Below are 141043 nucleotides of genomic sequence, written 5' to 3'. Positions count from 1 at the left end.
ATAAACGGTTATTAATTTATTGATATCTAGATGTTAATGGTTTCGAAAATATAGAAATTTAACTTTGATTGAACCTGAACGAGTTACACAGAATATTGTTTAGTATCAAGGACGAACGATACCCCCAGTTTGTCTCATGAAACAGAGGGAGATGAGTGAAACTTAGTTTTGCTCGACTCTCAAAGTTAAAGTCAAACTCGATCCCTATTACAAAATATCTGTTATATCACATAATGAAATTACGAGGAAATTAAGATTAGTGTAATTCAGATTTCCTTCGAGGTGATGCTGACGATAAAAGAGGGTTTACAGACTAATAATTAACAATTGCTAGAAACGTTGTTATTTTCAAAGAAAGAACATTGGCGCGATAAAAAGTATATTGAAAGTAATATGGGTCTTTGGTTATTTCATGACATCTGATACAAGCCGAAGACAAAATCACGAAAATTTCAAGTTACCAAAAAAAGCAAACTAAACAGTAATGCAGTAAACAGGTGTCTCCGGAATTCAACTCTCCTTCGACAAATTTTCCTCAGTTTTAACCATATGTGATATAGTGAATTTTCAACAGGTTTGAAGCTTCTCAAAATCAAGGAAAATTTCTTATCGCGTTTTTCGCCTAAAACTTCCCAGAAAATGTGTTAACCATCATATTTTCGCGAATTTGGAAATGTTTGCAAGCAAAGATCAGCATTTGAAAAAAGTTGAGACTACAATGACTATAGGCATTTCATTTACATGTATTCATTTATGATTATGAATTTTACACAGGAAAAATATATTCAAATGGATACAAATGTATCTAAAGCTCTTAAAAACATTGAGTTTGAAGTCCCTTTTAAAACAGGAAAGGAAAAAAGAAAATCAACTTAATTCAGTGCTTTAATATACAACTTTACAAAAAAAAAAAAAAAAAAAAGAAAGAACAAAACAAGTATACTATAGAAAGGTACTCTTACACACCCATGTTAACTAATCTGCAAAAAATAAATAAGAAACCTTGCCTCTCCCTTGTCCCCCATTTTCGCTCCTCATCCGGTCGGCGGTGGTACATGACCTATCGGTATTATTATAAAAAAATGGTTGGGTGTCAATTTTCTCGCGTGCATGGACTCATAAAGAAAATTGAACACCTGTCATGTAAGTGACTTGATTTATCTTAGAAGTTCACGTACCACTTGTAAGTGGTTCACTTCATTTATCATTCCACGTTCGTGTTCGTCCATCACCGAAATAAAATTTCCGTAATTTTTCGTTGATTCATTGATAACTGTTATAAATGAAAGTCAAATTAGCTGCGAGCGCCGCCTGGTGGGAAAAATGTACTAAGATAGATCACCCAGTTTCCGATAGACAAACTTGTCTTATCGTTACGCGAGTGGTATAAGGTTACCGATAACCGTACTTACTAGACGTGACATATTTACGAGGTAGGGCTTATTACGCATCACATTTATTACAATGTTTTAAAACCTCAATATCGAAATATAATTGCCATTTTTTTTCTTTTTATTAATTGTTTGAATATCGATTGATTGATTTCTATTAAATGTCCTTAAATTTCACTTCTAAGATTGTTTTGACGGATTCCGTAAATCAAACTTGTAATAAGGTAAGTATTTCAGGGCAAGGCCATTACCATGTTACCATTCCCTTGTAGATTTGTGTCAAGTCTACCTGTTCACCGATAATGTAATGGAACACGTCGTAAACGACATGTAAAGCATGAACCGCATTATATATATATATTTTTTTTTATTTTATCCTCTTTAATCTTTTATCACCAGCTGGAACTTACGTCAGGTAATTACAATAACGGTTGACATTTTAATGAAAAGGAGCTTATCTGATAAATATCTTCACTTCCGGTCAGGAAATGATTTTATCAATGTTGCCATTGATGACCGAAAGTTATACGTGTTGATAAGCAAATTGTACTTCACACGTTAGATATACTACCGCTTTCTTCTTTTTTTCTCCGAAGCCAAAGTTTGTAAACACCGGAAGTGTTACTGATACCGTTTTCTGGATAAATAAAGATTCGGTCTGTCGTTGGAGATGATTTGGCAGCCTCGATCAGCCATCACCCGTGATATTTAATCAATATAGCTAGACTGGCTATTGTCGAGATACTTGGTTTTTCTAATGATTTGACTATTTCTGTTCGTTGTCAGCTTAATGAAATTGTCTAGATCTATAGTTGTCACCAGATAATTGACAGTCTCAGATACCGTAGACGTGTCCGTTTCCATCTGTCGTCGACTCATCAGGCTACAAAGATTTGTCAGCTACACTCCATTAATCTGTTGTTGATGACCTTGAATCACCAGTCTTCAGAAATTCAGTGTCTTCTCTTTAGACGCGACCTCGTGACACTTTTAAAATCAAACAATATTCTGTCAATTTCAGACACTGGGGGCAGCCATCCTACAGTAAGTGTGTGTCACGTGATTACCAAGGGGAAACTATTAATTTTAATGTCAGGTTTCATAAAATTAATATTAACGAAGAGTGGGTGTTATTGTCTGGTAGATGGCATTACTACCAAACGTCGACAACATCGTACAAAGCATTCGTTTGATGACGAGACATTACCTCAATATTTCTCTCCCCACTAGAGACCATATTATGTCCTTCCATGATTCTTAGGTCTGATTCAAATGTTGTGAACAAGACGTATCTGTGTTTCAATTTCTCAATGAATTTATTTGGTATTGTACATGTAAATATAGGGTCGTCATAGTTTTTAATGTGTGTATATTCAGAATGATGTCTGCGCACGCGTACATATAAACTATGCTAGACAGCTGTCAATATGTCTTCTTACGCATAAATAAGATTTTTTTCATATTTTTTGCTGTCAATGCCACTGTATAATATAATGAATTTCTGCGTTATTCTGTGTGATATTATTGTCACTTTCGATTCAGTAACCTGTGTGACATCCGATGTCCAGACTGGGCGTTAAGTTAACCATGTAATTGTGTGACACGTTTATCCTGACAGTCCGTTATTGTTGGACAGAACAAAACTACAGTGCGGCCTTATGTGACCTTATCTTGTAAAACTACCGGGCTGCCTTATGTGACATTGTCTTGTAAAACTACCGTGCAGCCTTATGTAACCTTGGCTTGTAAAACTACCGTGCTGCCTTATGTGACCTTGTCTTGTAAAACTACCGTGCAGCCTTATGTGACCTTGGCTTGTAAAACTACCGTGCTGCCTTATGTGACCTTGTCTTGTAAAACTACCGTGCTGCCTTATGAGACCTTGTCTTGTAAAATTACCGTGCAGCCTTATGTGACCTTGTCTTGTTAAACTACCTTGCTGCTTTTTCTAACCTTATCTTGTAAAACTACCGTGCAGCCTTATGTGACCTTGTCTTGTAAAATTACCGTGCAGCCTTATGTGACCTTGTCTTGTTAAACTACCGTGCTGCCTTATGAGACCTTGTCTTGTAAAATTACCGTGCAGCCTTATGTGACCTTGGCTTGTAAAACTACCGTGCTGCCTTATGTGACCTTGTCTTGTAAAACTACCGTGCTGCCTTATGAGACCTTGTCTTGTAAAATTACCGTGCAGCCTTATGTGACCTTGTCTTGTTAAACTACCTTGCTGCTTTTTCTAACCTTATCTTGTAAAACTACCGTGCAGCCTTATGTGACCTTGTCTTGTAAAATTACCGTGCAGCCTTATGTGACCTTGGCTTGTAAAACTACCGTGCTGCCTTATGTGACCTTGTCTTGTTAAACTATCTTGCTGCTTTTTCTAACCTTATCTTGTAAAACTACCGTGCTGCCTTATGTGACCTTGTCTTGTAAAACTACCGTACTGCCTTATGATACCTTGTCTTGCAAAATTACCGTGCAGCCTTATGTGACCTTGTCTTGTAAAATTACCGTGCAGCCTTATGTGACCTTGTCTTGTTAAACTACCTTGCTGCTTTTTCTAACCTTATCTTGCAAAAATACCGTTCGACCGTATGTGACCTAGATAAGAACGTTTAGTACGACTTTGTTCTACCGATTTCATCGATTCTGAAACTGTTTCTCGTTCATGTAGATGAGGATTTCTCTGACGTCACTGAAGCTAAGCGAACCTCTGACGTCACTGAAATTGAGTGAATATCTGACGTCACTTGTGCTTGTGCTGTGTATAATGACGTGGATGCTGTCTTTGTGTTCTGCTCGTAAGTGGTCTATTTTTATAGTTTAGAGTTAAATATCTACTACTGCCCTCATCTATATCGTACATGTTCACGTCATTATTTTCATTTATCCTGCGACTGGTACTGTCGGTGTCGAAATACGCCTACCACATACATTTTTGCTGTATTAGGCAGTGACGGAAAACAGCTGTACTTGAGCATGCGCGGTAATTCGACAGAATTACTCTCAGAATTTACTTAAATATTACGTTAAAAATTTGAATAGTTGCTGAAATAAGCGATGTAACTTGTTGTAGTGAAAATGTTGGTCCATGAAAAAAAAATCGTTGTTACGTTGTTTAGAACTATATTTCCATGCGGATCACTTACTTTGGCGTCCGTCATCAGGCAAATCAGCGTAGCGTTAACGTCAGATAAAAACAAATTGGACAATTAAGTTACAATAGCCTGATTTTCAGTCAATGTTGCAGGATAAATAGAATACATGGTCAGTGTCTTAAAATATTATTCAGAGGTTCGCAACTTTTATCTCTCTTCAAATCTGGTCAAAATGCACTTCGTCGTTCATGACTAGTAACGATTTGTAGAACAAGTAGACGGATGTACGGACGGCGGGCGGACGATGGACGGATGGCGGAAAGGGCTTGGTGAAGTATTAAGTAAATAAATAGTAAATAAAAATAAACAAATAAATAAATATTTGTCTTCTATTGTTTTTCTTTACATTTTATTTAAAATTAAGTTTTACTGATACACATGAAATCTATTAAGAGATGACATTGATTTAGACTCGTGCCCATGTTCTGTGTTGTAGGCGGCCTTATTTGTATGAAGTGTCAAAATATCACGAATAGTGGTAACTGTAGCAACACCACCATGTGTAACGACGGCGAGGTATGTACTATGACTGCCGTTCAGGTCACGTGATGTAAGTTACGTCAAGTCCGATAGTTAAACGTTATTGTAATTGTATTATAATTGTTTAAAATGACCTATTACCTCACCAAACGTATCGGATTATCACCCACTGAATGTAGGTCTATAATACAAACACTGGCGTTTTATTCCCTCAGTGGAAGCGAGGTTCGGTATGTCGGCTTTATGGCTTGGCTTCACCATGAGAGGATTTGTTGTAATAAAAAAATAAACCATTTAAATTTTCTCTCCGATGAACATGCTTCCATTTTCCCTTTCTTCTTCCCTTTTTAGAGATTTCTCCCAAGGGAGCTAAACATATGCATTTTCAGAACGTAAGTTGTGAGTTGTCTCCCTTCCACAACCCATTATATTCATATCCATAACAGGTGACAGAAATTGGGTAAAAAAATCTGTAAATTATTCTAAGAAAAGAATAACTTAAGGGGCATTCCAAACCCAACTCCGGTGCAAAGGTGCCACTGGGGTGGATTTATCATATCAAACAAAGCAAAATGGCACTTTTAAGAGTATGTGTGTGTGTGTTTTTTTTTTTTTTCATTTTCAGCACGAAATATCCACACCCGGTGTCAGAGAATGTTATGAAGAAGGTTGTTCTCAGTGGGTGTTAAGACAGGTTCAAACTGTCAATATACAACTTAAAACTTTCTGTTATTTAACTCGTAACCATTTGTCTTGAAGACGCTTAAGCTTCAAGTTCAACGTTCATCAACGCAGGCATTATCCACTGTGGAAAATATCTTACTCGATTTATCACATAACTACCCTGTTATCAGTGTTATAACACCCATTACATAACTACCCTGTTATCAGTGTTATAACACCCATTACATTACTACCCTGTTATCAGTGTTATAACACCCATTACATACATACCCTGTTATCAGTGTTATAACACCCATTACATAACTACCCTGTTATCAGTGTTATAACACCCATTGCATAACTACCCTGTTATCAGTGTTATAACACCCATTACATAACTACCCTGTTATCAGTGTTATAACACCCATTACATAACTACCCTGTTATCAGTGTTATAACACCCATTACATTACTACCCTGTTATCAGTGTTATAACACCCATTACATACCTACCCTGTTATCAGTGTTATAAAACCCATTACATAACTACCCTGTTATCAGTGTTATAACACCCATTTCATAACTACCCTGTTATCAGTGTTATAACACCCATTACATAACTACCCTGTTATCAGTGTTATAACACCCATTACATAACTACCCTGTTATCAGTGTTATAACACCCATTACATAATTACCCTGTTATCAGTGTTATAACACCCATTACATAACTACCCTGTTATCTGTGAAATAACATTCATTACATAACTACCCTGTTATCAGTGTTATAGCACCCATTACATAACTACCCTGTTATCAGTGTAATAACACCCATTACATAACTACCCTGTTATCAGTGTTATAACACCCATTACATAATTACCCTGTTATCAGTGTTATAACACCCATTACATAACTACCCTGTTATCTGTGAAATAACATTCATTACATAACTACCCTGTTATCAGTGTTATAACACCCATTACATAACTACCCTGTTATCAGTGTAATAACACCCATTACATAACTACCATGTTATCAGTGTAATAACACCCATTACATAACTACCCTGTTATCAGTGTAATAACACCCATTACATGACTGCCCTGTTATCAGTGTTATAACACCCATTACATAATTACTCTGTTATTAGTGTAATAACATCTATTACATAACTACCCTGTTATCAGTGTAATAACACCCATTACATAACTACCCTGCTATCAGTGTAATAACACCCATTACATAACTACCCTGCTATCAGTGAAATAACATCCATTACATAACTACCCCATAATAACTCTTATTACATAACTTGCATTAAAACATAAAGTTACATGTATTAAAACAGATATGATTGGAGAATCGTTTCCATCATTTCAATTATGACGTCATTATTTCATGGTGTTATATTCATCAGGCCTTCGCAACACAAACATATCTAGCATCACTGACGTGTCCTAGAAGGGCGAAACAGCTGTATGATGTAACATCACTGACGTGTCCTAGAAGGACGAAACAGCTGTATGATGTAACATCACTGACGTGTCCTAGAAGGACGAAACAGCTGTATGATGCAGCATCACTGACGTGTCCTAGAAGGACGAAACAGCTGTATGATGTAGCATCGCTGACGTGTCCTAGAAAGACGAAACAGCTGTATGGTGCAGCATCACTGATGTGTCCCAGAAGGACGAAACAGCTGTATGATGCAACATCACTGACGTGTCCTAGAAGGACGAAACAGCTGCATGATGCAGCATCACTGACGTGTCCTAGAAGGACGAAACAGCTGTATGATGTAGCATCACTGACGGGTCCTAAAATGACGAAACAGCTGTATGATATAGCTGCACTGACGAGTCCTAAAATGACGGAACAGCTGTATGATATAGCTGCACTGACGAGTCCTAAAATGACGGAACAGCTGTATGATATAGCTGCACTGACGAGTCCTAAAATGACGAAACAGCTGTATGATATAGCATCACTGACGAGTCCTAAAATGACGGAACAGCTGTATGATATAGCATCACGGACGAGTTCTAAAATGACGGAACAGCTGTGTGATATAGCTGCAATGACGGAGTCCTAAAATGACGGAACAGCTGTATGATAGAGCATCACGGACGAGTTCTAAAATGACGGAACAGCTGTGTGATATAGCTGCACTGACGGAGTCCTAAAATGACGGAACATCTGTATGATATATCTGCAGTGACGAGTCCTAAAATGACGGAACAGCTGTATGATATAGCTGCACTGACGAGTCCTAAATTGACGAAACAGCTGTATGATATAGCTGCACTGACGAGTCCTAAAATGACGGAACAGCTGTATGATATAGCTGCACTGACGAGTCCTAAAATGACGGAACAGCTGTATGATATAGCTGCACTGACGAGTCCAAAAATGACGAAACAGCTGTATGATATAGCTGCACTGACGAGTCCTAAAATGACGGAACAGCTGTATGATATAGCATCACTGACGAGTCCTAAAATGAGGAAACAGCTGTATGATATAGCATCACTGACGAGTCCTAAAATGACGGAACAGCTGTATGATATAGCTGCACTGACGAGTCCAAAAATGACGGAACAGCTGTATGATATAGCTGCTCTGACGAGTCCTAAAATGACGAAACTGTCGTTAAAAGCAGTTTGGTTCTTTACTTTGCTATACTTGATATAATCCGATATTAGTATTGAAATGTGTTATTCATGTATATTGTTGTACAATCTGATTGATTTGATAATTTGACCATGAATCTATCTAATTAAATGATGTTTACACGAATGCTTGTAATAGATCGTGCATTCGTTACAAAACGAATTAATATAATAGAAACTCGTGATGTATTTAATTTTTACCTCGAAAGCGCCAGGCAAACTTAAAAATCCACGGGACTCATTACACAAACTTCGTTTAAAATTGAAACTCTTGTTTAATATCTATTATTCATATATTCATATACTATTTATTTGAAAACGACACTTCCGTATACATTTTGTTAACGTCCAACAGGAAATTGTCCATACTTATCATATCCTAGTAATTCAATAATATAATGTATCAAAAGATATAAATTATGTTTGACGTGAGGAATGTGAGTATTGATAGCTAAGTACAATCGTATTGTGGCCAGTCCTTTGAATTTTTTCACCAATGATATCTCAATGCCACCATTTTTATCATTTGAAGACTCTTATATTTGTCTCTTTTTATAACAGTGTTAGCTTTATAAGAGTTCCCGATATCATCTCCCAGACTAGTCTTATCGATCTCGAATACCAGCACGAGCGCCGGAAGTACTTTATAGCCACAGCGGAAGTACGCTTTCAGAAAGCACAGTATAATATGAATGACCAAAATTTAATAGACGTTTCTGGTTTACGGAAAGATACGGCTTATGATATCGAACCACAAACGGAACTTTGATCGTTCCAAACCCCTATACAGAGTTATAGCTTCTGGTAGCGAAGCAAACTACCGAAACATGTAAATATAATATCCTGATTTTTGTTTCGTTTTGCCAGGATTGTTACGCACGAGAAATAGTAAGAAATGATGGGTCAACAATTTTAGAAGCGGATTGTCTCTCCCATCAGGTAAAGACGAAATAACTATAAACGCTTATTTATATCAAGTTTGTCTTATTTTCCTTTTTTATTTTTTTGGTTTTTTTCTGTCTGTTTACAGTAATTCTACAGCAAAGTGTTTGTGATGAAATTCTAATGACCAGGGATATTAAACGTCATGCCGTATTGAAACGTGGTATTTTTAATAGATACTGGTCGTGATATTGTCATCAGGCCCTACTTCCTCAAATCTTTATCAAGTATCTAGTGATTTCTTTCAAATTATCCTCGATACTCCAGGGGTTACAATCACCACATCCTCGATACTCCACGGGTTACCATCACTACATCCTCGATACTCCAGGGGTTACAATCACTACATCCCCGATACTCCAGGGATTACAATCACTACATCCTCAAAACGCCAAGGGTTACGATCACTACATCCTCGATACTCCAGGGGTTAGGATCACTACATCCTCGATCCTCCAGGGGTTACAATCACTACATCCTCAATACACCAAGGGCTACGATCACTACAGCCTCAATACTCCAGAGGTTATGATCACTATCGCTCTCTACAACCCTGGAACATGTCATCGCAAAATTGAAGGCACAAGTAATATGATTGGTCAACGGGTTCCAGAAGATAAAAACTGACCAATCACAGGCTGATACACTCCTCTGAAGATGACGGATTACTGTTATGCGACCTCGACTTTCGTTTGATGTACATCAAGTGATCAGAACTAGTCTTAACCACATGAAACCCATGGAGTATCGAGGATGTAGTGATTGTAACCCTTGGTGTATTGAGGATGTAGTGATCGTTACCCCTGGAGTATCAATGATGTAGTGATCTTAATCCCACTCTCTTTGTAACACAGCATTGCTCATGACTTCCAGTAAGTTCTTTGTAATACAGTTGGACACGTGACTGCTAGTTACACATCACTGTTGTTGACACAAACGGAATTCAGTTGATATCCGGGCACTCATGTCCAACCAACGATCTAAAAACAGGTATTAAAGTGACAAAGGGAGAGAAGGGAAAACATATGAGCATATTTTTTAATGCTTTTTTCATATTCTAGGGGCCAAAGGTTTTAGTTACGCACGCATTACCTTTCCAAGAAGTGATTGAAGTTATGACCTCGTTAATTCAGAAATATAGGTAGACATGGCTAAGGACCTCCTGTCTCTAATGAACACCCCAATACGTATGCCGAAATCACAGAATATATGCCAGTGGTGTTATACGGTACCCATGACCGTGTCCACACAGAATGGCCTTCAATGGTTTACTGTCTAGTACGTTATAGTAATTAACTGTGTCACATAGCCAGACATAATTATCCTACCTAATAACTCAAAATCAGAAATAAATACCATTGTATATAAAACCTTCATCGCCTCGTTTTCGTGGTCAGGTTTGCACAGTCCTCCACAGTCCAATCGTAACCGTGGGTAGACGTGACGAGACAAAGGCGGGTAAAAAACACGGACGTGTCGTCACGAACTGTAACAAATGCTGCACAAAAGACCTGTGTAATGAACACATTTGTGACGTAGGTAAGATGTAGGTCACATGATTATGTCTTGATATACCCAATACAGAACATTGGCACGTGTCAGAACATTGGCACGTGTCAGAGAGCATTTACCTAGTATTGCTGAATACACACGCTTCATGTCCGAAATGTGTCTAGTTCATTTGACTCACAGAAAAGAATTAGCCCCTTTGTGCTTCGTGAGACAAAATGAAAATGAAAAAACTCAAGTCAGAAAAAGCACTTATCTTAACATGGTCCTACCTTCATTAAGCCTCCTAGACTACACGACTAATTTCCAAGTGGTCAACATAATTTTATTATTCAAACTTATAGAAAGTCTGAACTGTGAAGCGTTGCCTTTTACACCTTATGAATAAAAGCTTGCCATAGCATAGTTATTAAGTAAGTGGTATATGGTGATAGGTCCATGACTTTGTATTAAAAACATAGAAACTTTACACTAATTTCCCTACAGATCCCACTTTGTCCATCCTGTTCCTAAATATAATTATGTAAAGAACAATTCTGTTCACTTTTTCTTCATTTGTCATTTCTATTGATATCCAAAGCCACACTTTATATATAATCGCACACAATAATGTTTCTGTTCACCGGAAGCTGTACCTACAGGTCCGATTTCAACGTCGCCAGCGAACTCTATCGTAACTACGCCAACGTCCAGTACACTAAGAAGTTGTTACACTTGCTCTGACGTCACGAAATTTACCGACTGCACGGTGATCTCGACATGCGCAGCAGGGCAGGTATAACACTTCCGGTAAAATAACAGTGTGATATATAAGGATATCATCCCATTGTAGGACCCACGTGAATCTGTCTGCCTGTTTGTCTATCTGTTTGTCTGTATGTCTGTCTGTCTGTCAGGCTATAGTTTTGTATGTCTGCCTGTATGTCTGTCTGCCTGTATGTCCGTCTGTCTGCCTGTTTGTCTGTTGTTACAACAAAATTTCACTACCGTGACCTAAACTTATGTTTGGTTGCTAAATTTTGAACCTTGACATTTGAAATATTTCAATTGATTTCGATAAAGTACAATTACATAAGATGCTATGATAGCTAGAATGAAAACCTCAGATATTGTAAGCTGCTACTAAAAAACGTGATTGCTTAAAAACTGCATTGCTGCCATCATGAGCGAGAGATTATATCAGAATAAGGCCTCACCATTCTTTCTGATTATTGTTTTCAATCATCTCCTTCATAGAGAGTAAACAATTACGGTGGATAACACAAGAGTTGTCGTCCCTAATGATAACGAACACAAACAGACCATATTGGGTCAATATTCATCTACACTGTAACAAACTACTGATACAAATCATGATAGATTCCCTCTAACTTCCATCTACAATGACCGATTTCATAATTGCAATCATTTCATTGTGATGAAAAGTGTTGAATTGTTCTTTTTATGTCATTCATTGTCCGACTCATGTACATACCTTTTTGATTAAATCATTATTCCTTATCGAAGGTGTAACCCGTGCTGAGGAGCAGACATTCGCACTGCGAGTCATCGCCGTTTCCCAAAATGATGACGCATGCGCTATGTGACATTAATTGTATTTTTAGTCACACTTATCGTTATCCTGACGTGGTCATTCAAACATAGGTGTACATAGAGATGCGGTACTTTTTTTTATTGTACAATAATGATAATCATACAATATATAAAATTCTCCCTACTGTACAATATTTATTAGTTACATTCATCACTACTACTTGAATTTTACAGCAATGTTACACCACACGTGCTACTCTAGGAGGAAACACACACTACTCCATGGGATGTGAAGACAATCAGGTAAGATAACGGAGACAGAACGTGATAGGCGTCACGGACTCTCGGGGGGTGTACACCATCACGTGACGAGGTCCTCGAATACGTCACCAAAAGACGTTCTATACACATTGTCAGATTTCGCGCGGTTGGATATGAGTGCAAAATCATTTGCTCTGATGGGTCGTCCAATAGGTGGGTCATCTGTATTTGTACGAGGTGCACGTGCAGCTTGATAAGCTGCCAAGTCAGTTTAAGGAAACACATTATATTTTTTCCGACATTGAACATTTTCGCAGTATCCATATAAGGTGAATATTTATCAAGTCATTGTGTAACACTGGTAAAATGCTAGCCGCAATATACCATTCGGCTAGAGAGAACATCTCTTTAGCTCGGTTGGTTGAGCGTCAGACTAGTAAGCAAGGGGTCCCGGGTTCGATTCCTAAAGGAGGCATTGAGATGAAAAATGACCTGTTACAATTGTTTTATCCTCTGGCCATGTTTCAGATTTGTCCGCTTTATACCAGTGGTAGTCAATCGCCTTTCTGCAAACAATGCTGTGACTCTGACCATTGCAACATCGGCCTTTGTGGGTTACATGGTAGGTATAACATTACAAGGGAAGTAACCCGTACACGAGATGAGTTAAAGCATCCGTGAAGACGTTTTACAGTAGCTAAGCTAGCTTTGAAGCACGCCAGGCGTGTTAGGGGAAGTTACTCTTACAAAACAAAGTACAGGAAAGATCAAGGATTTTACACCCGATTTGGGGAATATGTTGGGAACATATAACTTTCTGAAATTTAACCTTGAATGTGTGAAGTACACAAAAATCGCAACTGTTCCTGTCAACTTCCGGTGTGTCTGGAAGTATGATCTTGGCTAATCGGAAGTTAGTTATGTATACAATCAGGCGGACACACCTACAAGATTATCTACCTCAGGTGTAAGAGTTACGCTTTATATCAACTTCCGGTGTAAGAGATACGCTGTGTGGTGCATTGAAATCCCATACCTATTTGATATAAATTAATATGTGATACAGCTTACATCTAACTTATTTTGTCTCGTTTCAGTATTACCAGAACTTGTAATTAAACCGTTTAATCGAACATTGGAAGTGGAGGACGTCACCAAGCTTCGATGTGAAGCAGACAATTTATCCAATGCCACGCTCACATGGACGTTTGAATCGCCTGTAATTTTACAAAAGTTATTTGTGATTGAATTAATGTATATACTGCGGTCCGGCCTGAAAATGTATTTATAAAAAAGATTCTGAATAATTATCATGAAATAAAGTAGGCTATAGTCAGTAATCCTATTAGACACTGAAACATTTTAAACCAGACACAATTCAATTCTGTATTACAGGTACATGTAATTCACACACCACACACAATATGTAACTAAATCTGTGACAATAACACACCACATATGCTATATACAAATCCTGCTAGATTTAAAGACAAATCCTGATTTCATTTTTTCAGACTGGTTCCACGGTTTTACCAAAGCCGCTGACATTCGGGCCGAGAAACACAACAGCATTCTTTCAGATAACAAATAACCACTTCGGCGAATGGACGTGCACAGCGACTAATATCTTTGGTAGTGCCTCTGCGTCTGCTTTCATCTCACATTGTTAGTATGACCATCCTCAATAGCAAGCTATCATGTAAAAGTATGACCTAGGGACTTTATTGTATTGTATCCGAGTTTACGATCTAAGGCCATTATCCAAGCCCCAAGTGTAATGACGTCATCAGCTCTAGTGATTTGTGTGTTGTGGTTTTGCGTCTTTGCAGCAGCTAGTCATAAATATACGTTGTCCACGACTGATAGGGTTTAAAACAGTCATCACAACGAAACCCAGGCAGTCTATATCAGGATATCAAGCCTGGTTGAAGTACACAGACAACAGGGAAAGCACTCTTTACCATATTCTATAGAATGGCTTGTTTTAGTCAGGGGAGATAACCCAATACGTTCAGCATTGTCGTCAAACACGTGGTATTGCCAAGTAGGGACGTATAATCTATATTACAAGGAAGTTAGAACGAAAGTCGTCTGAAGGAATCGAGGCTTTAACCCCACTTGTCGACTTTGTAGGATGACGTCATGTATATAGTATACGGACATAGTAACCCGTGTGGGAATGCCACAGCACAATGTCAGAGATGAAGTTGTGTTTTTCTTTACTGTGTAAATTTCGTTAATAAGACATGAAGCTCGACATCGTTCTGTCTGATTTCTGTGAAACTTACATGTAGAATTGTGCTCTTCCTCGGCGTTTAGGGATTTGAAGTCGTAATGAATTCTGATCGTCTTCTTTTTCAGTGTCGTCGTCATGAAGGTGTGACCACATCAGGAATTGTCGGGTCCCCACTGGTTATGTAACATTAAAAATGAAAATAAAGAGAATGCATTCACACAATTGTTCTAATCATATGTGTCTTTTATGAATTAACCCCTGTTACGAGTAAACGGTCACAAAGAGGTCAGAAGTAATATAACTAAAACAACTAATTCCATGATCCACGAGGACACAGAAAACGGCCAATACGTTCAGGTCCTCGAGGCAAAGGGAGGTAATTTAACTAATACTACAAAATTCAGTAATCGAACGAGACTCTGATCTTTTATCAGGTTAATTATACTCACTGTTTTAGGATCCAGAATGAGATGACAGTGAAGCTAACGGACGCAGACATGAAATGAATTTAGCTAAACATTTTGAATGAACGCAGGCGATAAACTTTCATCACGAAATTCTAACCCGGCAGCAAAGAAATTTCTGTATACGCGTACTGTTAACGTTTACTGAAACCTTTATCACGACCTCCATGCCAAGTATTCCGTTTTATTACTTTCAGCAACGTGGAATTTAAAAGACTTTATCTTGAAACATTTAGAAAGCATTTTTCGGTATATTATCATTACAGACATAACTCTTATGTGTCCTTAAGTAGCCCTGGTGTTTAATAGAACTTAAACCAACCATAAACTAAACTATATTAAAAATGCCGCCGTGTCTACGAAATGCTTTTCATTTTCTTCAAAAGTTCTCATATTGTGGCCCTGTGATGCACGATACTGTGGTCCAAGTGACTAGATACAAGACGGAAAAACAAACGTGTGCTGAGAAACTCTTTCTGGTACATGATTAATTCACAAGTTTTATAGGAGAAGATGTTACAGAGAAGTGAAAAATATAAATGTCCAAGCTGAGCTTCGAACACTTCAGTCGTAACCGGCCATTTCTATCTGAATTATGCCTTCATGTTGCACTTCAATCTTTTTTTTTTCTCTCTTTCTTTTTAGGAATTAATGAAAGTAACAGAGAGATTTCATTGATTTATAAAAAAGGAGCAATGAACAAACAAATATCAAACTAAAAGTTAGAGAGTTCGTATTTCGGTTAGAGAGTTTACATTTAAGAATGGTCGTTTAGAAGCTTTAATATACCGACTCTTTCAAACGCACGGTTAACATATGTGGGGGTAGTAGAAGAAAGAAGACACTTTCAGATGAATTTTAAATATTTGGAAAGTAAACCTTATAGAATGTCTCTGTGCTGTCAGATCATCTTATATAGTCAAGGTGTACTTAGATCTGTTGATGTTTGGTCTCTACGGTCACTTACATGAAAACTAGGATTATCATATAAATACAGGTACTTTTTAAAACAATATTGTCGTTATTTCTTGAGTGCATGAAGGCGGTGTATATTCTGATATGGATAACGTTCATCTACAAACTCAAATGAGCCAGGAATTGATTTAGACATGATTTATTGTAATCTATATGTAGAAATATAAACTTTTAGAACAAAAATCAAATTTACATGATTATCTCCAAACTATCATTGCAGTCGTAAATGATGCTAGATGACAGCCGTTTTGTCAATCGGTAAACGGTTGTCATAGTTATGATCGCGATTTTAATATACAGCTATATAGTGTTATTTAAATCAGATTTTGATAAAAAAAAAATATCAATACTTAAGTATAGTTTGTAAGTGTTACCTTACCAAATTAAAAAGTCAAACATAGTCCTAATATTTTATATTCTGTCCATGAATGACAACTGAAAGAATTTCAATGCTTGAATAGACATCTCTTACATCTTACGTGTACTGGTGCATTATAAAATTATAGGATTATATTTTTCGTGAATAAAGATTCCGAAGTCAAACATGGCCTGACCAAGTTTTATTGCTAACAAATAGCAATGAATTATTTCGTTGATATTTTATAACCAATGTATCTGAGAGGAGATGAGGTCATTATTACAATGCCTCCGTTAGGATTCGAACTCGAGAACATTGACTTACTACCAGTCCGACACTCTTGCTGAGCGGCATACTCTCACAGAGTTACTGCCCTTAGTTTCATATAGTGGCTGTTAATGATGGTATCGCGATAAGCTTAACAGCCCATGGAAATGTCGAAAATAGATAAAATATTAATTATTTGTAAGTAAATTTAAAGAATAAAATACTGTCACGTGGTTTTTTAAACAGATATAAGTGAGTCCACGAAATAAGACCAATTCTGATCCGGAATAGAGCTGCCGGTTTCCATTTCGAAAGTTAGTTAGAAGTGAGTACACCTCTCGCGAGAGTTCGCGTCAGTAAAACCGGCAAAAAGGAGTAAAGCATCCTACCAAGAAGATGTCAGGGCTGCTTGGATTCGAATTCCTGGACGATGTCCGGCGAATGAATAAACGACAGGTAAAGATAAACAGTAATTAGTTGTACGCCTCACGATTTTCACACAATGAAGGCTGCTATCTCAAGCTGGGAACAACAGCTGTTTACGCCGGCGTAAACGTCAACGTGTATTTATGTTTAGCATGGCTTTCGTCCTGTACATATGTCCTCCTGTTTCCCGGAGGGGGAATCAAACGACAGTTTTCAGGATCATTCATAAATTTAGGTCCTATGTCACAAAGAACATTAAGTGAAATGGTCAAAATAAAACCATAATGTTTTAAGTGTGTCCCTTTAAACACAAAATGAATACACCAGGAACATTTCAATGTCCTAATTCTACACATACCTTGTCTGGTTTCGCCAGATTCTCTAATAAGTCTTTCCGTCTTGCAAAATACATGTGTAATTTTTAATTTTCATTTTTATTTTATTAGTTTTGATGGGCCCATAGCCTCTTTGCCCACTCTATGTTTTAAAACTCTGTTGTGAATTATGGTTGAAAATTGAGTAGAGACGTCCAACAAAGACAACCCAGATTGTTTTGATGGTCTATCAAGTTTTTTTTGTCTGTATAGAGTTGATATTGATCAATTCGGAAAAGTAAATAGGGCATCAGAAAAATTGAACTTATAAGTACCAATGCTCTAACAGATCGGGCTTATTATATAACAGTGATTTTTGGGTCTCAGATATTTGAGTCTTGGACTCCGGCTTATCCTGTCGTGGGACTCACTCTAATTTGGAGAACCCACTATTTCTCTTAGTATGCGACTCATCAAAATTAAAAAAAGAATCTTATAAAAACTACTGTATAATTGGATGACCATCTACAAATAATTGTGTTAACATTGGCAAAATGGATGAGCAAACTTAAAATAGAGTTGATGAAATAAAGAAAAATGACCTTTCTCCATGGGTTTTGTTTAAATTTCATTGTTTCAATTTTTGTTGCTTTATTAAAACATAGATGTCTGGTCACTTAAGGAATTCGGAGAGTTTGTAGCAATTCTTGCTACCCACAGAGGAGCCATATCTAGCATAAGTTTGTATTGTCAGCTTACATTAAAAAAAAAACCAATCGAATAGATTGTCAATTTGAATTTTGATATCAGAATATATATATGTGCATGTATTTAAGTTTTTTGAAAACAATTTCTTTGAACACAAAATTTAAGACAGCTCATTGTTATTACAGCTATATTACCAGGCGTTAAACTTTGGCATGATTGTGTCGTCAGCGCTGATGATCTGGAAAGGCCTGATGGTGGTGACGGGTAGCGAGAGTCCCATTGTAGTGGTGCTCAGGTCAGTGGCTTTAATACACTTAGATTCTCTATAATATAAAATATTTGGTGAGTAGACCTTTCAAATGCTTTCCTGGCTACAGACATTCTGCAAAAATAAAACACAACTTAACACTCAAAATGTGAAAAACAAAACAAACACAAGATTCCAGATGTCCACAAAAAAAGTAAAGCACACACACGCAACTAAAGACACCTGATGAAAGAATGACGTGTGTACAAATCATAGTTCAGTGATATCCAGGAAGGTTTTTCACTTTTGAAATGATGCCTCAGGTTTAAACCATAAAAGAAAGTACCAAGGAATATTTCACCTGAATATGATTTTGTTTACTTTTTTATAGGATTGTATTAAAATTTGAAAATGATGTATAGACATTGAAAAAAATATAGAATAAAGGAGTCAATGATACAGAGCTTTTTATCATATTTATATTATTACTTTTAAGGTCAAAACATTGCATGTCTGAAATAGCAGGAAATAATACAAATAGGAAATTAATACATATTTACAAAGTAAAGGTAAACATATATAGACATTTTTGAAATTTTGAATACTGTCTTTGTATATGTATGGACACATATATGTGTGGTGTAGAGCCAGCGTTCAGTTTTGTTGCTTATTCACATTGATACCATTGGTTTATCGGTTTTCAGTGGGAGTGTGACATCATTGCTTTGTGCTATTGATAGCTGATGTTTAACATCAATTTTGTTGATCTGTTTCCAGTGGGGATGTGATGTCATCAATTTGTGTTGTTTGTTTTTAGTTATCAGTTTCTGTTGATCCGTTTTCAGTGGGAGCATGGAACCAGCGTTTCACAGGGGAGACTTGTTGTTCCTGACAAATTACCAGGAGGAGCCAATCCGTGTCGGAGAAATTGTTGTATTTAAGGTTGAAGGACGAGACATCCCCATTGTTCATAGAGTATTGAAAGTTCATGAAAAGTAAGAAAGAATTCAAAATATATGGATAAAAAAGCTGCAATAAATGAAAGGAAAAAAGTTCAATTGAAAGAAAATATGGAACTTACTGTGTAGTTATTTTTGTGAATGTTAAGAAGTATTTGGAGTTTTTTAGATTAAGCCAGATTTTCTGTACTATTTCTTTCCATTTTGTACAAAGATATGATCTATTTAATCCTTGATCTAATTGTCTTGTATTTTCCCTTTAATCTTATTTACAGGGAGGATGGAAATGTGAGATTTCTCACTAAGGGAGATAACAATTCTGTAGATGACAGAGGACTTTACGCCCCTGGCCAACTCTGGCTAGAGAAAAAAGATGTAGTGGGTCGAGCTCGAGGGTAAGATTAGCCATTTACATCCTGTACACATGTTGAAATATTTATGTCATACATTTTTGTGATGACAGTGGATGTTATTTTGTTGTCATTAGGAAAAGTGTTTGTATTTATTGAAATGTAGACATTCAACACTTTACAAAATTGTCATCTGTAATTTTAGTACTTTAGGTGAAAATATTGTAGTCAAGTTGCCCTAATGAAGCCTAAGTTTGAGTAACACCGAGCAGACCACATTGGTAAACACAAGTAAACCTGTCCCTAGCTTGTTTACTCCTTTGGTCATTTTACCCCTTTTCTCATTTGCCCATACTCTCAAATCACATGCATACTTCTGGAATAAAAACTAAGGTCACTGGAGCTAATCTATTTGTCACTGTTCTTCTCTGTGTTGACTCTACACTTGAACTTTGCAAATCTTCTTTGATTTAGAATGTATTAAAAAATGTTGCATGTTCACATGCTGTGAAAACACTGGTTTAAAGTATACCATATTATGATCAACATTCAGAAGGTCAGAAACCCTCACAGTTTTTCGTGCAAACTCCACCAGTATTATTTGGTTTCCTTTCCAGATTTGTACCTTATGTGGGCATAGTGACTATACTGATGAATGACTATCCAAAGTTTAAGGTAAGATGTCTGGCTGCCATTTAAATAGTACTGCTTTTGTTCTACAGTTAATACCAGGGGCCAAAACAACCGATTCGTAGAGGGCATAATACAGGAAATTCAATGTTACATTTGTTTTGTGTTTCCACTTATTAGTATTTCTGTATAAATTTAGATATCAACAATTCAAGGGGGCACTCGTCTTTTTATCTCTGACAGTCAAGATTCAAGGAAGGGAAGTAACTTACTCCCAATCACTGTAATTGTTTTATCTATGTCCAATAACAAGTCAACATCCCTACCTTTAGACATGTGTTGGTACTCTGGACTTATGAGCAGTGTATTTTCATAATGTTACTACTGTTTTTCACTTCCTCCAGTGTAATGTTACTGCTGTGAAGTGTTTTTCACTTCCTCCAATGGTGACAGTAGGGATAATATAAGAAATGCTGAATCACCTTATCAATGTGTTAAAAAAGTTGTTCCCCCAATATTTGGTGTGATTTGACAAAATAACACATTTAAATCTTTTAATGTAAAAAAAAACAACTGCAGAAGCAAGGTTTCTAATGAGTTAATTCTAATATCACATGATAACCTTGTTATTCCATGAATGTACACATATCATATTTTTGCACATTAAACACATGTAATATAGCATATTCATTCTTTTGATGCCACATTTAGTAATGAAAAATAATGAAGGGGTTATGATGTAACACAGAGCGGATATGACCTCAAGTTTGATGTAGAAATGTCTGTTTTCTCTCATCTTTGCATGAAAAATCAATAATAAAAAGGATCTTTAATTCATGAAAACTCATTTGATATGTGATTTATGAAACTTGATACAAATTTTTCATGTTTAGTTCACCAGCAAACCTTTGAAAACTTCTTGAACTTGTTTCATGATTTCACATGGAAACTCATGTAAGATCCTATGGATATTGTTTTATATGCTGACGGAGGCGGTCGTATGTTGGCATCATCTTTTCCGTCTGTCCGTCCGCTCTTTCTAAACTAATCATCAGAGTTTCATGAAACTTTCTCAATGTCACTACTACAATGGGTAGATGTGCATGAAGGGGCGATTTTTCGGTTCTTTGATTTTTATAAGATTTATGCCATTTTCAACTTTGTATCTGTAGCTTGCTCTTAGTGGAGCTTTGTGAACACAACTCCTCCTAAACTAATGATCAGATTTTCATAAAACTTGCTCAATGTTACTAGTACAATGGTTCGATGTACATGAAGGGGCAATTTTCGGTTCATTGATTTTTGTCAGATTTATTATACAGACATTTTAAAAGCGATAATTAAAAGTACCAATCTTGGTCTTTATATTTTGTGGTGACATATATTGTGTCCACGGCACTCTTGTTAAGACTGTAAAAAATCATGGATTTGTAACAAATAAGCATGCATATTTTTTTGTGATTAAGTATCCAAAATAAAGTTATGAATTGTATAATCTAATGCATAATTGTATCCACATTTATTTTTACAGTACGCAATACTTGCCTGTTTAGGACTGTTTGTTCTCATTCATCGAGAATAAATTCAGCAAAGGGAGGTAACCCAGTGTATGCAGCATTTGGAGAGAAAATCAATCTGGAGTTGTTTATGTCAGGATATGTTGACAGGGAGAACAAAGAGAAGTGAGACATGGCAATGTCACATCCTAAAAAGTAAAATAAGGAATCATCTTCACAACTTTGGAGTCATTTAATTGGTAACATTTCCTCTGATTAATTTCCGATCATTTTCATTTATCGCCCCATCACTAAGAGCTGGTTCTGTAATATTGCAATCAGCAATATACATACTGTTAGAAAAGTTCTACATCTTATTGCTAGAGAGACTAAAATTTCCTTTATTTTCTTCTTAGAATTTCTGTTTTTCATTGTTAAATGAAATTTCACGTGACATTTTCCCACAAGATAAGATCTAAGGTACATAAATGACACAGCCCTGTCAAAACAATTCTTTATGTAAATCAAAGTAAATCAACACCATCTGTGATTTTGAGTGAATGTTTAAATGTGTGAAGGAAGGATATGTGACATAAATATCTGTGATGTAAATATCCTTGTCAACACATTCAGATATACAATAACACTGATATGTAAAATGTGAGGAATGCGTATATCTAAGGGGACAAGTTGTCCCAATGACAATGAATTGGTGCAAGTTTAAGAGTTTGTAATCTGTATGAATGGCATTAAGGAGTGTATGTTGTCATGGTGATAGGGTGTATAGAAGTGCTGGTGTTGTAGGTGAGGATGTTGAACAGGTGTAGCAGTGATGGTGATTGGGTGTATACATGTGCTAGTGGATTAAATGAGTGAGAAAATTAATTAAGAATGACTATGTAAAATTGATCACCATTCAAATGTCATATTGATAAATACTACACATCTATAGTGAACATGTACACATTTCTAAGCTTTAAAATTTTATGATAAAACTTTCTAGATGTTAGGGGGATATATTTAAGATTGAAATTTTTGATGTATAAATTTCCATCATTCAAAAAGACTCTAGTGATAACAATGATGAAATGATACATTGTTCAATATTCAAAATTGTTTTCTATGTTTATTACTAATTGTAGGAAGGTTCCACAAAACTAGAGTAGCAATAATTTTATATGCTGAGTAATGTAACATTAACATATTGTATCTGAGATCATGTTAGTATCACGATGAGATTGTATGAGCAAAAGATGTGTAGATCATGATTCCAGATGTGTTAAGGTTGTATATAACATTTACCAGTTGGTGTGATTTATATTTAATTCTCTAGTGCAATATGCTATGTAAGAAATGATGTGTGATAGTGTGATACATAGAGTTCAGTCATTTTTTATCATAATTTCGGCGTGTATTGTCCTATAACATTTTGTAAGTTTGATTTTCTCTTGATAGTTCTCGCCCTTGCTGAGATTTTCAATTAAAAGATTTTTTCGACGAGATAGATCATGATAATGAATAATTTCCTAGTCTTTCTTTTTGATGTGACCTGTACATGCAGCAGTTTTTTAAGATCGTCTGAGCTAGTAAATCTATTTTGTATATATAGTCTCTTCAATAAAATTATCACACATACAAAATAAAATTGCTCTGTATTAAATCAAACAGATTCTTCTCTTGTTTTTTTACCTGTCTGATATCAGAAATGAAATCTTAGTTTGGTATTGGACTTTGCTATCCTACTGTCCTCCACTCATGTTTTGTTAAATTTGGAACAAAAACTTGTTACTGATATCCTTTTGTCAATTTGTGATCTAATGCCTTCAGACTGTACATTTGGTGAATTGTACTGAAGAATGCTGTAAAGATTTATGAGGAAATAAGCTTCCTTCTCGGTACTGGTCACAAGATATTTTCCTTCAGGTTGATGCTGTTACAATTTCTTTGTATCCGCCAGTACACAGAAAATAGACAGGGTCTGGTATCTGTGAAAGCAAACTACATTACTTCTCTCAAAATAGACAGAAAATATATCTAGATAAACTGTAGGTGTTGAGTTGGGCGTGTCCTTATTCTTGCTATAACTGGACAGAATATCTCTTTCAAACTTGGTATGTTTGTTGTTGGTTCACATTGACCCGATGTTGGACACAGTTTTACCATATTGTTCCACAATTTTTATTATTATTACAGTCTTAATGACCTGTCAACACATAAAAGGTCATTAGCGCCCTCAAACGGTAAAACACACAACGATCCAAAAAGGAAATAACATCAAACAAACTAAAACGTAAAAGACAAATATATTAAAAGAAATTCAAATGGTTATATTATCACAAAAGATTAAAAAATGGAAGTCATAGTCTATAATACAGACCAGCATCCTTCAGATAACCTAGAATTTTATAAACCTCAACAGTTTCCAAAAGGGTCTTTTAGACTTGTAATGTTACGGTAAAAAATTCTCGAGTAGACAGAAAGTCAATGCAGTCCAATAAAATATATTTAATCATGACTGGCAAGGACAACTTCGTCTCGGTTGTCTCTATAGCCTGGAGACCATGCACTGATAACAGGTTTAATGGAGTGCAAATTGTTATTGGTATATGTATTCCATTCCTCCTGCCACTGATCAAATTGTTTGATAAATGGTTTAAAATCAATAAATGAAGTTTAAAAACAACAGGTGGTAGAGATAAAGCTTCCTTTGTGGCACGATATGCTTTTACATTGCCTGGTATTCCCATGTGCCCAGGAACCCAGCAAATAGCAATACGAAAGTTAAAGGCAAGTTCATGATATAGTATTAATGTATTTGGAATGAAAATATTTTCGATATTTCTATTGCTGAGACTTTGTAGAATAGAAAGAGAGTCTGAATGGACAACAGCTCTCATTACTTTGTTTCTTTGAATATGTTCAAGGTCGAGGTAGATAGCTCATGATTCTGCCGAGAATATTCAGGCCTTTGGTAGCCTTCATCCATAGGTTTCATCTTGTGTAACCATGGCCATAGCAACTTTATCATTATCTTTTGAACCATCAGCATATCAATGTAGAAATGTTTTATTCTAACTACAATTTCGAGAAGGATGAACGAAACGTTCAACTGTCATTGTCTGATTTCTTCATTTCATGAAGTGAAAAGTCAACTTCAGGTGAATTCATGAGTTAGGGTGGAATTTCTATCGTTCCAAATGACTGAATTTGGTCAATATCAATATTTGTGTTTTGTAAAAGAGTGGAAATCCGAATACTGAATGGTGGAATGGTCTTTGGTTTGTTTCTGTTGAAACAGGGTTTTATATTTTGGATCAAATATAAGTGAAAAAGCAGGGTTTGAAGAATTTGACTTTAGCTGAATGGTGTATTGCAAAGCCAATTTATTTTGATAGCTATATAGTGATGGTTCATTAGCCTCTACATGGAGGCTTGCTGTAGGTGTGGTCTTAAAAGATTTGAGATATGAAGGTCTAGCAGATCCATACACAATGGAACCAGTCTAATTTTGATCTAATAACAGCTCTATAAAGTCTTAGCAAAACTTTTTTATCAGCTCCCCAATCAGTGTGGGACACAACCTTTAGAAGATTCAGTGCCTTAAGGCATTTGGCTTTAAGGTATTCAATATGTGAAAGGAACAACCTGTCGAATATTACACCGAAAAATCTGCTTTGCTCAACAACTGGAATGGGTACACCACCGAGAGACAGATTTGGATCGTTGTGTTGTTTCCGCATTTGACAAAAATGCACACACTGTTTTTGATTGTGAATATTCAAATCCATTTTCATCTGCCCAAGTTTGTAGTCGAATCAATAATCAATGTTGTAGTTGTCTTTTGATGGTATTCATATGCTTAGATTGATAGCATACGATGAAGTCATCGACATAAAGAGCACCTCCCATTGAAAGGGATGTTTTGACAATACTGTTAATTTTAAGTCCAGAACTCGCTGAACTAAACATGTCTACACACATCTGGGTCATTTGATGTTAAGTGCACAAACCTTGCTCCACTGGAGTCTGAACCCTCCAAACAGTGTCATTTAGTAATGTAGTTCTTCCTTCTTAAAACGTTTTTCTTGGGAAAGTATTTGAATGATGGCATTTTTTTTTAATCAGTTCTACTTTGAATGTCTCAATACTGTCATGTTACAGAGTGAAGGAATATTATTATTGTTATCAATGTAAAGGTATCAATCTTACCATCATTACCAGCCTTCAAAACATACAGTAATGTTATAATAAGATTGAAGTTTTTGCCCTGTATGTCTAAGTTGGAAAGGTTATCTCCCTTGAAAATATCACCATGACATTCACTACAAATTTCAAGGGATATAATCATACCAAGTCATTAGAAATATTACCTCCATTAGTAGATGAAGATACAAGAGAGTACAAAACAACATTGTATTATTTATAAGGTTTTTAATAATCTAACTGCATGATTTTTATCAAAATAACTGGTCCAACAGACAGACAGAAATTACTGCTGACATTCATCATCTACAGATATACAACCATGGATCACAACTTGTTTATCTATAGTAGAAATCTTTATACAATAAAAGTAGACAGGGACATCAAAGTATTCACAAAACCCGTAAAAATAACAAGTTATTATGAAGAACATTCATTGCATTCTTTTCTAAAGAGAACATGCTGACATATGTCACTCTAAATATCATTCATGTGATTTCAGTTCGGTTACCTCCCTTTGAATTCACATTCAAATATAATTTTTAGGTTACCTGAGACAAAGTGTCATGGTGACCTATTCTAATACCATTCATTTGGCGTCGTGTGTTCATGAACAATTTAACACTTTCGACTTCTCAAAAACCCCTGATCCAATTCAATGAAATTTTGCAGACACCTTCTCTGGCCTAAGATGAACCAAAATTGTAAATTATACAATCACCATCATCCTCCCACCCCTCTGCCCCAGGGACGGGCCAAAAGTATGATAGAATCAAATACTCTTCATGAATGGAAGCATCTTAAGATGCTTTAATTACCAAAATGAATCTCATATTTCTTCATGGGTAGGAATATTGTATTTTAGACTTTACTGTAATTTTCATAGAAAAATTGCATTTTTGAGCATGACATTGGTCATTTCCCACTGGAAATAACTGTATAAGAATTATCAGTATAGAATGACAGTTTAGATGGTATGTATGTATTGACACTGTCTATATTCAGTGTCACTATTTCTGTTTCAAGACACTTGATAACTATTCTTTAACCTTTATATTCAAGATTGCTTATTTCAGGTGACTGTCAAGGCCACTAGGCCTCTTGTTCTACTAAACATCTCAGTCAATGTCTATGTTAATCATATGATTTCATGTGTCATAAAATGTCTGGATTTTCAATTTCGCTGTGTTGTTTTCTCTATTGTGATATTCCTGTTTGAGGGATTTTAATCATTTAACAAAAAAAGGGGAAAAGATGCATCACAGTAATATAGAATCAATCCCAAAATCTTCATGAAATTACAGTATATTTTGCCTCAGGCACATAAAATAATCAAGTGAGACCTACTCGTATTGTCTATTTCTAAAACCTATCCTCAATAACTAACAGTTTTATGAAAACTGTATAAAGTTCACAACCCATTTTTCATGTTGCATGAATTTGAGAACTCATTTATAAAATGTTATTCAGAACAAATATAATTTTGGCTATATAACCATCATCAAATCAAAAAGTTATTCTGGGATTTACAACCCTGGTAATATGTTTTACACGTGATTAAAAACAAATTAACAAGTGAATTCAGTATCAAGTTTGAAACAAACCTCTAACAACCTTGGAACTAGACATTCTGTCCTTGAACACAAAATGGATGTAAACATCAAATCCTACAACCTATAACAAGTCACAGAAAAAAAGAAAAATAAAGTCTGTTTCTGCTGACTGAATATACCATTTTACTCTGTAGGTCCAAAATAGAGTCTATTTTGCAAAATTCCATTAACCATTTTACCATATAAGGCTGATATAAAGTCTGTTTCAGGAAACTCAATCCACCAAGTTACCATAAAACACCAAGATAGAGTCTGTTTCACAAAATTCAATCTACCATGTCAAGCCAAAATAAAATCCGTTATAGATAACTCAGCTTAATAACTTATGATTTCTAACATTTAATAGATTAAGGACAATGAACTCTACCTTCCAAGGAAATTATTTGCCAACACATTTATATGGAATTGACTTGTTTTGAACACATGGCAATGTCAAACAAACAGAAAATATTTAATGTTTACCAACCTTGTACAAAAATGTACATTACACGACTTTCAGTAAAACCTTACCATACAGTTTTATTTTCTTTAGGTAGTGAGATGTCTGTATGTTTCTTCTCTCGATAATTTCCTGTTTCTAATTTCTACATAAGCCCATCTGTACAATTAATTTTTGTCGTACAGTATATAAACCCTTCAAAATGTATTATATGTAGAGTTGAAAAAATTTTGTAGTTTGTATATATTCAGTCATATCTGTGTAATTATAGGTTAGTTTGTATATATTCAGTCATATCTGTGTAATTATAGGTTACCATGGGAATGGGTCACGATACACAGAATTTTCTAAATATATCTGTCTAGAAAGATTTCATGTGAAAGGTAGAAATCTTGATAATCTTGCATATGTTTAAAAATCTTTATACAATGCTCACAAAAATATTACATAAAATATCACTTTGTCCATCCTCACTTCTCTGGTCAATCCTATCAAAGTATTGGGTCAAGATAAACAAAAACTATTATAGAGTAGGAGCTAGACAACATATTTGATGATATCCTGTGAAGTGTAGAAAAGTAAACTGATACGTAATCTCGTATATCATAAACATGATCTACACTAGTCATACTGTAATGTACAAAAGTCAGGAAATAAACACATGCAGTAAGTACAAGTTTGATATCAACAAACATTTCTCACACTTCCTGTGGTTTTAACTAGTGTTTAACACTGAACATATTGGTCCCAGGGGTCTCCAGGAATGTCAAAATTTTTGGTTTTTTGGACAGAGGCCATTTCAAAACAAAATGAATAAAAATTTGATTCAATTAAAATAGTTTGTAAAAGTAAACATGAAAAATGAACATTTGTTTTGCTAGGAAATCCAATTAAACTGAGAGTTAGATACGACATATTATCTACAGATAAGTGATACAACATATTATCTACTGATAAGTGATATTTAGGACTAATATTTCAGTGCAGGACTCGTGTATTTCCTGTGTATCTCACTCCATTTTTGAGAGCCCAGTATATCTCTTTACTACCAGACATCTCTAAATTTTAAATATGGTGCTCTTGACTAAGAAGAGACAGTGCAAGCTTCCTGCTTAGTACAAACACATTATACCTGAATGGTAAAATAAATATGGGTCCTGCTGGTCATTGGACCATAAAGACCTGTAGTTGTAGCTTGGATTTCAAAGTAAACTGAAAATCACCATTTAATCATGGCCATCTTGGATCATTTCAGGCAAGTTTGATCCGAGACCCAATGTTGAAACTTTAAGTTTAAAAGGTGTTTTTCAAGATGGCTGCCATATAAAATTTTGTACCAACCTGGAAAACAACACTTAAGTTACAACCACTTCAGGACCATTTCTGGTAAATTTACCTGGATCCAACTGGTATAATTTGTCAATAAAAAGGAAGTTTAGCATGACCATGTTAGGATCATTTCTAATAAGTTTGAGCCGAATCCCAGTGGTGGAATTCAGAAGACATTTGAAATATAAAATGTCTTAGCCAGCAAGGACATGGAAGAAACATGATTAGCTTTACTGTATTTAATTCTAATGTTGTAATGCAAGGTAGTATTATCTTGTGTCTCTTTTGTACAACATTTATTTTGGAAATGAAATAAAAAAAAAAAAAGTAAAAAGTTGTTGATTAAAACATACATATAAATCTGACTAATCTTCTACTTAAAAAATTGAACTGTGACAAAATTAAAAAGTGAATTTTCATAAAAACTGAAAAGAGACTAAACACTACACAAATATTTAACAGTGAGAGGTCTTGGAAATCATTCTAGTATTTCCTTAATATTCTTTATATATACAAATATGTACGGAAAATTATAAAGAAAATAATATCAACAAAACTTTTCTACAAACAATTTGGATTTTGTAAGACATTGTTTTGTTTTGATTCAAAATGGAACCTAACTAGTACATACAATACTTAACATGAAGAATTTTATAAAAATTATTTCCCAATAAAAAGCACCATCTGAAAGTTAAAACAATTAAAACAACACTTTTCAAAGTTTTTTTTAAAAATCTGACAGGTTTTTATCTTTTAATAACACAACATCACTACCACACAATTCTCAGCACCAAATCATCATGTTTATGGTCCAAGTATTCGGACATATTTTTTTATTCACATATGACATACATATGAAAATAACTCTTTTGATTCTATAATTATTATTTGAATGCCATCCTAGGTATAGGTCACATATTTCCATCACTAAATAAAGGGCTTGAGTTTCGATGTTCATCAATTCCAGACTTCTAATTGTTTATAACCAGTCAAAAAATAATTACACATTTTATTGCCACACATTGAACAGTCTCTTGACTTTGCCTCTCTTACGCCCTCCCCAACCTCTAGAAAACACTTACCCATGTGTCCAAAGTCAACAGAGGATTTCCTAATCTTCCATCAACACAGGTATAATTAATTGGAAAAAAAAGTCAGTATAATTGGTTTGGTAAATACCTCAATCAAAGTAGTGTAAGCTTACTTCAGCAGTAATGTTATTATAGTGATTCTTGTACTAAAATAAGAATGAACTAATTCTTCATGGTGTTAATTGATGCTGGTTATTTATAATAGTGACAAAGTACATTTACAAAGTATAATCCAAACAAGTTTGACTTTTTTGGAATCCTCTAGGATAAATCATGATAATACACTGAAAACACAGGCACGCCCTCGTGATAAAACACAGGCATGTCTTGATGATAGGTTAAGTATGGCACTTCTTACATAGAATTTCACAGGTTTGTACGGAAATGTTCTTTAAATCTAATGTGGTACTTCATTTCTATTATATAGCATACCACACTTATTTCAGATAAATCAGAAAACCGATATGGTGTTTCACCATCTTCTCTATTATCTATTAAAGCATTTTGTTGTCTTTTTCAGACATGTTACAGCGCTTTGCTGTGATCTCCAATAGTGTTCAACTCGGTTTTGAAAGCTGCACTAGCTTTTTAAATCTATTAAAATATTTGAATGTCTTTTTTTTTAAAGAGTTCTCTTGAATGAAAGGGTACGGCCTCTTTAAGTCATGGTTTCCATAACCGTTGGGTTACCCAACAGTAAAGGCACTGCAGGGTCCTGTCCTTTGCTATCCCTAGTAAGATTATACCAGGAACCACCAAATCCCCCCTGAATTTACTATATCATAGTTTCCAGAACCTCTGGCTCCCCACCTGTGAAAGGATGAGGATGTGACCATTGTTTTTGCTCCTGTGGTAACAAGGACGCCTGACTAGACATACCGCACGATGAACTATCATCGTATGAATACGTCATGTTTACATCCAGGTCATCAATTTCCTCGTAGTTGTTGGCATGAGGATAGTTCCCCGCTCTTGTCCACACAGAATTTTGAGGATGTGTCCTCTGATACATACTATAGTTTGCATACACATTATAGTTGTTGTCCTGGGGTGGAGGTGTTCTAGGGTCACACGGTTGTCGTGGAGGAAGTGTCAGGGGGTCCCGAGGAGGCGTGGTGTGGTCGCGATGAGGGGGATAATGACTGTAAGGCATATGGTATTGATGATGTGGAGAGACCTTGTCACCATGGTGATGTGTCGGTCGCTTGGCAACCTGACTGTAGACTACTTTGTCCTCAGGTAGAAACACATCATCATCACTAGATATTGTCACTTCTGATCGGTTACCATTAGTAACAGTTGGTTTGGTTTTTGATCGTCCATTTTGATTGTTGTGAAGAGAGCCATCCATACTTTCGTCGTCAACCATATCACTAAGGGACCCATCCTGTGAAAGGGACATGAAATGTTTATAGGATGGGGGCGGGGCATAGGGGGGTGGGGGCAAAGATCTAGCCGAGTGATTGGATAAGGTAAAGTTGGGTTGTATGTATGTTTTTTGTCCACTGTTATTAAGCAGAAATGGATTCTCATACAACTGAAAGTTCTCACGTAACACTTTCTCACACTGGATGTCTCCTGGTCTTGCATACATCCCGTTACCGAGGAGACCTGGCAAGAGTCCTGCGTTTCCCACTACTTCAAATGCCGAGCCTCTGTGAACAGGGTCTTTTGGTAGTTTATTGTCATCACCACGTTTGATTGGCTGTGGAGGAAGTTGACCTTTATTGACCCCTGACCTGTGCTGTAGTTCGGGTAGGTGGGGAGGTGTTAATGATTTAGACCTATGGACAGGCTGTGGAGGTAGGAAGTAGTTTTTCACTGATGGTCGTGATTTAGGCATCTGTTTAATATTTACATCTTCATCTATTTCGCTTACATCAACAGACTCGCTGCCTACAGATTCAATTTCATTACGTCTGTGATTGGGAAGGGAGTGTGAGGTACCCATAATAATTTTGTTCGGATGGTGATGATTGGTTGGATTTTTAGCCTGCTGTAATGGAGAGCCAATAGAATTTGTTTTAATTTGTTGTGTATTTTGTAGTGTTTTTCCTTTTGGTGAATCTGTCAGCTGTTTCATCATCACACGGTATTGACACTCTTGTTTGTCTGTCAGCCTCTGGTTTGGCTGCGGTGTGTGTGACCTCACAGTTCGTGGCAATGTACTTGTTTGACCATATTTAAGGTGATAGGGTTGTGGAGTTATGGCCCTTCGCTTCAGGTCAATGGGAATGGCGTCGTTCTGTGTTTCGAGTTTGCTTTGGGATTTCAATGTCTCTGTTTCCTCCAAATATCGCATGTGAAGGCTTAGAACAGACATTAATTGCTTAGAGTCTAAATTGTGGAGAGTTACTGCCCTTCTCTCCCTTCTCCTGTGTTCCTTTAACTTCCCTTTACCTTTCTCAGGAAGCTGCTCACTTCCTGGTCCTTTAGCACTGCGAGCATAAATCTCATCAATTGAGTCACATGACTTAGACCTCAGTAAACGATTGGTAGATGGGAAGTCAGATAAAGGAGTCACAGTTTGGTCCAGATTCTTTAGTATCCCTGCAGGCTGGGCATATATTCCATTGTGTTTTTGACTAACAGAATCAGAAAATCCTTTCACTGCAGGATTGATACAATTTGGTGCAGAGCTGATGTTTGATCCTGTTTGAAGTGTCACTTCATCCTCGCTGGTCAAATCAGAACAGGAACTGCCACTGACGGTGAAGATTTCCTCGTACGTTTCCTCCTGTAACACAATTGTCCATATCAATATTTCTGTGTACATTACTTCAGTGTCAGGTTTTTGGTTCAAGATTTTTAGGTGCTAGCTATACAGTAAAAACCTCACTTCAGCTCAAAATATATCTTTTAAAAAACAGATTTCATAATAAATAGATAAAACATGACAAGAGATCAATACAAGCTAGTACAACAAGGGCGATAACAGTTATAACTACCACTTAATATGACAGGGGAGATAACTACCTGGACTGTAATAAATTACCTGTAGTGTTGACAGGGATGTTCTCTCCAGCCTCAAAACCAGAAAAGCGAGGATTTTTGTGGTGACACACAAGATAAAGACGATGGCAAACAGTCCAATTTGTACGTACAGGAAGATAGGCAGGATGTCTTCTACAGAAGTACAGCTGATGGTGCCATCAAACGTGTAGAGACTTGGGTCTGTAATATCAGGACAACTTATGTCGGTACCATTTAGAGCATTGTTACATATTGAATATCAGATTCCATCTGGCAATAACAGATATGAATGAATAAACTGACATACGTAAATCATATACATGTAATATAAATATGCATAGCAGCTCAATATTGAGTCTGAAACAATTACATAACTGGTGTGATCTAATTAAACCATCTTAAAACATCAGTGATTTTTGCTAATGGATTGATAATAATGATTATGTATATCACAATGAGACAAAGGCAATGGCAATCATGGTCAGTATAAATGCCTACTGAATTTAAGAGGAACTGCAAAAAAAAAAAAAAATATCCAGACAAGTTAAAGGTCTAGTGACTGGAAGGTGCCCATTATTTTCAATATTCAATGATCAATATAATTACTGATCCCAATACCACCTAAAATAGAAAATCTAGATATAGTTACATTTGTTTATCCTTTAAAAGGATAATTTCAATTCCGTATGAGATTTAACCACAGATCAGAGAGAATCTCGGGACTTACTAGTCACATGACTGAATCTTAAAATCACTGAATACCATTCAGAAAAGTAAATTGAAGTTTTTGTACTCTGTGACCCCTGTCCTCGATCATCCCACTCCCTGAGGGGGTCTGTCTATCATTAAGTAAAGCTTCTCACTCTCATTTGGTATAAGATCATTGTTGCAAATTTGATAAATATATTCAAAATTGTTAAACCATTAAGATGGATAAAAAGGAAACTTTTACGTACAATACTTGATGAAGGACAAAGCTCGATAAGTATTATTTACCTCAGGTTGTTATGTATTGGATGGGGGAATTTTCGCCTCATTTAAGGGAAGAAAATTGGTGAATTAAGAATAAAATTTTCAGGTGAAATAATGAGAATAACAATACATTGGCTTATATAAAGAATAATTTCAATTGGTACTATTATCAACCCAAAAAATCATTACAAAAAACCCATCTACAAACTCAGATATTTTTGTGATAATATAATGAGAGTTCTCTTACCTGAACTTGACTCTAAGAGAAGAGCATTGCGACGGTAACTACTGGTACAAGCACACACCCTTCTGTTGTTGTCATGGATACAGTCCTGAAGACTTCTGATTGGCTGGAGGATGTGGGTCCCTGTCAGCACAGCTAAAGCTGCACAAAAGGCACCAACTCCAAAACACAACACCACCTCCACAAAGACCTACAACATATTGTTAGTGGTGAAGTAAGGACCAAAACAGACCTACAACATATTGTTAGTGGTGAAGTAAGGACCAAAACAGACCTACACCATATTGTTAGTGGTGAAGTAAGGACCAAAACAGACCTACAACATATTGTTAGTGGTGAAGTAAGGACCAAAACAGACCTACAACATATTGTTAGTGGTGAAATAAGGACCAAAACTGACCTACAACATATTGTTAGTGGTGAAGTAAGGACCAAAACAGACCTACACCATATTGTTAGTGGTGAAGTAAGGACCAAAACAGACCTACAACATCTTGTTAGTGGTGTAGTAAGGACCAAAACAGACCTACAACATATTGTTAGTGGTGAAGTGAGGACCAAAACAGACCTACAACATATTGTTAGTGGTGAAGTAAGGACCAAAACAGACCTACAACATATTGTTAGTGGTGAAGTAAGGACCAAAACAGACCTACAACATATTGTTAGTGGTGAAGTAAGGACCAAAACAGACCTACAACATATTGTTAGTGGTAAAGTAAGCACCAAAACAGACCTACAACATATTGCTAGTGGTGTAGTAAGGACCTAAACAGACCTACAACATATTTTTAGTGGTAAAGTAAGGACCAAAACAGACCTACAACATATTGTTAGTGGTGAAGTAAGGACCAAAACAGACCTACAACATATTGTTAGTGGTGAAGTAACAGGTCAGGACCAAAACAGACCTACAACATATTGTTAGTGGTGAAATAAGGACCAAAAATGACCTACAACATATTGTTAGTGGTAAAGTAAGCACCAAAACAGACCTACAACATATTGTTAGTGGTGAAGTAACAGGTCAGGACCAAAACAGACCTACAACATATTGTTAGTGGTAAAGTAAGCACCAAAACAGACCTACAACATATTGCTAGTGGTGTAGTAAGGACCTAAACAGACCTACAACATATTTTTAGTGGTAAAGTAAGGACCAAAACAGACCTACAACATATTGTTAGTGGTGAAGTAAGGACCAAAACAGACCTACAACATATTGTTAGTGGTGAAGTAAGGACCAAAACAGACCTACAACATATTGTTAGTGGTAAAGTAAGCACCAACACAGACCTACAACATATTGTTAGTGGTGTAGTAAGGACCTAAACAGACCTACAACATATTTTTAGTGGTAAAGTAAGGACCAAAACAGACCTACAACATATTGTTAGTGGTGTAGTAAGGACCAAAACAGACCTACAACATATTGTTAGTTTTGTAGTAAGGACCAAAACAGACCTACAACATATTGTTAGTGGTGTAGTTATCACAAGACAAAGAAGTAAGGAACTTAGATAGGAGAACCAATACTAAGTTTGTTTCAAACAGATGTATATTTTTGGAGTGAGATCTGATAATATTCAACAGAGATCCTTTATATGTGGTAAAAAAATGTGGAAATGAAGGCCTGGGGTAGAAACATGTTGACAGCATTTAGGCCACAGTAAAGATGATAACTTTCGATGTTATGATGTCTGTATTTCCTCATAAGATACTGATGTTTCTTATGACACAACAAAGACGTTATTTTAACTTTGTAAAGTAATCACAATATACCAGGGATAATCCAGGAGGCAGTCATGGGACCCTGAACACTTTAAACTCTGTACTTCCATTATCGTAAATATCACACAGAATGACATGCAAGATTATTGTTGTAAAAGGTATACTTCTCTCAGATTCCAGTAACTTCCCTAATAACACAGTGAATTAATTATATACAATACAGGGAAGCTATTACAACAAAGACATGTTCACCAGACACCAAAACAAAACTTGTTTGGTAACCCTAACAGACTGCGGCAGTAAATAAACACAATATTCTGTTTCATGTTGGTATTATATATTTAGTGAGTGTTGGTCCAGATCACAATTTTTCAAAGTGTTTATGACTTTGTTGGTTGGTTACAGGTTCTGTGTATTGGTGACTTTTTCCATCACAAGATTTGTGTCACTAGTAAAACACATTCTATCAAAGACCAAAAATATCCTGTATGTTACTGTGGGCACTTCTCAAACTGTGGGTAAGTTGTAGGAAAAACAGGAATCCAGGACTCCAATAAATGTATTCCTAAACATGAAGGCTTTGTCTAATATCCTCTGTATTGCCCGACATTACACTCGACTGCTAGCTCTATGACAGAGAGACAATGAAACACCACATACCAAGTTGACATGATGATAATTGTTAACCTACACACCTGTCTGATGGACCACATATACCTGTCCTATATACCTGTATAAAACAGATTTGCTCCGATCACCTGACATTTTCATTACGTCCAGGTATATGATATGTCATCTCCAACTCCTCAACATGAATGTCTTAAAAAAATTCTTACATGTCAAGAACAAAATCCTCGAAATTTATATTGATTTGAATTACACATACACAGCAACTAACACTTCCAGTCTAAAGCTTTGATCTCCAGGGTCTGATATTTCATTAGTTTGAATTAGAACAAGGTCCTTGACACTTACGTCTCAACATACCTCTAGGTCATAAGGTTTGGTTCTGAGATGTTTCCCATGGGAAATACTACACAGGTGGCTTTTTTTATGGATTCGTTTGTTGGATTTTATGTTTAACGTTGGAATAAAATCATATAAAAAAAAGATAAAAGTGATGAGAGAGAAGACAACGATGAGCTCCTTAACTCCTATCCTCAAATTCCTAGAGTTTCGATCACTGATGATCTTGGTGCAGAGACTGTTAGTGATCATAACCTCAGGAACTTCAATGATAATCAAACATTTACTGTAACAGCTGTTATTTTCAATGGATTCTATCTATCAAAATTTTCTAGGATAGCATAACATTTCTAAAAAATAGTAGATATTTGAAAATTGAATCAATAGAGAAACAAAATGTAGTCCACTTCATAATTTTGATAAAATATACAATCCCATTTCTTTCAAGCTTTTGTTAAAATTACAAAAAATTGAACCTTGGAGAAGACTGATTACTTTTTGTTCAAATTCAATGTTAATATTGATATTGCAAACAAAACAGTCAGCTAGTAAAAAAGAATGTTCCTAGTTAAACAGTATTTTTACTTGTTACTGTTTTCTTTAACAAAAATTTCTGATTTCATGAGACTGAGTTTATATAAACGAGTGGCATTTATTGTTGTTTTCCATTTAATAAAACAAAAAATAAAAAAGTTTTTTTTAAACAAAAACCCTAATTAAGAGTGTAATTAAAAAAAAAAATGTTTTTTCTTTCTTTTAACAATAATGACATCAATAAGCCCGCCCGTACAGTATATTCAGTAGCATTTCGACAGTAATTAACTATCTGATATTATTTCATTGTCCTGTGATAAGCCCACCCCCTGAGTTATAGATAATGTAACGTTACTGGGGTTTCATTGAAAGACAAATAAACACTACTCACCAGGGCTATGTGTCGTCTCCAAAACAAGATTACTATCAGCAGTCCATCCACACTGATCTGTAACAGACAAAACTACCTCAATTAGAACTCAACACAACCAGGATCAGGTTCATGAAACAGCCAAACTGATCTGTAACAGACAAAACTACCTCAATTAGAACTCAACACAACCAGGATCAGGTTCATGAAACAGCCAAACTGATCTGTAACAGACAAAACTACCTCAATTAGAACTCAACACAACCAGGATCAGGTTCATGAAACAGCCAAACTGATCTGTAACAGACAAAACTACCTCAATTAGAACTCAACACAACCAGGATCAGGTTCATGAAACAGCCAAACTGATCTGTAACAGACAAAACTACCTCAATTAGAACTCAACACAACCATGATCAGGTTCATGAAACAGCCACACTGATCTGTAACAGACAAAACTACCTCAATTAGAACTCAACACAACCAGGATCAGGTTCATGAAACGGCCAAACTTATCGTGAAGACACATGTATATCATATATATTTATGTTTTAATAAGATTGACTTTCTTTCCTCATCTGTAAAAGTGTTAAGACGTATAGGTGTTTGGGAGAAAACTGAAAAACTTTGCTTATTTCCTACGAGTTATTATCAGTTTTGGAAATCCATTTCTGTTTTGTTACAGCTTCAAGTGTTCATTGAAAATCAGTCAAAATATTTCATTTGTATGGCCTGCAAAATAAGAAAATAAAGAATGAGATCTTCAATAAAATTTGATGTAAAATCTGTACAACATAATGCTCTCAGATCTGTATTTATAAAACACTTTTGAGGTAACCCCCTCACTGTCATAGGTCAGACATGTAAAGAGCTAAATGAAGTATTTAGAATAATTGATAAATTCCTTTACCTGGAGTAGAAACCACCATGTGTCACTATAAACCCCAGGATAATTGTTCACTATTGAATATAGAGGATGTTAAAATCCCATACAGAAAATAGCTGAGAGCCGACACAAAAGGGCAAAAATTTGTGTGTGTCACACAAGTCACATTGAAAATTCAAATCAAACCTATACAGCTTTCTATTGTCATAATCTTAATGTAGTTTTACCTTACTTTCTGCCATTAAATGAAACTTTATAAACTGACATAAGCTGATGAAATGTGTACATGGATATTCATTTTAACAGTAAGGCATTTTTAGATTAGTAAGTTATATAGATAATCTACCACTGGGAAGTACAGGGTGTTACGTTTGGTAATTATGTATAAATATTTTAATCCAGACAAGGCATATTATTTACCTGTCCCAAACAGACCCCAGAAAACTTCCTTGATAGAACTGTTCTCATCGCTGAATATGCATATATTTCAGTAATTCAATATTCACTGATATTTATGTACAGCTGTCACACCTCTGTCCTACAGATGTCTATTTTCTTTCAGCAGTGTGTGTCGAACTACTTCTGTTAACTGTATATATGTATCTGGTAAAAAACGCATTCTGTCTGATGAAAAGGAGTTTTTTTGATGAGGCTGTATGGGTGAATGAAGACCCTCAACCCCAACTGTCCGTAACATTGGATGTACCAACCAACCATGGGGTTTCAGAATCTTAGCCATATGTCTGAAACCAAATCTGATCAGCTGTGTTAACACCATACTGTCTACTACAGGATCCTTATACAGTATTCAGGGCACAGTCTTATATACCTTTTACTGCCTATCTGGGGAATTCTGTCTCCCTGACAGATATATACTGTATGTCTTATATCAGTGTCCTAAGTAAAGAACATTTTGTACCTATTTATATGAAATTCCTTTATATTTTACAACACAGACATTAGAGGAAGTGAAAGAAAATCGTAAAACTTCTACTGATGACTATACAATGGTGGGTAATATACAGGATCTCATACCTTTACTGGTGGTTTTTTTTTACCTTCTAAAGTATAGTTAAAGGGATAAACAACAAACAAAAAAAACATATTTGTAAAACATAATTTTAAAATCTATCAAGTCATGAAACGTTTTTAATGAACTCCCGAGCTTTACACCGATTCCTTATCAGCTGCAAAGCTTTATTTCATATCTTAAATACTCATCCTATATGAACTAGGAATTTTTTTTAATAATGTTTCGAGAATTTCTTCTTTTTACATAACAAAAACACCATTAAATTTGAGCGTAGGACGAAAACAGTCTAGTTCTGGCTACAAAACAGTGTGATAAAAGCCTCTGTGGATAAAAGGTGAAGAATACGAACACTCCAAATAGAAAGAAATCCCAGTCTTTAAATTCTCCTTTACATAAATGCGTTTCAGTGAAATAATGACCAAATCGTGTACACAACAGGTTTGTGAACTCTTGTCCTTCCAGTATAAATAAGTCTAGTGGTGATCAAGTTTAAATGGTCCCCCATTATAACTGTAACAATCAGTTCACACCTACAAACTTTAAACATTCACCCACACTTCACTCAGACCAGATGTCCAAAATGTGACCGCTGATTGGTCAGTCATCAATCAGTTCTGGACGCTGGTTAGTCAGTGCAACATTAACATCCACAGGTAGCAATTAGTTTTCTCTATGTGACCTCTGACCTTCCTACCCTGTCCTATAACCTCTGACCTGGTACCCAGCTCTCTGTCCTATAACCTCTGATCTGGTACCCAGCTCTCTGTCCTAAAACCTCTGACCTGGTACCCAGCTCTCTGTCCTATAACCTCCGACCTGATACCCAGCTCTCTGTCCTATAACCTCTGACCTGGTACCCAGCTCTCTGTCCTTTAACCTCTGACCTGGTATCCAGCTCTCTGTCCTGATGTAATGATGGTGTTGACTCTGTTTATCATCAATAGATACTAACAAAACTTGTTACTGTAATATTATAGTACAAAGTATGAAGGAATTTGATTCTAACCAGCCAAACGTAAACTGTTATATTTGTATAAAGCCAAGGCGCAGGTCAGTCTGGCTTGTATATAAAGTAATGAATTTGATCTCTCTCACTCAGCTGAAAGATTAAGCTACCGAGGTTGAGTAATAGATTATCATGCTGGAGACCTTGATTCTTGTCACTTGGCAGTGATGTTATACTTGAATTCCACTACCCCACTACCCCAAGGTTCGGACATTATACCATTTATCTCGCAGTAAGTCCTCGGGTCAAAGTGTTAGCTCTGATTCAATAGAGAGTTTGATTATCATATACAAGAAAATGAAAAATCCTTTTAAACATTTATAAATTTGTGGGTGGGCTTATCATTATAAAACTACAGTAATAGACAGGTAGTCAGAAGGGTTGTGATTGGAGTTAATTTTTTCTAAATATGTTTATGTAACAACCAATATTGTATGTATTTTCCGATAAGCCCATGACTTGTATAAACCAATACATGTTTAGTAAAGTCCATTTATCAAAAAAAGAATGTGACCTCTATTTCACATGTAAGATTGTATACAATCACCCATGTTTTCTGTCCTACATTGTTATCTATAGTGATAAATCTACCATTACTCAGAGAATTCCTGGATATACAGTGTGATTTGTAGTTAAGTGTTGTCATCAAAATTGTTTTTGTATATAAAACTATATAAATAGTCCTTGAAATCACTTGGTGACTTTTTCTCTTGGAGCGATATTTATCATGTTCCAGTATTTTTCATTATGGGACTCAACGTTTTTCAAAAGAACTTGAAAAAATAAATTGCAGATTGATCACTATAAAAACTAAATGAAACCGACCATACAGTATTGTGTTGGTTGTGTGCTTGAACAAAACATGTTTTACCCTAGTTGCTCTGGGTGGCATGAGACATACCTCCTGCATGTTGTTCATTGATGAAGCCACCGACTAGAACAAGGAGACCCCAATACAAAGTAACCCTGACTGTCCATGTGATAACACACCAAACAAACAATATTGTATCTAATATGAATTTTATGTTTCTATGTTTTAGTAATTAATTGTTTAATGTTTAATTAATCAGAACTATATAAGTACACTGTGTAATTAGTTGGTGACTTTTTCTCTTGGAGTGATATTCATCATGTTCCTGTATGTTCTCTCCAAACAACGACCCGACCGATCATATTCGTAACAAATAACAAATCTTCTGAACTACATCAGGTCTCTAATCTATCAAAGCATATCTCTATTATAATACATATCTCTGATTTAGGGACATTAGTACGTCATCACTGTTCATTCTCTACACCTTATCACTTCACACCTGTCCATAGTCCCAATTTATATAAATGTAGTATAATTCTATATAATATGTGTCCCTATTAGTAAAATGGCAATGACATCTATATCTGGACCAATCTTTATTACATTAGTTCGGCCCCCTGACTGACAAACCCTGATACCATTATTATTGTTGTACTCCTCATGACTTTCTACCTTTGTGTAGCTGACCATGACCATGATCAGTCAACCACAAAAAAGTACATATAAGTATGAGAAAACGAAGGTTTTAAAGGTAAGTGACCTCCACAACACTAGAGTGACCTGACCCGGAATAAGGTTTGTTCTCTCTCTGTAGAAGTAGTCTTTATTGTCAGGTAAAATGTTTATAAAAGTGCAAATCCATCACATCTCACCAGAAAAGCTTACATGTTTTTTGTAATGAAGGACTTGTATTGGTGCTTAATTAAATGGCTTGCTGGGTTCATCGCCATGTGACAAGCCATGGTCATTTTAACTGGAGTTTCCCTGTAGCAGCTGGTGGCTATCTCACTGAACAACATACAGAAGGCCAGTCATATGTCATCCAGGGTTACTTATATATATTGCCTGAGGACACAACCAAGACAGAATAGATAGGTCAGCTTCTCAGCTTTCAATCAAAGTACTGAAAGTCCCGTAAAATATATTGTTTAAAATTTATTAATAGTTCAACCACACTGTGCTTCTTTTTTGAAATATAAAGTTATCGTATTGTTATTAAAAAATAACTGATTTTGGATGCTTTTAAAATTGTGATTTGAAAAATCGTGGCATTATTTACGCAGAAAATTGCCGCTAGATGGCTCTAACTCTTTTCGATATTTCTGTCAATGAGAAGGCCAGGATCGGTAAATTTGGTCTGAAAGGCCGTCGCAATAGGCTACGCGTACTGAGTACGTTTAGCCTAAAAACTACAATCCACCAGTAGTAGTATAACACTGTTGAACTACACACCTCAGATTTACCTGTGGTTACATAGGCCACCACTAGACCGACGGAGCTATCATGCTCCCATACATTATCAACTCTGTAAAAGGTTGCTTTCTTCACTGATCTACATGTTCTTTGTTCTATCAAAAGCTTCAACAATATATTTATTTCATGTGGAAACTTTTCTCACCAGAACTTTAAACAAAACCCCATTTTATCTTTTTAATGTAAGCAAACAGGATACTCTTTCATTACATCTGTACTTTAAAGCTTACTGTGAGAGATTAGTATAATTTGTATTTTCGTCATTACTGTATTTAGCATAACAATAACTCAGGAATTTGTTGTATGATTCATTGAACTTCAAAATTTTGAACATGATTTTAACTTGCTTCGTTATATAATTAACCACCAGACAGATTTATACTTTCAACATATTCCAGCTTGGGAATGAAACAAGTGATGGGAAATCAATTTAATTTATCTATAATCAGTTAAAATTGGGTAGGTTTTCAGTGTAAACAATAATATATAATAACCGGACGACAATGTGTTCCTGATTAACACTGTTAGAAAGTAAATACATCATACAGTGGATTGATATCTGTATTTTTGTAACGTTAACCTAAATTATCTCCCTTACCTAGAATTAACTTAAGAATCAAATTTATTAGCAATAGACATCTTTATCATTATTCATAATATGACTTTTTTTTGCTTTTGTTAAAACACATAGTACCGATGATGAACATTACACTGTTCATCAATCAGTTAAGGTTTAATGTTAAGGTTTAATGTTAAGGTTTAATGACTTAGTTAATTAGTCAATTTTATCTGATCATTGTTACATCACTAGAGTTATGGATGAGACAATCTGTATTGTGTTTCTTTAATGATATCTGTACACTGATAACTACATTGTTGCTATCAATGTATACCTATAACAGATATATTGATTGGACCATCCTGTATTGTCTAGATGACCTCTTGTGGCAAATATATATATGTGTCTGAGAGAAAGAAACTTGAAAACTAAAATGTCTTTTTAATAATGGTGACTGTATCAGGAGAGTTTTAATGTAATCCCTCATTAATCAGAATCATTCTGGCTCAGTGAAATGTTTTAACAGACCAAAACAAAAAGCTTCTTCAAATATCTTATTTTCAATATAATTCAAATAAAATCGAGGACAGAAAAAAAAATCCTGAATTTAAAACAAGCGTGATTATTCCAGTTCACATTTTAATATTGCTTTTAAGGTAGAATTAGTGAATGTTAAGTAAGTATGACATCCTTGCCCAGGGTTCACCCGTAGTACACAGATATCAAAACTTCACATCAGAGATAAGTGTTCCCCATCAAATATGTGAGGCAAGGAAATCTCTGAAGCATGGATCAGAGGTCCTGAACGTCTTTCTGTATTGTTATCCACACGTGTGGAAAAAGAGAAATTATATTTCAATTGTTAAGTAACTGGCCATAAAGCTCTACACCATGATGTGGATATTTCCATTTTATTACATATATCTGGAGTTGTGATGAAAATAATCAGCGACGCTGTAATTGTTCTGTGATAAAATCAGAAATTTTGATACCAATCCTGATAGGCATTAGATAAATTCATTTTAAAATACAAAAACTGTCACTTTAACTCTGTAATCATTTAAATAAATTTACATTTAAACCCAAAATCTTCTCCACAACCTTGTGATCAGGAAAAGTATTCTTGTCGCTATAGTAAAAGAACAAACACAATTAAGTTCTTATTGCCCCTTTCTGTGTTACGTCTTGTGTATACATAAGTCTTAAAAAAAGTTTAATGTATTTGTTTAAATAAGCAGTCAAATTGGGCTAAACTTTTCTGTTTTGTTTTTTTATCAATAGTTTTCATACATAGATTAAATTCATATTTAACCTGTGTTGAGTTCAGGCAGGCTAACATAAACTCAAAGTGTGGAGGGTCAAGGCGTATCACAAGACTTGGAAAAGGAAACAGCATTTGTTACTGGTTACGTTTTGTTTAATGGATAATTATGTAAGGTACAGAATGGATGAAGTTTCCCTCGCATGTTTCCTCCATACTCCTCGTAATTCAATCGTCAGACAGTTGTAAAAAAAAACCTATTATCATTCAAAATAACAAGTTAGGTTATAAAGGGTATCAACTGCTGTTTTGACATGTATGTTGTACAACTGTAAGGCTTCATCAAACCCAATGATACTGCTTTCATAAAGTCCTGATTCCTTAACAGGGTAAACTGCCATCCAACTGAGAAACAACAGCGAGTATATGATAGGATGTAATTGGTGCCCTGCACAATGATCCCGAATTAATTTTTGTTTTTCAAATTAAATTTATTTCATAACAATTGCAAAACAAGTTTTTCCAACCTATATCAATCACTATTACTGGGCTGGATGGAGACATGTACCCAGGGAAACTCATCCTCAATTAACTTAAATGACTAACATAGTTTGGCATTAAAAAAAATACTGTGCGTTCCGTGGACATTAAATTGACTATTTCAGTTCCTTCCACTGACATTGAATTGACTATTTCAGTGCCTTCCACTGACATTAAATTGACTATTTCAGTGCCTTCCGCGGACATTAAATTGACTATTTCAGTGCCTTCCACTGACATTAAATTGACTATTTCAGTGCCTTCCGCGGACATTAAATTGACTATTTCAGTGCCTTTCACAGACATTAAATTGACTATTTCAGTGCCTTCCGCAGACATTAAATTGACTATTTCAGTGCCTTCCACGGACATTAAATTGACTATTTAAGTGCCTTCCACGGACATTAAATTGACTATTTCAGTGCCTTCCACTGACATTAAATTGACTATTTCAGTGCCTTCCGCGGACATTAAATTGACTATTTCAGTGCCTTCCACGGACATTACATTGACAATTTCAGTGCCTTTCACGGACATTAAATTGACTATTTCAGTGCCTTCCATGGACATTAAATTGACTATTTCAGTGCCTTCCACTGACATTAAATTGACTATTTCAATGCTTTCCACGGACATTAAATTGATTATTTCAGTGCCTTCCACGGACATTAAATTGACTATTTCAGTGCTTTCCAGGGACATTAAATGACTTGTGCCAATTCTGTATAGAACCACATACTGATACATACTACAGTACGTTAGTCACAGACCTATAAAAACACCTGTTGTAGTGGAGCTGATGAACCATCACATCCCGTCAACAGTAAGTATACAGTAAAAGGACAAAATCACTGAAGGACAGGTTTAGAAATCTTAAGTACTGTAATTGATTACAGACTTCAATTTCTTAAAGTGGTGTGTATATAAATCTTTTATCCTCCTCCCCAAGTTAGCATCACAAAGAATTCTCAGCTTTTGAAACACATAAAAATATGACTACAGATACTGTAAAAGAATACATTTTGATGGGGCTCAAATTTTGTGGCTTTTCAAAAGAACACAATTTATTTGATTTCCATTTTGGAGGATAAACTTTAATAAAAACATCCAATAATAAAAACCATGTGAATTTTGAACTGTTTACCATTTCAGGTCCTACCTACAGGTTACCAGCCTCCTTTCACATTATTCATTAGTCAAGATCAATGAGGTTGACGTGATTTGGCAAACTGGAGTCCTAAAGTAACTATATTATATAGAATGTTGTAAAATGTGTCTGTGTATTACACACAGACTTATCTGTAGCCCTCAACACAGGATCTGTGTACAATAAATATTTTCTTTTTGAAGAATTTCGAGGCAATCTGCCCCTCTATCACGACATGCCTTAAACAAATAAAATGTTACAAACTACCTTTCAGAAAAAATAGCGTAAACCGTCCCCAAAATCCTAGAAAATGTGACCGTTTTCTTGTCCATGTTGTTGTTATTACTTCATTGATCACACATCTATATACTAGTGATACGAATCAGACAAACGTTTGTTAGAAACCTGTATTAATATTGAACCATACTGACGATAAAACTGTCAAAACTCTTACATAGATATATAGACTTAACAAAAACTTTTACTCTCCAGGAAGTTGACATAAAAGGACATCATTCTGTGATTTCCAGCTAAAGATCTAACAATTGTCTCCTGTGAGAGTTAGATTATAAAAACTCTTCAAGGTTACGGCTGGGAACAGAAAGTTACAAAATAAATCAGTGTGTAAGTTCCTGATCTAGATTTCACACCAACTTCTACCCTTAAAACTGCCATTCAATATTCTGAATCTATTCACGACATGTTTTTCATCTTACTGCTGACAAAGTCCCTGATCTGACATTTTCTAACTTGTTGTAATATCTAGTAGATCCCAAACCCTCTGTAAATGTGAATTATCAATCTCTTACTACTGTTACATCAGTATTTTTTATCTTTCCTTGTTTTTTAAACAGGGATCTGTGCCAATTTAATGAAAGAGAAATAAAAAAAAGGGCATCCCCGACACTCCACACACAAACATAAAAAGTAAAGACACAAGCAATATTGGGTATTTTAAGACATTAATCAACCTTTAAAGTCGATAAAATATCAACCTTTAAAGAGTAAACTATCTATAGCCTAACCAACAAAGTCTGGTAATCTCCCTACCACAGCTGCCCTCCTCCCCCTCCCCACTCGGCTGCCCTCCTCCCCTCCCCACTCGGCTGCCCTCCTCCCCCTCCCCACTCGGCTGCCCTCCTACCCCTCGCCACACGCTGCCCTCTTCCTCCTTCCCACTCAGCTGCCCTCCTTCCCCTCCCCACTCCGCTGCCCTCCTCCCCTCCCCACTCCGCTGCCCTCCTCCCCCTCCCCACTCGACAGGTCCCCCTAGGCTCTCCAGTACATCTGACATATTTCCCACGCTTCTACTATATACCAGAGTAAGTTTGGGTGATATTTTGGAAAATGTCAAAACACACCATTTTATGTAGATATCAGAGTTCGCTGTCGATCATGCTTAGTCAACGCAGCGAAAACCTAAACACATCATTTCCTCTATAATTAATACTAGACTTAAAATGTAAATGTCACTTTGTAGAAAATAGCAATCTTCTGATAGTCTTCATACACAATGATGTTGTTGGTATACTGGACAATAAGTGGAGGTCCAGTTTTGTATCAAGTTGACAGTGCTTGTCACGATGGTGTAGTGTTGTAGCTGTAACAACCACCAGTCTATGTGTAGGAGTAGAGGACCCTAGGGCATGTGTTCCTCCCAGTAGGGGTAAACACTAGGGCTGTGACAAGTTTCAACAGCTTTATGGAATTACAAAACTTTGAAAGTATTTCTTACTTTAACACAAAACACAAATATGCACATTCTGTGTGTGCATGTTCAGAAATGAGAATATATTTATGCAAATAATCTCATTTCAAAACATGGTATACTATCTAAAATCATTTTGAAAACAAAATAGATTGACACATGTTTATCCACTTTATCAGCTATCAACAAGTGAATACTCTCCCTAAAGGTAAATAACTTCATTTTTTTGTGGTATCTTAATTTTGTTTTGAAATTTTGATGATTTTGACAATAAGATGGTAATAATAATTATTTCTTCAGAAAATCAAACTTCTTAGAATGTTGTAAAGCTGACAAAACTTTGTAGTATAAATAAAGTTGTGTAATTACTAGCTATACACAGTAGAATCATTGTCCACAAATATCAAACATATTAAATATTTTGAAATTATGTGATAAACACAACAGGATGCAGTAGTTTTAGTGTAATGTTAGATTACATCATGTAGTTCATATCAGGGTTGGACAAAAATGTCTCAGAAAATTTGGTCAATCCCTGCTTTCTACTAAAAATTCCTTATGACAAATTTTATGTCACACTTGCCAATTTTTTTGCAATATTTTTGGAATGTGCATATTGTAAATGTCAAACATCATAAATTCTAAAAGCATGTCTGTCATTTCTTGATGTTCTATTACAGTTATAGATAAAGACTTTGTCTGAAGCTGCTTGTCTCTTGGACTTGGTAAACTTTGTCTGAAGCTGCTTGTTCTCTTGGACTTGGTAAACTTTCAAAATTTTGAAGATAAACTAGAAATCATTATGATAAAATTCCTGTTTAAAGTTTTGGCTCAGAATTAGAAGTCTTCAACATGGCAACTACATTCTGTAGTTGTCTGATCTCTTCAAATTTTCCATTGAAAAGACAGTGTGAATTATTGAGGAGGAAAATTATACTGAAATTATTTCACCAGCAAAATTACAGCAATCAGAGGTTCTTTAAAAAGTAAAAAAAATCTCGACAATGAAATACTGAAAACCAAATTACGTATTTTATTCAGGTCCCCAAAAGTGAACTTTAGACACAGGGCAACATTCCACCTCTGGTGGACAGCTGTTCTATTTGGACAGATAGCCATCTCTACAATGTGTTTATTCTGCCTGAAGAAACTCAATATTCAATTGGAGGCATTGTGAAGGCCACGAAGCAAGAGAATCGGTGTGTCATTGTCACGGTAAAATTCGGGAGTTACCTGACGATCTGGCGAGACAAGATTGATATCGTTCTCGTTAACAGGTAACTTCACAGATTTAGGTGCGTGTGTTCAGGTGAATGATAATTGCTGACATGGCAAGAGATCACATTTTTTTAGAGGCAAAAAAGTGTGTTGAGCTACATACAACATGAAGGCCTGTACACAGATACATGGATTCCATCATAAAATGTGATTGAATATATACAGCTACTGTTAAAATTTTGAAGTTTATATATTCATATATAGGGATCAGCGTTATGGGTAAAGCCCTTGCAAAAAACATGCAAACTATTGATTTGGGGAGTTTTCCTGATTTTTCATCATTACTGAAAGCTATATGGTGAAGAATGAAGATTTTTGTAATTCAGAATGTATGATAATGGTATATCAATAACACTTAAAACATTCAATCTTTTGTTTTTTTTTCGCATTCTCCTATCAAGTGATTTCAATAACATTACTAGTAATGATGATCAGCTGGACACCTTTCATAAGTCAATCATGACTTGGTTAATTATTACAACAACCCTAGAAATTCATTGCCAGAACGATGCATCCATAACAATACTCTAATAGTTCAAAAAAACATAGATCACCGTATCTTGTGTGACCTTGATCAAGGTCAAATAAATCAACACTCAATAACTCAAAGATCACTTTCTATCAATTGATAGTCACTTGACCTTGATCAAAGATCATACACTTCGGTACGACTTTCATCAGAGGTCAAATCAGCCACTCTTAGAACTACATGTAGTCCAGTAACACATTCACCAAAACAGTGAGATGTTATTGCACATTAATTCTTAATTTCCACGACCTTCAGCTAACACCTCGCTAACGATAATGATCAAATCATTTGAAATTATTTCCATAAAAAGTAAAAACTTTCACCACAAGCAACTACATAATCAAAACTTACAGGATAATATGACCTCCAAGAAAGGTCATTTCATATCCAAATGACCTTGAACTCCACGTATTGGTATTAGTCACATACATTTCGTTGGTGTTTTTTGTCAAGTGTACTTGTTGTACACAATATCATGTAAAAACTTAATAGTGAAAGTCGACTATGTACTTACCACTAGACCAGTTATATAGTTCGGCAGAATCTCAGTCAAGTCTGAGGAGGAGGTTATATTCCCTATGAGGAAATGGACAGCAATAGTTACAAGTCCCAAGATGGCTATGATCATCCCAAGTGCCATGAATATCCAAAGCCTTCGAAACACTGGTGCATTCATCATGACTTTTTTATGACCTCGTTCACGTCTTTCGTGTGACATTGTGTCGTAGTAGACAAATAGACTTTTAAATTGTGTTAATTAAACGCCTATTACAACATCAAATCAATTGGTTATCAGCTGTTCATGTGATGCTCCTCTGTTTTCAATAAAGTGTTGAATTTCAAGGTAACTAAGACGGTGTTGTTTAATTGAAAACTCCTCATGTTCATTTGCCAGTAAGTAATCATTCGAGGGTGAATGTTAACATTTTTCATAATTTAATGAAACATCGTCGCTGTTGCATATCGTCTCTTTAAAGTTCCACGTGTATACACGTTAAGAATGATGCCGAGACGACCCCTCGAGCGGCCAAGCGTGCCTGTCAACACACAGGAGTAGAAATGAATGGGAGACAAAAAGTTTCATCCACAGTTGTAAATATAAGAAAAAGAACGTCATACATCACCAACTGTTCACATATTCACGGAATGCCACAACGAAAAAAAATACGAGTTCCAAACCACGAATATTCCCGGTGACACCACGAGAAACTTCTGTTGTCGCAGTCCCTCTTTCACAACACTGACTGCAGCGAGTGCCATCCCTCGAACTAGGGGATAAAAACCCAGTCGTCTGCTGTTTGTATGACAAAGGGGTCGAGGCTTTTATCGGCATCAGTCATGCGGTTCATTCCTATGCACATTAGGTTATCACAGTCATCCAGGCAAAACTTTTCCCATTTCACTTTTAAGTTTTTAACCAGCACGAGTTCGGCACATTTCTCGCGTCAGTCGGCACGCGGGGTTACGCGCGGTTTGTTGTCTCGTGTTTACAGTGTCAAATCTCGTCATTACATCTCGAGATTTTGATAAATTAACGGGAATGCCACAGGGACCACTTTGTCAAAAGCTGAGAAAACTAGAAGGCATTTATAGAGAGCTAATGTAATTCGTAAGTAGTGCGATAAAAACAAACAACAGCGGCATTTGATTCTTGAACAGTCTAATATCACAACATTTAAGTTGAAAGTTGTGAACATTGTGAACCCCTGGGCCCCTCCCGAATGTTTAAGTTTCCTGATGAAATCGGCAGATAAGGGACAGCGGTACTGCATGTTATACTCCGTATGGCACTGACATGATCACGTGACACTCCGACCATGCAAGCTATGTGGACCATGACAAGTATCGCAGACTCAGTAATTACAGAAACATGTTAATCTCTTAGGGGAATTATAATTAGTCAAATTACCATATCTCTCACGATTCGCAAGTAGTTTCCGTGCGACCAAATGAAAAATTCATAGAGGTAACTGTTATGTCGGAATTAAGGTGTTGCAGAGACAAAAAAATATTGGACAAAGAATGATGAACGGAGAACAAAGAACGTTGTTTTAAAGACCTAAAATATTTGGACGTATGCACATATTTTTTTCTATAATTAGAACAACATCACACGCCAATTAGTGTAATCCGACTTATCCTGACTTGTATCAGTTTTATTTAATATATAACATGAAATAGGCACTGCTTAAAAGGGAACGCAAGTTGGTCAACAAGATGCACATTTTGAACTGCCTGATCCATGTTTGCACTGAAGCGCGGATTTAAAATGTGTTTGGTATTTCGAAAGATTTTAACAAAACATCAGTATATGTATGTGTGCGTCATCATCATCATCATCATCATCATCATCATCATCATCATCATCATCATCATCATCATCATCATCATCATGTCTTCTTCTTCTCCAAGAAAACAATGGATCGTCATGACCAGGCGGTGGTTTTGGTAACACAGTTGTAACACAGTTGTCTTTCACCTAGCCGTCCGGAGTTCGATTCCTTGAAGGGATACGGACTTCCTCCCATAGTTAGACCCCCCCCCCCCCCCCCCCCCGCATGTTAACAACAATAATAATAATGTTTCCAAATAAACGAGCCATACACATACAAGGATACAACATGAAGACGAAGAAGAAAACAAAAGACGACAAGATAACACAAAGCTTGACGTATTCCCGCACCTTGCTGTTTAAAAGAAACAACCCCCCCCCCCCACACACACACACACATACACACACAAACAACCCCCCCACACACACACACACACCCACCCACACACACACACACACACACACACACCACCACCACCACCACCACCACACACACACTGGTATATATATATATATATATGTATGTCAATATTACATCAAGTTGAATAACTATTTTTTATTTTTTAAATATTCCATACAAAGTATTGAAATTGAGAACTTCTACTAGAGTACTAGCTTGATGTCTGTTCAAAGTTTTGAGTACTGGGTAATTACCTTGAAATTTGTGATAAGGGTTATCTATTTCCATGGTAACAGAAAATGTGTGTATAAAGTCTTTAACAACATATATAGACTTTAAAAATTGAAATAAAAAATCTTCAAAATAAATGTACATGAGTTTCCCTTTCAGAGTAAGAGAGATTGCAGAGATGACCAACTTTCATGCTTTAAACTGTAAGAAATGAGTTTGTAGTCAAAATATGGCTAAAGACAATACAGTTGTATTCGGATTTGTAAAGGTGGTTATATGTTTAACCAGTTTTCATTATTAAAATCAGAATGTTCTCACCCACTGTTTCCTTTCCTCTTTGCTATGGATTTTTTTGTTCCGTTAATTAACAAATCATAAAATGCTTTAGAACCTTCAGTTTTTTAAGCAATGCCAACTAACATTGTCATTCAGAAAATCAATATAAATATATATATTTAAATGAATTAGTCATGAAAAATTCTTATTAAAGTCACCAATATTACAAAAACTGCCTTTTTCTGTCACAGCTAATACTTATCTTATCATTGTGCCCTATAAGTGTTTGCTGACCAACTTGCGTTCGCTTTTAGGCAGTGCCTATTTCATATCAAATAATTTCAAACAGTTATCGGAAGAACATCCACATCTTGCAGTTTTAATGTAGTTAGCCGACGGGGCGGATGTTTACGCCATAGTAGGACCTTTCGGCCACTTCCGTGTAAAAGACGACGTATTTTTCGTTCGCGGAAAGTAACGAAAGTTGCCGGCGCTTAAACCGGAAATCAGGTACATAGGAGAACAAACGTGCCCTAATCGTGAATGTATACAGTTTTAATTTTTCAACGAGATATTTTTATATATAATAATGATAATAATAATTCTGGACGCAGGCTTTTAAAGCCTATATATATCCAGATCTGAGTTATCCAGTTTCCCGAAGATGAATAAGTTTGTTATTGTCTATTTCATGATTGTAGCCTAAATGCAATCGGAATTTCTCCAATGTTTATCCAATCGGGATTCAAATGTTTTGACTGTTGGTGACATGACAACGGCATCAGGAAGGGAGTTCCAGAAGTTAACCACCCGCTTACTGAAGGAGTACTTTCTCAAATTCAGTCTGCTTCTCCTTTTTAATAAAGAAAGACTGTGTCCTCGTGTTATTTTGTTAATGTTCGGGACCAGTAAACCCTCAGAGACAGCACTATCATATCCTCCATGTGTTAGCTTGTATACTTGGATCATGTCTCCTCTCAATCTTCTGTGCCTCAGTGTCGGTAATTTAAGGATCCTCTAGCCTGCTCTCATAGCTTAGGTCTTTCATTCCCGGTATTTGTTTCGTTGCTCTCCTTTGTACATTTTCCAACTCATTTATATCTTTTTGCATATAGGGATTCCATACACAGGAACCATATTCCAGGTGCGGACGTACAAGCGCTTTATATAATAAACAAAATGTTTTATTGTCTAAATATGTGTACGTTCTTCGGATAGTTCCCATTATTCTATTGGCTTTGTTGACTGCATCGTGAATATGTGAAATTGAGGTTGTAATCTGTTATGATTCCAAGATCCTTTTCTTTCGTTATACACTGTAATGTAGCCTCGACTCTTTCGCTTTCCTCGTCTTTATATAAATGTAATGGTATATTATGGTTTTTCTTTCCTACCTGCATAACTTTGTCATGGTGAAATTTTAGGAACCATGTATCCGACCTATTTTGAAGCTTATCTAAATCTTCCTGAAGATTTTCGTATCATATGCATTTCAAACAAATAAAATATGTGTTTGTTAAATTCATTTAAATAATTTAATACTTTTAGTTTGATTTCATTTCCACATGACAGCTTAAAAAGACATTATGTCGGTCAAAATCATTTTTAATCCATTGAACGGGTGGGTCGACAGTTCTCATTGCGTGCTGCGGTAAGTGTATTGTGGGTAATGCAGTTCCAGCCACACTTCCGTTTAAAGTTGATTGTATGGACAGGTCGTTGGAGTTGAATTACCATAAAGCGCTCGCTGCACTCGCTATAGATGAAGACAATGCACAAGGTTCCAGATTTGTATTACCTGTGGTAGTTGTACCCAAGTTATATATATATACGGTCGTAAATATATAATGATATGAAAACGCTTATGCATTACTAATCAGACGTGTGATAAATTTTATTATTTATCCATACTTATATCGACGCCAGGATATCAAAAAGGCGATAGAACGTCAGAATCAATTGGACATGGTTTATATATTGTTTGTAAGAATAACATAGAGACAAATTTCTGTACCCCAAATACGTGATGTCAAATTGCTTTATGGTTTGTACAGAGGATGAAAGTTGCAGGAATTTGAGGTCAGTGCTGGCAAAGTGCAGGAATTCGGGGTCAGTGCTGGAAAAGTGCAGGAATTCGGGGTCAGTGCTGGAAAAGTGCAGGAATTCGGGGTCAGTGCTGGCAAAGTGCAGGAATTCGGGGTTAGTGCTGGAAAAGTGCAGGAATTCGGGGTCAGTGCTGGGAAAGTGCAGGAATTCGGGGTCAGTGCTGGCAAAGTGCAGGAATTCGGGGTCAGTGCTGGCAAAGTGCAGGAATTCGGGGTCAGTGCTGGAAAAGTGCAGGAATTCGTGGTCAGTGCTGGCAAAGTGCAGGAATTCGTGGTCAGTGCTGGAAAAGTGCAGGAATTCGTGGTCAGTGCTGGCAAAGTGCAGGAATTCGGGGTCAGTGCTGGAAAAGTGCAGGAATTCGCGGTCAGTGCCGGAAAAGTGCCGGAATTCGGGGTCAATACTGGAAAAGTGCAGGAATTCGCGGTCAGTGCTGGAAAGTAGTGCTTTAACTTGGGGTCAGTGCTGTAAAAGTGATGGATTTCATAGGTCTTGCTGTAAACATACAATTCCTCCAGTGAGAAGAAAATTAACAAAAAATTTGTTTCAAAGACGGAATATTGAAGTTGGCTTATTATTAAATAAAAGAAATGAAATACACGACACCATGTTTGACTGTTCTTTTCTGTGTTCTTTTGCGTTATTTCAATCCCGTTAAAGTTGAAAGAAATCCTTATTCCTTGCAAGTTTGTACAAAAAATGCATCCGGAAGACAGGGAAAAAATGCTGGAAAAGTGCTTGAATCTTGGTATAAAAAATCTGTACAAACATTGTGCTTGCTGTTGAGATAATGTGAAATTACAGGATACTAACTACATACTAACAGGGAAGCATTTCATCACAGATTTACACCCAGCCCGACAAGCTCGACCAATCAAAGCAAACATGAATGTGTGTTTCCTCCGCATCACAGACCAGTCAACACGAAAAAGGAACGCGTGTTTCCCTCGTATCCTTGACCAATTAACACAATGAATGAAACGTGTCCCCCCACCCATAACACGACAAACGAACGTGGTATTTTCAAACAAACACAATTCGTTATATTGAACACGTGTACCCAGAATCCGCCATCAACTAACACTACCCGTGTTTGCTGACCCTGACCACCACCGCTGCTTGTAAATCTACATACCTTACTTGGCATGTCATGGCCAAGCTATGGTCCTATTGTAACTCCTTGTGTTGGTGACCTTGACCTCCTGTCTAAATGTTGTATACACACATCACGTCGTTGTGTAATCTACATACAGGTATATTCCGACTTACTGCTGCAACTATGCTTTCATATTTGTATGCAATAATCAGCGACCCGTCATATCGACTTTTGCGTGTTATTTCTTTCTCATCACTGCAGCGGTCAGCCACAGCAGCAGACTGAGTTCTGAAAATACAATACGTTTTTAAAATATATATTACTTTGATATTCTAAAATATACTGATAATGGGACATATGGACATGTACCAGTTAACGCTTTATTACCTTTATAACAGAATCATTATTTATTATAATATCTCCGTTAGGATTCGAACACAGATCTCCGACTTACTAGTCTAACGCCCTTTCTTGCCGATCGACTTATTGCGGCTAGTAATTACCATGGTTACACCTGCACGTGACGTAAAAAAAACTTATGACGTGCCGTTTATTTTTTTCCTGCTATTAAAAATTCCATTCGTAAATAAATACAATATGTACTGAATCGGCACCTGATAAATCATCGGTATTCCAGGGTTTACAGTCATATTCGCTCTCTGCACCCGTGAAACATTTTATGGCAAGACTGAAGGTCCCATTTACGACACCTTGTGGACAAGACGAAAAAAAAGTTTGATCCTTTGATGTACATCAATTGAATTTCGAGGTCGCATAACTGTATATTGTAATGGCTTTGAAGTTGGATATTGCTCCTTTGAAATCTACAAATGGAGCGTATCAGCTTGTGATTGGTCAGTTTTTTTCTCGTGAAACCAATCAAATTACTTCGCTTGTGCCTTCAATCTTGCCATGACATGTTTCACGTGTGCAGATAGCGAAATTGATCGTAACCACTGGACTATCGAGGATGCGAATTTGGATGCATCCGTGAATTTTTTTTTTCAATTTTAGCAACTGTATAGAAGTTAAAGGGTAACTATTATCACATAGGTTACCTTATTGGCAAGGACTCCAGCCGACTGAGTACATTAGGTAATTAAGATATGTTACTTGATCAATTGGTAGAAAAGGAAATTCTTGAATGCGATATTTTGGTCTATCAGAGTTACTTCCCATCGTTTAGATAGTATTCATCCAATGAGGCGACTAATGTGGAGTTATCGCTTTCCGTTTGTCATTACGTTTCTATAGAGATGAAATGTTCAGGTACCCAATGGTAAATCAAATCTGAATTCGTGGCCAAAAGAGGTTCCATAACTAGTAACCCGAGATTTTGCCCGCCCTTTTATCAAACTATGGACATGATGACGTACACCGGACGTAGCTGTCCGCCATAGTGACTAACGTCGGGTGTTGGGACCAGAGGAAACTCGTGCTACATATCTGGGGACTGCTTTACGACTTTTATCAATATATCGTTTATTTGTTGATTTACGTCCTATTAACAGCCAGGGTCATCAACGTATCAGTGTGATCTATAATTTCCTGGTGAGTTCTGAATCTTGTGATTTTTGGACTCCAGCTTCTTGGTGAAATGTCTTTCCCACTCTGTTTAACGGTCAAACTGTGTTCCTGTCCCAGTCAGTGATACATGCATTATTGATGTTTATAGTAGTAACACCTGGCCAACTTATTACGGCTCGCCTACTTTTAGTCTGGAAGACCTCATAGCCCGGTTATCGTTATGTAAAGATCAGTCACTTACAATATTCACCAAACAAAAAAAGAGGACAGTTCGTCAAGCGTTTGGTTTGTCAGTAACTTCTACAACTAAATTAACAAAAGACGATATAGAATAAAAAAAAAAGCAGATCATTTTGATCAAATTTCAAAATGACATGCGATGAATCTGCATTTGACAATTTTTTGTAACACATCACCGCCAGTATGGCTATCGCACTGACAGTAACAGAGCATGCATCCTTATACAAACGATGCACACGGCACAGGTTTGGTCCCAGTTTCCAACCTCACCACAGTACTTGTACTACCACATTGAGCGTTAAGCTTGGATCATACGGGTAAACAGTTGTTCGTTGAAGTGTTTACAATTGTTGGTTTCAAGTCATCATACCTGGTCGTTGTTCCACTTGACATGACCTTTATACGTTAAATGGGAATCAGTCACAAGATAAATTGGTATTAAATTTAAAAAATTTCACAAACAATTTCATTGCACTGATCACGTTTTAAGTGGACCTTGATAAATCAATATAACTAATAATGAAAACAGATCTCACTGATGGAATCTCCAACGTGATCTTGAATATGGCTCAAGGTAAGATATTATCGCTAAGTGGGCACCCGCCAGCCATGATCCTTAGGCTTCTAGACTCTGTGTCCAGGAATATTCCGGTCGTAAGGTATCGCTATTCTGACTTTTCGGTTTTAACAAATTTGACCGATTTCTTCCTTTTTTAATCAGTTTGCACATATTCAAGAACATTTTGGTTTATTTGCTTTTTATTTGAAAGGCTTTCATGCGTTGTGGCGAAATGAAAAATCGAAGTAATTAAACCGACCGGGGTTGTCTTCCTTGGCCGTGAAGGAACACTGAAATGAACAACTTGTATTTCTCAATACAGTGACTTGTTACTGTTTACGATACAAAATTAGCGTTCACTTTTACAACAGTAATTATCAAATATGTATTATACCGCCTCGAACTAAATGTGTGGTAATGAAATATCATGTCGGGATCGTGGACAAGGGCAACACCTTGTGTATGCGCAGGTCTGACCATGAAATGGCGAGGAAGAAAAAACGGTATGGCAGCATTCATGAATAATTCATATAGAAGACTTACATGCATTTGCTCAACAAGTCTAGTTCTTAACTTATTTATAAGAAGTAAAGTTCGAGCTGAACAAAAAGTTGATTTTAAATTCATTATCATATGATTGTTTATAATGTCACATTAGTATCTACTATATTATACCCCAACGAGCGGGTGATCAATATTAAAAAATTTGATCATATCTATATTAATGTGATCAATATTTTGCTATGAAGAAATCTACAACTATACATATATATTTTTACCAAAATAATGTCTAACTGAATTACTTTTTTCTTGTGATTATAATTTATTAATTTTATTAAGCTATAGCGATTTTTATTCGTTCTATCACCTCACTTTCAGTTGTGTTATAAACTCATTTTGATGTTGATGCAATGCCTTATACATTACACATGTTCTGTTCCTTTTATTTCAATATACCTACTGTGATGTTGCTCTTAGTGTTATATTTTTAAGATTTGTCGTAAAATAGTTCTTCTGAGCTAATGTTACATTGTATACGATAGAAAATTCAAATTTCTTGTATCTTGTACAACCGTATTAACATAATCGGGTACATCACTTCGACAAAACATGGTATATACATTTTATATTCATAGTTTTATATAATATACCGACGGCGTCTTGTGTTTTAATAGTAAGTGATTTAATGACCACATTCGTTGTATATACCCACCAGAACTGGAAATCACGACAGATTCCACTACATTAGCCGCTTATCTCGATCTTGACCTACCAAACAAACATGGACATATACACCATTCCACTAAGCGATAAAACAAACGTGATGATTTAAATTTCACTATTTCTAATTTTCCTTTTCTTGATAGCAAGGTACCTGCATCCCCAGCATATGGTATTTATATGTCATAGTTGATTCCGATATTCAAGGGCCTATTCCTACTGGTGGACAAACTCGTAACACAGGTTGTCAAAAAGATGCAAGTTATAGGGCAGTTTCAAGGTCGTCATAGTGATCTCATGGAGAAAAATTCTATTTCTTTATGTCATGTGAAGCTGGTCGTATTTGAAGCTCGTTATTTTGCCTGTTGGTTCCGTTGTTGTATACCTTGTTCTCATTCGAGAACATGACATTTCTTACTTGGATTGGTCCAGATTTATATGGCGAATATCGCCGTTGAAGCAGAAGACGCTTACTCCTCAGGAACACGTGGTCTTATTGTTCATGTACATTATCAGGAGTCTATATAAATCTTCTTTTGTACATTTTTTGCCTTTTATAGAACTTGAATTATAATTATGTTGAAATGTTGAATGTTTTTTATGCTCCTTGATTGAGAGACCGGGGCATATTTCTTTTTGCTGTTTGTCTGTTGTCACCTTTAACCTTGGCCATAACCGTGAGAGGTAGGGCTTTCATATTTGATATGTGGTTCCTTATGACAAGACCTTTCTTTTGACCATGTGACCCTGACAGTGGGCGAGAATAATAATCTGAAAATTCACTGTTGTAATTACATAAGACGGATCTGGCTATTGATTCATATGCAGCAAGATCCCTTAATTCATTGATATTTTCCAAGTTAGAATTTGAAAAATTAAACACAAGTTACCTTTACAATCAGTCTCAAGACTGCACATGGTAAGAAAGCATCAGCGAAAACCTAGCTTATGAAATTTTGTTAGATAATTTGTGCCTTGTTCACTCGAAATCCTGGATCCAACCTGTTTTCAGATGTACCAACCAACCAGTGACATTTGTTTCCAACTGTTATACTAAGCATGGCCTTTAGATTATGCTACGTCAGATTTTTCATTTCAGTTTGTTTTTTCATTATATTTGATGATCTACAGAAGGAATCTGCATTAAACTTTTGAACATGTTAAGTATGGGTATTGTTTGTTTCCTGCATGGTGACCTTTATAAGATTATCAACATGGCCGCCAGTGCTAATTTTGCTTCCAGTCTAATAGATTTTAGTATGTTATTTCTTAGGAACAACAGAAAGGATCTTCTCAAATGTTTATTTCACATGTTAGATGTATGATCCAAATTGTGAATGATGGAATATTCAAGATGACTGTCTGCTGCCATTTTGGATTCTAAATTTTGATTGGCATTGTCCCATCCTAAGAAATACAAGGAACCCTTATGGACATGTTTGGTATCATGTTGTTTTTTTGTGTGACACATTAAGAGCTCCACCAGCTATGGTAGCCATTGGTGGAATTTCAGGTTTGGGTTTTTTTTTTAAGTTGGGTTATATTTAACCAAAGAAATACTGAAGGGACAAGAAATTTCAACATATGTCTTAGTTATCTTATATAGCTATATTTACAATCTGTCAAAATAACCACAACATATATAATCTTCATAACTAACACATAATTAAAGAACAAATGACAAAGAGACATTTATTTTTAGATTTGATATTTAATGTTTGAAAGGCAAATGTAAGGAAGACAGCTAATCCAAAATTTTTCAGATTAAATCTTTTTATTCTGGGTATAATTGGATCTGTTGATAAAGGTGTTTTCATTCTGTTTAGCCAAGGTATTCTCACAACAATGGATAATAATTTATCACTGAAAACAAAAACATTTCAATTTTGGTTTAATCTACTTTGTAACCTATGTGTAACTAAAAACACAAAAACAATATAATACAACAATTTTGTGCATCTGACTTCAGTAATGAGATTTGTAAGTATTTATATTTTATTGTCATTGTTGTTTTATAAAAGTCATCATTCAGAAGATGACAAATCACATATATCACAATCCATCACTGTTATTACATTTTCCTGTATCTACCAATCAGAATCTTCTTTAAACAAAATAAACTTGTATCCACCAATCAGAATCTTCTTTAAACAAAATAAACTTGTATCCACCAATCAGAATCTTCTTTAAACAAAATAAACTAGTATCCACCAATCAGAATCTTCTTCAAACAAAATAAACTAGTATCCACCAATCAGAATCTTCTTTAAACAAAATAAACTAGTATCCACCAATCAGAATCTTCTTTAAACAAAATATCAAGATGTAATAAATCCACAACTATCTCAATATTTTACCACAAAGGCTTTAATCAATGATTAAAGTGGACATATTTCTATTTTAGATGTACACTGTGTTTTTTTATTTAAAAGTATGACTTTTTGTTAAAAGAGAAATGTTCTGAATCTGTCAGAAAACATAAGCTTATATAATTTTGCATAAAATCAAATGAAGGTTATTCAAAATAAAAAAATTGAAGTATAAGTTGGAAGCTGTGATTTTATGGAATTTACAGCAAATTCCTTCATTACATCTGTAAAGTGTATTTAACTTTATATGAATTCTTGATGTACTTACTCAACAGCAGATGTTAAATATTTAGTATAAGACACAATATTTGCAAATTCTAAGCCAAAAGCATGTTAAAATACCACAAAAAACCTCTTAGAAGAAAAATTGCTGAAAAAAATCTGGTTGAAATGTTATCATCAATTAAGACTTCATTATTGACTAAAGGTCATGACCCAGTGACCCTGACAATCCTGTCCTTAGCCTGGAGGCCAACTCATCTGCCGTCCACCCATCACATGAATATGGATATGAAACACAGACTGGGCACCATCTCTTCCGTTGTTGATCACCAGGCGGTAGCCATTAGTCAGCCCTTGTTCCTTAGCAACCTTCTTAGCAACCAGCATCATGTGACCCAGTAACTACGGAGATAAAAATCCCATGTATACCTTGAAAGTACATTTACATATATTTAATGATATTTCAGAGGAATTCTTTGTCATTTTTTGTTGAAATTTTTGTGCTAAATTATTAATGCTCTTCTTGTAGTTTTGAGATAAAATGTTGGCCAACTTGTAATTTGTCAATGTCAGATATCTGTATCAAGTTACTGCATTAATTATCCATCATTTGTGTTTTACAAAATATTTGTTGATCAGAAATACAAACAATAAATATCTGATTCTTTTTTACCATTCAGTAATGGTAATCTACATCAGTGAACTACCCTGGTAATTCTACCCAAAACCCTGAAAGTAAGTTAAACCCCAACCAATCTTTTTATCTGTAGAGAAGTTTCACCTGTTCATCATCCTGTGTAGCATCATCTATTGTGGCAATCGCTTTACGGGGGATGACAAGGAAGTGGACTGGTGCCTGTGGGTTCACGTCATTGAAGGCCACACACTGTTGAAAAACAAGGGAGATAATCTAATAAATTACAAGGAACACGGGAAGTTCATGTACTATAGATATATTATTCTGGTCTCAGTTGATGTTTGTAAGGGTAACCTATACATAATGTTTATACTTAAACTTTAAGTGATGATCTGATTGATTAAAAACCTAAAAAAAAAAAAAAAAAAGATTATTAAACACAATTTAAAAATATCCAACTCTTGGAATATCAGTTTTAAACAAGCACAGGTAAAGCATAATGTGCACACTGAACAAGAAGACAATACTTAACACTAAAGGGAGGCAATTCTATCCAACACTAAAAGCTTTTTTACACGTAAGCAGTTAAAACGGTCGAACCAGGAACCTGCAAGAAAAATGCCATGTGCTAATCAGGACAGAAACTGGACTGCGAATATTTGGCACATGCAGTTTGCACTGTCCAGCTGTATCTGTTCAAATCTAATTTGCTGAATATCATAAGTTTTCAGAATTTCAGAATAAAAGTTAGGGTTGGTGCACCCACATATTTCTGAGAGCATTGTGCTATAAAGAAAGAGTGAAATGGATAGTGTCTTAGTTTTAATTAACTGATTTTGAATTTCCAAAACTGTGCATTTTGAGCTTTACATATATCAGGTCCAACATCATGTACAAGTGTGTTCATGTATAGTGGAATAACTCCAGACCACTGCAACTGTTTCAACCAGGTTACATTAATGCCACCTTAACAATGTGAAAGGAGACAATTCTATTGAACAGTATACACTATGAAGGTTGCTAACTTTATCAAATGCTAACCACTATGAAGGGAGACAACTCTATCAAATGCTAACCACTATGAAGGGAAACAACTCTATCAAACACTAAAATCTATAAAAGGGATACAACTCAAATATGCCAAAGAAATTCTCATAAACAGTTTGCTTCCGGTTTGATTATATCATTTGTTTTTAGATCAGTGTTGCCTTGCACATTGGTCCTGTCCACTTAATACCTAAACCTTGATACATGTGTAATTAAAATGCTATTAAACTGCTCTTGGAACTGGAGCAGTACTTTTCATGTCATTGTTTTATCCCTTTGCTTCAGACAACATTTGAATAAAATCTGATCAGCCATTCAGGAAGTATATCTTTTGACTCACTCATATAAACAATGGATCTTGAAGACACACGCTCCAATCCTCACTGAAATTATTTGATATTTCAGCCAACTGCCCAAAGTTTGCAATTTCTTCTTGAAATGCTCCCATTTCACTAAAATGAAGGAAAATGTGTCCTTCCGAACATAAAAAGCCTGGTGATTATTTAAGGGATAAGTAACATTTTAAATGTATCATATCTGTGAGCTTTTGCAGCAGCTTAAGCGAAACAACAGAGGGTGCATGTACTCTTGTTGAAATTTCTATTTTTATCTGTTGGTCATCAATTCCATATTCACAAGTAAATATAAACCGTTGCCGTATCGTTCCTTGCAGAACTTATCCAGTTTTTAGTATATTGCGTTGTAATCTCAGCAAAGTGTTGACAAGCACATTTATTAGCGAAAAAGTAAAACGATGTAAACGGCCTAGATAATGATTAACTGTTGGGCCTAAACAGGGCAAAGCGAAAGTAGGATTTATTTCATCATCCAATGCAAGCTGAAGATGTGACTTTAAAAAAAAGTGTAGCTGTCATATGTTTGAGACATACAAAGACAATATAAAACATGTGTTCGACGCATGAATAATTTATATATATATATATATATATATAAAAAACATATTCATAAACGCCAACATGATGCAAGGGACGTAACTCTGTACAGCCAGAAGTCGTGTTCGTTACAGTTTTCAGTCGCGTTGACAGTTAAAACGAGTGCATGTGCATACCCAGTAAATAAGTACGTACCTGATCATCCTCGTAAATGAACTTGCAAGGAATTTCTCCTCGGAGAATCTTTCCGAATATGGTATCCTCGCCCGGCTTTGCGGTCTGTGCTTTCTCCACTTCGCTCATGTTGCGGCTAAGGGTCAAGGTAAGGTTCAAGACCGTAGCCTGATGATCCCATCGCTATCTGCATCGTTGAAGTTTGGTTGAACACAAAGGCGATATCCTTTTCGGGTTAATACCTCCCTGGCTATAGTTTCGTAATCTTAGAAATTATTCACTGTCCTATTAATATCAGGTAAAACTAAGTATGTTTCGGAGCGAATTATTTTCTGATATTGCTTACTTTATTATGATATCCAAAAACTAAAAAGAAAATACATTTTAGTTTCGTACATTTTCGTTTGTCAACAAATATCACGTGATGTACAAGATGGTGGCCGTACTTTCAGTTCCCGACCTTTCAGACACGAAATTTTGATATCATTTCGTGTGCTTTGAAGGATCTACTTGCTATCAATTAACCATAGAGTCTAGATAAATATCTTTTTCTCTTATAGTCTTTTCATCCTTGAAGATGAAATCAATTGAGGCCAAAGTCGTTGTTCTCGGATCGCAGGGTAAGGGAAATGTATAATTTCACATTTTATCACAATCGTCATGTCTGGTATATCCCTGGAGTTAAGAGGAATCTCTGAAACTTTAAAAACATCTCATCGATTCAAAGGACAAAAAATCACATTCAGAAGCAGTCATGTTCAGTTTAGTCTTAAATTTTGTTCGAACAATACCCGTAAATATTTGACACTTTCACATTTAAATCCTTTATTTGTAATAAAAATTAAAAAGCGGAAATAAGTAGAACGCTGTAGGTGTTTTTGGAACATTTGTTGGGTACTTTATAAGTAACCACCTAATTCCATGATATGATAAAAGATAAATAAGTCTGTAATGTTACATAAGTGTTAAATTAATCCCAGTGCTTTGTTTGACTATCTAAACATGTACACGGAAATGTTGGACTGGAAATCCAGGTACTGCATAACAGTATGGTATTTGGATCTTCTGTGTCTTTTGATAAAAAATATTTGGAATGGGAAAGCAATATGAATGATCAGTATAGTACTAAATCTGATTACAAGCCCATGATAATAATTTGATGAGGTCTTGATTTTCTGAGGTACTGCATGGATGTGACTGTCTAGTTTTTACTGTTAACAAAATGGGGTTAGATAGACCAAGTAACAAAAGGGGATTAGATAGACGAGGCTATCTATTACTACCTCTTGTGAGGAAGCCCAATATTTCTGAGTAATCATACACACAGATTCCCAATGTGTTGGCTGTTAATATTATAATATGTATCTGATCAGGAAATAAGAATGTGTGGTGGGTATATGTAGATCTGAAGTCACAGATTGATGTAACTTCAAGTCGATGTCTGAGGTGTGTGGTTCAATCCAAGCTTTCAGCTTGTTTATGTTTCTTAGGAAGACGGTTATGTGAAATATTGTCCTATTCTGCATAAGTTATGTGCCTTGGTCAAGACACTGTAATCTGCTCTGGATAGCATGCAACAGGCCGCCTGTATATCGTTATATGTAGCAATCTGCTAGCCCAATGTAATGAGATTCCTGTACAAAATGATTCTGACTGTTCATAGATCACCAGACACTAAACCTGTAGCTAGCATACAAATTAAATGTCCCAGAGTAGATAACTAAGCTCTCCAGACAATATTCTGAGGGCCACAGACTGATGTCAGTTCTTAACTTTGAGCCATGCACTGTTGAAAATACACATGTTAAAAAATCATGTGTCTGTCAAATTGATTCAACAAACCTGTTTTAGTGTGTACTACATGTCCCTCTGTTTGTTGTAAAGCTGACCACCCAACCATTCTCACAACCATCCATGGACTTCCTCTAGAAGGTGATATTGGTTGTAATTATCATATTGTGGTCATTTGATGATTTGGAATTACAAATTGTCAGAAAGACCAATGTTTTAGCTTAACACAGTGTTGATCAATCTTCTCAGGGCTGAATTATTATTCCTTCCTTTACATTGTGTCTATTTGATATATAACATGCAGCACTCTCCACTTGTATAAAAGGAGCAGGTTGGTGTGTCTTGTATATAGTGTTAAATACGGTCACTCAGCTGACGGAGCATGCTTCTCTGGCTCAATTGGTAGAGCCGTTCAGTTATTATGCTGGAGTCCCAGGTTTGATTCATGGTTGGGGCCCTCAAAAGGAATATGTGTTTTCTCTGTTCTTTTACACTTAATTCACAGAGATAGTATGACGAGTTAATTGGGCCACATAATTATGTGTTGATTACAAAACTATGTAAATTTGTATTATTCATCTTTAAACAGGTGTGGGGAAGACCAGTGTGGTGATTCGCTATGTTGGAGGAATGTTTAGTAAGGCTGTCAGTCCCACTATAGGAGCCTCATTCTTCACCTATAAGATGTGAGTAGCTGTAGTTTACTATATAAAACATATCTATGTTGTAGTGTACTGGGGGTGTGATCTCACTGTAGTTTACTATATGAAACATATCTCTGTTGTAGTGTACTGAGGGTGTGATCTTGCTGTAGTTTACTATATAAAAATATATCTCTGTTGTAGTGTACTGGTGTTGTGATCTGACTGTAGTTTACTATATAAAACATATCTCTGTTGTAGTGTACTGGTGTTGTGATCTCACTGTAGTTTACTATATAAAACATATCTCTGTTGTAGTGTACTGGGGTGTGATCTGACTAGTTTACTATATAAAACATCTCTCTGTTGTAGTGTACTGGGGTGTGATCTTACTGTAGTTTACTATATGAAACATATCTCTGTTGTAGTGTACTGGTGTTGTGATCTCACTGTAGTTTACTATATAAAACATATCTCTGTTGTAGTGTTGTGATTTTACTGTAGTTTACTATATAAAACATATCTCTGTTGTAGTGTACTGGGGTGTAATCTTACTGTAGTTTACTATATAAAACATATCTCTGTTGTAGTGTACTGGGGCGTGATCTTACTGTAGTTTACTATATAAAAATATATCTCTGTTGTAGTGTACTGGGGCGTGATCTGACTGTAGTTTACTATATAAAACATATCTATGTTGTAGTGTTGTGATTTTACTGTAGTTTACTATATAAAACATATCTCTGTTGTAGTGTGCTGAGGGTGTGATCTTACTGTAGTTTACTATATAAAAATATATCTCTGTTGTAGTGTACTGGGGCGTGATCTGACTGTAGTTTACTACATAAAAACAGATCTCTGTTGTAGTGTTGTGATCTTACTGTAGTTTACTATATAGAACAGATCTCTGTTGTAGTGTACTGGTGTTGAGATCTTACAGAAGTTTACTTTATAAAAACATAATCTCTGTTGTAGTGTTGTGATCTGACTGTAGTTTACTATATAAAACAGATCTTTGTTGTAGTGTACTGGGGGTGTGATCTCACTGTTCCTGTAAAGAGACAGTCATTAATTGTTACCATGAACACAGTAGATTTGATCATAAAAATATTTTTTAAGTTCAACTCTAAAGACTTTTATGTCTTCGGCAGGATTGAGGTCAAACATAGACCCCAGACCTCATTCCAAACTGCCTCTGCCATCTCATGAAGTTTTGTTAACAACCAGCTCTTCAAACAGAGTAATAAACCTATGGATTGAGATTAAATCAGTTTTTTTTGTAGGATTTTTTTCTGGTGAGTCCAGAGAACATTTCCAAAATTGCTATGAAATAAAGTTGGTCCTCAAAATTTGAGTAAGTCCCACACAAGAAAATGGTGAGTTCCAGTCTCAAGAGTTAGAGTCCTATTTTTTTTTTTTTTATTTTTTATTTATAAACTTTATTTATTTTACAACAATTGCGAAACAAGTTATGTCAACTTATAATAATCACTCTTGTTGGCCCGGATGTAAGCACGCGAGGGGTCTTATTGTGGGAGGAAACCGGAGTACCCGGGGAAAATCCACGTGGTCGGGCAGGTGACCCCTTACCTTTTCACATCCGTTCCGGGAATCGAACTCCAGTCGGCTAGGTGAAAGGCGAGTGTGTTACCACTGGGCCACCTGACCACCGGAGTCCTAAAGCATACACTTGTATTCTGTGGTGTTTTCTAACTTAAGATTTGGTCACACTTTTCTCTTCAATGTTACAGGCTACATTCTCATTGAAATAATGGCAAACACTTAACAACAGTGAATGTTATATTTATTTACAGGACACTAAATAACTACAGGATAAAACTCCAGGTTTGGGATACAGCAGGACAGGAGAGATTCAGGTCTATGGTAAGTAGACAGGAGATACAGCAGGACAGGAGAGGTTTAGGTCTATGGTAAGTAGATCTGGGATACAGCATGACAGGAGAGATTCAGGTCTATGGTAAGTAGATCCGGGATATAGCAGGACAGGAGAGATTCAGGTCTATGGTATGTAGATCAGGGATACAGCAGGACAGGAGGGATTGAGGTCTATGGTAAGTAGATCAGGGATACAGCATGACAGGAGGGTTCAGGTCTATGGTAAGTAGATCCGGGATACAGCAGGACAGGAGGGATTGAGGTCTATGGTAAGTAAATATATATCAGAAAATAAATAGATGTGTATCAGTATACAAACCTGTTCTTTATTAGGTTTGTGATATATTAGGACAGAAGATATACAGATGTGAATTCTTCTATATACAGATGACATAGAGATAGAGGGAAGATTTCCTCTCAGAAAAAAAATTGCAATATGTAGTTTGAATTCTGGTCCAGATCACAGAGAAAAAAAGAAGTGGCTAGGGAGGTATATGTAACCCTTAGGAAAAGTTAAGTTCAGGACAGAAGTTCAGGAAGTATATAGCATGGAGGACAAGAACGGTTCTAGAAGTATGTCATATAGAAAACAGATACAATGTAAGATTCTGATCAATAGCGAGGCGATCGACTGATTGTCAAACCCTGCCTCATCTAAGTATTAACCAATCACAAAATCCACACTATTGAGTCTGTGTCTGTTCTCGTATTGCTTGTTGGTACATGTATGTACACTGTGTTGTAAAAGAATCAATGCTGGTCAATGGTTTAGAAAATATTTTGACACAGATTTCAGTGGAATTTTTAATCAATGATTTGTGACACAGCAGCAGCAGCAGTATATTTTGTCTGAAGAGAAATACATATTTACACTGTTAGGAAATTACACACAAACTAACAGAAATACCTGTTAAACTGTCTTGTGTTTGTCAAAGTTGAATAATTTTTCTGCTCTACAGGCACCAATGTACTACAGAAAGGCAAACGCTGCCATGTTAATCTATGACCTGACATCAGCTGATAGTTTTTACGACATCAAGGACTGGGTGAGCGGTATGTATTGTTATAATACTGAGAAATACTGTTACTCCGACATAGTCTCAGTCATAGTTACCATGTTGGTGTTTTCATAATGACTTCTCTCCATTTATCCAATAAGTTTCTGGAAAATATTTGAAAAAAAACCTCTTCTGGATACCTCCATACAATAGTCTCGTGATCTAGTAGCATATCATTTTCTGTATGTTTAGTCCACTCTTCAAATAATCAGGGGCCATTGTCCGTCCATAATTATATTCTTTCCTCACCACTCGACAACAAAGTTAGGAGATGGGGGAGGAGTATATAGGAATCAGCTTGTCTGTCTGTTTGTCTGTCTGTCTTTAGAAAAAATATGTCTGGACAATTCTTCCAAAACAACTGGATCAATTTCAATGAAACCATGGACCTTGTGAAGATGTGCATGGAACATTTTTTTCCCAGCAAAATATTGGTTGCCTTGGTAACCATTCAATATAAATAGAATTTTTTTTTGAAAATTTGTCTCAACCAGTTCTCCTTAATTAATGTATCAGTTTCATTTTTACGATGTATAAATGTTAGGTACAATGTGTTATTATACATGCATCTCTTTTTAAGCACAAAACATGTGGTTGCCTTGGTAACAGGTCATTATAAATAGAATTTTTCATCAAAAGTTTTGTCCACCTAATCTAGTGGATCAATTTCAATGAAATTACATCTAGTAATGATAGCGACCATGTAGGGCTGTGCATGCAGCATTAATCAGCCATTGACTTACAGTTCTAGTTAATCCTTAATATTTCTATTTCATGAGAATATAGTCAAGGAGTAATTCTTAAACTATGTATACATGTTTCCCTCTGTCCTCAGTTTTGTGTCTGATCTGTGAAATGAAATGACTAACAGGCATTCATCTTGGGTTTTGACAATTAAATTTATTTATCACTATTTCTTAGAAGTATTGGAGGGATATTTTTCACATTAGTCTCTGAATTGTTCTCTATGGCCACCTAGTTGTGGCATTCAATTTTGAATTTTATACGATAAACAAAATGGCCGACAGACTGCCATCTTGGATTTTTACAGTTGAAGTTTGTTTCGGTTTTTGTCGGAAAGTTCTTTGTTAGATCTTTCTTAGGTTTCATATTTTGGATTTCTTTGTTACCAAATGATAAAGAGGAAAAACGGAAACGAGGGAAAAGAAGAGAAAATATCAGTCATGTATGAAACCAAGTAATATCAGTCAGTGATAAATGCCAAGATCCCCCAAGATCTTTTGTCGATGTTTCAAGATTATATAACCAAAATTATCAATTTAGGATTTTCTAGAAACCAAACAATAAGTAATTGAAAAATATATATATATATATATATATATACTATGTGCATCAGTCTCATGTTGTTTTATGATGAAACTCTTTATCATTTTCTGTACCCATATCTATGTACAGATAAAATCTCTATACAGATGGTATAAATAAGATCACTTTACGAATCCTTTAATTTTAACAGAGTTGAAGAAGAACGTAGACACACCTATAGGTAAGTGTTTCTGCAGCTTAATTTTCCATCCTTTTCTTTTAATTACAGTTAACATACATTCAAGTATGTATAAATCTATATAATTGAATTAAATTTGATAACAACACCTCCCTCTGTAGATACACCTCCACCCTTTCTCTGGGAGAAAGGAAAGACATTGTACATTTAAATAAACTTTGTTAAAAGGTTACTTCCCAATGCTGTATAGTTTCTGCTACTAACCCTTACCTGTAATATGTCCACAACATATAGCTACAAGTCACTCATATGGCTGAAACATGATTTTTTTCAGATTAAAATAAGGATTTCGTTTATCAAAGTTTCATGACTGATTATTTTACATGAGTGATAAAATTCCTACTACATTGAAACTACTGTAATCTATATCTGTGTATAATGAATGTAATATCATTGTTCTGTCCTGTTAATGTATAAATATATGAAAGGTATTAGTTTGTACAGTAAAACCTGCCTTAAAGGCATTCAAGAAATATTTGTTTACAAAGCCATCTTACCAGATTTATACCTATAAAGTCCATTGGTTTGGGACCAAATCCATAGTGACTGGGCCTCCATATAATGACCACCTGGCTGTGAAACCCATTGGTTTGGGTTCTGATCCATAGTGACTGGGCCTCCATATAATGACCACCTGGCTGTGAAACCCATTGGTTTGGGTTCTGATCCATAGTGACTGGGCCTCCATATAATGACTACCTGGCTGTGAAACCCATTGGTTTGGGTTCTGATCCATAGTGACTGGGCCTCCATATAATTACCACCTGTAAAGCCCAATGGTTTGGGACCAAATTCATAGTAACTGGGCTTCCATATAATGACCTCCGGGCTGTGAAACCCATTGGTTTGGGTTCAGATCTATAGTGACTGGTCCTACATATAATGACCACCTGGCTGTGAAACCCTGGGCCTCCCTATAATGACCACCTGTAAAGCCCATCGATCTAGGTCCAAATCCATGATGACTGGGCTTCCATATAATGACCACCGGGCTGAGAAGCCCATTGGTTTGGGTCTAAATCCATAGTGACTGGGCTTCCATATAATGATGGCTGTGAAGGCCACTTTTCTCTATATCTTTGAGTGGCCTTTATAGACAAGTTTGACTATATATTCAAGGTGTTCCATTTGTCATTTTCTCTTCAGCTCTATTAGCTTTATCTATGATAATCCAATCTCTGCTGTACTCCTTAATATTTTCAGGTTAAATTTAGGCTGATCCATTCTTTGATTTTACTCCTAGTCCATTTACATCTCTGTGTTTTACCATTACATAGATACTGTCTATTTTGGTATGGCTGTTCTATTCTCTGCTTTCCCTCCCCAGTAATGTGTTTAGTGGGCAACAAATGTGATCTGACTGACAACCGTGAGGTCACAACCAGTGAAGCGGAGGAATATGCCTCAAACATTGGTGCACTCAACCATGAAACATCTGCCCTTAAAAACACAGGTAAATATATAACACAATTATGTGTCAGAGAAATCTGTCCTCCAAACATCAGGAGTTAAACATCTCAATGTGTAGCTGACACAGTAAACTTGGGCTTATCAATAATAATAAGGAATATCACTTAGCAGAGAAGGTGAAGGAATAACACTTGGAATAGAAGGTGACGGAATATCACTTAGAATAGAAGGTGAAGGAATATCACTTAGAATAGAAGGTGAAGGAATAACACTTAGTATAGACGGTGAAGGAATAACACTTAGAATAGAAGGAGAAGGAATAACACTTAGAATAGAAGGTGAATGAATATCACTTAGAATAGAAGGTGAAGGAATATCACTTAGAATAGACGGTGAAGGAATATCACTTAGAATAGACGGTGAAGGAATTACAGAACAGTTTTTAATACTAATGAAGGTCAAATATCTGAAGATAATATTGCCATTACTATAAATTGTATAAAGCAGAGTTTTCTGCCCCTCCAGAGGCTCAATCCAAACATCTGTTAAGCAATGTCACTACTCAAGGTAATTGTATACCCTTAAAAAGAATTACTGAATTTTTAGAGTGAATAATCACACCACAGATATATATACAAAATATTGTTACAGGTATAGACGAGGCCTTCCTTCAGGTGGCACAGCAGCTGATCAAACTGTACGAGACCTCACCAAATTCTGGCCTTCATACAGTGGATACAGCTACAAACCAATCCACTACAGCTCCACATCCTGCAGACACTGGAGAGGCATTCCGTCTTTCCTCCCAAGCCACACCCCCTAGTGAAGGTTCAGGCTGTTCCTGCTGATGGTGTGTCTGATAGGATTTTAATTAATTATTGTGTCATTGCTAGGGACTACAGATTTTTGTCTGAATTGTGTGAATTAGAATTTAGTGAATATGTTTTGGTAAATATTTACAGATATCCGATACGTAATAAGAAGTGTTGTTGATCTGTCTGATCAATCCAATATTATGGTAAAAGTTTAGAATTTGACATCTTCATTTAATAAATAAATTATGAAGTAAATTTAGATAACTCATAAATCTTCAGTAAAAGGTTGATGGATTAAAAAACTGTTAATGAAATCTTTGTTAGGAAGGGCAGATAATTGTGTTATTCAATTTAATATAAACTAAATGCAGGCAATGCCTGGGGAGAAATAGATTCAGAATTTTATATTCTGTTACTTCACAGGAAACACTATCCATCAGAGTTCATGAATATTTCACAGGAACTCTGACATCACTTATTTTCATAAAGGTTACCTGAGGTCAATGAAGGTCATGAAAGTTCATCTGAGGTCATTGTCACAAAGGTTACCTGAGGTCAATGAAGGTCATGAAAGTTCATCTGAAAATCTTTGATTGCCAAAAGGTATATTTACGGTCAATGATGTTCATGACATCTCATCTGAGGTCATTGTAACAAAGGTAATTGATTATGATGTACATGTTGATATGCCTGACTCTCGGTTATAACAGCTGTATATATATTTATATATATAGCTTTAATGCTTTTTGTCCCAACTGATACTTTGTATATATAAATGTATGTGAAATATTTTTCCTGATGTTATTGTTCTGTATAAAATCTAGGTAAGGTTTGCTACACTACCAGAATGAACAAAGAAGACTTTATCATGAAATGGCTCACAGTTTACTTGTCTATATGCTAAAGTATACAGGTTTTTCTGTCCCTTCCTTCCCTTTCTCAGCCCTATGTTTTACTGACTCTAAGGTTCATACTGTGTTACATATCTACATTTTACAACAATGTGAAGTAAGTTTTTCCAACATGATTATATCACTCTTGTTAGTTGGCTAGATATCTTATGAAAACTTGCATGGTTGGGCAGGTGACCCTTACCTGTTCATGTCCGTTCTGGAAATCGAACCCTTGATGTCGAGGTGCACCGCCCGATCACACACTGTATCATTACGATTGTCTTTATATCCGTTCCTGGCTTTATCATACTTAATGATAATAAGGCCATGTCTAGTAATAAGTCCACCCTTATCTATTGATGTTCTGTAGAATTACCAACTAATGCTGTATTTAATTGTCTGAAATAATATTATTATTATTATTATCATTACATTCTTACCGGCCGGTCAACACATGAAATGGCATTAGGGCCATCAAACGGTAAAACACAGCGATCCAAAAGGAAATAACATTAAACAATTTAAAAGGTAAAAGACAAATGTTAAAAATCTAAAATCATCACAAAATATTAAAATGGTTAGTCAAAGTCTGTAGTACAGACCAACATCTTTCAGATGACCTAGAATTTTATAGATTTCAGCAGTTTCAAAAATGGTCTTAAGACTTGTAACATTACGATAAAAATTTCTCGAGTCGACAGAAGGTCAATGCAGTCTAATAAAAACAGTGAATGACACATCGCATCCTATGCACCGAGGGTTATCTTCGCCTTTCAACATTATAAGCCTGCCCATGACTTTTTGTATGCTTAATACCATTCATTAATGCTGATAAAAATGGTGGTTCCTGGGTATGCTAGTGTTTTCAAACATATATCTAGAATATTTACTTCGGTCAAATATTGATGAATTCATCAAATATTTCATTAAATATTTTAAAAAATTATATGCACTCTCATGAAGCTAGAATTGAATACATTTTCAGATATTGCAAGCAATTAATTTTTTTCCAACTGGATGTGATACCTGGAAATCTATTCAGTATATATATATATATATAGTTACCAACCTAAGAAAATATTTCATAAAATTCATAAACCATCATTTTATCTGTTGACGTAAAATTCCAAAATATTTTCCTGAATAATATCCTGAAGATTTCGGATTATAGAAATACTTGTGACCTTTGTAATGTTTAGTGTTTTATAGCCGTACAAAAGGTTTCCTAGCATTCCATCTGTTGTATTCAGTTATAGTGTGTTCCGCCAGGGATAGCTCAGTTGTTGGGAACGTTAGCTTACATACAATCCGTGTTCCCTAGTTCAATGCTCCAGACCCGTGGCGGTTTGTATTTCTCCGGAAACTGAGAAACGTACCGGTCTGTGTTGAAGTGATTATGTCTTTGGACAAGACACTTAACCCTAACTGCTCTGCATGACATGTGTCAAGTCTCCTGTATGTTGTTCAGTGAGGTAGCCACCGTCTACTACAATGAGACCCTGCCTGACACAGGTTGTTCACAGGGTGATAAAACCCAGCAAACAAACCATTGTGTAATTCTACACGGGTTAAAATGCTGAAAATATTCCAAATGTTTTATTTGATGTTTTGACTGCCATGTTTTTAGTTATCTTTATAACTGTCTCATACATTATTGTGATTGATATTAATATTTTATATAATATTAAGTTTTCATTATGGTTAGTCTATCCCTGTAACTTAGTAATTAGAAATGTATGTTATGTACAAAACAAAAGTAAGACAGCTACGGTACAGCATTAATTTTTGTTTTTTTTTGGGGGGGATGTTTCATTCAGAATTAATGTGTATGTACTGGTTTAGGCGTAAACAACAGTAAGACAGCTAGGATACAGTAAAGCATTATTTTGTTTTTTTTTTTTTTGGTCTTTTGGGGGGGAGGGGTAGTAAGGGGGTGGATAGGGGCGGAGGGTAGGGTAGGGGGAGATGTTTTGTTCCCTTGGAATTTATGTATTGGTTTAGGTGTAAGGAGATATGTGCGTCATGATGTTTACAATAATACATTCTAATGATAGTTTTGTTTTTTCTGAATACTCCTAGACATCTATGCATGAGATATTTTTTGTGTTTGACTTTGAATATGAAAAGTTTTTTCACCAGGGACTATATATTAAAAAGGATATCATTTCAGTAGTTAAATTTTTGCTCAACATATAAAAATTTGTTTGAATGTTATAAAAAGTACATTTGGGATACTTTGTGTATTTCTGTGATCTTGATCGGTAAACAAGTCACTTCTAAAGTGTGAACTGGCAAAGTAAATATTTGTTTCAGTCAAACGGAAATTATCCTCTGATATAGAAGCCATACCATTTGTATGTATGTCTGAGAAATAATAAATAAACATGTTTCTAATGCGAGGTTTGCTAGGCTTCAGAAATCTATGGTTGTGCTAATATTTGCTGATGGACATAATTATTTCAATGTAAATATGGCTTGTTTATATTGTTTTTTCATATATGAAATAAAATATATTTATTCACAGATATTTGCAGTCAAGTTTTTTACTTTTTACTTAATTAAGCTAACCTGACCATGAAGACTGAATTTCAGCCTCTAAAACCACATTTTAAAATCTCATTTTTGTTAGTTTAAAAGTTGATCTGACTTTTTAGCTCACCCTGCTTGAAGGACTAAGTGAGCTTACACTGTAGCGTAGCATCCGCCTGGCATCAACTACTTCTTCTCAATAACCAGGAGACCAAATATCATGGTATTTGGTTGGTTGGTTGCTGGGATGACCCAACAAAATTTGCGAAAAGAAAATGACCTTGACATTTCTTCAAGGTCACCGAGGTCAAATTTGTTAAAACCGTTAAATGACTTCTTCTGACCAACCAAAAGATGTAGAAGCATGGTATTTGGCTGAAAGGTTCCCAGGATGAAGCCCGACAAAGTTTGTGATAAGAAATGACCTTGGCCCTTATTCGGGAAGACAGTCTAACCATGGTCATAATCTATCTATGTAAGTCGTATGACCTGACTACAGTGTACAAACAAATGAATGTATATTTTTCAATACCATCCAGGCAAGCCTTCAGACCTCTGTTATGTGACAGGAGAACAATCACAGTTATTACCTGCAGTCTCCGAATGAAGCTACAAATAATAGATGTTAACACTACATCAACCTTGTGTTAAATTTATTAAAAACATTACATGTAATTCTATCTAGAGATCAGACTTTGCTTAAGTCATAAAGAGAAGGTAGAATTACATCAAAGTTACTTTGACTTGGAGACAAAACAAGAGATATTTGTTAAGAATAGACTTTTATTCATTAAATAATTCATAATTCACATCTCCTACATAGAAACCAGCATTACTCTGTTACCGCAAAGTCACATGATCAATTAATCTGTCACATGATAAAAATCAAATGATACATAAGTCACATGACCAGCAATGATGTCACATCCTGTTGAGGACAACAGAGAATCTATTTGCAAGTAGCATTGTTTTTGGTAAAAAATGACAAATGAATTTCTTTAAACAGACAAATTATATTAACAGTATATCTCTAACACTCAAATGTAAGCAGTGTTTTTACAAAGTCAATTGTATACAATGCAGGAACGTTATGTACAAAACTCAGTAATAGCAGGGTGTGAACTGCTACATACACATCTCACAGGGTACTGGGCAAACTAGATCACATGATTTCCATATAAGGACTTTGAAAATAAGGTGATAAGCACATGATTTCTTCCTCAGCTTGAAGATGTATACATGAGAATATCTAGGATTACAGGAAAGAAAAAAGCATTTTCATTTATCATTTTCTTACATTATTAAATTTGAGAAAAAATATGAAAAAAGTTTCTTTAACAACCTGTTAACAGTCTGCCTGTCAATGAACAATTAAAAAGTTGTATGAATAATCAAAAATTTAGGAAACCATTAAATAGGAATATTCGGTAATACAGTCCAAGATTCTTAATCAGCTAAGTTATTGTGTTGGAGTTTCTCCTTGTGAAGGGTTAGATTATATAATTACAGTCCCGTAGATGATAGAGCTGAAATAAGACATTCCAATTTTCACCAGATGACTAAATTTACACATAGTAAAGTAAACACTGTATATGGTTTTTCCTTTGTTTTGATATTTCAGGTCAACATTAAAGTAAAACATGTTATGATAATTAATTCCATACTAACATTAGCCTTAGACCTTGTAAAATAGTAGTTGTTATAACACAAACAGTAGAAGATCTGAGTACAACGTTTCAGTGCTTGTTTTATAATATTTTACTGACATTACCAAACTGAAGAAAATGAAATCACCTCGACTTTAGTGTACAGTGTATATAATGGCTATAGATGGCTCTGATTTAATAATGATATTGTGTGATCATGATAATTAAGTTTCGACAGAAATAATTTTAAAAACCTGACTGATCTGATTTGTACTATGATATACAGCACAAATCCCTCAAAATGACAAATATTACAGTCTGTATACATGGCACTCTGTATCTAGTCATTTTCATACATAATTACAACGTGACCATATTTGGAATCATCAGATATATAAATACTGGTAGGGATGTGGTTTTATAACCACACTCTTCTTCACAAGGTATTATGTGGTTATATATAGACAGATTTGATGCTGGTCAATATTCAATTGGTGTTAACTTGGATGTTTTGTTTATACATAATATCATAATTGACAAGTTGGATGCTGGCAATCACTGACACAATCTGTTTATGTATATTGTGTGGTTGTACGTGAGATTTTTCTTTACTCAGAGTCAGTAAGACCAGATTTGACATTATTCAGCATATATACAATGTTTTCTGTTTTTTTTAAATCAAATGAGTTTTCACAATGGCCAGAACTTACACATAGCAGATTATCACTGAATAGTGCTCAACATAAATATGTATGGGCATTATTGACAGATTTGTAAGGTCAAAGTTCACTAAGTACAAAGATCTGTATATATGTTTGTTAATGACAGGTTTGTAGGGTCAAAGTTCACACTGTACAAAGAGCTGTATATGTTTGTTAATGACAGGTTCGTAGGGTCAAAGTTCACACAGTACAAAGATCTGTATATATGTTTGTTAATGACAGGTTTGTAGGGTCAAAGTTCACACAGTACAAAGATCTGTATATATATATATGGTCATTATTAAGAGGTTTGCTGTACACAACAGGTGTCTATATTTACAGTTTAAATCAAACATGAATTTCAGTGACCTCCAGACAATAAGCTTGTCCCTCTGGACACAGTGACCTAGTACATTTATTTGTATTAGGGATGTTGAACACTGTAGTACTCAAGTTATAATTTCTTTTTTTCAAAGCGAGGATTCCATACAGAAGATAACAACAACATGACATGTATACAAGTACTTGAATATATATGAACCCGAGTCTGGAGCCCAAAAACACTTCAAAAGCAATCAATACATCTAAAATGGGCCATGAAAAACCGATTATCTGGAAAATTTGTTTTTGTGAAAAAAAAAAAAAAGATTTTAAAATGGACTAATTTAGAGGAGAAATGTTGAAATATTAAAAACGAACTAATTCAGCCAGAGTATACAGTGTGTGTCATTGCAGGGTATGAAATTCCATTCAGTAACATTTAAGCATTCAAAGCACAAAAGACAAATATCAAAATTAAATAAATTGTATACAAAACAGGAAATAAATTTAACAGGATAAAATAATGGAAACCATGGAAACAACGTCACATAAAAAAATATCAACCAAATCTACCCACAAACTTGTCCACTCTACCTACCCCATCTCCCGTCTTTTTATCTAGGCTGAACTTTTCTGTGTACCGAGGTAAGTAAATTGTTAATAAGAAACATTATTGTTTACAAAATCCCCGAACAAGACAAATTTATAACAATGAAAAAAAATTATGTTAACACACCGTTGATGATCCTGAAATTTGATTCATAATGATTTTAAAAATCGCTTTAATAATTAGGCGTAATCTCATAATAAAATTGTGAAACTATTTTAATGATTTAACTACACAGCAGTAGACGATCTGTAGGATCACAGTCGGCCTTACAACTATTCTTCTCTCACAACATACTCCACACAGGGATGCTGTTGGGTTTATCTCATTGGTTTTTTTTCTGACACAGGGACTGACTGACCCTTCCGATTTACATAACATGACAATAACGGTGTTGATCAGATCCAGCCACATCTATTTTAGACGAAATGCATAAAAATGCTATTCTGTATGGGGTTTTTTCCTGCCGATTTTTGCAGTTTAGGAAATTGAAAAAGTAGAAGTGTAGGAAAGTGAAGTACCGACCAGGTGTACTATAAAACACGCTGTATTAATCCACATTGTACTTCAAAGTACCAACCAGGTATAAAACAGGCTGTATCAATCCACATTGTCCTGCAAATTTCTACGTTCAATGATTTGTGAAAATCATATCTTTAAAGTTATAATTGTAGTTTTTCATTCAATTGCTAATTTTTTTAATGTCCTTACCTCACTTGAATGACTGCCAGAATCAGTCCTTAGAGTCAAACATCTGTAGATTAAGTAAATATGTTATATATATATATTCGATCCAATTTTCACTAGGACATGAAGTGGCCTAATTTAGGCCATACCACAACGTCAATTACAAGAAGGTAAACATAAACTTCAGCATAAAATGATCTACAGAAAGAAAAAGAAATAATGCCCATGGCTTGCTCTGCCAATTCACAATCAGGTATAAAAATGTCTACTTTCCTTCCTAACAAATGTTTTAATAAGCAATTCTCACAATGACAAAGTTTACCCCATAATAATCCCAGAGGATCAGAGTCAGGGGATGTGTCCATTACAGGACCCCAGGGGGGGGGGTCAGGATTGTACCTCTGACTTGGTGTCAGGGGATGTGTCTATTACAGGACCTTAGGGGGGGGGGATCAGGATTGTACCTCTGACTTGGTGTCAGGGGATGTGTCTATTACAGGACCTTAGGGGGGTCAGGATTGTACCTCTGACTTGGTGTCAGGGGATGTGTCTATTACAGGACCCCAGAGGGGGTCAGGATTGTACCTCTGACTTGGTGTCAGGGGATGTGTCTATTACAGGACCTTAGGGGGGGATCAGGATTGTACCTCTGACTTGGTGTCAGGGGATGGGTCTATTACAGGACCCCAGGGGGTCAGGATTGTACCTCTGATCCAGAGTCAGGGGTCAAGACCAGAGGTTATCAGTCTGACTTTGGGTTAGAGGTCAATGCTCTGATTTTGGGTTAGAGGTCAATGCTCTGATTTTGGGTTAGAGGTTAACGCTCTGATTTTAGGGTCCGAGATTGTCCCTCCTCAACCACACCCCGCATGAATTCGGTAATATTGACTCTATATTTATCTTATACAGTATAACTTACCATGCTTCCTGCTGGACAGTCACAAACCCAAGTTTACCTTACCCCTAACTTCTCTGCCAGAACTTGTATGTAAAGTGATTATTGCTGGCTAATAGATTTGTTTATGTATTAAACAATAAGAAGTAAAAAAAATCAAACAATACTAGACATATAACCATATAAGCTGTAAACGTATAACGATCTCTGTTCTATAAGCCCATCACCTCCTACACATTCCTACACAGCCAATTTCACTGTCTTTAAGGCAACAATATACATCACGTCACCCAACTGGACAAAAAAATACCCAGCAAATTAAGTCATTAAGCCTAAAAATATATATACTTTTCTTAATTTGACAAAAATATTATAAATCTCTGAATTTTTCTGATCCTCCGAACTAAAGCCTTGCTAAGCAAGAAACAAAAAGGCAAGCTACATGTTTTCTCAATGTTATACCAACAGTATATCTTCAGCCAGATGACCAAGTCTGAATGTGTTCGAGTCCATGTTGATTTAAATGTACATATAAATAATATCAAAGTAAACACATTTGAGCTACATGTAACATCTCCAACAACACACAGTGTAACTTACTGCTTAGGGAAAAATGTACAACAAACAATGGTAAAGGAAGCACATCAATGTAATCTGTGTTCAACAAACACGGGTGACTGGACATTCATTCATTTTTGTGGGGGATTTATTTTCGTTGGGCACTTTTAATCTCCATGAACTGTAATAATTCATCATAAGTATTAGTACATTAATAGAGCTATGCTGATCAACAAAATCAAAACCTCCACAAAATAGTGATTTGAAAAAAAAAAATAATAAAAAAATCCCACAGACACAAAATTTTAGCCCCACAAAAATATGAATGATTTTGCAGCAAGATGCTAGTTACAAAACAAACAATCAAATCAACTAATGATGTACTAACACAATCATAATACACTACTCAACGTAAGTTTTTAATCTACAAACGAAAAATTAGTATTTATCCAGTAATAAGCCCGTACCTGGTAATAAGCTCACACAAAAATATTGCTATTTAGTAGAATTAACAACAGATACTACTGACTAATACTGTACATATCCTCCTTTAACCCAGCCCCCCTCCCCTTTGTGTAAAAGTTTAATACTGTGAAACCTGCTTAATATCATGTTCTATTTGTCAGATGAAAATGTGATACTAACCAGAAAGTGACATTAACAGAAGTGACATTAAGTGGGTTCCGCTGTATTAAAGTTTGGGGAGAATTTATTTGTGAGATATTCTTAGATCACTATTTTGAAATTTGATGATTCTGTAAAAATGAAAAAGGAGGCTTATTTGTGGGCGGGGTTTTTATTATTAGATAAAGACAGTAATAAGTCTGACCTTGTAACAGTAGTATATCAGTCCCAGGACATAGTTAGTGCAGGATGAATCAATACTCTGTATTCTTGCCTTTTTATTGACAGATATAACTTTGGTTGTTTCCTCTGATTTCTTTGACAGGTTAGATTAGAGTTAAAGAAATATGTCTGACCTATAGCTACACATCTTAATTAGCTTTCTGATGAGTAAAACGTAAAACCAAAATTCTACTATTTGTACTGTTAACATACTTGATACATACCTGAAGACTGTTACATTTAAAACACTCTGCCTACAAATTTATTTTTACCTTTTTAATCCATCTGTTTAGTGGAGAAGAACCTGTATGAGATCACTATGTGTCAACATTAAGGAAACCTACTACATATATAACTATAGCAAGAACACAGAGTAGAGAGAAACAAACAAATTACTACAAAACAAGAAATGAACTAAATAACCATTTAGTGATACACTAAATCATACAACTAACAAACAAAACAGACTACAGAGAAAGACAGCATCACAAGTCTATACACTTAATGTACACTTATATAACAAAGTATCAAATCTTAACCAGGTGTAACAAGTTTTACCAACACTAACTTAATGGCCATTGATGTGGATTTTCAAAAATCAATAATCAATCATTTAAAATAATATTCATCTTTGGACTCCCGATAGATTCACATTTTTTTTTTTTTTTTAATGATGTTTTTAAATTTTAGAATTTTGTACCGGAAACTTAACAAAGCATATGTTGTCATGCTAACATTCTATCACTAACAGACTCCTCTTCCAAGATTTTAAGTTTTGAAAATTATAACAAGATAAAGATTAATGCATACTACTTATTGAGTTCAAGTATGAATGTTGTTGTTTATGTTGAACTGATGAACCATGTTTACATCTGCTGATGATGTAAGGCCAGTATTACTCTGGCCTTGTTAGACAGGTATTATCTAACCCCTGTTGGGCCAGTATTACTTGGCCCTTTTAGACAGGTATTATCTAACCCCTGTTGGGCAAGTATTACTCTGGCCTTGTTAGACAGGTATTATCTAACCCCTGTTGGGCCAGTATTACTTGGCCCTTTTAGACAGGAATTATCTAACCCCTGTTGGGCCAGTATTACTTGGCCCCTATTGGACTCATACTTATGACCTGGCCCCTGTTGATCAAGTATCTATGATCTGGCCCCTGTTGAGCCGATCTTTATGATATAGCCCCTGTTTGGCCATTTTTTTACGGTCTGACCCTAGATGAGCCAGTATGATGTGATCCATGTTGGGTTGATAGGATCTGTCCCTTGGTCACTATGTACGAATAGCATGGCATCAAGACAACTATAAAACAAAATTAGATGGTAAGGAAGAGGTTTGTGTATCAAGGCAAGCTTTATATTATAGAATGGGGACAAGTCTTCTCCAGAGCAGGTTCAGTATCTGTCAAGACTGTCCAGATTGTGTCTAGATTCTGTACAAATTCTGACTAGATTGTGTCCAGTCTGTCAAGATTCTGTCCATATTTTGCCCATACTTTGACCAGACCCTGACCAGTCCCTGTCCAAACTTTGTCCAGACTCTGTATAGACACTGTCAAGACTTTGTCCAGTCTCTGACCAGTCTAGGTCCAAACTCTGTCCAGACTCTATCTAGACACTGTCTAGACTTTCTCCAGATTGTATCGGGGTTCTGTCCAGTCTCTGACCTGTCCATACTTTGTCCAGGTTGACCATTGTATAAAGCAACGACTACTACCTTGATGAGTGAGGTTAGCTGTATCTAACAACAGGACCAATGGGAAAAATCTACCTCCAGTCATGATGAACAGGTTTACTACTGCCTTAAATTATCACTGACACCTAAAGCCTAGATACATCCACACAACTTACACTAAACACGTCTGGTTTCAAATTGCCATCCCTGTGAAAATTTACACAAATGTACTGGTACTGAATTCTGTCTCCATATCTCGAAACCAAACTTCAAACCAAGTGTTGAAAAGACAAATTTCCCTTTAAATAGTTTAAATAGTACTTAACTACTTCAGGCTTTTTGTGAGAATTATTCCTATTTAAGAGAAGTTGAGCACAACGTGATGTCATCCTCCATCAATAAGGTCATAGTTCACCAGATGTCATCTGCCTCAGATGTCATCCTCTTCTAAAGCGAGCCATCTGCATGTGATGTCATCTACCTGTGATGTCATCATTTTTTGATGTCATCACTTTGTGATGTCATTTGCCTGTGATGTCATCTTATTGTGATCTCATCTTTTGGTGACATCACATATGATCAGTAACATGAAGAAATTATTAAATTCTAAGTCACATCAAATAGAACAGTATTATCTTCCTTTACTAAGAAGGCTCATGGGGTCAAGGGTCAAACAAACTAATATGATAGTATCCATTTAAAACATAATAACAGAACTCTCCAATGCGAAGATCAGGTTTAGTACGTTTGACCCTGGCTCTACCACACAGAAAGGTCATATCCAACATCTGCTCCTTGGTATAGCCCCAACAGAAATACCTCAAAGCCAATCATATGGTCTTTAGGGTATCACATGACAGTTTATATCCAATCAGAACACACTTAACATTCACAGTATGGTACATCTCCACCTTGAACTCTTTTGCTGAGGTTTTTCTTTAAGGTTGACTCCACCTCCTTTGTTCTGTGCACTGGAAGCTTCCTACAAAATAAAGCACGTTTACAATGTATTGTGTGTCACAGAGATTAAATGGAAGTTTCACAGAGACTACACTAAGAATGAATTGTCCATACTTTTATATCTGTTAGATAACACATAGTGATAGTATTTACTACTATCACACAGTGTTCTATATCTCCAACACCTGTATAACAATGTAGATATATAAATCCACAACATACCTCAGTTTCTATTTTATGATATGGTGACGACAACAACAGAGTAGTGACATGAGATAACACTAGTTGTTTAAGTAAATATTTTCCAGCTTTTTCCAGTTAATCACACATTTTACTTTGATTATTGATATTCTTCAGAATGGTTGACCTATAACATAGATACATGTAATCTACACAAATCTCTTGTCATTCTAAAAGACATATTGAATCTGGTACAAAAAACAATAAAAAATCGAAAAATTAAGCAGGTAATATAAGCATGGAGAGTTAGGATCAAGATTAGAGCTGAGAGCATGTAGGATTTACCTGGACAGTACGTATATACATAGACTGGTGTAATATACACATATAGATAGGTGTCTAAAGTGATAAATTAGTGTCAACATGTACACACACATATATAAATGTTGTACGCAGATGGAAGACACTTGTATGTAGAAGCTCTTCTATATTACTGTGATCATTTATAACTGAGTATTTAAATATACTCATCATATCATTAATTTGTTAATATAAATATATCAAAGATAAATTAATTAGTTAACATAAAAAATGTCAATTAATTAGTTACTATAAAATATGAAAACTAATTAATCAAAAATATGTAAATGCAGAGAAAGACGTCACTGTGACTAGCAATACGGCTATAATTTATATACACTAGAATCAATGACAGAAGTTTTAACGTAAATTCTCATCTGTCATGTGATCATAGTTAAGCTGAATACCACAACTGAAGAAAGGATTTTAAACATTAACGGGGGATTCATCTGAAGAAAGGATGTTTTAAACATCCAGGGTAAAAAAAAACATTTGATTGGAAGACCTTATTGATAAGTTTCTTCAGCATGCTTTGGTTGGTTTAGGATGGCAGGAATTAATTCTGCATTAACTGACTTTTGACCTTATGTACTTTAAACTAAGATGCTGCTCTCTACGATACACACCATTCCAAAGTTACTATTAAAATTATTTTTTACTCGTTTTGTTACATTGCTTACAAAGTCTTTTAAAAGACATGCTACAAGGAAAAGTGGGCCCTTTCTTCCCTAAAAGGATAGTTTTCAGTCTAAAAGAATAGTTTTCAACCTTGTCGTTGACAAAAAACTATCCTAAAAGACATGCCAAATGAAATGGTTGAATTATTTTCACACAGCCCCCTGTACAGTCATGCTTTAAAGGTCAGTCAGGGAAAGTTTAAAAGTTCTCACTAAAATGTCACAGGAGGCAGAACATTTACAACTGTTTACCGTATAACATCGTCTGTTAAGACAACATAATCTCACAGGAGGCAGAACATTTACAACTGTTTACCGTATAACATCGTCTGTTAAGACAACATAATCTCACAGGAGGCAGAACATTTACAACTGTTTACCGTATAACATCGTCTGTTAAGACAACATAATCTCACAGGAGGCAGAACATTTACAACTGTTTACCGTATAACATCGTCTGTTAAGACAACATAATCTCACAGGAGGCAGAACATTTACAACTGTTTACCGTATAACATCGTCTGTTAAGACAACATAATCTCACAGGAGGCAGAACATTTACAACTGTTTACCGTATAACATCGTCTGTTAAGACAACATAATCTCACAGGAGGCAGAACATTTACAACTGTTTACCGTATAACATCGTCTGTTAAGACAACATAATCTCGCAGGAGGCAGAACATTTACAGCTGTGTACAGTCATAACATTGTCTGTTAAGACAACATAATCTAACAGACATCAGGATTAGCTTTTAATGCTGTATACAGACTTCATCTGAATCAATATATTAATCATTACCAACCAAACAAACAATAAAAATGTATCTTAATTTCCTTGAATTTGTAAACTTAAACTCATATGAACTTTGACCTTATACAGCCAGGTTACAGATTTAAGAAGCTGAGTATACTAGAAGGTATATTAGAAGTTTGAGAAAAGGTTAGACTTGTAAAGTCAGAAATTATTCTCACTGTAATTCTGTTCCTCTCCTGGTAAAAAACAACAGGGACAAAGGTCAAAGGTCATTCACCCAGGGTCAAGAGGATATCTTCTTAATTAATTCAATATAACTCATAATGTTTTATAAGTCTGATGCTTTCAGGAATGCATATTTTTAGTATAATTATTATAGAATTTGTGAATATTAGATTAAAGAAAATAATCTGCTTCTTATCTTGTAATGTAAATTTACAACTTTGATGGATTTCATAACAAACAGGAACAAAAAATTACAGCTTTACAAGCTGGCTACAGGTGTACAGGACACACTACTTTGTTTAGAGATTATATAGGACTAATAACTTTGTTTAGCGATTATATAGGACTAATAACTTTGTTTAGAGATTATATAGGACTAATAACTTTGTTTAGAGATTATATAGGACTAATAACTTTGTTCAAAGATTGTATAGTGATTAAATAAAAATTGCTTTTGTTTGGATACAAGATAGACATTTTGGTTAGAGATTATACAGGACAGGCTACTTTGGTTAGAGACAATATAGGACAAATAACTTTGTTTAGAGATCATACAGGACAGAAACTTTTTTTAACTTTATATTGGACATAATAGTTCTAATAATATCATATTTCTGAGAACTACAATTTCCCGTACACATATGAAATAAAGGTTATATAACAGGTTTTTAAGAGAGTTTTATTTTGCTTAAAGGGTTTGTAAGATATTTTATTTACATCTCATTTAATATTCACCATATTACATATTTTACATATAGGATTGGATTGCAAGCATAAAGCTTACATAAGCAGGTAAGGACAATATGATTTTAATTTAGAGGGTAAGTATGATAATACTCAACATTGTTTAGAGGATTTGTATAACAACAACTATCTTGTTACTATGGAGACGATGATATGATCTGTATACATATGAAGGAAATCATACCAGTTTTTTGTCCATTTTTGCCTTAATATCCCTCGCCAGTGTGAAGAAAGCATCCTCTACATTGATGCTGGCTTTAGCACTCGTCTCCATGAACTTGATACCATGTTCTATTGCTAACTGTAAAAACAAACAGTTGTTAACATTCCTAATTCGTAACATTAAATCTCATTTGATAGTTAAGAAATTTCAGCCCTATAGTTTTTCATTATTTAATAATATACATATTTAAATTTCCAAAAATAGAATTATAAACAGAAGTTGTCATTTCCCTTTAACAAAAAAGTAATCAGAGCGATGTCCCTTTTTACCTGTTCGCCCCTCTCCTTGGATACCATCCGCTTGTCATTCATATCACATTTGTTTCCTAAAATCATCTTTTCCACATCTTGGGAAGCATGCTACAAAGATAAATGATATCCAAAAATAGTCCTATATCTCTATGGTATACATATACTGATATATATACGTATATTGATGTGTCCCAACCTGTATTTAAACAAATGCAACCTAAAAACTGTGAAGACGGCATTTCCTCTTATATCTCCAATACATCCCAAAACTCATTAGTTTGGCATGATTTAATTTTTTTCCCATTTTGTCTATTGAAACTTAAGATATCTTGTTTAAAATGTATCAGTGTTTATAATGTTAGATTCTCACCTCCTCTATATTGCGGATCCAGTTTCGTATATTCTCAAATGACTTTTCATTTGTAATATCATATACTAACATTATACCCTGAAACAGAATTAAAGCAGTATTAATATCAATTAGACAGATTTTATACTGAATATAATAATTTTAATATTTTATATCATTACATATTTTTTATACAGAATGTCATTATTCTGATTAAAAGTTCTGTGTCGTCGCAAAATCAATCATTAATATCATTTAGAGCAAAATTTTGAAGAATTCTGTGATTACTTGTGCTTTAGTCAGAATTACACAACTACTACAAACCATAGTCATTACCAAACTAGTAATACACATATATATTTGTAATTATAACACAGAATAATTGATGTATTATATGGTATATGTGGTTGGTTACCATGGCACCCCTGTAGTAAGCTGTAGTTATGGTCCTGAACCGCTCCTGCCCAGCAGTATCCCTGTAAAGTTTGTATAAGTACATATACAAGTTTATAATTGTCTCTGTAAATATGCAACAATAATATCACCAAGTTCACTCAAAAACAGCAGGGTCAATCAAGCCCTCGTACCCTAAAAAGTGAAAATTACCACTCCATTTTTCCATTTATCTTCAATTTACACAGGACGCTACTTCCTCCATCCCACCCACCCAATACCCCTCCACACCCCACCCACCCTGCACTCCTCCACATCCCACCCACCCCGCACCCCACCCACCCCACACTCCTCTACATCCACCCACACGATCACTTTAATAAAACTGTTACTTTTACTGTCAGAGTAATAAAAACTTTACATTTAAAAACAGAGAATATCAACTAGCAAATTGTCATTTAATACCTAATAATCTACTTACCATATTTGTAATTTAATTTTCTTTCCATCAAGTTCTATCGTCCTAATTTTGAAATCAATACCTAAAATGAGAATACATAAACACATCATTATTGAGAGTTTATCACACCTGTTGACTAGAATTGATAGTTTATCACACCTGTTGACTAGAATGATAGTTTATCACACCTGTTGACTAGAATTGATAGTTTATCACACCTGTTGACTAGAATTGATAGTTTATCACACCTGTTGACTAGAATGATAGTTTATCACACCTGTTGACTAGAATTGATAGTTTATCACACCTGTTGACTAGAATTGATAGTTTATCACACCTGTTGACTAGAATGATAGTTTATCACACCTGTTGACTAGAATTGATAGTTTATCACACCTGTTGACTAGAATGATAGTTTATCACACCTGTTGACTAGAATTGATAGTATATCACAACTGTTGACTAGCATTGATAGTTTATCACATCTGTTGACAAGAGTTGATGATGATAAAAATAAGATTTGATGGGTTTTCAAGGCAGGAGAGAAGGCTAGAATAATGAGATTTTTTATAGAATGAGGTGCTGCCAAGGTCTTATTCCATAATCTGAATTGAAAAGTTCCGTAATGTCGAAGCATGCAGATTTCTCTTGGTATTCTTGTTCCCTATTCAAGACTTGCCTCCTTGTGTGCCTCAATTCAGGACGATAAGAGTGATTAATATAAGTTCACATATCGATAAGCAGATGTTGTAACGTCTATTCCCTAAGTATCCATAATATAACTTACTTCATAATTCTTAAAAAAAGTTCAAACTTCAATATACATGAAAACATAGACTACAGAATGAAATTCAACACGGTAAGGGATCCACTTATTATTATTTTCAAATCTTTGATTATGATAGTTTTCATATGAATACTAAACTGATGTACCTGAAGTCTTCAGAATGATCACTATTTACAGTTATATGATCTCTAGCACTTGTGATATCACACCATCCCTGTACCTCATCACTGTATTTTATTGGACTCTGATACATGTAATTAATAACCAAGACTCCAGCTTTTCCTGAGACTTGAGAACCCACTACATCTCTTAGTATTGGTTTAGAATTTATGTTCTTGACTTTCCTTAAAAAATAACCACCTTTAGCAGGTATAAATGTAACCGGGTCATGTTACCTGTGTCAGGTGTGAATACAGGTACATTATACACAGGTATAAACTAGAACTATCTAAGGAAAAGTTACTGGGGATATCTTAGATGTACTAAATAACACAGGATAAAACATAGATAACAAATTGTTATAATTATACCAGATATCTTAACACTTAAGATATCACTTTTAATATTGATCTAGCATCAATTATTACCTATTATGACATTCTTAACGGCCCTTCAACACAAAAAAGGTCATTAGGGCCATCAACCAGTCAAACACACAGTGACCAAAAAGGGAATAACATTAAACAAACCAAAAGGTAAAAGACAAATGTTAAAAATCTTAAATGGGTATGTTAACACAAAAGATTAAAATGGTACGTCATAGTCTATTATATAGACCAACATCTTTCAGGTAATGTAGAATTTCAAAAAATCTCAAACAGTTTCAAAAATGGTTTTTAGACATGTAATTTTACAATAAAAACATTCTCAAGTAGACAGAAGGTCACTGCAGTCCAATAAAACTACATCAAAACTGAAGTTGTATACATGTATATAGTAATAAGTAGGTTTAACTTGATGTGCACTGGTTTGATAAGTACAATAGTAGCAGTAAGTATATATACTTGTATACAGATACAGTAACACTATAATAGACACACAAAAATGCAAGTATTTATACACTTAATGGGGCGATACACACATGTAAATAACTACTGCATGTATATATATGTGATAAAGTTATACGGCAATAATAACCATTTGTAAAGTTTGTCATCAGGGCTTTTTTCATCAATTTGTGAAGAAAATTACCAAAAGGGAAACACATTTTTTATAAAAAAAAAAAAACCCTGATAATCCTGCAATATTTTAGAATTAAATTAGACTAAGTACATGTACTTACACTGACACATAAGATAGGAATTGTTTACATAGAAAATGTACTACTATAAGGCCAGTCACAGTCACAAACCTGGTGAGGTATATCTATATACCTAAAGACATTCCATATAAGGCACACATCATCTGAGCAATCCTATCATGGGGTGTGTCTAATGTATTCAAAAACACGTACTGGCAGTAAAACGACCCATTACTTTTGATATTATACAAAATACAGAGTAAAACATTAGGACCTTAACTCTAACACTCCCGCATAATTCAATACCAACTTGGCTGTGCTCTGTCAACTTTCTGCTGTGAAATGTCTTCTGTATCTCACCGACAGGAATGACAGAACTCACTTGCTAACAATATTCAAAATAATACAACATTTTGTCATTAATAGAATACAAAATGTTAGCAGGAATTTATTTCAATTCTAAATTTCTAAACTTTTGAATTATTTGTTATTCTGCTCTGAATTAAGTATATATCTATAAGTATCTTGTACTGTAGTAATTGAGCCTTACTTTCACTAGCAGGTCATTAAAACTGAAACAGGAAGACCTTGTAGAGAAGTATACAACGCCTCAATAATGTAATGTGTCAATGTCGTATAAACCAGTCATTATACTGTAAAACCATGTACCGCAAGTACATTAAGGATGTCCAGCTCAACTAAATGTCCAGACCAGTCTGATAACTCTAATCTACCTAAATGTAAGACAGTTCTGATGACACTAAACATGTCCAATCATTAAGACAGCTCTTATGTTAATCTGAGTTTATTTCTTACAGCAATATCTCCATTGTGAAATGTTGACAAGCTTGAAGCACGTAACTACAGAAAAACTGTGAAATTTCAAATTGTTTTGCAACATTTCTCTGGAATTCCGTAATTGCTTAAACTTTTCCAGTTAATGTCACCAAGCTTGATAATTTTCCAGACCTTTTACCATGAGATTCAATTTTAAAGCAAAACTAAATATTTATATATATTATATAATCCTTTTTTGTAAAAATCTGTAAACATGTACTGTTATTTACTGTAACATTACTAGTTAAGACACTTTACCCTAATAGTTCAGAAGGCTTGAAACAAACATTTCTCATGTATATGGGTATATGTACAAGGAAACCTTGCCTTAAAATGACCCTGGCCATTCAAAGCATGATACACACAGCTAACACATTGAACTAAATCATAATGTATTTATTCTGATCTTCCTTCATTAACAAGATACTTCCCTTGGTACCTTCTACTACAGAATACCTCCTTTTGATACTGTCAACTATAAGTTATCTCCCCTTAATACACTCTACAACAAATTACATGAAGTTCCCTTATAGAACATGATTTAAAACCAAAATTAATACCTGTATTCTAATTCAGATCTCTAACCTAAGAAACGAAATATTTTTGGAAACAACTGAAAATTGTTACTGGTTACTCAGTAATTACAACAAAATTTTTGTGTCCTCTGGAGCGATATGTAATGATTGTGAAAGTTAAAGACTATTGTACAATGAACCAAGGCCATTTTTGTGATATATAGTCACTTATCACTCAACTTAATTAAGATCGAGTACAACTTTGTGAAAGATTAGCCAAAACATATTTTTCAATGAATATATAAAGAGTGAATACCTTTTAGAAAATTTTGGTGAACTTTCATACACAATACAAATTTTGATGTCAACATTCAAGTTTGGGTAAGTCAACAATACTTATTTGTTGTTGCTTATTTTCAGCCCAAAACAAGCCTTTTCCCCTTTCAAAGACTGTGCTGTTATCCAAAAATGAAGAAAAGTACAGAGAGTCTTCTCAATTTTATGGAATATATTACCTCCGGTACTACATTTTCCATTTTTAAATATGCACAGGCTGCTGTAAAATTTAGGTAGAAAAAGTCCATGTAACAACAAAGCAGATTATCAAACTGCTTGGGAGCAACAATGTAACTATACAGTAGTTAGTGAAAGCTATATAACCAGTAATCTAGCTATTTCAAAGTCAATATAAATTTTTCTGTGATGGTATGTTGAACATGTTATATCAAGTAGTGGACATCGCACTGTTCCATCAGAACATATAAATTACATTGAAGGGACGGATAACAAGTGATGTTTTCAAGTTATTAACTTTATAGTATATAAAAACAATATAAATCTACTAAAGTAAAGCCTTATATCAAAGTCCCTGACTAATCTTCGCAACTAATATGTAAGATGAAGTACGGCATTCCCCAAGTGCATTGATAAAACTAAAGTATAAACGTGTACTTTCCAAATCTTAAAATAATTTTTAACATCTTGATGACTGATGTCATAACGATTCGTCTTATTGTTCACAGAACGGTTAAAACAAAAAATTGTATGTGTGTGGGGAGAGCAACCGCAGGACCAACTGTCACGGAGATTATATAACAACACACACTATAATCTTTAGAGGAGATGTAAATCTCTGGTCTAGACACAACAAACTTCACACGACTGATAAATTCAGGAGTACCTCCTGAAGTTGAGTCATAGGGTTATGGGGGGTTTCACCAAAATCACAAACCTATTGTAGAAATAAAAGTAGAGTTAAAGGCGTCCTCGGAGAAACGGAACAGTACACATGTTTTCCCAACACCAGAATCTCCGATGAGTAACAACTTGAACAAGTAGTCATACGTCTTCGCCATCTTGTGAACCTGTTAAAAACTCAGTAACTAGTCTTTCGACGGATCCACCCTCATTTACATAAAGACGAGTGACGTAGGCGAGGTATCCACTTCCGGGTTCCTCAATCACTACAACGTTTGATACCTACGGCATTTAACACAATGCTACGGAAACGTGTAAGAGGTCATGACGATATACCAGTCGGATAGTCTTTGCAGGTATCAGTCAATAGCTCGAAAACGTAGAAATATTCCGAATAAACCTTGTACAGATAATTGTAAAGTGAAAGTTTAAAAAGACTTTCAAAGTCTTTATTACGTCATAGATTTTAAACGCATGTTAGTAAACGCTATGCACAGTGTGGCGTGTGGACTTCATTGATGTAACTTGTTGATAAAGAACGAAACATCACAGTCACATGAGATGGTAGTAAAGACTATGAGTCATACATTTGTTCACTTTTCAGTTAAATTCCACATTGACTGTTTACCGGTGATATCAGCTGGGGCGTGATACGGCATTGTCATTACAAACAAGGTTTCTGATAAAATCAATTGTGTTGACGGTACATATCCTACAGCTTTGGCTAATACATAATATCACAATAATTACCTTGTTATTGGGGCAATTATGGCAAGGTGTTTTAATGTTTAATCCCATTTCCTCTAAAGAGAATCCTTCACTTGTATGGAAAATACCATAATGCAAACAAATAATTCTACTTAAGGTAAAAAGAATTCCACTTATATGTAAAAATATTACTCACTTAAAGCGATTAAAAATTGTCGACGTAGTCTCCTATCAATCCCAGCTACCCAATCGTTTGTTCAATTCGACTTAACAGAAAAAAGGTTTTCACTCTCGTGTGAAAATGATTTTCACTTCAGTGCCTGAAATTCATTTTGACTTCAGTGAAGTAAAACATAACGTGGAAAAGTTAATGTACGTTAATGCAAAAAGAATATCACTTTAGTGAAAGAGAATTAATACACATTTCACCAAGATTAAATGTTTAACCAGCTTCTCATCGGTAATTACTTCAATTAAACGAAGAGTTTACCACAAACTTAGAGGCTATTTTGTAACCAAAAGTATAATAACACTTAGTGGAGTTTTTGATTGTGACGTCATTATTTCATGGTGTCATATATATATATATATATTGTGACGTCATCAAAGCAACACAAAAAGTATCAACCACAATAATCATGTCAACAGAATCTTAATTCACACTCAAATTTGATTATTTAAAGGAAGGCGAAATAGTAAGAAAAAGAAGAATTACACGAAGACACCTTAATATATGACCAGGCGTTCCGGAAGGGTATCATTATCTCCTGCTTCATTAACGTCAACCGCCATATATATATATATAGGTCAATCTAAATAAGTAATGTCACTTTCTCAAATGAAGACGATTCACAATGGAATGAGCTTAGAACATCCCTAATTCAGATTGATTTATATCAGTCAAATAAATCACGGTTGTCTTTATTATTTTATTTTACTTATGAGATGAACAGAATCTTGCATTCGTTTCCATTTCATGAAAAACTCAAGTAAATATACTGATCCAACATGATTGCCTAGCCAGGGTAAATTGTCGTTCGTGACTGTCAACAGAAAAATAAGTAATTTACGAAAAATACTCGACAATATAATATTTTATTACTCATTAATAACATATTATTCACGTCACCCTAAAGTTTCAAACATTAAGTCCTGTTGTGGAAATGACAAGAGGACATCCTTGTACAACTGTCGCCAATCTCTTATCGTGTAATATCTGGTAATATAGCCTGTCATAATCAAGGATGAATAGGAACGAGGCATCAAAAGCTCATCAATAGAAAACACGTCCTGTTTTATCATACAATTTGCCTGTTATTTTTTGAATTCTACCATGTCATAATTTGTGTATTAGAAACTAGTGTGATTTACCCAGGAGAGTTTTTTTAATTTATTGGTTGCATGGGTCAGAAATTGATTGTGATGTCATACTATAGATGATAGCGTTTCGTTATGATTTCGTGGAATATGAAGCAACAGAATGGCTGACTCCGTTGTCCTTCCCTTCTACCTGTCAACAAGTAACTTTTCTTAGCTACGTGATCAAATAAAGCTTAAAGTTTTCATTTGAGATTTTATGAAATGAAACTTAAGCTTTAAATTTTTGCCAGACAAATTTCATAAAAAAATCAGTATTTCAGTAAATCTCATTGAAGATCCTAAGCATGCACTGCTTCACCCGTCATGTAAACCTTGGTAAGTAATGTCACGTTCTTAAATGAGAACAAGGTAAACAACAACGGAACCAACAGGTAAACAAACGAGTATCAAACACGTCCAGCTTCTTATCGAACAAAGAGTTATAATATGTCTCTCTACTTCTCTATTACGATTGTAACACTTCCTCATTAACATATTAGTTCACAAGCTAAAAAAGCAAATTCAATGTTTACAGAAATTTATATTTCCTGAACGAAAATTTTCCGTTACTGTACAAGACGCTAGTTAGAATCTATCTTGAGTGTACAGTACAGTATACCACCCGATCAAAATATATTGATATGTAGAACGGAGGCCGAGAACTAAACAGTTATCTGTATCAAGGAAATGTCCCATTTATGGACGCAAAATTGTTTAACTAAAGGGAAGTGCTGGCCTCGGTAAATATTCTACAAGATTTGACCATTGGTCACTTTGGAGAGATAAATGGTTACTGAAACTCCAAAAATGCTAATCAATGCGCATTGGCAGGAATAACGACTAAAGAAAATATTATATAAAAACGAAAAATACCAAGATGTCGACAAGGAAAAGGACATAGGAGTAATTACACAATATGGACAGAAGGGCTAACATACACAAAGTATATGAAAAAATCCAACAAATTCTGTGTTTACAGCTTTCCTTTACTGTACAAGACACTAATTACAGTCCATCTTGAGTATTTAGATATGGTAGGACAGCCGTACAAAGTTAAATTTTAATATGTACAACGATAGGCAACTAAACAGAAAATGTCCTATTTAGATAGATTAAGAATGGTTAGATTATCAACACTTTCTTTCAGAAGGATCGATAGGGGAGAGGTTGGGGAGGAGTGGAAAGGGATATGATTGAAGTTTCTAAAATAGCAAGGAATATCTGCGATAGCGAGGTAGCTGGATGACACAGTCCAAATAAAGAGGACAAAAGGGCTTTCACATCAAATTAGAAATACGTATTCGTCTGTGCATAGTCAAAGTAATGCCCCAGAACAAGAGGTTTCGGCACCAACAGTAAATTCATTCAAAAAGAGTTCAGATAAGTTCTGGGACGATCAAGAACATTCATGTCATTTTAATTTTGAAATTCTCTTGAATTAGAATTGTTGTCACAATCTATTTAATGTATTGTTATTCTTGTGTGTTTAAGTCCAGATTTTAAATTATTCCGTACCGGTAATCAACTTAAATCAATGCATTTAATGTCAATAATATATTGTTATAAACCCGAGCGGAAAGACATAACGATGTATTTTTTGTTGAGATAACAGAGTTTGATGTGTATTTTTAGTCATACCCTGACAAATATCAAACCGGGAAGGAAGACATGATTAGTCTCTTCATTTTTTTCTATGGAAATACAAACGGACGATAAACAACATCGGGGTCAACTGTCTGTTTAGTTTTACCGGGGAACAGAGGCGTAACTTTGTGTTTATTAATTAGTACAGATGATTGAAAACAAGACACGTGTCTGTGCCATTCTGTTTACGCCCCTGGATCAAAAGATCGAGGTCATATTGCTTTTGTGTTATCTGTTTGTTTGTCGTCCAATTTAACTTTGCCTATAAATATTGCACCATAAGAGGTAAGGCTTTCATATTTGGCATGACTGTGTCTCCCTTTTGACAAGACCTTTCCGGTGGTACCAATGTTTTCATCGTGTAACCTTGACCATGTCATTTGACTTGCATTTGAACAGTTTCAAAATTGGCCATACCATTGCCTCGTTAAAGGTATAGTTCTCATGTTCCCCCAATTCGTAATTTTGTGGTAAACAGGGACATAGTGTTTCATAAGACAGAACAAATTCGGTTAAAGATAAATATCACCAAGGCTCTGTGATTGTCTATTTTAGAGGTGATCATTATGTTAAGATGTTAAGACTCCTTAAGATCAGCCCAAATTGAGTCGCGGAATTAAGTGATGTCTTATATACCTTATATGGAAGTATTGATTTATCTATAGTCTGTTTATATTACATACAGAGGAGTATTTTACTGATTAAATAAACAGAGAATGATTATTAAAGACAAAGATGATTATTTGGTTTATCAAACATAAGTGATTATTTGTTTTATCAAACATAAGTGATTATTTGTTTTATCAAACATAACGGATTATTTGGTTTATCAAACATAACGGATTATTTGGTTTATCAAACATAAGTGATTATTTGGTTTATCAAACATAAGGTTTATCAAACATAAGTGATTATTTGGTTTATCAAACATAACGGATTATTTGGTTTATCAAACATAAGTGATTATTTGGTTTATCAAACATAACGGATTATTTGGTTTATCAAACATAACGGATTATTTGGTTTATCAAACATAACGGATTATTTGGTTTATCAAACATAAGGGTTTATCAAACATAACGGGTTATTTGGTTTATCAAACATAACGGGTTATTTGTTTTATCAAACATAACGGATTATTTGGTTTATCAAACATAAGGGATTATTTGGTTTATCAAACATAACGGATTATTTGGTTTATCAAACATAACGGATTATTTGGTTTATCAAACATAACGGATTATTTGGTTTATCAAACATAAGTGATTATTTGGTTTATCAAACATAACGGATTATTTGGTTTATCAAACATAAGTGATTATTTGGATTATTTGGTTTATCAAACATAACGGATTATTTGGTTTATCAAACATAACGTTATTTGATTATTTGGTTTATCAAACATAAGTGATTATTTGGTTTATCAAACATAACGGATTATTTGGTTTATCAAACATAACGGATTATTTGGTTTATCAAACATAACGGATTATTTGGTTTATCAAACATAAGTGATTATTTGGTTTATCAAACATAAGTGATTATTTGGTTTATCAAACATAACGGATTATCTGGTTTATCAAACATAACGGATTATTTGGTTTATCAAACATAAGTGATTATTTGGTTTATCAAACATAATGGGTTATTTGTTTTATCAAACATAACGGATTATTTGGTTTATCAAACATAACGGATTATTTGGTTTATCAAACATAACGGATTATTTGGTTTATCAAACATAAGTGATTATCTGGTTTATCAAACATAACGGATTATTTGGTTTATCAAACATAAGTGATTATTTGGTTTATCAAACATAAGTGATTATTTGGTTTATCAAACATAATGGGTTATTTGGTTTATCAAACATAAGTGATTATTTGGTTTATCAAACATAACGGATTATTTGGTTTATCAAACATAACGTGATTATTTGGTTTATCAAACATACAGAGATCCTTCTGTATGCCAAACATATAACATATTTACATAGAGAACCCTTCATAGATTAGTAGTTCTTTCATCAGAAACAGAAACCTATCATGTAAAAAGAGAATCCTTCTGTTTATCTAACAGTTTAAAACGTTCCAATGACAATCCTTTATTTTTTTTCAAAATATGGGGCGATCATTACGATTAAGTTTTTCTAAATCTTGTGTGAGCTTCAGAGACAAGACTTATTTGTGCCATATATGCGATGAAATCCGCGCGTACATATGTAGAGACCGCCTTTTTACGTCTATTGTTATAATACTATCCGTTTAAGAATAAATTAGTTTGGATTTCAGTTAACCAGGGTGTACATTGTGTTTCCTTGTTTGTCAACGTTTCTCAAGACCGTTTCGATTGTCAACTTAAAGTATCACGTGATTTGATACATTGGACTGAATTCTCAAACAATTAAATAAGCTAGGGTTTCGTGGTAAATTTTTATCGACAGTTAAATCTTTAAATAACTCAGTAAAATCTTGCCTTTTGTTAAAGGGAAAGTGTTAAGATTTTTTCCCTAATAATGTCGGATTGATGCAAGGGGAAATTTTATCACCTCTGTTGTTTTCCCTTTACATTAATGATTTCGAACAAAGTTTTATTGAGAAGGGCGCGACTAGTTACGATTTTGGTGATCTCAGTCTTTTTCTCCTTCTATATGCAGATGACTTGGCTTTATTTTCCGAAACGGTTGAAGGATTACAAAACATATTGAATAATTTAAGTTCTGATGCTGATAATTGGAAACTAATTGTTAATACAGAGAAAACAAACATTGTCGTTTTCCGAAATGGAGGTATTGTCAAAGAAAATGAGTGTTGGACATAAAAAGGGGAAATTATTGATATTGTTGACCAGTTTTGTTATTTGGGCACTCTTTTTCGTTTTAATAATAAATTTAGTTGCATGATTAAGCACGTTGCTGATCAAGGACGTAAAGCAATTTTTGGTCTCCGTACCAAATGTAATTCTTTGAATCTAAATGTTAAAACTAAGTTACATCGTTTTGTATTCTTTTTTGTGCATGTGAAGTTTGGGGTAGCCTCAAAGCAACTGAGTTGGAAAAAATCCATCTTGAGGTTTGTAAAAATCTGCTTGGTGTTAAGAAGTCTACTTGTAATGCTTTGGTTTACACTGAACTAGGACAACTGCCTCTTGTTAACACACAATTGTATAGAATGTACAAATACTGGTTTAAATTGTTAAAGACTGATAATTGCATTTTAAAAGAGGCGTATAATTTTCTGTATATAGATGCAGAGAGAGATCATCCAAAACATACTTGGCTTGTTCATATTAAGCAGAAGTTATTTGAACTAGGATTTGGATACGTGTGGATAAGGCAGTCGCCCTCCGATGTTATTCTTCTTACTAGTATTAAACAGAGAATAGAAATTCAGGATAATCAAATGTTGTTTAATTCTATGCAAATTACTAGCAAATGTTATCTGTGTAGGCATATTGTTGATAAGGTAACTCTGCAATTTAATTAACAAAATCCTTACCTAAACAAAGAATTATGATAACCAAATTTCGTCTTTCTTTCCATAACCTGGCCATAGAGTCTGGTAGATACAGAAATATAGATAGGCGTCTTCGACTTTGTTTAAATTGTAATTCCATGGATATAGAAGATAAATTTCATTTTCTGCTTGTTTGCCAGCGTTATGCAGACCTGAGGAAAAAGTATATTAAGAGTTATTTTTGGCGTAAGCCATCAGTTTTCAAAATGGTCGATCTTTTGAATTCTCAGAACCTAAAGGAATTAAATTTGCTAGGTAAGTTTATGATAGAAGCACACAAGCGTAGAATTGTATAATTGTATTGTATTTTTTATCCGTCTGACTACTGTCCGTCTCTCCGACTTTTTCAATAGGTTTGTCCGGCCGCCCGTCGTCTTGACAGATTTGCTAGTCTAGATCTGTTTTGCTACTATTTACATGTATTTCCTATGTGTAGTATAAGGTATACAAATTGTCCATTTAAATTGCAATGCTGAGCGCAATATGACATATAAATCATAATAACCTGTTTTTCTTGCTCCCTTTGTATAAGTACTTACTTTTGTTGATACTATTGGCGTTGTACTTTATTATTCTTACATAGCTATGCCTTCAAATGCATTTATTTTGTATTATTTGATTTATGTACATGTACTGATGGGCTGTAACGCCTAAAGTTAATAAATGATGATGATGAAACAATTAAACAGATCATTTATTCAATTCGGTATTCGCTTTCTAATCTATCTTTGATTTGAGCATATGGGGTGTTCTTTGAATGCCAACAATGGAGAAACAATGGTAGGACAGTTATAAACCGTTTCATATCAGCTTTCTTCACTTGGATTTTTACCTGAGATTCCAATTACCTTTAGCCTTACAGTTCATCACACAAACTTTCTCATCCAACACACACACCATCAATTAGCACCCATCACCCATATATAATCAAATCATTTCTTTTCTTGGTACTCATTATGATAATTTTTGATACATTTAATGATTCTTTCATGTTCACAGATTTAAGAAGTTGGATAAATTCAAACATACTGGGTCTGTTACAAGAATGTTTCTTAATGAAACTTTTCCTTCCTTAAATCCATATATCTTTCATATTTCTTATAAAATGATATTCATCTTCTATGTCACCACTGTTTATATCATTCCTTTCTATCACACCTCCTAATATGTCACCACTGTTTATATCATTCCTTTCTATCATACCTCCTAATATGTCACCACTGTTTATATCATTCCTTTCTATCACACCTCCTAATATGTCACCACTGTTTATATCATTCCTTTCTATCATACCTCCTAATATGTCACCACTGTTTATATCATTCCTTTCTATCATACCTCCTGATATGTCACCACTGTTTATATCATTCCTTTCTATCATACCTCCTGATATGTCACCACTGTTTATATCATTCCTTTCTATCATACCTCCTGATATGTCACCACTGTTTATATCATTCCTTTCTATCATACCTCCTAATATGTCGCCACTGTTTATATCATTCCTTTCTATCATACCTCCTAATATGTCACCACTGTTTATATCATTCCTTTCTATCATACCTCCTAATATGTCACCACTGTTTATATCATTCCTTTCTATCATACCTCCTAATATGTCACCACTGTTTATATCATTCCTTTCTATCATACCTCCTAATATGTCACCACTGTTTATATCATTCCTTTCTATCATACCTCCTTATATGTCACCACTGTTTATATCATTCCTTTCTATCATACCTCCTGATATGTCACCACTGTTTATATCATTCCTTTCTATCATACCTCCTAATATGTCACCACTGTTTATATCATTCCTTTCTATCATACCTCCTAATATGTCACCACTGTTTATATCATTCCTTTCTATCATACCTCCTGATATGTCACCACTGTTTATATCATTCCTTTCTATCATACCTCCTGATATGTCACCACTGTTTATATCATTCCTTTCTATCACACCTCCTGATATGTCACCACTGTTTATATCATTCCTTTCTATCATACCTCCTAATTTCGATATAGTATCTGTGAGGTGATCTTCTGATTTTTGCTATTTCCTTCAAATTAGAAGTTCTGCTTGATTTTCACCGTAAGATAATTCTAAATGCCAAAATCATCACCGATACATTTATACCGGGAACATTTGAAGATGAATTTAATCTTTTCACTACATTATTGTTTAAAGATATCGAACAATCTAGTTTTGATAATGTTCATAACATAGCCTAATCAGGCGTAAAAGTATCTTTATATTGCCATATGTCCCCCATACCCAATCTAAAAAGCCCATCTCTCACACCACACAAACATTCACTTCCGTTTCCTTACATGATCTCGGTAACAGGTTTGTACAGTTGGCATAATGCTTGATTTTCATCCAATACGAATTTTCCTGATAATTTCCAGAGGAACTCTACTTAGTTCCTGATTGACCATAACATTGCAGTAGATTTCTTAAGCCCTAATAATATTTTACAATAACTTATATGTAGTTTCTCAATATCTGGTGCTTTATGAAAACCCTACATTTCAGCCCCATAACTTAATATACTACAAACATATGTGTCAAAAACGTGAAGTTGTGTTTCTTTATAGACATTCGATACAGAGAACAATACTTTTCTACCTTACATAGATACATTCTGTTGAGTTTTATTAGATTTACCGTTAAGACAGAGTAAAATTCCCAAGTAGTTAAATTCGTCTACATTTTCCAAAACACAACCATCAAAGTGTCATTTATCTCCCTCTCGGAACCTACTACCATTTCTAAATACTACAACTTTGTATATATTACCATTGGAATACTATTAATAATCAATCAATCATACGAAATCAAATATATGTTACAAAAAGTATCATTAACATTCCAAATAGAAAATGAAAGTAATGCTATTTGCGGAGTATCAACAGGTAATTTTTACTGGTAAATTTACCTGCTGGAACTTAAACTATTTAAAGGGAAAATATTATAATCAGAATCAAAACCAATTGCCGTGTAGGGAAATTAAAAACTTGGCATCTCGATATACAGTAGCAGTACTCCATTGTTATATTTTAGCACATCAATCGACGAGAAGCGCTAAACGTTTGTGTTAATGAAAATACAAGTTACATCATTAGCTGAATGTTGGATTTTCAGTGGCTGATTTTAACGAAGAACTTATCTTTTACGCTAACGAGGATTTTAACGAGTGACACTATGTAGTTCTCCTGGATATCAATGTCCGCGGGTGATCAGGAAAAGTGGACTACATGAGCCCTCGTTCATTAATTAGACCATGACATTTACTAGCTATCATACAGCTATTTCATTGTAGCAATTCTTATGAATTAAATTATTATATATCTCTGTCACAGGGTAAATTGGAGTAAGTGTCTGTAACGTCCTGTTTCATCTGTATCTGTTACTGTCCGTGCATTTACATGTATGTCCCTATTTGGTGTGTTACCTGTTAGGTAGTGTCAGTGTCTGTGCTTATATGGTGTTGTCTTGAGACGTGTACATGTCCAGGTGTGACAGGTGAGGAAGTCGTGCAAGAGAGAGTGTGTAGGATAATAAAACTAGGGATACCCCTGGGTGTTGGGCAGAATCACAGATTAGCCACGTCGTTCTGGACGTCCTCGGAAGTCCAGGCGCCACATATAGCTACGGATGTAAATTACTGACGCGACCCGACGGTCGGTGTCGTGAGGTGGTTGTAATCCTAAACCAGGGGTATTAATAAAAAAACGTTCAACATACAACGAATTCGAGTTGATGGTGTGACATCTATCAAATCGATAAAATATTTTATTAAAGTCGAGATTTATCACTGGTCTGTATAATATATGTCATTAAACCATGTTGTTTTAACAATCTCCAAACTACTAAATTTCAGACCCAATGATTGTTTTTTTGTTTATCCGAGTACGAGACTAATTCACATATTACGCATTATGTAATTTCAATTTCAACGAGTTATTGCATTCAGCGACACATTTCTTCTGGTTGTGCAATATTTGTTTACATGGGAGAGTGGTCTCCCCTGATAGATAGAGTAACTGTTTTGATAAGCGTTTCTTTCGCTAATCTATTAATACCACACAATAATTACACCACACTATGAAATATCTGAAATATTATACACTTCTTTACCCAGAAGTAATAACAACTTACGTCTCAAATTATTTTTAGCTTTTCCATGATGCGAAACTACGTCTTTGTGATTACAGGAAGTTGGTGAAATGGGCCCCGTGATAAAACACGTGTGAACCCCTGAAATCGTCCTTTTCTACATTGGACGGCCATTCGTGTAAACGATGCCTGTGAGTGTTATACATTTTAACCAAATTCTACAAATACACATGAAGTCTGGGTTACTTAGTCACCATTTTAGATTCACAAGAAAATATGAAAGTAGTTCATAGCAAAAATAATACAAATAAAACGGTTACATTATGTCAAATTCGTCGTTGAAGTGACGTTTGAGTGACAGTCCTCGGAAGAAATTGGGAGTTCGTTGGATGAATTCGCTTTCATAAATTGATGCTCCGTCATGGAAACGATGGAATTATCATAATTACAAGATCTCTCAGAGACATTTTACCCAAAAATGTGATTACATTTGCGTGTCGTTCCCGAATGTTGTTACTTCAGAATGGATTTTTAGAAGGCCACGTGGGAAACATACTGGGGATGTTATAATCACTGGAATAATTCCGGATAAATAAAATCCGGATATTCACTAAAGAAATATTCATGATTATGTTTACATCATTATACATGATATCATTTTGAAAACCACAGTTCATTTTATTTTATTTAATGTGGACTTGCGTTATCAATGTAGTTATATTCAGGACTTGTCAAGTCTCTTGCATGGGTGAAATTGAAAAAAACGGATATAAGATGTCGGTATATAGAACCGTGTGAAAATTTCCTGCTGATTAAGTAGCATTTGTGAATAAAAGCAGTATTTCACATGAAGTCGGATTTTTTTTGTCCGGTTCATCAAAATTTTGCTGATTATTAAGATACAAGAGCACACAATCAGATTGTAACAGATTATCAATCTTAATTTAATATTTCTTCAGGTCCAATTTTCAGCAACCTTGTTAGATTGGGCTAGTAGGAAATGCTTTTAGTCCAGAGGTAGAATTTCTAGTTAGACTTGTGGGTCACCAGTTTGAAAAGTTATTGTAGAGATGTGTTTTTATTACTCCTTCCTATTAATATATACACACAACATGACATATGTCCATTATAATGTGGAATTGTATTGGACAGTTGCTTGAGATAAACGAACATCTGACTGAAACTGTGTTGGACCTGAAATGTAAAGAACTTGAGTATGATTGTCGATCGATACATAATCTTCTGTCATTACAGCTTGCTAAAGATTTATTGCACCCCTCCATGGAGGAGGAGAGAAGGAAAAACAAATTAAAGAGATTGGTCCAGAGTCCAAACAGCTACTTCATGGATGTGAAATGTCCAGGTTAGTATGTAATGATACACTATTTATATAGGGTTCTGACCTCTGTGATTCTATTTTTGTCCTTGTTGCCGACGATTGCCAAAATCCCCCCATCCACCCCATCCATATAAAAACACCCCAATATTAGGGATCTTTGCAATGGTTGGCATTAAGGCAATGTCTTATATAGTTTTTCAGCTGTGGGATAGTTCACATAAGATAGACATACAGCAAAGTCAAATATGACATATATATTTGTAAAAAACATTTTTGAGGTAGTTAATTACAACATTGTATGTGGTGTAGAAAATATTTTAAAAGTAGCTTATTTACAACCTTGGTTTTGAGGCAGTCCCAAGAAAGTGTTTTCTTTTCAATATGTCCGTTATTTTGAACAAGTCGAGCCCCCATCAAAAGTAGATTAATGTTGAAGCTATATCAAACAAACGTTGGGGCTGTTAACTGAATGCTGGTGTCGTGGAGGGCTTCCATGTTTATTCAGCTAGTTGGCTTCTTCTTTCAATTAAAAATCTGCGAACACTTTTAATATTTATAATGAATCAGTGCTCCAGATAGCCTGCGTGAATGCGTTTTCACGCACAATATTTCTAATTTCACGCTAGGAAAAAAATAAGATTTGCGTCATTAACCCGTGCAAAATCCGGACTCTGCGTCAATGTCCGGCTCCAATATTACGTAGTTAGAAAACTCAATAATCTAAGTCAAACAGACACTTATCAAGTAAACGAAATTCGTAACAAGCGCTTTCTTGATCGTGATTATAAACCAGTCGCATAGCAAATATGGCGCTGTCAAAAATGTTTACAAATTCAGTGTTACCCTAATATGGAAAAACCCATACACTTGTTGAAGGCAGGGGTGAAAAAACCCCTCAATTTATAAAGGTAGGAGTGAAAACCCCACATGTCAAAAAGTTATCTGGAGCACTGTGAATAAAGGTCAGACTTCTTGATGTCATTGGAATGTATCTTATGTATGCTGTTAAATAAATATTCTGTATGATTTTGATACATAAAACAAAAGTAACTAAAAACTAGAACCAATATCCATTCAGTGTAGATAAGGAAAAGTTCATCTGCTAGGTCCCAGAAGGATACTTAATAGCATGCAGGGTGTTCTGAGTAGATTAAAATCAAGGTTTAAGAAAGGGCAGCAACTCCTGAGGCAAGGTTTGGAAAATATGTGACTAGACATGTTTTGGCCTGCTAGACAGGCCATCATCAGGGCACAATTTATTAGAATAGATCTTGGTTGTGAAACTAGGAATGTTCTTTTCCGATATATTAGAGTAAATATCCAGGCTTGAAATGTGTTCAAAGTTTTGTACAAGAGATAATAATGAAAAACAGATAATGTCAGGATGTGAAGTAGCTAACATACACAGAAAATTAGTGATTTTGTTAAGGTTAGTTTCGGCTCTTAACATTATTATTCTGTATATTATAAATGATGAATTACACTAGTGTTGTTGATTAACTTTGTGAATTCAATTTGACTCTGTATTGAATTTGTTTGACCATAGGCTGCTACAAAATCACCACAGTGTTTAGCCACGCCCAGACCGTCGTATTGTGTGTCGGATGCTCCACAGTTCTGTGCCAGCCCACAGGAGGAAAATGCCGCTTAACAGAAGGTAAGAGGTTAAATTAGTGAGTGGGGATTTTTCTGTAAACATTTGAATAATTATTGAATATAATCCCACATACCTAATTAAAATTTTCGTTCCTGTTTGATCAGTGTTCCAGAATGAAATGTGTGTGTGTGTAGATATGTATGTGTGTGTGTGTGTGTGTATGGTGGGGGAGGGAGGTCGGTTGGCACTTATTTTATTTTTTACACCAACCCCCATACAATACAATTTATTCAATACCAAAGCATGTATACAATAGAGCTTTTGTGTGGTAAAAGCTCTATTGTATACATGCTTTGGTATTGAATTAATTACCAATAATCCACACAAATTTGTTTCTACAAGCAACCCCCTGCATTTTTTTTCCATGTTGACAACACTCACTAAATTTCATTCTGTTGCCCTCTATTCACAGCCAAATACACCTTGCTTCCCTGAGGAAAAATATTGTCAGTTTGCAGAAAAAAATGACATAAGAAATGTATATTTCCCCAAACGTATGAGACAGATGGTTGACTATTTCCTATTTGTGCATGCTTAAACACTAATAATTAAACATTTCAAAACAAAAACAAAAAAATAAATACATTTCCACACATTTCAAACTGGGAAAGTTGTCAATTGTTCAATCTATTAGATACCATACCTAAACTTGAAGTTTGCTTGGAATGCAGAAGATAGAAGTACTGGTTACATGCCATATTTACTTCATTTATTTCACATGTCATTATTTTCTCATAGTTTTGTCAAATCCATGCTTCTGGCAAGTCTGCTACAATATATTAAGGTGATTTGTATTACAAACATGCCACAAGTCAATTTGACTAAAACCAACCAGAATGCTTACTAATGAATTGCCCCCTTAAGGATTCCAGGTCAATTTGGTCAATTTGTGTATTCTCTAGTTATACTTCACCATTTTTTCAAACTGCATTAGTTCTTGCATCTCACAAGAGTTTCAAAACCAACACAAGTTATCTCCCTTGAACTTTTGGGTTGACAACCAATGCGCACTTGGATTAATAAATTGATTATATATTTTCGATCTCATTAAATACAAAAGAAGTTAAAAATAAGTGAATTGTTTGACCCACAAAATCTGATTTTCTGTATCAAGTTTACCCTCTTTTTAAAAAAATTTTTGGGTTCTTATTTAACCAGTCACGTATATGATTCAATTTGTAATGGCACCAGTAACACATAAAATACATTTTAGTGTTGATCCAACAACCCACAAAAAAAACCCCCCAAGTTATCTGCTGACTCCCCCACACATTTAATTATAGAACTGCCCTTACTGAAAGAAGACATATCTGACTGTAATGGTATACTCGCATTCAAATCAGAACACATATTAAAATGAGATTATATATTGAAAGATCAATTGAATCAAATTATAAGATTGAAGATAGAACTTTATGCCACCAAGTTTTAGCGTCGGGTCAAATTTTGGCTAATTAGCAGTATGATGAATTTGCTGATTTACAGTAAATGTTATATGAACAACAAACAGAAACTGTAATTATTGCAACCATATAGAAGACAATGCTGTCTGCATGAAAAGCCCTGAAATAGGTTACTGCTTAGCAGTTTTTCCAGCAATAGTAATGTAAGTTCTAGGACACGATAATACTAAATTGTCCCATTAAAATTTTAAATTTTATTCTTTTTTTTTTTTTTTTTTTTTTTTTTTTGTATAAATGCATTCTGATGATTTTAAAGTATAGATAAATCACTGAAAATTAACTCAAGATATTTATATTAAGCATTGTCTGGATGATCAATTAATCCTTTTGTTTTGAGTAAGATTTACTCCAAATCGATCTTCACATTAAGAAGCAATTGAAAGTAGTCACCAAATATATGCACTTTGTTGACACTTAATTTCGAGGATTTATATATTAATCACTAAATCTACTTGTATCTGGTTATCATTTCATGGATATGATTTTTTTTGTTAAAGAGTTGCCACAAACCTCCATGAAAATTTATGATTTTACAGTACGTCAATCTTTCACATTAGATTTTGCCACAGTCGTGTTAAATATGTCTAAAGGTGTTTGAACTGAAAAAATACTTGAATTGAAAAAACAGACAAAGGTATTGCCTTAAGTATATTTGTACTCATTAAGGTTCATGGTATCTAAGATATTTGTTGCAGCTACTGCAGGGTTTGTCAGTAGCACATTGGTGGATTTTTGGTGTACTGTGCTAGCAAAGTCGATTTTAATAAAAAGATGATCCAAATAATTCTGTTTAATAGCTGTTGTTGATTAAGGTGATATGTAAGTTGTGCTGAAGGAGGCATTAAATGGTGTCATTTCACAAAAGACTTAAAATCCTTTTCATTCTCTGTTTTTCAGGCTGTTCTTTCCGGAGGAAGCAACACTAAGTTAGATATTTATGTGTGCAAGAGGAATTTTGTGCGAGGCTGTTACCGTGCAGACGGTGATTTGGTGTGGGTGAATACTGGCCAATGGTGTTTGACAGCAGAGGGCAGCACATAGACCATGCTCTGGATCTTTGGAATGCTTGACGAGATTGTCACCACTTTTTCATCTGTAAATCGTCATCCAGCTTAATTCTGTATCATATAACAAGGGAGATTACTCTTTGATTTTAATCATTTGTAATGAAATACACTTTAAATTCTGATTTGAAAATAAAGAACATGTAAGGAGAATCAGATATGCAGTAAGGGTACTGCAATTAATTAAACAAGATTCATCATACTTTTTGTGTCTGCCATTATGCTAATAAATCTTTTGGGTATTCACAAGCACCAATATCAGGCATCCTGTTATTTTTATAGTACAGAAAAAAGTAAAAAAAAAAAAAAAATGAAATTCTGAAATATGTTAAATTTATTAATACACACAACACACATTTACTCAGTATCTACCTATGATCTATTCAATATTTAAAAAAAAATGTATGCTACATAGGAAGTTGTAAACCATTCGGGGATTTACTGTGCAAGGTTCCAGAAACAATCTTGCAGGTCCTGAACTGACTGCTGTAATTTTGAACAATAACCATGTTAAAACCTGTGCTGTCAATTTGGCAATAGTTGAGGTAGCCCCTGTTGTTGACCAATAGATCAGACAATGGTTGCATTACACAAACTCTAAACCACATTCACCAGTACTTCAGATGGCCCCTATAGTCTACAGATGGTACAGACAGCCCTTCCAGTCTTTTACCTACAGTTCAGACAGGCCTTGTAATTTATATTTTAGTTCAGACAGCCTTGTAGTTCACCTTTACTTTAGACAGCCCCAATAATTTAGAGAGCCTGTATAGTTCACCTTTAGTTCTGACAGTTAATTGTTTGTACAGTTCCCAATAGTATACAACCCTTCTAGGTAACTGACAGTTCAGACGGCCTCTATAGTTTCAATTAGTGTAGTTCATAAATATATAAAGCTGTTCCTAAAATTAATTTTACAGCCCCCATTAGTACACAACCCTTCTAGTTAACTGATAGTTCAGACGGCCTCTATAGTTTCAATTAGTGTGGTTCATAAATAAAGCTGTTCCTAAAATTGATTTTACAGCCCCCATTAGTACACAACCCTTCTAGGTAACTGATAGTTCAGACGGCCTCTATAGTTTCAATTAGTGTGGTTCATAAATAAAGCTGTTCCTAAAATTGATTTTACACCTGACCATTAGCTTAATTGGAAAATCATCAGCTTGTTCATTGTTGGTTTTCTAATTCTCTGACCTAACATCTCGTACTCGATCTAAGGAGTTTTGTTTCTACACAGGTTTTCTGATGGTAAAGAGCCTACTAGTCCATAATGCGAGATGTCCCATGGTAAGGGGTATAGTAGTGTTAGATGGTTCTCTATCCTGGTATTGCTTTATGCAAATGAATTAAAGTTGTCGTCAGTCTCCTCTCGAGGTTTCTTTCAGGAAGGGGATGGGTCAGAACCATATCAATGTAGTGGGTCTATCGAGAAACTTCCACTGGCTCTTTCCAAGCTCTTTTCTCCTGAACTTTTTAGCCAATCATCGTCATCCGACAGGTTAGTCATTTTTCCAATCATTTTAAACTTCACATACAAGTGTCCTTTTGTTCCTGATTTTGCCCTTTCGATTTTGGGATTGAAAAAAAAGATAAACTTTTCATAACTGTCATACGACATCATTTGATTTTGACAAAGATTGTTATAGATATTTACAAGTTTCCCTATTTCCTTTCGAGTCCACTTTTGCCCTTTTGATTTTGGGACAGACCAGAACCACCAAATGGGCGAAAGGCGACCATCTTGGATTTTACAAATAAAGACTGGTATGGCTGTTGAGTGGGATTTTCACATAAAAGAGCAGAAACGGGGGAAAATAAAAATATGGTGGACGCCGGAATCTCTCGTCACACTAATGACCTAGAATGATGTACCGAGGAGTGAAATTATATATTTTTTGTTACATTTGTATTAACCCGACTCCAATTTGGGGATGGTATGACACGTGCGACTTTTACATAAAAACTGAGGAAATACGGACATGTCAACAAAATTAGAGTTAAAACTCGGAATGGTGAAACTAGGTCAAACTTGAAAAAAGGAGGAAGTTTAACACGAAGTCTCTTGAAAACAAGAAAAAGACCAGGTGTTCCAGAAGGAAAACTTTCTTCATCGAGGACTCCGCTATTTTAAGAACAAGGTAAACAACATCGAACTACCAGACACACTAACGAGGATCTAACACGTCCAACTTCAATCGCACAAGAAAGTAAATAGGTTTATAAAATTTACTGAATTACATGGCTAGTGCGCATTTACACCTAGATCTTGACAATTCTTTTGATCAGTTTTGGTTTTCTTAAACACGTTTGTACTGTGCATTTTCAAAATTATTAAATAATTGATATATGTGTTTTATAATTAGCGCACATCTATATATCCTTGTATCTATTGATGTTTAATGTGACTGATTTTAACGATCACATGAGTCGGTCTTCCCTCCTAGGTTTCAACGCTGTTTACATCACTGACAGACCTAAACAGACGAAACAACTGTGAGATTAATTTTTGCCAGGTTTCATTTCAGTACTGCAGTGAAATTCAGAATATGACCATACAAATAATGATTCTAGAGCTTATTGTTGGCAGAAACCCAGATTAAATTTACGTCCATTTGAGTCCAAGACGAAGGCTGCATGATAATCTGATTATTGATCCGGGATTGGCTTACTACGCAGTACTATTACAGACTATAAATATAGTTAAATTGTCCATACAGATCGGTAGTTTTATATCTTACTTCTATGATATCCTTACTGAGGGTTATGTGTACATTACAAAGTGACGAGGGCGGGTATCCTTACTGAGGGTTATGTGTACATTACAAAGTGACGGGGGCGGGTATCCTTACTGAGGTTTATGTGTACATTACAAAGTGACGGGGGCGGGTATCCTTACTGAGGGTTATGTGTACATTACAAAGTGACGGGGGCGGGTATCCTTACTGAGAGTTATGTGTACATTACAAAGTGACGAGGGCGGGTATCCTTACTGAGGGTTTTGTGTACATTACAAAGTGACGGGGGCGGGTATCCTCACTGAGGGTTATGTGTACATTACAAAGTGACGGGGGCGGGTATCCTCACTGAGGGTTATGTGTACATTACAAAGTGACGGGGGCGGGTATCCTCACTGAGGGTTATGTGTACATTACAAAGTGACGAGGGCGGGTATCCTCACTGAGGGTTATGTGTACATTACAAAGTGACGAGGGCGGGTATCCTCACTGAGGGTTATGTGTACATTACAAAGTGACGAGGGCGGGTATCCTCACTGAGGGTTATGTGTACATTACAAAGTGACGAGGGCGGGTATCCTCACTGAGGGTTATGTGTACATTACAAAGTGACGGGGGCGGGCATCCTCACTGAGGGTTATGTGTACATTACAAAGTGATTGGGGCGGGTATCCTCACTGAGAGTTATGTGTACATTACAAAGTGACGAGGGCGGGTATCCTCACTGAGAGTTATGTGTACATTACAAAGTGACGGGGGCGGGTATCCTCACTGAGGGTTATGTGTACATTACAAAGTGACGGGGGCGGGTATCCTCACTGAGGGTTATGTGTACATTACAAAGTGACGGGGGCGGGTATCCTCACTGAGGGTTATGTGTACATTACAAAGTGACGGGGGCGGGTATCCTCACTGAGGGTTATGTGTACATTACAAAGTGACGGGGGCGGGTATCCTAACCGAGGGTTATGTGTACATTACAAAGTGACGAGGGCGGGTATCCTTACCGAGGGTTATGTGTACATTACAAAGTGACGGGGGCGGGTATCCTTACCGAGGGTTATGTGTACATTACAAAGTGACGGGGGCGGGTATCCTTACCGAGGGTTATGTGTACATTACAAAGTGACGGGGGCGGGTATCCTTACCGAGGGTTATGTGTACATTACAAAGTGACGAGGGCGGGTATCCTTACTGAGGATTATGTGTACATTACAAAGTGAGGGGGGGGGGGGACGCCGTCGGCGTGACTTTGTTGAATTCATTTTCAGCAAGTGTTTTTCAAGCAGTTAAAACACAAATGCCAAAGGACTGTTGATTATTACATTGTTGAAACATTAAGTGAATTATTATCAATATACCGCATATACCATGTGTTTCATATTTGGGACACAAAAGGGGCATGTTTGTTTGTAAAATTTGGGAGTAAGTCATGTTAATTTCTCTAGCAAATTATCCTTCATGCATGACTAGATTACAAAATGTTAATTAGCAGTTGATCAGAGTTAGATCAAGCAGAAGTATGATTTGTAAATCATATGCTGAACCGTGTTTTCATATTTAAGGGGCCCAAAGGGGGTAATTTGTATTTAGATGATATATGTCTTCAATAGACGGGCTATGTTTATCTCGAACAGCTCTTAATTGATAAGATAGTAAGACGAAGACTTTGTAACATACTTTGATGTAAGGACACCCTCATTGTTAGTACTGACAGAACAACAATGCTAGCTAAAAATTAAACCTGAAAAAACATACACTTGTCAAAAAAGTCTCTAAGGAACAATAAGCAGAGTGTACTGATGTATCTTAACTAGATGACCGTGACCTAATTTCCGTTTTAAGTGACCGCTGTGTCTGATTAAAGCTGACTTGGAAGTCACTAGCATCCTTCAGCTTGAATTCGCTTCACGTTGTAATCACTTGATCTCAAATTAATTCATAATATTCAGTATCTGTCCACATCATATAGAGTGTGTCTGTGTATGATTTCCGTCACATGAGAAGAGGACTTGGCATCCAGTCCTTATGATATTGTGTAATTTGTATTAGATCTTCTAATATGTAAATGTTGAAAACATCATATTGATTACACTCATGCACCTGCTACATTTATGTTCATCTCTTGATGTCGACCAAAATATTTATTTTTATTTAACCACGTTACATACCGTTTACGACATGTTACATACCAGTTTACGACATGTTACATACCAGGTCACGTTGTTTTGAAAGCTGGCACTTGTAGAGTGTCGTGATAACATACTTTATATTGATACAATATGTAAGTAAGTATGAGAATCCTGTAGTGATGGAGAGAAAAGTCGACCTGTCTAGATAATAAACAGGTGGTATATGTTTATCTTCACTGTACATGGATACTAATTCAGGGAGATGAGAAATGGTGTAACTTATACACAATTGAGTTGTCTACATAACTCTATTGTATATCTCATACATAGGGATACATACATATATATTTCGTAGTCATGGATACATATTTATACGTTCATATAACTACTTGATATGTATACATATTAACCTATTTGTATATTTCATTACCATGGATACGAATTATATATATCTCGTCAACATGGCAAAAATAATAAATTTGTATATCTTGTAACCATGGATACAAACAATGTATTTGTATATCTCGTTACCATGTACAAAAATAATAAATTTGTATATCTTGTAACCATTGATACAAACAATAAATTTGTATATCTCGATGCCATGGACAAAAATAATAAATTTGTATTTCTCGTAACCATGAATATATTTGTATATCTCGTTACCATGGATACAAATATTTTGTATATCTCGTCACTGTGCACAAATACCAAAATATGTGTTTAACGATATGTCTAACACATTGATTCACTAACAATAAATGCAACTGGAATGAAAAAGGTTAAATAAGATAACTAGAACAGAACAGGGACATGTACTTATTTTTAAGTCCGTGGCATTCTGTTGCCATTCATATTACACAACTCAACTGTAACATCTCCTGGTCACAGTCATTTCCTTGTATAAAAAACCTACATCTAAAGCCAGATAAGAACCATCCTTGACTCTCCATATAAAACGAACTACACTACTGCATTAAACCATCCCTTTGGAAAACGTGATGGATCGAGACAGTTATTTACAATGTGATTCATCCGTTCAGGCTGTACGGCAATATCCTTCAAGTAATCCACAAGTCAATCCACCATTACAACAGCCAGCGTCATGGCAACGCGTGATCTCCTGGTAGCAGCCGACGACTTGCCCACTGAACAACATACGGGAGTCCGTCGCTTGCCGTCTAGAACAATTAGTCTTAAGTATCTTACCCTTGGACAACCACTCCAGTACAGGTCGACCCCATTATCAAACCTCCACCAGATACAAGACATGCTAGTTAAAGCGTTACACAGTATTTTACACGTTGTCAGCTCGTTATGCAGTCAAAACAACCGGAAGTGGGGGTTTCTGTCACTTCAAACTGATCCTTTTCCGACTTCTCCATAGATTCCACAGCCTATTGATAACAAACGAAGATACGTATCAAAGGTAATTGTATTTCATTTCAAAATTATTTTATTGTTAGCGTTAACAAATGGATTGGGCACAGCCATTGCCTATAATAGCCCATTCCTTACATTTATATAGACATTTCATTAACCAGGAAGAAACATGAATATATGAATAGATCTATATAGAAACAATACATAATTCAGCCTTTTAAAATAGTATAATCTTAGAATGTAGATGTATATTATTATAATATATTTTGCCACCTTTCAAAACTGTTTAGTATTTAGATATATATATATATATATATATACATATATGTGTGTATATATATATACGGAAAATTATTTGGTTCAGGATTCAGTAAGTTTATGAATTTATAATGCTGATGCTTAACTTTCTTCCGGGTATACAAAGGGAGATAATTCTAACTCTACTGATTTTCAGTAGCAACCATAATGGCGTCCAGCAAGTGATCGGATAACAAAAGTATTTATTTAAGTTAATCAAGGTGACAAATAGGCTTCGGAGTCAGGGTATGTGATATGGGCCCACCGACTCCATGACTCACCACGCGACACCTCGCCAAAAGCTACAGGCCTATGATGACTTTTGAGTAGGGTCAACAAGCCGATAGTCCCCCTCCACTCACAGCCAAATGTTAGAATATGACACCGGACAGTGGAGCTACTTAGCAGACCATGTGGCTGGTCATAGCACTACAAAGTCAATGTCACTACATACAAAGCCATTTGCGACCAGTTACACAGGAGCTGTACGGAATCATTTAGTAATAAGTATTATAATAATTAATATAAGACAGCTAGTGAAATCTTTCAGATTTTTCTATGTATTCCAAGACACAGGAGAGAATAAAAACATTAGCATTAGCTCTTCAGTCAATGTCACCCTTTGTAAGGAGATTAATATCAATTCTGATATTACTAATTTCACTAGATATAGACTGGAGCAAAATTTGTCTTTCATTGACGTATTTCGGACAAGGAAAGAAAAAGTGACCTACATCTTCAATATAATCACCACAAATACAATTTGGATTATTAGTTAGATGATCCATAAACAAATCATAGTTAAGTTGGCTTGCAAGTCACGTAATTGACATAGTACCATATTATATTTCCTTGAACCACCATACTTAAAAATGTTGGTACAATCACACAGATTTAATGAAAGTGTACATTGTTTAAATAATTAATGTTTTAATTGTCTTAATGATGTCATTTGTAGGAAATTACAGTCTGGCTTGTTCCATAAGGTCATCATACTTTGGGAAAAACTATTCTTATAAGTAAGTTCTACATAAGGGAGATGCAAACAATCTTTGGTGTCCGAGTTGGGCATTAGTATCAGTGTTAAAATATGGTACAATGCATCCATACAGATAATGAGGACAGTCATGCTGCAGTATTTTGAAGAATGATATACACTGATGCCTTTTTTAATGTATCAATTCCAGATTCCTTGTAGATTAAGTTATGACTAGTACCTCTTCTTAGCCCAGTTATAATTCGAAGGCAGTCTAACTGAACTGATGCTAGAAGATCACTTTCACCCTGTGTACAGTTATTCCAAATAGTATTCCCATATTCAAGTAATGGCCTTATAAATTATTTGTAGATAATTTCAAGTGACTTTCTATCAAGTTTATGTTTAAGCATTCGCATAATTTGTAGTTTAGAGCAACTATTTTCATAAATATAGTTAATATGATCTGACCATGAACCATGGCTGTTAAAAACAAACCAATATGTTTATGAGAATTGACATTGATAACATTACTGTTAGACAAAATGAGGTCAGGATAAGCTTTCTCAGGGTTAATCTTCGATATCAATAGAGATTCTATTTTGTTTGGATTAAATTTAACACCCCACCTATCTGCCCATTTAGTTATTTTTCTTAAATCTTGGTGAAGAATATTTGCAGCATGTCTGCCATCATTATCTATCAGGAAGTATAGTGAGGTATCGTCAGCAAAGAGTTTGACATGGGAAAGGAGGTCATCTTCAAGGTCATTAATAAATATAAGGAATAAATATGGCCCCAAAACTGAGCCTTGTGGCATTCCTGCTTTTAGCGTTTGTAAGTTTGACTTATAACCATCTAATAACACCCTTTGCTGCCTGTCAGTTAGATAACATTTAATCCAGTTAAGAACACTGTCTGTTATACCATATTTCTTCAGTTTATGAATTAAACCACCATGCCAGACCCTGTCAAACCCTTTGCTTATATCACAAAATACTATCTTAGCTTCTTTCCCTCTCTCAAGTTGTTTTAATACTTCATCATACAATGAAATCAGTTTGTTAACAGTTGAGTCTTTAGGAAGGAAGCCAGACTGATTTCTAGAGATAATATTATTGTTAGACAAAACGTTAAAAAGATATTTAAATACAATTTTTTCAAGAATTTTACTAAAAAAAGATGTAACCGAGATAGGTCTGTAATTGCTAGGGTCACTCTTTTCCCCTTTGCCCTTATATATAGGAGTTACATTTGCCTGTTTCCAGATATTTGGTATTGTACTAGTAGAAATTGATTGATTAAAAATGATTAATAATGGCGTAACCAGTGAATCACCAATGCCTTTTACAAAATGTGGAGGGAGCGAGCCTGGACCAGGAGGTTTATTGACATTAATAAGATGTAGCTGATCACGAATATCTTCCTCAGTTATTGTGATAGTTTATTTTGGGGGTGGGACAGTCAGATGGAATATCTGGGTAAGTTTTATCAGAAGTAGAAATAGATGTGAAGTAGCAATTAAAAGCTTCTACTTTTTCAATAGGATGAGATTTTAGTTCACCAGTTTTAGTAGAGGAGCATCATTGTGAGATTTGTTGTGCAGGTTCATGACAGACTTAGCAACACGCCACCATTTGCCTGGAGGAATAGATTTGTCAATGAGAGAGTTTTGCAGCTTAAGTAGATATTTGTTCTTGGCTTCTCTTATAAGTTGAATGACTTCATTTCTTATTGTTCGAAATTTTTGCCAAGCTGAAGCCGAATTAGTATGCTTGGCTCTGTTATGTTGACGATTTCTTCTTCTGATTTGCAGCCGAATGATGTTATTCATCCATAGTTTATCATTAGGACGTATAGTGACAACTTTATGTGGTACAACGTTTTCTATGCATTTATATATTTCATCATATAGAATATTTTCAATATTATCTGTTTCATCCAGGCGTGCTTCCCAATTGATATTAGATAAGTAGGTATTAGCACTAGCAAAATCAGCATTCTTATAGTACATAATAGTTTTGTTATAAGCAGATTTTTTTAAACTTTAAAAGACAGGTAATTGTAAAAATGTTACATGGTGATACTGCTACAATCTGTGTACTTACAAATGTCAGTATTTTTCAGGTTGGTTTATCGTTATGGTACACATCGATGTTTTACATGTTTTACTGTACTGTAATGCTATACACATCACAACACTATTATTGTATAGAAAAAGGCCACAAAATCTCTTCACATTTCCACAACTGAACATAGTAATGGAATATGAAACAGAATTATCTGTTTATTGGAATATGAAAACAGTTTCATGCAATATGCTTATTGTTATAGAAATTACTACTTTTAAGTAAAAAACATAATTCTTGTATGCTTGAATGTTCATTCAAATAATGGCAAGACTCAGAATACGAGCATGTATTTGACAATATCAGAAATATATAAATTACTGGTTTTCTGATATTATGGTCTAATGCATCTCTTAACAGCTAGATATTTTTTACATTTCTTCTGAACGAAATGGTAGTTTAATATAAAGACTGTTACCTTTCGTTGTAGTACCTCTCGGAACTGCCTGTTAAATGGTAGATTAATATAAAGACTGTTACCTTTCGTTGGAGTACCTCTCGAAACTGTCTGTTAAATGGTTGATTAACATAAAGATTGTTACTTTTCGTTGTAGTACCTCTCGGAACAGTCTGTTAAATGGTAGATTAACATAAAGACTGTTACCTTTCGTTGTAGTACCTCTCAGAACTGTCTGTTAAATGGTAGATTAACATAAAGACTGTTACCTTTCGTTGTAGTACCTCTCGGAACTGTCTGTTAAATGGTAGATTAACATAAAGACTGTTACCTTTCGTTGTAGTACCTCTCAGAACTGTCTGTTAAATGGTAGATTAACATAAAGACTGTTACCTTTCGTTGTAGTAACTCGGAACAGTCTGTTAAATGGTAGATTAACATAAAGACTGTTACCTTTCGTTGTAGTACCTCTCGGAACTGTCTGTTAAATGGTAGATTAACATAAAGACTGTTACCTTTCGTTGTAGTAACTCGGAACAGTCTGTTAAATGGTAGATTAACATAAAGACTGTTACCTTTCGTTGTAGTACCTCTCGGAACTGTCTGTTAAATGGTAGATTAACATAAAGACTGTTACCTTTCGTTGTAGTAACTCGGAACAGTCTGTTAAATGGTAGATTAACATAAAGACTGTTACCTTTCGTTGTAGTACCTCTCGGAACAGTCTGTTAAATGGTAGATTAACATAAAGACTGTTACCTTTCGTTGTAGTACCTCTCGGAACAGTCTGTTAAATGGTAGATTAACATAAAGACTGTTACCTTTCGTTGGAGTACCTCTCGGAACAGTCTGTTAAATGGCCGATTCACGTTGAGATTTGTCTTGGCACTGACGAGGTAGTAACGTAAATTGTGCTGGTCCGCTATCTAAGAATAAAAAAAGATGTGGGTATTAATTTTCTGAACCTTTTGTGTTTGTTATTTTGATCTACCAGAGTTATAAAGTATTAATCTTTGATGGCAGATGGGGGCCGAAAATTGTAATCGTCAGCTACCGCGAATGGTTTAGGATGGAAGTGACAACAAATTCACACGGATGTGCCAGTTGGGGTCTGGTACTTCACGAATTCCATTCAAACTCTATCCGCTGCTATCTTCACCGGCTGTCAATAAAAAACCGTCTAACATGTGAAATACCACATAATTTATAATTCATAATTTACCAAGTTGGTTTGTTCTCTTTTTTTTCTTTGTAAATCTAATTCAGCAACTATTTAACTTCATCATTTATTGTGTATATCGCAGTCTGATTCTAAGCCCATATATAAAATCAGTTTTAACAGAACTTCCTATCACACAGCACAGTCTCGTTGTCAAACTTTATTAAGATTTCATATTAAGGGAGATGCTAATGGGCTCCATGCCTCCTGTTACATTTTTTCTTGAGCAAAATACCAAATATTAATGTGTCCCGCACATTTGAAAAAAAAATGTCTGCGCTTGCTTGCATTTTGTTGGCAGATTCAATCATCGTGATTCAGGTAGAATTGAGAAATGAAAATATTTCCTAAGAGTTTTTGGTTATTTATGCCGTATCAGTTTAACGTGAATAACTTAAGTAGTTTAAAAAACATATGTTTTCCAAGAAGTTTTATACTAGTAAATTAAAATTGTCTCAATTACTCGAGGTCCTTTAAGAAATATGTATAATGATACCGAACAGTAGATATTAAATATTAATTCACCACTTTTAGTTCCCTCGCCACCTCTGATACTGAACAGTAGATATTAAATATTAACTCACCACTTTGAGTTCCCTCGCCATCTCTGATACTGAACAGTAGATATTAAATATTAACTCACCACTTTGAGTTCCCTCGCCATCTCTGATACTGAACAGTAGATATTAGATACTAACTCACCACTTTGAGTTCCCTCGCCATCTCTGATACTGAACAGTAGATATTAAATACTAACTCACCACTTTGAGTTCCCTCGCCATCTCTGATACTGAACAGTAGATACTAAATATTAACTCACCACTTTGAGTTCCCTCGCCATCTCTGATACTGAACAGTAGATACTAAATATTAACTCAACACTTTGAGTTCCCTCGCCATCTCTGATGCTGAACAGTAGATATTAAATACTACATGTAACTCACCACTTTGAGTTCCCTCGCCATCTCTGATACTGAACAGTAGATATTAAATACTAACTCACCACTTTGAGTTCCCTCGCCATCTCTGATACTGAACAGTAGATATTAAATACTAACTCACCACTTTGAGTTCCCTCGCCATCTCTGATACTGAACAGTAGATATTAAATACTAACTCACCACTTTGAGTTCCCTCGCCATCTCTGATACTGAACAGTAGATATTAAATATTAACTCACCACTTTGAGTTCCCTCGTCACCTCTGATACTGAACAGTAGATATTAGATACTACATGTAACTCACCACTTTGAGTTCCCTCGCCATCTCTGATACTGAACAGTAGATATTAAATACTAACTCACCACTTTGAGTTCCCTCGCCATCTCTGATACTGAACAGTAGATATTAAATATTAACTCACCACTTTGAGTTCCCTCGTCACCTCTGATACTGAACAGTAGATATTAAATATTAACTCACCACTTTGAGTTCCCTCGTCACCTCTGATACTGAACAGTAGATATTAAATATTAACTCACCACTTTGAGTTCCCTCGTCACCTCTGATACTGAACAGTAGATATTAAATATTAACTCACCACTTTGAGTTCCCTCGCCATCTCTGATACTGAACAGTAGATATTAAATATTAACTCACCACTTTGAGTTCCCTCGCCACCTCGTCCCGTCGACTACCTTGACATAGATCTAGTTTGTTTCCTACCAGTACGACCTCTTGACAGTTGTGCTCCTAGCAAAGATAAAATAACAAATATGACCTCATTGTTGTGACTTCTACTTGTTTGGTTCGAAATCTTTCAGGCTCGTATCTGTGTGGCAATAATTTGTTTTAATATTAAATCGAATTCGTCAACAGATTCAGAAACACGTATTTATAACACAACCAGTTAGAACATGTATGTGTGATGCTTTGATGACTGTTTTAACTATATAATCCTATTAACGTCTCGTCACATCTTATTTATTATTATTATATTACGTGTAGTATAATAATTATTGTGTGCTATAAAATGATACATTTGTATGTCACGTGTCTTTGTATGTTTAGTGAGACTTTCCGCTGTTGTTTTAACGACCACAGACAGGCTAGGTAATATCAGGTGTCTAGAATGTACTATCAGAACCAAGCACAGAGTAGATAAGAAGGAATTGGATATGATGATATGTAAATCCTAAATTGTGATATAATATTTGTTTATCGACATTACTACAACCAGGGCCTTGATGAGTAGGTGTGCCCCAGCAGAAAAAAAGAAAGAAAGAAATTTGAAATAATTATAAATATGACGTCATAATATTTACCCTTGCAGCATTGATCCAGTCTGTCAAAGCATTGAAGCTCTTTTCACTTGTGACGTCATACAGAATAATGACACCCTAAAAAATTTAAAACCAGGAAAATACAATCTATATAACAAGTACCTGTCTATAAATGTTATCTCTATATAACAAGTACCTGTCTATAAATGTTATCTCTATATAACACGTACCTGTCTATAAATGTTATCTCTATATAACACGTACCTGTCTATAAATGTTATCTCTATATAACACGTACCTGTCTATAAATGTTATCTCTATATAACAAGTACCTGTCTATAAATGTTATCTCTATATAACATATAACAAGTACCTGTCTATAAATGTTATCTCTATATAACACGTACCTGTCTATAAATGTTATCTCTATATAACAAGTACCTGTCTATAAATGTTATCTCTATATAACACGTACCTGTCTATAAATGTTATCTCTATATAACAAGTACCTGTCTATAAATGTTATCTCTGTTATCTCTATATAACACGTACCTGTCTATAAATGTTATCTCTCTATAACAAGTACCTGTCTATAAATGTTATCTCTATATAACACGTACCTGTCTATAAATGTTATCTCTACATAACATGTACCTGTCTATAAATGTTATCTCTATATAACAAGTACCTGTCTATAAATGTTATCTCTATATAACAAGTACCTGTCTATAAATGTTATCTCTATATAACACGTACCTGTCTATAAATGTTATCTCTATATAACAAGTACCTGTCTATAAATGTTATCTCTATATAACACGTACCTGTCTATAAATGTTATCTCTATATAACAAGTACCTGTCTATAAATGTTATCTCTATATAACACGTACCTGTCTATAAATGTCATCTCTATATAACACGTACCTGTCTATAAATGTTATCTCTATATAACACGTACCTGTCTATAAATGTTATCTCTGTATAACACGTACCTGTCTATAAAGGTCATCTTTATATAACAAGTACCTGTCTATAAAGGTTATCTCTGTATAAATGTTATCTCTAGTACCTGTCTATAAATGTTATCTCTATATAACAAGTACCTGTCTATAAATGTTATCTCTATATAACAAGTACCTGTCTATAAATGTTATCTCTATATAACAAGTACCTGTCTATAAATGTTATCTCTATATAACAAGTACCTGTCTATAAATGTTATCTCTATATAACACGTACCTGTCTATAAATGTTATCTCTATATAACAAGTACCTGTCTATAAATGTTATCTCTGTATAACACGTACCTGTCTATAAATGTTATCTCTATATAACAAGTACCTGTCTATAAAGGTTATCACTATATAACACGTACCTGTCTATAAAGGTTATCACTATATAACACGTACCTGTCTATAAATGTTATCTCTGTATAACACGTACCTGTCTATAAATGTTATCTCTGTATAACACGTACCTGTCTATAAATGTTATCTCTGTATAACACGTACCTGTCTATAAATGTTATCTCTATATAACACGTACCTGTCTATAAAGGTCATGTCTATATAACACGTACCTGTCTAGAAAGGTTATCACTATATAACACGTACCTGTCTATAAATGTTATCTCTGTATAACACGTACCTGTCTATAAAGGTCATCTCTGTATAACACGTACCTGTCTATAAATGTTATCTCTATATAACAAGTACCTGTCTATAAATGTTATCTCTGTATAACACGTACCTGTCTATAAATGTTATCACTATATAACACGTGTCTATAAATGTTATCTCTGTATAACACGTACCTGTCTATAAATGTTATCTCTGTATAACACGTACCTGTCTATAAATGTTATCTCTGTATAACACGTACCTGTCTATAAAGGTTATCACTATAACACACGTACCTGTCTATAAATGTTATCTCTATATAACAAGTACCTGTCTATAAATGTTATCTCTATATAACAAGTACCTGTCTATAAATGTTATCTCTGTATAACACGTACCTGTCTATAAATGTTATCTCTATATAACAAGTACCTGTCTATAAATGTTATCTCTGTATAACACGTACCTGTCTATAAATGTTATCTCTATATAACAAGTACCTCTCTAGAAAGGTTATCTCTGTATAACAAGTACCTGTCTATAAAGGTCATCTCTATATAACACGTACCTGTCTATAAAGGTTATCACTATATAACAAGTACCTGTCTATAAAGGTTATCACTATAACACACGTACCTGTCTATAAATGTCATCTCTGTATAACAAGTACCTGTCTATAAAGGTTATCACTATAACACACGTACCTGTCTATAAAGGTCATCTCTATATAACACGTGCCTGTCTATAAATGTTATCTCTGTATAACAAGTACCTGTCTATAAATGTTATCTCTATATAACAAGTACCTGTCTATAAAGATCATCTCTATCTAACACGTACCTGTCTATAAATGTCATCTCTATATAACAAGTACCTGTCTATAAAGGTCATGTCTATCTAACACGTACCTGTCTATAAATGTCATCTCTATATAACAAGTACCTGTCTATAAATGTCATCTCTGTATAACAAGTACCTGTCTATAAAGGTTATCACTATATAACAAGTACCTGTCTATAAATGTTATCTCTATATAACAAGTACCTGTCTATAAAGATCATGTCTATGTAACAAGTGCCTGTCTATAAAGGTCATCTATATGTAACAAGTACCTGTCTATAAAGGTCATCTCTATATAACAAATATCTGTCTATAAAGGTCATCTCTGTATAACAAGTACCTGTCTATAAAGGTCATCTCTGTATAACAAGTACCTGTCTATAAAGGTCATCTTTATATAACAAGTACCTGTCTATAAAGGTCGTATCTATATAACAAATACCTGTCTATAACAGTCATCTCTATAAAACGAGTACCTGTCTGTAGAGGTCATAAAGGTTATAAAAGCTGGTTAAACCCAAAAAGAAAAAATCTCGGGTCCCTGTGAATTCGGAATGTTAGGCCCTTAGAATCACTAGAAGGTCGAAATAGCTAAAAAGAATGCAATCTAAAACTAACTAGATTTTGCACTTATAATACTCACATCGGCGTCATTATAGAGCGGGCCTATAAGACTCCTTTGGTAGGGATGACCAGCCGTATCTCTGTAACGACCAGATATACAAACTGGACTGTTTTATCATCATTAGTTTGACTGTAATCTCTCTTGGTAGAGGCACTTCTTTTGATATTAAGCCTTTACCATTCAGTGTCGCTATATATATACATGTTTGATGTCATACTATCACACTTCCTTTAGAATTATCTAATATAAAAATAAATCTATTTACTTATGTTGTTAAAGCACATTTTCTCCTGTATCTTCACATTTCTATTTCGCGTTAAGTAGTATATCTCCGTGATTCTGCAATAAGTATTACGGAAGCTTTTCAAAATGACAAAATTAATACAATTTTCATCAACTATACATTTCTATGCGCAATGATTTCAGAAAATGTGTTAACATGAATTGATTGGTCGGGTACTTACATAAGTTTGAGATTCACGGTTTGATCATGGACTTTGATTTGCTTTAGATAGATATCACCACCTACAACAGTGACACAGATTCTATCCTTAATATCACCTACAACAGTGACACAAATTCTATCCTTAATATCACCTACAACAATTACACAAATTCTATCCTTAATATCACCTACAACCGTGACACACATTCTATCCTTAATATCACCTCCTACAACATTGACACACACTCTATCCTTAATATCATCACCTACAACAGTGACACAAATTCTATCCTTAATATCACCACCTACAGCAGTGACACAGCTATCCTTAATATCATCACCTACAAACAGTGACACAAATTCTATCCTTAATATCACCACCTACAACAGTGACACAAATTCTTTCCTTAATATCACCACCTACAACAGTGACACAAATTCTATCCTTAATATCACCTCCTACAACAGTGACACAAATTCTATCCTTAATATCACCTCCAACAACAGTGACACAAATTCTATCCTTAATATCACCACCTACAACAGTGACACACATTCTATCCTTAATATCACCACCTACAACAGTGACACAAATTCTATCCTTAATATCACCTCCTACAACAGTGACACAAATTCTAACCTTAATATCACCACCTACAACAGTGACACAAATTCTATCCTTAATATCACCACCTACAACAGTGACACAAATTCTATCCTTAATATCACCTCCTACAACAGTGACACAAATTCTATCCTTAATATCACCTCCATCAACAGTGACACAAATTCTATCCTTAATATCACCTCCTACAACAGTGACACAAATTCTATCCTTAATATCACCACCTACAACAGTGACACAAATTCTATCCTTAATATCACCTCCTACAACAGTGACACAAATTCTAACCTTAATATCACCTCCTACAACAGTGACACAAATTCTATCCTTAATTTCAATTCGGCATACAACTGACAAAAGTCCTATCGTTACCACCATCATCTACAATAGTGACACAAAGCCTATCCTTCATGATATAACAGCACACAGAGCAGTGCTACTTTTATTCTTAATAAGATTAGGTTTTTCGAAAATTGATGTTGATATCACGTGACCGGATATACATACCTCTGGTGTGGAAGTAACCCGGATGGAAATCCCCGTAGATGAAGCGTAAAGATAGGGATGTCTTTCCCACTGTATTGTTTCCTATCACCGCAATCTTTACATCACGTGCTAACTTAGATCGAGGATGGTACATCTCCTTGGTTACTGGATTAAATTACAAGATTAGGTAAATTATACACAATATAATGGCCATTTAAATCACATTAACAACATAACCCATACCGGTCACGTTCCGTTGAAATGCATACCTAATATGGCGATGAATTAATTAGATCATATAGTTTTCATTCATAAGACTTCATAAGACTGATAATGGGAAATTATGGGAAGCTATATATATATCCTGAAATAAATACCCTATCTATCGAGCATTTCATCAAATAATCAGTTGACCACTTATCAGTGTATATATTATATATATATATAGTTTACTGATATAAAATAGATTTCCTGTCGCGGCGCCCACGATGTTTAACTATATCCTGATCCCTGATAAACAGATCACGAGTTATTTTGTAATGTTATGACTTTTGTAACTACATCAATCACATTGTCTATATAGTTCATAGACTACAAATGATCCAGTAGTATAGAAGTATATGAGGTACTTCACTGTGTATTCTGGTTACAATACAAACTTTATAAACGGAGTAAATTATCGGTATATTAATCCGGTTGTTTTCTGTGTAGAGCAATCAGATAATAATACCCATGTTTAAAACATTGGGAAGAAACAAGAATAAACGTCAATTATAGAATAACATCGATATCTTTATCAGAGACACCACCTCCCCTCGAGGGTCCTCGGCTTTTATTAGTTTTAAATTAATTTTTAATAGGTCTAGCATTTATTATAGTATTTTCCAGTTACACGTAAATATTAAAATGGAATATGACGATTATTAATTTTTGTTTGCAAAATTATTAAACAAACCTTATTTAATTAATAAGTAAACGATAGAAATTAAAAATTACAAGCAATGCTGGTGAATCAACAATACCCAAACAACTTGTTTCTCTCAGTACCTAGATGTATACACTATGATAGTATGAGGTCTGTGACAGAACAATGCCCAAACAACATGTTTCTCTCAGTACCTAGATGTATACACTATTTCAGTATGAGGTCTGTGACAGAACAATGCCCAAACAACATGTTTCTCTCAGTACCTAGATGTATACACTATTTCAGTATGGGGTCTGTGACAGAACAATCCCCAAACAACATGTTTCTCTCAGTACCTAGATGTATACACTATTTCAGTATGAGGTCTGTGACAGAACAATGCCCAAACAACATGTTTCTCTCAGTACCTAGATGTATACACTATTTCAGTATGGGGTCTGTGACGGAATAATCCCCTACAACATGTTTCTCTCAGTACCTAGATGTATACACTATTTCAGTATGAGGTCTGTGACAGAACAATGCCCAAACTACATGTTTCTCTCAGTACCTAGATGTATACACTATGACAGTATGGGGTCTGTGACAGAACAATGCCCAAACAACATGTTTCTCTCAGTACCTAGATGTATACACTATTACAGTATGGGGTCTGTGACAGAACAATGCCCAAACTACATGTTTCTCTCAGTACCTAGATGTATACACTATTACAGTATGAGGTCTGTGAAGGAACCAACCCCCAAACAACACGTTACTTGGCGTATAAGCTACTTTAGTATGAGAACTGCGAAGGAAACAACTTAATCCATAGTAATTATTAATGCCAAGCGTTTTGTCATTGGACGTTTTTATTTCTGTATTTTTGGTATTCCGAAAAAAGAGTGATGTCCGGCCGAATCTCCCGGGCCCCTCTATACCCGTCTATGACGGCACAATGGAATAATTTGAAATGTTGAAAATAGGTGACGTCATGAACCAATAAGGTCAGAAAAGAAACGAAGAGATCAAGAGGAAATTACGATCCGGTAAAAGAAAAATGACATGACATTGAACCTAATGGTCGAAATAGAGATTTATTTCGACCTTACATCCGGGCAAGCAAGAGTGATTAATGAAAGCTGACAGTTTGTAGTCAAATATTATAACATAACTCGTGTTTTATTGGGTTTAGTTTAATATATATCTTTTATACGTAATTAAAATATTCTTTATAGAAAAAAGATTTATGTAAATTTCCTACATAATTTCCTTACAGTGAATCTTTAGATAAATCTATATCTATACACATATAATCTGTTCACATTTACTATAAGTCTTAGATAAGTAAGACGACAGGTATAAATTACAGACGATATATACTCCAGGTGATAGCGAGTATACATATTTAGAGACAGAAATAGTAATCTATATTTAAACATGTATAGGGAAAACCGGCCACACATTGTCAGAATATTAGTTATGACAGAGACAGTGTGAGAATATTAGTTACGACAGAGACAGTGTGAGAATATTAGTTACGACAGAGACTGAGTGATAATATAAGTCACGACAGAGACAGTTTGAGAATATTATTTATGACAGAGACAGAGTGAGAATATTAGTTACGACAGAGACAGTGTGAGAATATTACTTACGACAGAGACAATTACGACAGAGACGATGTGTGAATATTAGTTATGACAGAGACAGTGTGAGAATATTACTTACGACAGAGACAGTGTGAGAATATTAGTTACGACAGAGACAGTGTGAGAATATTACTTACGACAGAGACAATGTGAGAATATTAGTTACGACAGAGACGATGTGTGAATATTAGTTATGACAGAGACAGTGTGAGAATATTAGTTACGACAGAGACAGTGTGAGAATATTACTTACGACAGAGACAATGTGAGAATATTAGTTACGACAGAGACGATGTGTGAATATTAGTTATGACAGAGACGATGTGTGAATATAAGTTATGACAGAGACAGTGTGAGAATATTACTTACGACAGAGACAGTGTGAGAATATTACTTACGACAGAGACGATGTGTGAATATTAGTTATGACAGAGACAGTGTGAGAATATTAGTTATGACAGAGACAGTGTGAGAATATTAGTAACGACAGAGAATTATGACAGAGACAATGTGAGAATATTAGTTACGACAGAATATTAGTTATGACAGAGACGGTGTGAGAATATATGTTATGACAGAGACAGTGTGAGAATATTAGTTATGACAGAGACAGTGTGAGAATATAAGTTACGACAGAGACAGTATGAGAATATTAGTTACGACAGAGACAGTGTGAGAATATAAGTTATGACAGAGACAGTGTGAGAATATTAGTTACGACAGAGACAGTGTGAGAATATTAGTTATGACAGAGACAGTGTGAGACTATGAGGACAGAGACAGTGTGAGAATATTAGTTACGACAGAGACAGTGTGAGAATATTAGTTATGACAGAGACAGTGTGAGAATATTAGTTACGACAGAGACAGTGTGAGAATATTATTTACGACAGAGACAGTGTGAGAATATAAGTTATGACAGAGACTGTGTGAAAATATTAGTAACGACAGAGACGGTGTGAGAATATTAGTTACGACAGAGACAGTGTGAGAATATAAGTTACGACAGAGACTGGGTGAGAATATTAGTTACGACAAAGACAGTGTGATAATATTAGTTATGACAGAGACAGTGTGAGAATATTAGTTATGACAGAGACAGTGTGAGAATATTATTTACGACAGAGAGTTATGACAGAGACAATGTGAGAATATTAGGACAGAGACAGTGTGAGAATATTAGTTACGACAGAGACAGTGTGAGAATATTAGTTATGACAGAGACAGTGTGAGAATATTAGTTATGACAGAGACAGTGTGAGAATATTAGTTATGACAGAGACAGTGTGAGAATATTAGTTACGACAGAGACAGTGTGAGAATATTAGTTATGACAGAGACAGTGTGAGAATATTAGTTATGACAGAGACAGTGTGAGAATATTAGTTATGACAGAGACAGTGTGAGAATATTAGTTATGACAGAGACAGTGTGAGAATATTAGTTACGACAGAGACAGTGTGAGAATATTAGTTATGACAGAGACAGTGTGAGAATATTAGTTATGACAGAGACAGTGTGAGAATATTAGTAACGACAGAGAGTTATGACAGAGACAATGTGAGAATATTAGTTACGACAGAGACAGTGTGAGAATATTAGTTACGACAGAGACAGTGTGAGAATATTAGTTATGACAGAGACAGTGTGAGAATATTATTTACGACAGAGAGTTATGATAGAGACAGTGTGAGAATATTAGTTACGACAGAGACAGTGTGAGAATATTATTTACGACAGAGAGTTATGACAGAGACAGTGTGAGAATATTAGTTACGACAGAGACAGTGTGAGAATATTAGTTATGACAGAGACAGTGTGAGAATATAAGTTACGACAGAGACAGTGTGAGAATATTAGTTATGACAGAGACAGTGTGAGAATATTAGTTATGACAGAGACAGTGTGAGAATATTATTTACGACAGAGAGTTATGATAGACACAGTGTGAGAATATTAGGACAGAGACAGTGTGAGAATATTAGTTATGACAGAGACAGTGTGAGAATATTAGTTATGACAGAGACAGTGTGAGAATATTAGTTATGACAGAGACAGTGTGAGAATATTAGTTACGACAGAGACAGTGTGAGAATATTAGTTACGACAGAGACAGTGTGAGAATATTAGTTATGACAGAGACAGTGTGAGAATATTATTTACGACAGAGAGTTATGATAGAGACAGTGTGAGAATATTAGTTATGACAGAGACAGTGTGAGAATATTATTTACGACAGAGAGTTATGATAGAGACAGTGTGAGAATATTAGTTATGACAGAGACAGTGTGAGAATATTAGTTATGACAGAGACAGTGTGAGAATATTAGTTGTTGATTGCTGATTGTCTCTACTGGTTTGTATAGTTTCTGATAATACTAGTTGCCTTGATTTTGTGTGAATTAGTTAACAGTTTAAATATTGTTATACGGTAAAATCAGTGATATAACGTCCTAACTTACATATTTACCTGTGTAATTATAAATCCATGACGTGTTTACCTATTTCGTCTTCGATCAAGTCATCCTTGAAAGCTCCAAATGTCATCCGTCCAAGATTTATTCACGAAAAGCGAAAATTCAGGCTGAGACGTCCGCGATGATGCGCTGTTATCATGTGACGTCATTCCTCGCGGACATGATGTTTATCTCTGCACGGGGTCCGTCTTATCAAAGTTCGGTTAACATGTAGATAAACGTTGATTTCATGCGTGATACCATGTTATATTCACGATAAAATATATACATTCTCATTTAAGGTGTGATCTCTTGTACATGTTATATATTTGTAATGCACTCGCCTTTCACCTAGACGTTTTATGAAGATTACAGGAACAACAACATCCACGTGCCATTTCATGCTCGGTAATTTGCACATCCATGGAAGGGGTGGGGTTGGGGGCTAAGTCAACACTTCATACGCATTAAGTGTTTTGCCTTCGTTTCTGTCATATTACATCACTTCTGATTGTAACTCAGACTATCACGAATATGGTCAGGTGACGTCACCTAGACGTCCGCTAGACGTCCGAGGTTCGATTTCCCGACTGCACGTGAAAAAATACAAGGGGTCACATGCACGATCACATGGATGTTTTACCTGGTACTCTGGTTTCATCCAACATTAAGACTCCCACCCCCACGCGCTTCCATTCGAGTCCACAAGATTAATTAATGCGCACAGTTAGTTTGTTTCGCAGTTGTTGTGAAATATAATAAATGTCACGTGTTTCTATCACTATCACGTTTAATTTATGAATCCGTGATCTTCTTCTGTAATTTATGCCAAATGTGATATACGTATACTTGTAGATCCATACAAGTCTTTTGCCCGATGACATATGATTGTTAATGTTAGACGCACGGGCACCATGAAATGAATTTTACCGTATCAAGGGAAATAACTCTTGCAAACTCTAAAAAAATGAAAGTGAACTATCGCCGCTCAAACCGTTACAAATCAATTTACTAAATACAAATTTTGTTTGTATTAGAAAATACATTATTGATAATCGTAATTGAGCAAACGCTTTTTGTATTAGTAAATTCACAATTTAGCAAAGACATTTGAAAGACAACGAATTGAAGTCTATTTTTAATGATATAAGCGGTACATCACTATCACAACAAATCTGACAGCTCTCGAGAAACACTGGTTTCCATACGTTTGTGTAGGAGAAGACGGAATTGACCGGGTTATCTGTTTACGAATCTAATTCGTTTTTCAAGTCCACGGACGTGATCCTTTCATTTTCTCCATAGACACGTAAGTACCTAATTGTAGTTTATTTCCAAATAATATCATTTCGGGGCAGGATATGTACAAAAGAAATGTACAAATATAGAGGTAATACCTTTTGGGATTCCTCTTGGGACTCCGACGTTTGACATTGTCCGTTTTTGGACCTTGTTGAACCAAACGTACCATATAAAAGAGTTTGAAGGAGGACTCCCCAAATGACTCTGTGTAGATGTTGTCAATGCATGTTGCATTACTATATGCAAATGCTACGATATGGACATAGAGACTTATAGCCTGCATCTAGTGTGTATTCTGATAAAAATTCTGCTAAAGCCCCCTTTAGCCGAGCAGTAGACTCTCTGGCTAAAGACTGAAGGGCCACTAGTTTGATATTTTGTCTTACTTTTTCCTATTACAGATTTTTGTACCATTAACCACTTAAGGAGAATGTGATGCTTCCTTGGAGATATTGAACCTTGTTTGTTATCTTTGGGGTCAATATCTTTAAGAAGGATTGGGAAGTGTAGAAGTTGTGGTCTTGGGTCACCTTTTTAGCATTGGCTTATGGGAATTTTTCATTTAATTGAGTAGTAAAGTGTCTGACTAGAGACGGAAAGGATGCTTGTTCAAACCCCAGCAGGAGCAAGATATTTTTCATTACTCCTTCCTTTTACACATGTAACTGCTATCAAATTGCCTAATTGTTGCCTTTAGAATAAAGAATCTTGCTAATCATGTGTGAAGTGCTCATTTGTGGTACTATAACAAGAGATACAAAGTGTTATGGCTGTATTAGTATTGGAACCTTGGACCGTCCAACTAGGTAGCTATAGCTAAGTCAGTTAGAGTGTTTGTCTATGTAACCTTAAGTGAAGATCTGAGCTTTATATCAACACTTCCTGCCCATGACAGTTCGTGTTTCTAAGGAAGCTGAGAAATGCACCAGTCTGTGCAGACATGGTTATGTCTCTGGGCCAGAGAGTATCCTTATTGTCCTAAATGATATTCCTACCTCACAGTGACCCTGACTGTTCAGGGGACCATAAACTGACAAAACAAATAAACAACCAAACAAACAAGGTACAGGTGCTCACCCGATGATCAATAATCTATCCTCTACTAGTAAAGTGTTCAGAACAGTGTAACTGGGGTCATCATTTTTTCATTGTCTCCAATAGGATTTGAACTTGGGACCTCTGGCTTTCTCTGTTAATGATGATCTAACAGGTTGCTACTAAGCTTGAATTTAACCAGTTTTACACCAGTATATAGCAAACAAGAAGTGTATTGACCCCAGGTAAAGTCGCAAGATACCCTCATATGTTATAGCTGTGGACTCCAATGCTCAAAGTATCGCTTGAAAGTTCATTCAACTTCTTAGTGGTGCAGCCAAGGAAAAAAGCTATGATGTATATTATAGTAATATATGCAAAAATATTACATGAGCATTTTACTGGATAGCTGGCCCATTATACATTAAAATGATGTTTGTATTTCATGATTGTAAACTAGAGTAGAGAAACTTCTTTTTATTTTGTACATATCATGAGTTGACGACAATCTGATAGCTATGAAGATATAACGTAGCTCCTTTAAACAACAAAGTTTCATAGTTATTATAATGATAACCAGTGACATAAATTGCTGTATTTCTCAGATTTATAATCTATTTATATAATTTATAATGTAAAAGGAAACAATCAAAGAAAATTCCAACACATCTGGACGCAACGATTTGAATAAAAGACATATGGACATGTGCAGAAAGAAAATATATTGTAGTCATAAATTAAAATATAAATTACAGGTATGTGATACTGAAATAGGAAAGTGATAGGGGTTTTCTACACATATATGTATATATATATATGTGTGTGTATATATAATATCTTTGTTGTAATAAAGTGATACTGATGGAGTAAGTTTCAACAGACAGAATTTATGCTACATACCATTATAGCAAAGAGATTCCAGATCGTCTGATGTTGAGTACAGAATATCAAACTAGATATATGATTTATCAAGAGTATTCTCCCTTTTAGTAAAGACTGATTTCACCAGTGTAACATACTGATATGAACTAAATATATCAAGAAGCATTTGCACATTGTACAGGGACATACCGGTACAACGATGACCTGATTAAGGCTGTACAATACCAGAAACCTGGGATTAAGTAGATGATACGTTAGAGTGAGGGAAATGTTGAAATAATTTGGTCATTTGTGGATGCATTATTATAAAAATGTTTCTTAGATCTGCTCAAAGGAATTATATATGTATGTTTAGGTCATAAATTTGATTGGAATGATTTCATGCAGTATTTGGTGTTTTGAAAATTAGCAAAATTTACCCTTCTCTGTCGTGACTATTGTAGAACAGAGAATGCAGCATTGCCTTTCTTTATGTATATCTATGTGTATTTATCCTAAAAGTGTCTCCATCTATAATTGTCTGCCAGTCTACATGGTATCAAGTATACACAATGGTACCAAATAGTTTTTGACTAATAATGTATATATAGAAGATCTCCTTACAAGAATTTTCTGATACATTACCATGCCTACTCTTGTAATTATGTCATTTCTTTCAGGAAGGAATTTCATAAGTGAAACAAGACAAAGCCATAATTTTTGTCAAATAGAAACTTAAAAGACTTTCCCCAGTTGATACATTGTAGATGAAAATTAAAAGAATTTTAATAGAGTGGATTCTACTCCTTTAAGTACTAAAAATGGGGCTTCAGTTATATTATGATGTCATAGGTGATTAGTAAATATAAACAACTGCCAAAGACAGATAAGCTTAAAAATAGTTAGCCAAAAAAATAATCCAGTCACTGGTGATGTGTGGTGTGTGTTGTCATTGAAACTTAAATGAATTAATTTTGATTTAATCATCGCCCTGCTTACCGGTTGGTATCCACACACAACATGCAATGTCCCACTTATCAACCATTTTTTTGTTTAAAAAATTCTGTGATAAGTTGGTACATTCTGCAGTGTTTATGGCTT

The 141043-nt window shown here is 35.1% G+C and overlaps 9 protein-coding genes across 9 annotated transcripts; 5 read left to right on the top strand and 4 right to left on the bottom strand.

The window, feature by feature from the left end:
- Positions 1–4065: 4065 nt before the first annotated feature.
- On the top strand, positions 4066–14279 carry LOC132553241 (uncharacterized). Its single transcript, XM_060217470.1, has 9 exons — positions 4066–4192; positions 4986–5065; positions 9232–9303; positions 10704–10845; positions 11445–11590; positions 12583–12651; positions 13138–13231; positions 13707–13828; positions 14124–14279. Exons 1-9 carry the CDS (start codon positions 4066–4068, stop codon positions 14277–14279), a joined length of 1008 nt encoding a protein of 335 aa, XP_060073453.1.
- A 3003-nt stretch (positions 14280–17282) lies between these two features.
- LOC132553213 (signal peptidase complex catalytic subunit SEC11A) lies at positions 17283–23704 on the top strand. The gene is made up of 6 exons (XM_060217443.1): positions 17283–17365; positions 18543–18652; positions 19450–19599; positions 19839–19958; positions 20531–20588; positions 22075–23704. Exons 1-6 carry the CDS (start codon positions 17306–17308, stop codon positions 22123–22125), a joined length of 549 nt encoding a protein of 182 aa, XP_060073426.1. The 5' UTR covers positions 17283–17305; the 3' UTR covers positions 22126–23704.
- A 7785-nt stretch (positions 23705–31489) lies between these two features.
- LOC132553265 (uncharacterized) lies at positions 31490–51456 on the bottom strand. The gene is made up of 5 exons (XM_060217497.1): positions 51253–51456; positions 38526–38582; positions 34907–35093; positions 33710–33888; positions 31490–33451 (listed from the first exon to the last, which is right to left on the bottom strand). Exons 1-5 carry the CDS (start codon positions 51454–51456, stop codon positions 31490–31492), a joined length of 2589 nt encoding a protein of 862 aa, XP_060073480.1.
- Positions 51457–55563: 4107 nt separating this feature from the next.
- On the top strand, positions 55564–56524 carry LOC132553240 (uncharacterized). The gene is made up of 2 exons (XM_060217468.1): positions 55564–55628; positions 56062–56524. Exons 1-2 carry the CDS (start codon positions 55564–55566, stop codon positions 56522–56524), a joined length of 528 nt encoding a protein of 175 aa, XP_060073451.1.
- A 5890-nt stretch (positions 56525–62414) lies between these two features.
- LOC132553206 (adenosine 5'-monophosphoramidase HINT1-like) lies at positions 62415–66214 on the bottom strand. The gene is made up of 3 exons (XM_060217435.1): positions 66087–66214; positions 64096–64200; positions 62415–63716 (listed from the first exon to the last, which is right to left on the bottom strand). Exons 1-3 carry the CDS (start codon positions 66192–66194, stop codon positions 63552–63554), a joined length of 378 nt encoding a protein of 125 aa, XP_060073418.1. The 5' UTR covers positions 66195–66214; the 3' UTR covers positions 62415–63551.
- A 345-nt stretch (positions 66215–66559) lies between these two features.
- On the top strand, positions 66560–77988 carry LOC132553224 (ras-related protein Rab-31-like). The gene is made up of 7 exons (XM_060217454.1): positions 66560–66685; positions 68446–68542; positions 70312–70381; positions 71353–71446; positions 72929–72958; positions 74304–74429; positions 75038–77988. The coding sequence occupies exons 1-7, from the start codon at positions 66643–66645 to the stop codon at positions 75232–75234; spliced, it is 657 nt and encodes a 218-aa protein (XP_060073437.1). The 5' UTR covers positions 66560–66642; the 3' UTR covers positions 75235–77988.
- Positions 77989–86879: 8891 nt separating this feature from the next.
- Positions 86880–96907, bottom strand: LOC132553266 (ras-related protein Rab-8A). The gene is made up of 7 exons (XM_060217498.1): positions 96754–96907; positions 92165–92225; positions 91706–91766; positions 91312–91389; positions 90960–91049; positions 90652–90768; positions 86880–87546 (listed from the first exon to the last, which is right to left on the bottom strand). The coding sequence occupies exons 1-7, from the start codon at positions 96875–96877 to the stop codon at positions 87454–87456; spliced, it is 624 nt and encodes a 207-aa protein (XP_060073481.1). The 5' UTR covers positions 96878–96907; the 3' UTR covers positions 86880–87453.
- Positions 96908–108181: 11274 nt separating this feature from the next.
- On the top strand, positions 108182–113850 carry LOC132553215 (small ribosomal subunit protein eS27-like). The gene is made up of 4 exons (XM_060217445.1): positions 108182–108262; positions 109326–109434; positions 110957–111067; positions 113428–113850. Exons 1-4 carry the CDS (start codon positions 108257–108259, stop codon positions 113454–113456), a joined length of 255 nt encoding a protein of 84 aa, XP_060073428.1. The 5' UTR covers positions 108182–108256; the 3' UTR covers positions 113457–113850.
- Positions 113851–119771: 5921 nt separating this feature from the next.
- Positions 119772–131883, bottom strand: LOC132553239 (ras-related protein Rab-3-like). The gene is made up of 7 exons (XM_060217467.1): positions 131751–131883; positions 130638–130698; positions 130192–130252; positions 127130–127204; positions 126465–126557; positions 124468–124572; positions 119772–119861 (listed from the first exon to the last, which is right to left on the bottom strand). Exons 1-7 carry the CDS (start codon positions 131881–131883, stop codon positions 119772–119774), a joined length of 618 nt encoding a protein of 205 aa, XP_060073450.1.
- Positions 131884–141043: the final 9160 nt, after the last annotated feature.

The sequence above is a fragment of the Ylistrum balloti genome, unplaced genomic scaffold (assembly GCF_031769215.1).
Source record: "Ylistrum balloti isolate Yb309-2 unplaced genomic scaffold, AGI_CSIRO_Ybal_v1 Utg370312, whole genome shotgun sequence".
NCBI classification, from domain to species: Eukaryota; Metazoa; Mollusca; class Bivalvia; order Pectinida; family Pectinidae; genus Ylistrum; species Ylistrum balloti.
The sequence above is the reverse complement of the archived record's forward strand: the minus strand, read 5'-3'. Positions and strand labels throughout refer to the sequence as shown.

What these genes read in the sequence shown, in the direction of transcription:
- LOC132553241 (XM_060217470.1), top strand. Translation starts at nt 4,066, where the DNA reads ATGAGGATTTCTCTGACGTCACTGAAGCTAAGCGAACCTCTGACGTCA. An exon ending in CCATGTGTAACGACGGCGAG is followed by an intron (nt 5,066 to 9,231) that starts GTATGTACTATG and finishes TCGTTTTGCCAG; the next exon opens with GATTGTTACGCACGAGAAAT. An exon ending in TGGGATGTGAAGACAATCAG is followed by an intron (nt 12,652 to 13,137) that starts GTAAGATAACGG and finishes GCCATGTTTCAG; the next exon opens with ATTTGTCCGCTTTATACCAG.
- LOC132553213 (XM_060217443.1), top strand. Translation starts at nt 17,306, where the DNA reads ATGTCAGGGCTGCTTGGATTCGAATTCCTGGACGATGTCCGGCGAATG. An exon ending in GTAGTGGGTCGAGCTCGAGG is followed by an intron (nt 19,959 to 20,530) that starts GTAAGATTAGCC and finishes TTTCCTTTCCAG; the next exon opens with ATTTGTACCTTATGTGGGCA. An exon ending in ATGACTATCCAAAGTTTAAG is followed by an intron (nt 20,589 to 22,074) that starts GTAAGATGTCTG and finishes TTATTTTTACAG; the next exon opens with TACGCAATACTTGCCTGTTT.
- LOC132553265 (XM_060217497.1), bottom strand. Translation starts at nt 51,456, where the DNA reads ATGTCACACGAAAGACGTGAACGAGGTCATAAAAAAGTCATGATGAAT. An exon ending in GGAGACGACACATAGCCCTG is followed by an intron (nt 35,094 to 38,525) that starts GTGAGTAGTGTT and finishes AATATGTTGTAG; the next exon opens with GTCTTTGTGGAGGTGGTGTT. An exon ending in CATCCCTGTCAACACTACAG is followed by an intron (nt 33,452 to 33,709) that starts GTAATTTATTAC and finishes ATTGTGTTACAG; the next exon opens with GAGGAAACGTACGAGGAAAT.
- LOC132553240 (XM_060217468.1), top strand. Translation starts at nt 55,564, where the DNA reads ATGTCGGTCAAAATCATTTTTAATCCATTGAACGGGTGGGTCGACAGT. An exon ending in AGTTCTCATTGCGTGCTGCG is followed by an intron (nt 55,629 to 56,061) that starts GTAAGTGTATTG and finishes ATTTGAGGTCAG; the next exon opens with TGCTGGCAAAGTGCAGGAAT.
- LOC132553206 (XM_060217435.1), bottom strand. Translation starts at nt 66,194, where the DNA reads ATGAGCGAAGTGGAGAAAGCACAGACCGCAAAGCCGGGCGAGGATACC. An exon ending in TCATTTACGAGGATGATCAG is followed by an intron (nt 64,201 to 66,086) that starts GTACGTACTTAT and finishes GTTTTTCAACAG; the next exon opens with TGTGTGGCCTTCAATGACGT. An exon ending in CTACACAGGATGATGAACAG is followed by an intron (nt 63,717 to 64,095) that starts GTGAAACTTCTC and finishes TTATCTCCGTAG; the next exon opens with TTACTGGGTCACATGATGCT.
- LOC132553224 (XM_060217454.1), top strand. Translation starts at nt 66,643, where the DNA reads ATGAAATCAATTGAGGCCAAAGTCGTTGTTCTCGGATCGCAGG. An exon ending in TCATTCTTCACCTATAAGAT is followed by an intron (nt 68,543 to 70,311) that starts GTGAGTAGCTGT and finishes ATTTATTTACAG; the next exon opens with GACACTAAATAACTACAGGA. An exon ending in GAACGTAGACACACCTATAG is followed by an intron (nt 72,959 to 74,303) that starts GTAAGTGTTTCT and finishes TTCCCTCCCCAG; the next exon opens with TAATGTGTTTAGTGGGCAAC.
- LOC132553266 (XM_060217498.1), bottom strand. Translation starts at nt 96,877, where the DNA reads ATGGCGAAGACGTATGACTACTTGTTCAAGTTGTTACTCATCGGAGAT. An exon ending in AAAATTAAATTACAAATATG is followed by an intron (nt 91,767 to 92,164) that starts GTAAGTAGATTA and finishes CAAACTTTACAG; the next exon opens with GGATACTGCTGGGCAGGAGC. An exon ending in GGATCCGCAATATAGAGGAG is followed by an intron (nt 91,050 to 91,311) that starts GTGAGAATCTAA and finishes TTATCTTTGTAG; the next exon opens with CATGCTTCCCAAGATGTGGA.
- LOC132553215 (XM_060217445.1), top strand. An exon ending in CATGGATGTGAAATGTCCAG is followed by an intron (nt 109,435 to 110,956) that starts GTTAGTATGTAA and finishes GTTTGACCATAG; the next exon opens with GCTGCTACAAAATCACCACA. An exon ending in AAAATGCCGCTTAACAGAAG is followed by an intron (nt 111,068 to 113,427) that starts GTAAGAGGTTAA and finishes TCTGTTTTTCAG; the next exon opens with GCTGTTCTTTCCGGAGGAAG.
- LOC132553239 (XM_060217467.1), bottom strand. Translation starts at nt 131,883, where the DNA reads ATGTACCATCCTCGATCTAAGTTAGCACGTGATGTAAAGATTGCGGTG. An exon ending in ACCGTGAATCTCAAACTTAT is followed by an intron (nt 130,253 to 130,637) that starts GTAAGTACCCGA and finishes TGGTCGTTACAG; the next exon opens with AGATACGGCTGGTCATCCCT. An exon ending in GAGAGGTACTCCAACGAAAG is followed by an intron (nt 119,862 to 124,467) that starts GTAACAGTCTTT and finishes TGTTATCAATAG; the next exon opens with GCTGTGGAATCTATGGAGAA.